The sequence below is a fragment of the Tetrao urogallus genome (genome assembly GCF_951394365.1).
Source record: "Tetrao urogallus genome assembly, chromosome: 22".
Taxonomy (NCBI): domain Eukaryota; kingdom Metazoa; phylum Chordata; class Aves; order Galliformes; family Phasianidae; genus Tetrao; species Tetrao urogallus.
This window is the reverse complement of record NC_136835.1, coordinates 3102796-3245433: the sequence shown is the minus strand read 5'-3', so window position 1 is coordinate 3245433 and position 142638 is coordinate 3102796. Positions and strand designations below refer to the sequence as shown.

The 142638-nt window shown below is 49.3% G+C and overlaps 3 protein-coding genes across 3 annotated transcripts; all 3 read right to left on the bottom strand.

Annotated features, from left to right (window-relative positions):
• Positions 1-75222: 75222 nt before the first annotated feature.
• Positions 75223-110019, bottom strand: SORL1 (sortilin related receptor 1; the record flags this gene model as incomplete). Its single annotated transcript, XM_079545838.1, has 48 exons — positions 75223-75290; positions 75902-76114; positions 76411-76603; positions 76760-76866; positions 77080-77254; positions 77979-78143; positions 78243-78362; positions 78844-79028; positions 79580-79676; positions 79954-80036; positions 80627-80699; positions 81474-81578; positions 81835-81947; positions 82199-82368; positions 82870-82996; positions 83932-84060; positions 84619-84768; positions 85046-85201; positions 85432-85566; positions 86249-86380; positions 86565-86699; positions 87005-87112; positions 87235-87357; positions 88892-89011; positions 89455-89577; positions 89971-90084; positions 90243-90416; positions 90670-90808; positions 91103-91349; positions 92009-92100; positions 92572-92703; positions 93153-93325; positions 94358-94443; positions 94662-94790; positions 95664-95850; positions 96360-96538; positions 96614-96702; positions 97868-97941; positions 98580-98697; positions 99276-99468; positions 99758-99927; positions 100071-100172; positions 101229-101409; positions 102017-102084; positions 102656-102817; positions 103548-103673; positions 103749-103865; positions 109816-110019. The coding sequence occupies 48 exons, from the start codon at positions 110017-110019 to the stop codon at positions 75223-75225; spliced, it is 6561 nt and encodes a 2186-aa protein (XP_079401964.1).
• A 5010-nt stretch (positions 110020-115029) lies between these two features.
• SC5D (sterol-C5-desaturase) lies at positions 115030-118213 on the bottom strand (the record flags this gene model as incomplete). Its single annotated transcript, XM_079545871.1, is given in 5 exon segments — positions 115030-115331; positions 115334-115451; positions 115855-115955; positions 116439-116571; positions 118004-118213. Coding segments are annotated over 5 exon segments (864 nt in total).
• Positions 118214-120167: 1954 nt separating this feature from the next.
• On the bottom strand, positions 120168-140752 carry LOC306954751 (alpha-tectorin; the record flags this gene model as incomplete). The annotated part of the gene is made up of 23 exons (XM_079545916.1): positions 120168-120262; positions 120743-120853; positions 121078-121171; positions 121484-121646; positions 121928-122176; positions 122289-122452; positions 122763-122965; positions 123059-123169; positions 123252-123532; positions 123611-123897; positions 125012-125395; positions 126542-126741; positions 127630-128191; positions 128318-128928; positions 130190-130763; positions 131785-132377; positions 132951-133521; positions 133866-134278; positions 136053-136218; positions 136685-136822; positions 138258-138545; positions 139500-139633; positions 140689-140752. The coding sequence occupies 23 exons, from the start codon at positions 140750-140752 to the stop codon at positions 120168-120170; spliced, it is 6456 nt and encodes a 2151-aa protein (XP_079402042.1).
• Between the last annotated feature and the right edge of the window lie 1886 nt (positions 140753-142638).

Sequence of the window (142638 nt, the reverse complement as noted above, 5' to 3'; positions counted from 1 at the left end):
ATCCTTCTATAAATTCTGAGGCAGTGACAGGTCCTCCAGACCTCTGTCAGAACTGCCTGTTTCTCTGTGGGCCTAAAAATTGTTGCAGAGCCCTCTTCTTTCTTGAGAACTCAGCTAGACAGTAAGGTCACCGTAGGATGGGGTTTTCTTTGGATTAGTCATTAGATAGTGACAGGGACTGGCGCTTGCTCTAAATTCCCCATAAAATATTGCTTTATCCACCCAACAGTAGAAAATTCTACAGCAGCAGGGTGCTGGGTTTAATCCTTAGCAGGTTGCTTTACAGTGGGCTGGAACCAGTAGGTAATTAGCAAGTTGGGTCTCCTGCATGAGAGCAGGCAGTTGTTTGGCACCCAAGAGTGGGGTGAATGCTCTGCTTCCTTTGTATGTCCAGGCGTAATATACAGGAGCCATTAGAGAGATGCCTAATCATCTTACCCTGTCAGATCCACACCGCCCTCTTTTAAGAGCCAATTTGTTTTCCTGCCAGATCGATGTTCTTATCTGTAATTGCACAGGCCATGAATGGCACCCAATAACCAGTTAATACTCGATTCCATTCCATGGCAGGGTGGGGAGCAGGGAAATGTCTTAATTTAAGCATTTACTGTACAACTGTGAAAATGTCTCTAAGTGAAATTAATTGAAGCTCAGGGAGAATAACTTATAAATCACCTTGTCTGACTTGCATAAAATGATATAGGGATATGCCAAGGTCTTATCGTGGTGCTCTGTAGAGCTGAAGAAAGCTTTAACCCTAAGGTTACTGCTGTTGTCCTGGCTCCAAGGTGGTAGAAATACAACTTGTACGGGTTATGTGGTAGAGGGAGAGTTGATCTAATTAATAAGAATCTGCAAATTTTTGCTGATACTTTGCGCTTCTCCAGCATTTCCCTGCAATGGGTCGTGCCAGACAATTTGAAGGTAGTGTTAATGCTGTCAGCCATTCATCCCTTACACTTCAACAGCACTTTAAAGAGGGGTAATAATCCCATCAGACTGTGCTTTTCGCAGTACAAATATCACCAGAAAATGGAAAAAACAGCCCTAGTGACATTTCCAGAATGGGATATAAACAATACTGGCTAAAATACAAGATGGAAATTAGGTAGACTAATGGGGAATTTGAAGAACACATAAAGACGCAAACAATTTGCAGGGAATTTATTGATTTGCTAGAAACAGAGGGGCTGCAAAGAAAATACTTGCTAGACTTGGGGAGGGTTAAGAGAACACTCAGGGAAAATAACAATATTGCAGACAAATAAAAGTCATACCTGCCTATTAACTCTTATGACAGAGGATGGAGGGGAAAACACAGCGCAGTGATGGAAATGGGGAACAGAGGTGGGATGGAGGTGTGAGGTGGACAGCAGCCTTCGTTTGCTTTTGTTCAGCATTCAGCAACGCAGGCCTTGTTTATGGCTCCTATCTGCTGCTCTAATACTGAACAGTAAAAGAACAAGGAGTTGCAAGGACCAAATGCACATACCTGCAGTGAGAAAGATGTGACCGAGCGACTGACAAAAAAGTGACAATCCTGCTCAGATCAGCTGCTCTATGGGAAGCCTCCTTTGGAAATGTTCATCCCGCATACTGCAAATCAGCAAGGCTTAATTAAGCACTGGGCAGGCTGAATGAAGAGATTATTTAAAATAGAAATCTGTAACAACTACTTGATATGATACAGATGAGCCAAGGCGGTTTCTGTAAAGGAAATTCACATCTCTATAACAGACTCTTGGGAACAGGTCAACAAACTGGTGAATAAGGGAGAACTGGTTGACATAATTCATATAGACATGCAGAAAGGCTTTGGACAAAGTCCCTAACAAGAGGCTACTAAAAAAACGAAGGACCCGAGGGCTGACTAGTAAAGCACTGTCGTGTATTAGATGTGAGTAAAAGACCCCCCAACACACACTGGGAGAGGGGAAGAAAGTGGTTCATTTGTAACATGGCAAAAAAACCCTAAATTAATGCTGTGCCTTTTGGAGTTGCTAAAAGATATTTATTGGTGAAAAGAGACGAGGAAAATACAGAGATGGTTTGAGCTGATTTGAGAGAAGCTGGAGGTGGATGAAGGTTTTTAATGGGACCCTACATGGAAAAAGGGAAACCTGAGGGTGGAAATTCCTGGCTGACAACACTGAGGGACTCTTCAAAAGGGTATTTGGACAACCCATATCTATCGAAGTTATCACTGAAGGGAAAAAAAACAAAGGTCTGTAGCTGAACGGTTCAATGGTATCACTGTTCAGTCCGCAGCAGTGGCTAAGAAAAACACCAGTGAAGTGGCAGAAAAAAGCCCTGCTTGTATGGAACATGATATTGAAAATATACAGATATTATATCAGCGTCCCATGGTATCGGTCACTCCTACCCTAGTAGGATACAGAATAAATAGAAACAGCTGGGAGACGGACAACGGGAATAATTAGGAGCCTGTAAAGTTCTCAATAGAATAATTTCTTGAAAGAGATTGTTCAGAGAACATAGAAGTAAATAATAAAAGAAGGGAGAAGGTGAATTGCAGTACATTCAGAACGGTTAAAAAGAACTGGGTTTTGTACAGTGTACAAAAACCTGTGGAGCTCTTTGTCTCTTGACGTGGCTGAGGCCAGGAATCTGGTGGGACTGAAAAATTCATTGAACGTCCGTACAGTGAATGGAAACATCTGCAGTAAAATGGGTGGGATGCCATTCTTAGCAAAGAACGGGCACCAAGCCTCCTACTTCGGGGCATAGTTTAAATAGTGACTGAGAAAAGGGTTGGGAAGAAACTCCCTCATTAAGGTTTTCCATTGTGATCCGGGAGGAGATACGTACTTTCCTCTGAAAAAATGCAGTTATCGGTGCCAAATCGTAGCAGGTTATCAGTCTAAATAAATGTAGCAATAACGCAGTCTTTATTATGGCATGTTGTCATTTAGTCTTTTTGTTTTTGCCTGTGAGAGGAAGGAGAGTTGAAGAGTGAGCTGCAGTTTCTCCGGGTTGCAATATGGCATCATCAATGCACATCTGCACACAACTGCTTCAGGCAGTGACTGAACGACTTTGTAACACTCAATTAAAATCTATTGCACAGGTATATGCAAGTGCCAGCAGTAAGTGGCAGACAGAGGGAAATCACTCGTGGTTATTCATAATGGGAAAGATGGCACGACTGCACTGGCCTGAAATCATCTGCCCAGTTGGGAGAGTACTGAAAATAATGATGATTTTGGATTGATGCCCCCAACCAGGATTTTGGGATGGAGTGGAATTTAGTGACGCAGGCTCTGAACTTGACAGCTTCTCATGATGCGATTTGCTTTGAAGTTTTCCATATAAGCAAAGCTAAGTTTGTACCTACATAAGGCATTTTTGGCTGCATTTTGCAGCACTTCTGCAAGTTCCTCCTGCTGAACACCCCAGCATCCTCTCCTCTGTCTCTGCAACACCAGCACTGCTGGAAGGGTACATGCAGGAGCGCAGAATCTCTAAATAAAAAGCAGCAGCAAAGCGTGGAAAGGAAGAAAAGTATCCTATTGTGCCAGAAAACAGATCAGACAAATTACTTTTCATCTCCTCTTCAACGCAAGTAGAAGGGGCTGAGCTAAATAAAATACATGTACATATATACACACACAGCTGCACCGGGATTTCTTTTTTCTGTTCCAAAATCCAAATCGGTGCAACAGGAAAAATAAAATGCTGAGCCACCACACAGACATCTCCCCTTTCTCTCCGTGCCCACTCTCACAGAGCAGCATTTCATTCCCTACTGTCGAAGCAGCAGCAACTAAAGCGAACGCTCATATGAGCGGGGAGGCATTTGTCCCTGGAAAAATAACATCTCTCCTTCTATTAACGTTTTAATTAATCCCTTTTAGTTATGAAATGTAACTTTACATTACATAAAAAAAAAAAATTACATGCAGTCTCTTAATCTGCTAATCCTTTCTCCAGACAAGCTGGTTCTTTTTAAATCAACTGCCATTTTATCAACCCAATGGAGCAGAGATCCGGACTCAACTCTATTCAACAATACATTCTTTTCATGAGAGACTGGCCTAGCTAATATGACACCACAAAGGGCTCGAGGAATTCCAAATACCCAGCTCTTTGGATTAAAAGCATAATAATCCCATGCAGTTTTTTGTTCAGAATTGATAGAATGGTTGTATAGTGAGTCACACTTGTTTGAACTTATCAAAGTAACAATATATCAAGCGTTTCGTAGGATGATATTTTATTTTCTCAGGTTGATTCAACTTTTCTCTCAAGCCTTTTTTTTTTTTTTTTTTTTTTTTAAGAGTGTATTTATGACTGCCAAATGCCCCTGCAGTTGAACAATTAAAACATATAATTAAGCACAGACAATCTGATAGCTTTAGTTTACGACTACAGTTCCATACAGTTTTTATTAGACAAATACATACAGTTTTTACTGACCAAAACAGCAACAGTGGCACAGCACACGGGGTCTACCAGCAGAAAAGTGATTTATGGCACTGCAACCCCTTCCCCTGCCCATCGGGAGGAGCAATGCAGGGCTGCCACCCATCCCTACCCAGGGCCGACTCATTGCATGGGTTTAACAGAGAGGTGACGAAGATCTGATGTTTTCTTTCTGTTTTATAAGCTTATTTAAAAACAAAAACAAAAAAACAAAAAAACATTCGGCATTGCTGTTGCAAAGCAGCCTCTGAAAACATGTGCAGATGCTCGTTGCTGTATTGCAGCTCTTGGTGGAGGAGTTGGTGGTTTTATTGTTAACTAGTTAGTGGGTTTTCTGCTAGAATTGATAGGACTGAGCAAATTTCATGCCTGGGAGCTAGGAGTTAACAGGCTGGAGTGCTGCATAAGGACCGGTGCTTTGGCTTGCATGGGAATAGCACATCACCACTGGAAACCTGGTGGGCTCCATGTGATCAACGTGCTGCTGGGCTGCGGGCATCTGTGCAGGCTTCCAGCAGAGCCCCGTGCTGGAAGGAGAGGACAGAACAGCAGGTTGTTCCTCATCCCTGAGCAGCACAGGACACACTGCTGTGGCTTTACATTCCTACACAGCCAGGTACGACATCTTCCCAAACTGATGGAAGAACATCAAGCTGTAGGTGTCCCTGCTCATTGCAGGGGTGTTGGACCGGATGGTTTGTAAGTGTCCCTTCCAACTCCAACAAATCTATGGCCTTATTCTTGTCATGGGCCAGCTGTGATTCCCTATTATGAGCTAAAACAGAGAGAATTCATCTGGCCATTGAGGCTGAGCTGCAAAGCACTGCTGAATGCTCATTCACTTGTTGGTATCCACAGCTCAGGGCTGGAGGACTCCTCCTGTGCCACTGCCATCCCATCCCCATACAGCTCAAGGAGCAGAAATTTCTCGTGCCATCCTGGTGAGCCCTTAGTCATGTCCCCGCAGAGAACACAGAACTTCCTTTATTTTATTTATGTTTTTGTTTTCATTGTCATAACTCTTCCCCTGAGTTCCCACCCCTCCTACTCCATATGGCATCTCACAAGGGAACAATGGGAGCTCTTCAGGGGTTGGGGCTATAACTCTTCAGAAGCAAAGCGTTCTCGAAGGAGCTGGTTGAATTTTTCATCCCAATTATTTCAATATTTCTAATTAATTTCAAAACTTCATGCGTTCGCTGAAGAATTGGCAGCGTTTGAGGGAATATTTTTCATTTTTACTTTCGACCAACTGCGGAGCTAACCAGAACAGTTTGAAATTTGACTCCCTCGCCAATGCCTGCTCCAAAGAGGGGAAATTTGGCAGAGCAATGGCAGAAATGTTCGCTGATTTCCCAGTTTCTCTTCTTTTCATTCCGGGCCCTGACCCCAAACCCAGCCAACCACCTCCCCAGGCTAACAGAACAAAAGTGTTAACGAGGAAGCAAATACAGTTCAAAACTTCCATTCTTACAAACACGGGGAGGGGGGGGGAAAGAATAAAAAAATAAAAAACTACGAGAAAAGCCACAATTTTCAGCCGGATTAGGATGGCTTTCTTTTGCCAAGCCAATATTGTCTGCATGCCTCCTCGAAGCAGGGCTGGGTCCTTCCATACCCCACCAGTGCCCCTTTAAACAAACACCTCGTAACACTCCAGCTATAAATAGCGCCGAGGTGGAAATGGCTGCATGTGTTTCTATGCCCTCCTTTGTGTTTGCGTTTTCCAAACATGTGAGCCTTCTCGCCCCCTCGTCTCCCTCCCCTCTGCTCCAATGCAACGTGTGGTTATAGATAGAATATTTATAATAGGTCCCATTTCTAAGCAATTTGCACTGCTGCCACGCAGCGGGAAGAAATTGAGAAATTGCTGGGTATTTATTTATTTATTTCTCCGTGGAAATCCGCACTTCATCCTGCCCAGAGTGGCAATATATACGATACGTACATGGCATGTATCAAAACACACACGTTGTATTGAGAGAGAGAGAGAGAAAGAGACGTGAGCTGGTGTGTGTGTGCTTTAAATGCAGACCATATTGATTGCAATGTGGAACTGATAAAGATGGGAGATATTCTTATCTCTGCAGGAAATAAAGTGTTTGGGGTAGTATTTATGGGCAAGATGGTGATCAGCTTATGCACCCCATCTCTCCCAGAGCTGCTGCTTTGAGGTAAGCCAGGGGTTGGCTGCTCGCTGGTGGGGAGGGAGCTCACAAACCATCTTCAGAGATCCCACTGCTGCCCTAAAGTCACTGCAAATCGCTTGAAAACAGAGCATCGTAGGGAAACAAGCGCGCTCTGCTCTTCTGACTTTCCCTACACATCTGCTGTGGGCAGCTATTAATGGGATATTAGGCTTAAAGGCTAATTGCACTGCAGCCCTATTATGGGATGAAGTTTAAGGGGATCACCGCTCGCATCAGCCTGACCCCACACCCAAGGCTGGTGCGAGGTTCTGTAGGAATTCTAACTGGTTTAAGGCATAGGGCAGCTCTAGGTTATGCCATGTACCTGCGTGGAGTTCTTGGTAGATGAGGTCCATATGAAAAAGGAAACAAAAGCTTGTATCATAGTGTTTGGCTTATGTCATGCTAAAGTATGCTTGCCTTAAGTTTGCTTCTCATTCAGGACAACAACAACAAGAGGATTCAGATGTTTCCATTTTGGAAATCAAACCCAGTGGGATAGGAAAAGAGGAGGGGAAAGAGGAAGGGCAGAGCTTTGGTCGGTATTTAAGGCAGTCCTGGGGCTGAGCTTATCCTAGCTCCACTGCTGCCTGTAGTTTGAGCTCAGAGCTGTTTGCTTGGCCCAAGGTCTTCCTAAGCCCATCTACGGCAGGAGCTGCTGTTTGGAGTTAAGAACAAGGCCAGCAATGCCTTTGCGTTTTTCAAGGCTATGCTGTTAACTTCTGGCAGTCTGTTGTAGTTTTGGGTTGGTTTGTTGTTTTTGTTTTTATTTGGCAGATCAGGTGGGTTTTTTTGCCTTATTTTTTTTTCTTTTCCCCTCTCTAAATACGTTTGAAGTCCTTCTTTTGTCAATGAATTTATAGCATCCTGTGGCAGTGAGTTCCCCAAACTGACAGCGTGCTGTGCGAGAACCAGACAGAGGTTGGAAAGCTTTTCTAATTCAGAGGGGGAATTCTTTAGGGCTGGGATTCCTGCTACATGGAGGACGTGGGATATGCAACAGAACAGGAGCAGTTTTGAGCTATTTTTTGTGATTGCCTTTGACAAACCCTGTCTATCAGCTTATGGGAATGAAAAAGAGCAAGCATCTCTCTCAGCCCTTTTTTCATCAGTATCAGGCAGCATCTTAGGGAAAGCACTATTATTTGAAAGGATTAGGCCCTAAGGAATGTGCATGGGACACGAGAAGTATTGAAGCACAGTGGGTGTGATACCAGCAGCATCTGTGATCTAAGGAACCCTCAGAAAGGCAAGGAGGAATGTGTGGCTGTTGCAATGGGTTGCTGGAATGTCAACCAACACGTGGGTGCCACTGGGCACTGCTGGGAATGCGAAGCCATCTAGGTGGGCACCAAGATATGCACCAAACAATGTGCAACAAATGTGCCCTGGGAAGGCTGGGGGTGGGAGCAGGGTGCTGGAATTAAAACATAGATTAAGCTCCCGGTGTGTTTTGCTCTCACTTCTCAAGTATCTGTCTCACGCTGTTCCTCTCTCAATCTGTCAGCTACAGTTAATAGCTGATCAGAGCGGTACTTTCACGAGTCAGCTGGGTTGTTTGCATAAACAGTTGCTAGGCTGATGCAGCCAGCAGTGCTTTGGGGCTGAGTGTGCCCTGCACGGCTCCCACCTGCACTCATCCCCTCTCCACCCTCTGCTTTGCTCTCTGCAGAAAAGCACCTGAGCGTGGATCTGTTCTCAGCATTCTTTTCCTCACCCATCCTCAGCCCCACAACCAGGTTTGGTATTGGAGCGTGCTCCAGGACGTGACTTCAGGTGCAATAAGTCACAACCAGGGCTCTGCCTCAGCGCTGCCTATTGCAGTGAATTATTAAGCCCCGTTTCTCACCTTTATTAAGATTATAATAATAAAAGCAGTACAAGAAGGGCTAAGTGTGCAGCACAACTCCGGAGATTAAATTCAAATGCTTTTCGGTGTGCTCTGACATATTTACAACTTGAATATTTTGCTTTGAAGTGATTTCAGGCGTTTCCTATTGAGGTAATAGATCCGTCTGAAAAACAAATGTTTGCAGTCTCATTCATTAATTACTATTGTGAGCGGTTCAAACAACCCAAGGCTTACAGCCACACAGGTTCTGATCCAAATCTGATTTCTTTGGCCTCGTCTCAGCACTATTAATAATGACTTTCCACTTACGCAGAGCCTTTTTCTGTGACATTCTGAAGGCCCTTGACAAAAATTAATTAACCCATAATGCAAATCTGTCAAAACTGGAAGAAAAGAACACCCTGGCTCTCAAAGGGTATTGCTTTGCAGGAATATCTGGGCAGAATGACAGCTGGGATGTAACTTCTGATGATGCTGCCATGCTTGAAAATGTACCTTTTAAAACTGCTTCTACGTAATGCTGTGTGGGCAAAGTGAGCATCTGATATTATTTTCTTCCACAGATGGGGAAAACAGTCACCAAGTGACTAAACAGTTTGCTCACAGTCACACAGGAGAGGAACGTGGTGTTTCTAATTCAAGCTATGTACCTTTCTTATTCCCTCTCTGCACACTCAGCATCAGCATAGGGAACCTCGAGGTTTGGGTTCCTGTGTTTTGCAAAAGGTACAAGAGTAAAGATCTGGACCTCTCTGACAAGTTCACGGTCCCCTGCACATTGCCTGTTATGGAGCTGTGCTTGTACTTTGGCCAAATTTAAATTCACATTTAAATTGATTTTCCTAAAATTATGCTCATGTTGCAGAGCAGGTATTTGTTCCTGCTAGGCTGAAGTTAACCTTAAACGCTGCGCATTTTAAAAGGCATTCACAGCATTTCATCACAAAGCTTTGCTTTGCAAGAGGAAAGATTGCCCTTTTATATGACAGTTACAGATGGAGCCATAGGAATGCCATCATGTTATGGTCCAAATGAATAGAGATGGTTTCTTGAAGCTCCTTGGACATTGCCTAAGCACACCTGAAGAGTCAAACTTGGCCAGGTCTCTGTACGTGGGAACATTGGCACAAAGAAATTGGCACCGTTTTGATAGGAAAGGGACAAAGATTGACCTCTGCTGTGCTGTCGGTTGATCATCATCGTTGCCATATAGAAGTTGCTTTCAGAGAAAGGTGCATTAAAACTGTAGCACAATTCACCTGCAAAAATGGATTCTTCCCATGTTGGCTTTTCAATAGAAAACCACACGCCAGTCAGCAGTATTTTATCATTTCCCTAATTCGTGTTCCTTTTGTATTCTTCACCCTGTGTGTAATTCAGCATATGATGTTTGGATTTTGTGTGGCTGCAATGTCTCTTCAAGCTCTCTCTGCAATGTTGCTTCTGTCTGGTGGCACAGAGTTATTTTCAAGAGGTGAGATGGATTTAAAAGGGCATTTGAAGCACCCACAGTGTTTCATGTTTCTGCAGTCAACAGGTGACTAAACTTATGCGTAGTAATGTAAAAAGGGAAACTTCCTTGAACAAAAGAATAATCCCATTGTCTTTTCCTTTCAATCACTGTGTTGGTGCAGAAAAGCCCAGAAAGCATTCTCCAATTGCAGATCACCTGAGTTCTGTTTGGGGTGGGTTTTATTTTTTTGGCTGCAAATGTTTATTAGCTGATGGATGACACCTGTGTTCCTTGGGCAGTTGTGATGCAGCAGAGGGGAGGCCTGTGTCTGCATGAGAGCTCATCTCATCAAGGTAAGCCAGTTGGGTTCTTTCTATGATCATTTGATGGTGTGTTTATTGTTGAAAAAGCTTCTTGAAATTTGTTTCTTTTTATAAGCATGCTTGTGCGTTTCTGTCACTTGAAAGAGTTACTTAAGGCTCTTTGGTTGTGATTTATAGAAGGCAGACCTGCTTGCCTCCCTTAGGAGTAGATGCTGGAGAACTCTATGCATCAAAGTGGTTAGCTGTGTAATTTCTGAGTTGCTGTAGCATCTCTTGGTCCAACCAAGCTCTTGGCAGGAGGCCTGAGGGAGCTGCTTGGGGAAGGTTTTGTTCTGTGATGTGTGGATGTAAATAGGGAATTTGCCTTTTGGTGTCTCCAGGCTTTTCCCTATTTCCAAGTGAAGCTGTCCGCGTTCTGGGTCTGCCCTTTGTCCTGGTGTTATCAGCCCACTCTTTGGAGCTGTTGTTCTTTTCACACTTGTTTCAAACAGAGGTAGTTTGGGGTTAGCAGAGCTGCAGGAGCCCAATTTCCAGCACCGTTTCCATGCAGATTTGCTCGTGTTGAATTAAGAGTGAACTTCTTTCTCTCAGTGGAGCTGCTCACAGCGTTGGTTGCCTTTATCTGGTCCATATTTTATTGAAATTTGCATGAGATGAAGGATCCTTCATGCCTTTACTCCGTCTCTTTGGGTTGTTTGAAATCAGCCAGAAAGTTTGAGATTTGGAGAACACAGAGTGCCGGAGAACAGCATGCATTGTTTTGTTAAGAAACTGGGCTAAAAAAAAAAAAAAAAGCAGCTTTTACATTATTTGTGCTTTGATTTCTTCGGGGCTGGTATCTCTAAAGACTGTTTTGCTTCTGTTATCAGTGTTTGTTAAGAAGAGGAATGCAAAGTGGAAAAGAGCCCGAATGTACCCCACGTCTCGGGCACATTGATTTTATTATTATTGTCTGTACCAATAATATGTTTACTGCAGTTGCATATGTAATAGCTTCTCCCACACTTTTCCTGGTTGTGGTTCCTTACAAAGCTGTTTGCATGCAGCCCCCAACTGAAATCACAGCAAAACTCCAATTACCCACATAAAAATCAAAAGAAATTGAATTTTGTCTGTGTTTGTGGATTTTGGTGCAGGAGCTACTGGCCTGTAGGCAGCAGCAAAGATAATTTTCCCCTGCCCCCAGCCGTGTTCTTGGTAAATACAAAGGGGGGAGCAGTTGCTGCTGGCGTATTTACAGGCTGAACAAACAAAGCACAGAAGGGGAAACAGAGGCATTGGAAATCAAAGTCTCACACAGACTTAGGGGACAATATGGATCTTGTGATGCTTAAGGCAGTGCTGCATCCCCTGGGCTACAGTTCTCCTGTTAGGCCTCCTGTAGGTACTTCCTCCCTTTCTTTCACCCATAGTCACACTTGTTTCTGCTCTCTCCTTCACACACGTGCTTCTGCTAAAATATTCACTGGGAGTGTGAAAGCAGCTGCTCTTGTAAAGAAACAACCTTGCGTGTTATTAAGAAAGTGCTCCCAATTGCTGATGTTGGGAGTAGCTACAGATACTCCCCATAAAATTACCCAAAGGAAATGAGGTATGCAGCTCTCTCCTAGAGCGCTATTGTTTGACAAAGATGGTGTGCAAAGGGTTAAAGATTACCAGGGCTGGAGATGACAGGCTGATGTGCTTTCCAGGTAACGGGGATAAGCTGGAGCTCATTATAAATGGGATGAGCGTGAGCTGTCTGTAGGATAGCAGCACCTCACAGAGGGTGGGGTGGCTTTCTTGGAGAGCAGGGAGGGAGGGAGGGAAGGACAGAGGGAGGGAGGCTTTCTTCCTCCAGTGGATAGGTCTGAGGATGGCAGCTTTGCTCATTTATTATGTCCGCAGCAAGGCTATGCTGGCTAATCGATATGCTGCAGTGGAGGGTTTGATGGTGATCATACATCCTGGGTGTGGTGTATGGGCTGATCTGAAAGCACTGCTGCAAAGAAAGCAAATGCAAAGCTGTGATGTTTCATGTTGGTTTTTTTTTGTTGTTGTTGTTGTTGTTTTTCTCTGTTAAGCTGCTAAGAGGGTCCCTGTAAGTGGCTGATTTTTGTTCTTATTATTACTGTTGTTATTGTCTTCTTCCTGAGGAAGGCAGTGGGAAATGGCTGCCTGGCTGAAAGAGTCCCTATGAAGCTTTGTGCTTTACATCCATCGTGATTATTTTCTGCATCCAGACGATTCAAAAGGGATGAGATTCTAGAAACAGGCATTTTGTGATGCTGGGAGGTGAAGCATTTACCTCCCTGTGTATAGGAAGGCTATAGGCCTCTGTTATGTACCTGAGCGTGTCTGCCCTGCCAAGCACTGGTCTCCTCAGCCCACTCGATATGCCAAGTTTAAACCTTTGGAACACATTATTTTCATGCTCTGCAGGGACTTTTCTGAGAGGATTAAGACACTTCTCTTGTGTATTATATGAAAAGAAATGTTATTCCCTTTAAAATAGAAGTATTTGAGGAAAAAAATGCTTACAAGTGCACTACAACCAAGAATTGCATCTCCTAGCACGGTGCCAAGTGCTCTTGCCGTCAGGCTCCCAGGCTTTATAGTGCTCTCAAATCTGTTCAAAGTCCTCCTGAATTCAGTCTGAATTGGGTGTTTGTTTTAAGATAGGGTCCAGCTGAAGATTTATCTTCCATTTAGGTAGCATGTACAGCAAAATAGGTGAACTCCAGTCTCCTTTCTACTCATTTGATGCAATGCTACGTGGGGGATGGCTGGACCTGGGAAGCGTAACAGAGGCTGTAACTTGCTTCCTAGATGTGCTGCTCAGTGCTGAGACTACGACTAAGATGGACCTCAGGCATCTTTCTAAATGCTTTCCTGTCTTAGAATTCTTAGCAGTCAAGTTTTAATTGCCCAGAGCCACACAGAAAGGTTGTTGCCTGAGCTTGAGCAGCAAAACTTGGAAGGTTCTAGGCAAAAAGAATGAGCACTTTGCAGAGAACTGGCCTGGCTCTGAGATCGGCGGGGCACCCAGTGCTGGAATTTCTCTGGTCTCACCCATCTCAGGATGTTTTGGTTCATCTCAGCTTGTGCCTCAGTCTCTCAGGTAGGATGATGGGGAAGGAGCGTGGCTGGCCTTGCCTATTTGTATTTTGTGAATACAAACTGGTATCTGTTCAATGGTATTCAATCTTTGCAAGCCAGTAAAGTAGTTTAGGAGAAACATTTCCTATAGCCAAAATAGAACTAGAAACAACCTTGAGATTTCTCTTTAATACATATATTCCTACTAAATAGGAGCTGTAAATGGTTTCCAGTGCCCAGGTACCAGTGGCTCTGTAGGTGTCTAACCATTGGTTATAGGGTATAAGGATGCCCAAAGTAGCTGTGTTTTCAGAAACTCAGTTCCCATACCTACTGCTGGCTTTCTTTTGTCTTTTCCACTACCTCTAAATGCTTCCATGAAGAAAATGCAGTTTTCTGTTTTAGGAACTTGCACATTAAGAATGTTACACTTTGAAAAAAAAGAAAAATCCCTCCAACGTTTCCTTTAGTTTTTCCAACCTCTTGGCCACCTATCCTCTTTCTCCTTGCTTGACTTTGTCCTAGTTAATATTCCAACAGGTGTTTCCTTTTTCAGTGGAATTTTCTAGGCCGATGTCTCAAGAGGCCTTCTGCATAATAATGCTGTATTCATTATGTGGCAGCGTTACTGGGAGAGAACTTTATTTTCTTAACCCCACCATTTCCCCTTCATTCACTGAGTGTGGGGGGTGGCAGAGCGAGCGAGCTGTGATTTTTCAGCATTTTCTGCTGCTCTGTTTTCTGATGGGACCTCTGCCCAGCACCGTTTCTAATGAGTCCTGCTGGGAGGGTGACAAGGATTAGGGAAGGGAGAAAGGAGGCAGAAAGTTTCTCTTACACCATTTGCAAGGCATCTCCCCTTCTGTCTCCTGTTTCATTTTCCCATTGAGAGACTGCTGGAAAAGCACGGGGTTTAAGAAAATAACGAAATTAAAGCTTGCTGGCAAAAGACTCATCCTTTTTGTGCTCCCTGGTGCCTTCTGATATCACTAGAAATGCAGTCTCTTGTTTGAGGGTTAATAGGAGTAGTTCGTTAATTCCTATAGCCATTTGGAAGAAGTGTTGGGGTGATTTCTCTGCGTCTCGTGGAATTCAGCCGTTTCTGCCACTGAGTGGAAATGTACGCCTGAACGTAAAACTAAGGAGCAAATGTTTTGTTTTGGGATTTTTACCAGCCTGCAGACGTTTTTAGAGGAAGGATGGAGGATCTGAGAACGGTATCAAAGCTCTCCCACAGTGTGTGAAATACTTGTCTGTGCTATTGGTGCTCTCCTGTAGGTAGGGTTGCTGATAGAACTTTATCTGGCCAAAACTAATACAACGTGATGCTCTTTCACCTGTCTGGTCTGGACTGATGTGAGATCCCAAAGCAGTTCTTCATATAAACCAACCTTTATTTTGATGGTATGTACCAAGTCTTCAAAGCTTGGGCCTGGGTTTCCCATGAATGGGTGGAAGTTACCTGTTGCAAGGAAATCCTCTTGTGGGCACTTCTCCAAGGAGGGAGAAAAAGGATTTACTACCTTGTCCATTGGTGCTGTCAGGCTTTTAAAATTTCCAGATGAGTCCTCCTTGCAGAGTTTATTCAAAACACACTTTATGTACATCTGGGAACGTTATTAGTAACTGATGAGCCAGTCTGTAGAGTTTCATGTGCAGAATAAGCAGGAGGAGTAATGGGTTCTCAGCTCTGTAGATTTTGGTGTTTATACACGTAAAATAAGCAGATTGGTCTGTGGAACAGCACCAATCCTGTACCTATCCAGAATATTAGAAAATGGAAACAACTAGTCAATTAAAATTGCAATATTTGGAGTAGATACTGAATGGTGCTTATCCTCCAGCATAGAGAACTACTCCTATAATCATCACTGTGGTGCAAAGAGTGTGGTGCTCCACTGCCAACAGCTGTTCTGCATGCTGCCAGTGGCTGCACTGCACGGAGGCAAGCTGAATTTCCTCTGTTTTTGAAGTACTGATCCCACCTATGAAACGAGAATTTCTCCATTAGCTGGGAACTCTCACTTTAAGGCAATTGTTTTGATAGAGATGCACAGTTCCCTATCCTATATGTGAGATCATACCTGCGAGGAGTTGGGAGATCTTTTTTTTTTTTTTTGCTAGTGAAGTGGCCAGTAGAGAAATTTTGGCATTCTGAGCATTGGGTGTTGATCAGTGGAGCTATGGGTAGGGAACCCCATATGGAAAAGGAATTTAGATGGTTCTTCCAACCTGAGACCAGGAGAAATCAGGACTCTATGTGCCAGTATTTTCTTCTGCACCACAGATGTACGGTATTGCCTAATTATATATTACCTATGGCAGAGAGCATGAGGGAAGAGGGATGTGAATGCTGAAGTAATATAGACTCTGAATAGATCAGACTTTTCTGTTATAACTCCATTAAAAATTGAGTGCACAGTAATGTTGTGCTATTCTTAGTACAGATAACTTTTAAAAAGGTTAAGACCAATAAATTTGCTTGCTGTTGAAGAGCTCCTAATTCTAGCATGGAAAGGGCTGGGTGACCTCAGTGTAATGCTACAAGTTATTGGAAACAAGACGACTGCAATTCTTGGAACCTTTAATATCGATTGCTTTAGTAAATCACATGTTAAAAGGTAGTCTGACTTGAAAGGTTCACATTGAATTGAATTAAAAAGTGAACTGATCAGATTCAGAAGTTAAAAATAAAATGTAAAAAAGCCAACGACACGGCAGTACTGCTCAATTCAGCTGATTTGGTGCTATAAGCAAATATGGAAGGTGAGATGACTGTATTTACTTAAGGCTTTTTTTCTCATGTACTGCAGTAGCCAGACATTAAAGGCATGGTGCTATGATAGACTGTAGCTGTAATTTTGGCAGTACAGCCAAAATTATTTTCACAGCAAAGCTTCCTTTCCTAGGTAAATAATGCATAGAGTTCTTAGATTAAAAGGAATGACCAAAATCCAATGGGCCACTGGCATGCACCTTGGGAGGATCCAAACCATAGGCAGCAGGATGCTCAGAATGCTGGCTGCAACTCATGCTGTGGTGTGCATAAGTCAGTCATACAGTTGCATGGCTGACCCATATGTAATGCTAAAATGCCATGATACTTTACAGAACAATCTTCATTAGGAGAGCAGCGTGCTTCTGTAAGATGGACTTTGTGTTGCATGGCAATTACGAATGTTTTTCAATGTTTTGGGTTATGAATAAATGTAATTACTTACTGATTCCATCCTTTATGTTTACATTGTGTAATTACTAGCCACTCTCGATGCTTCATAATAATTGACTTCATATTGATAAATAGATTAGCTAATATGGTAAATGATTATTCCCCAGTAAATGAATCAGTATGCTTTTGATTTCAAGTACCATTAACAATAAATGCATGGATTCGGGACAGCTTATGCATTTTACATTAAACAGCCCTTGAATCAACACCCAGGAAGCAGGACTGGTGCCCAGGGCTGCTTCCCCATCCTCGTGTGTGTGCTGATTTCTCGTGCTGTCTCTCCCCAATTTGCTCTTCGTTTTTCCCATTGAGGCTCAACTCTAGTTTCTGGATCCTACAGCAGACCATGAATTTATCAGATGTGCTTGCTGAAATCCTGCACGTTGAGCTGCTGCAGAATGGAGATGTGGGAGTTTTCAGACGGAGAAAGGGAACTGAGGCTCCTCCTCAGAAATAGCTGGCTGCAACCCAAGGCAATTTTGGGTCCCTGCTAGAGGCTTTGGTACCTGAAGACCCCCTATGTCTTTTCTGGGTCTGACCCAATCTGCTGAAGGAGTTGACAGTCAAAATGATTTATGGGAGTAAATTCTAGACCATATGTTGAGTGAAATCTTGGCTCCACTGAAGTGAATTGTGGGGGAGGTGGGGACACTGGCCTGGATTTCATGGCATCAGGTTTACAGCCGCTGCCTGCACGTGGGAAGGGCAATGGGATGCAGAACAATTAGAGGCTCTCACTGGCAAGGAGGTGGGAGAGAGTTGTAAGCCCCAGTTCAACTGTTCCTTAAGCCAATGGTGAATTCACTGTTTTAAGGAATCAAAGAGCTGTAGGATTGAACCAAGTCATGACAATATGATTTTCTGTATGTCTGTCATATGATCTAGATTTATTGTCGCTGTGTGAAGTCCCATTGCTTTCCTTTTTTTCCCCTTCTGCAGTTGCTTTATTAACTATAATGCTGGCTAGGTGATATGTGACACCTCCAACGTTAACATACGTTTTATAACATAGAAATACACTATTCCAGCCTCGTTACAGGACCAGCACTAAAAAAAAATAATAAAAAAAATACAATTAATGCAAACAAATTAGAACCAACCCTTAAGTGGATATGAAGATACAGTTCTACTGCATCACATCCAATTTGCTGAGTGTCTGCAGTTGCTTTGCATGAGGATCCCAAATCCTGGAAATGTTTTAGCATGTGCTTAGCTTTAAGGTAAATGATTCTCCATGCCTACTCCCTGTGCCCATGTCAGGGCGAATTTGTGGCTGAGCACAGAACTCCCTCCAGACTTTTGCTCCTCTGCAGCACATTACAGCTCTCCCAGCTGCCAAAATTAGTGATAGGTGCACCTGTAAAATTGTAAAGATTATTCCTGGGACTGTGAGGAGAGATGTCTATGCAGACATATTCAGATGGGAAAACTTGTTGTTCTTCTCATTGTTATTGCATGGACTGGGTGCATAGCTATGGGACCAGACCTTGAGGTCCCTGATGAGCAAACAGTTCTGGATACTTTTCCCTTTGAAGAAATGCAGTGTGTTTGGGTCTAGTAAACTAATAATCTTCTAAAGGTGTTACAGAGCTTATGTGCTGAGAAGGAATTTCTCTTAATGCTAACATTTGAGTTTGCTTATTAAAAATCTTTTGCAAAGTAGCGAAATTCTCTGTATTGAACTGTGCTGTTGGCTGCTCAGTCTAAAGCAAAATAATTCCTTTTTTTCTTTCTTTCTTTTTTTTTTTTTAACAGTTATCTCCATCCAGTCTTTCTTTTTTTTCTTATGGTTATTTCATTTTCTTCGTGTTTTATCTCCTCTTTCTTTCAGTACAGATAAGTCAGAAGCACGATGCTGTTAGTGTGACATCACGATGCGGTTGCATAAGTCAGCTGTTGCAGCATACTAAGGATTTTTCTCTGCTTAAGCTGAAATGCAATTTGGGGTAATTTGTGTGTGAAAGATGAATGCAAAACTCACATGCTGGTGAAGGAGACAGACGATGGAACTGAAGCTGGTTGATGCCAAAGGAGGGCTGGAGGGACCATGGGAGCATCATCTGCTCTGCAGCACAGCGCTGGCTCTCAGGGACCTTGGGAAGAGTGCTGGGGTAATGTGTTCACCTTGGTGGGGAGATACAAGATGCTGGTGGGTGCACCTGGCTATGGAAACCTTGGCATGGTCAGGTGGAGGAGGACTGTAGGAAGTTGGATGACTCCAGGCACTTTTGGTTGTTGGCATAGGCCTGCATGGCTGCGTCTAGGAACTGTTCTGTCCTCCTCCAAAGGTAAAGTTACAGCATGTGCTCGTTTTACCCTAGCTTTGTGTGAGACCTTTTTTAAAGCACAGCAGGAGAGAGTAAAGCAATCCAGGATGGGCAGATGGTATAGAGGAAGGAGTTGCCTACAGCTGCTGGGAGCAGCAAGTAACAAAGCAATGGCAGCCAAAACACAAGCACATCCAGCTATGGGATGGGGAAAGCAGAGAGCTGGTGTTTGGACGAGGGGCGGGAACAAGGTCAAGTGCTCAGCATTTGCTCAGCCTGTCTGGGAGCTGAAATACATTTGTGTTGATTTTTATGATCCCTCCACACTGCATCTCGTAGAAAATCAGTAAAGAATTAGCAACTATAAACTGTTATGTTCTGAATTTTGACAAAACACGTTGACTTAGGCTGTATTTCACTAACCAGCTAAACAAGATTGATTCCCAAGGAGCGTCTCTGTGACTCCAGGATTTAGTGAGAGCTCTTGACTCTCATCCAGAGCAGAACAATTCTGTTCTTCACTATCAACAGAGCTGTTGTCAAGAAAGATTTAGGAACAAATGAGCTCAAACCTTAATCTCTCCACAGAGGTACGGCAGCAAGCATATTTGTACGCATTTCTTCAGTGCCCACCTGTCGAGGAGTCCTTGAGCAAATTAACCTTTAGGAAAACAAAGCCTGTGGTTATGATATAATCAATGTTTTCTGGGTGCGGAGCCGCGTGAAATCGAGACCCCTATGGAACAGTTTCATGAAATTTAACGATAATAAAATCAGTAATGGAAGAATATATTGGAGCACCTCGAGTACTTAAGAGACAACAACTTTCTTGCTTTTCCTGGATTTTCTTTTTTTCCAGCTCAGAGAAACTTATAGCAAGACTTTGATTGTATTAAATGGCACAGAATGGCCCAAAACATCCTTATAATCATGATGACTCCTGATGAAGATTGGAACTTGTATGTAGTTTAGAAAAAAGGAGAAGACCTATAAAATACCTGTTGTATCATAGAGGCCATTCAATTTTTTTCCCGTTATATTACATAGCTTGCTCTGCATCTACAGCTATTCCAAACAACAGTGTGGTCCCCTCATGTCATACAAGAAGTTGAGGGCTAAACTTGAAGATGAATGTGATGCTCCTAGATCAAAGAGCAGGGTCTTAAAAACAGAATTATCCCCTCTTTCTGAGTCCTTTAAAAAATGTATATTGTAATCAGTAAGAGAGGTGGATTTATGACGTGAGAGACTAAACAATCTGTAGTTCTCCTTTATCACCAGCATCTCACTCTCTCCTGCATTCCTCCTGAGCTCCTGGCTGCTCTCAGTCATAACACACATGCAATCTGTGAGGGGGACATGACCCATTAGGCAAGAGACCAAAACGGGATGCATAGCTACTCTGGATGTACCCCATCTCCACAGAACAACTAATTAACGACGTAATTTATTGTTCTGATGGGAGTGACTTGATACACAGTAAATCTCGATAAGAATTTTGAAAACCAAGATTTTTTTTTTTTGTCTTGATTAAAAAAAAAAAAAAAAAATAGTTCATTTAAAAATCCCTTTCATTTGAAGACCAGTTGTTAAGATGATGAGGCTGGTATTGAACAATAAAAAGATCTGCTCTCATAAACAGGAGGAGCGCTATTAGGGAGTGGAATCTGAGGATCCCACTCATAGCTGCTATTCCTTTCTCTGCTCTGCGATATCATAAACCACCCTTTGAAAGCCTTCTTTTATGAGATAATTTTTGGATGACATAGGAGCAGTAAGGTATCAACACCTGCGTTTTTAGTTTCTGGGATATATTGGTGCCAGGTGGGGAAAAAAGTGGGAGATTGAGTCCTTGCAACAACCTTTGCAACTGGATCTTTACTGCAAGAGAGAGAGAGACAGCGAAAAATAGTCAACATTATTTCAGCACAGTGGGGAAGAAGGGATGAAAGCTCTGCAAATGAATTCATTGTGACAACCTTTGTGAAGAATCTGCGTGCTTGATCTTCTAAAAGATTTAATAATTCTTTTGATAGATTAAAGAATAAACTGGGTGGGGGGAGGAGAGGAAGTTAACTTTCTTTTCCTGATTCTGTCAAAATAGTAAATAAAAAGAGCAAATTCCTAAGTTTAGTAAGCTTTTCTGCGTGTAATCTCTGTTCTTGGGTGTTGGATGTGCAGCACGTTATAGGCAGACCATTTGAAAAGCAGTCGGAAATGTGACCCCTTCAAATAAAGGTTGTGGGCAATGATCTAATGTGCTTATGTCCAATGGAAATTGATCTAAAGTAATTGAATGCTTAGAAATCAGTATTTCCACCATGTAGTTGTTTATGAACTCATATGCGTCTCCAAAGAGCCAGACCTTCAATCACAGCTGATTTGGGGTTTTTTTTTTGTTGTTGTTGTTTTGTTTTTTCCACTTTGCCCATGTATTCTGTTGCTTGCTGAGACCCTGAGGTATCTGAGCATACTGGAATTTTCTCCTTTTGGGGCAAATATATTCAAATGGCCTCAAACTGATGAAGTCAAGCACTGACATGTTTAAAGTCAGTGCATGAATATTTTCTTTCAGCCTGAAAAACTGGGCATCTCGGGTTCTGTCCGAGGAAAAAAATGGAATTTAAAATGGTTAGATTTTTCTATTAAAGGATGTTTTTAAAAGTTTTAAATAAAATAAGAGAAAAATGTTTTGGGGAAAACCAAACCTCTCTCATTTGTAGAAGCTCTTATCACCAAGAAATAACAGATGTTTGTTTTAGGTTGGCCATTGGGCTACCTTTAGCTAACAAACAAACAAAGGACAGTTTTGACTGGTACCAGCTGTCATATGTGTAAGTTAAAAAGGCTAGGGAGGAGGTTAGGAGAATGTATAATCATTTCCTCATCAAATGCTGAACAGCCTTTCGTATGATAAGACCCCAGGGTCCCACAGAATGAGCCAGAAACTCATCTGGACCAGAGCTGAACAGGAAGGGCACTCAATATAGGCATCTATTTCAAAAGACTCCACATAATGAAGATTAATTAGACCGTCTTTACCTATCGAAAGTTAAATACATGCATCCAAGGCCTCAGGCTTCCTCACACTACTGAACAGTTTCCATGGAAAGCCAAGGAGATTACAAAGTGGTCGACAGAAAAAAGAGGAACAAATCCCCCATACAATTACTTTAAAAATGTACCAAGGTTGACTTCGCTTGCTCACATACAATATATAAAACCCCACGACCTCTACTGTCAGCCTAACAGCAGCACAGGGAGTGAGGTCATGTTGTGGTTTGCACTAATGCATCTGTCTTCTCCAACCACTTCGATATTATCTGCTTTTCAAAGGTGGAGGGCATCCTGTCCCCTTCATTTCACATAAGACATACTCAGATACACCTGATGGTCTTCTCTTGCCACACAAAAGAATGCATTCAAAAACCTTTCTTTATTCACCTTGAATCCATGGTGTGAACTAAGTTTAATGTGGATTGAAGACTTTTGAAGCTGTATCTATTCTCTCAGATCTGTTTGTCTCCAAGACTTTGTTTTGTCTACAGCTCAAAAGAATTCTGGAGTGATCTTGTTATTTGCTCCTGCGGTTTCAGACCTAGGGTTTCAACTAATCTCCTTTCAAAAGGCACTAAAGGGAAGTGAGACCAAATGCAGCATATCCTCTACTTGAGAACGTTGGAAATGGACAGGCATGGCTTGGTTGTACTTCCCAGCCAGTTTTAGGCACTATTTAGGTCCGATGCAAATGGTACTTATAGAGCATCTCAATGGCATTGTAGGGATTGACTTCATAAAGTACCCATTAGGGATAGGCTGTTCCCCCATTGCCACTTCAGAAACAACAGCATTGGCTATCAGCACAAAGATATCTAAGGCTGTGAGTGGAAAAGGAGCCAAGCCCTGGCTCCTCGCAGAGCGTCTCCAGCACCTTTGGGCACGCAAAATCCTTGTAGTGTCTTATTGTCAAGGCTTCTGACTGCTCTCATTAACTTCAAGTGGAATCGAGTGTGCAGCACAATGGAAAACCAAGCCCTTCACTTTCTTAAAGTGATCTTTTGGCTTTCATATTTATTTGCAAAACAGGGTAATGTATCCTGAAAAAATGTTTTTCTCCTTGCGCGGAGTTTTAGGTAGGCGCATCGAGGAAACGCATGTTCTTCCAGCACAATGGCAACTTATGAATAAGATCATACTTGTATTTGCATTAACACGGCTGGCTTCTCCAACCAGTTTTACATAATCTCCTTTTCAATGGGTAAGGGTGTCATTTCCCCTTCATTTCATACAACTGTGCTTTGAAAATGTAGGGAGGAAGTATTTAAAGAAAGTCCGCATTTTATGAAAGGGAAAATTGCCGACGTTCCTTTGTGTGTCTCAGTAGGATTTGGATAGATTACTCATACTTAAAAAGGAAGGGAGCTTTTGCCTTCTCTTCTCCTTTTTTAAAAACTTGCATTAACATGATGTATTGACATATTACAAAATCTAAGGAATGTTGGAGAGCAAATCAACCACGAATTCATCCGCAAGTTGCAACAAATTCTTAAAATGTCGTCACCTTCTGAAATAAAATTGTCACATTTTGGATACAGGCAACTCTAAAAAGGTCTAAAGCATCTCATATTAGATAGGGACAGCGGCACCCTCTCCCTTGCTTTATCTTTCTATCTTCCTGCTTTAAAATTGTCTTTTTTTCTTTTGACCCCGTGAGCTTTGTACAAGCGCAGCACGTTTTAACAATTTTCATAAATCAAGCAACTGGAATAGATTTTAATACAGAATTGTATTACTGCAAGAATGCAAGGCATGCAGGCTCTAAGTACTAACATTTCTTAGTTGAACGGAAGCCAATGCTTTGGCTGTAAGCATGTTAAAGGAAAATAATTCTCAGCTACGTTCCTGGGGTATCTGATGTAAGAAATTCTCCCTGTAAGTAACTTGCAACTTTTTCAAAGTTGTCCTTGTCTCAAGAGCAATATGATGGGTCTATCATAGCTAGAAGAGGATGTTTTATTCTTCACGGCCAGATATGAAAACGTATGAAACTTTTTCTCTCTGTGTGACATTCTTTGATTAAAAAGTTACGTAGAATACCAAACTTCAGTGCTGCAAGGAATCATCATTTTTGTGATACCTTCCCATAAGGGTTTTCTATACCTTATACGAAGTATATTTATATTTGTTGATCGCTTTCTGCTAATTTGATACTTGCTCAGCAGCAGTTAGTAATAATTCTGATCATTTATACAAAGGAAACCTCATCCTATGAAGTCATAAGGATATTTTAGGCAATGCACTGTGCTCATGTTTGCATGAACCTATGTGCATTTGTCTGTACTTATAAAATATATTTATGCTAGCAATTCTTTGTTGATATATTTTGATACTTCTTCCTTCTTCTTTGTTGCTATCTTTTTTAATTTATCAGATGCTGCCCATAGTTAAATCTTTAACAAAGTTTTAAAGATAAAGCTGATCTTTCAGCTTTAAACCTGTGAAGAATGTAAGGAAACTTTAAAAGCACTTTTGTGAAAACCTGTTGATAAACAATCTCACTCGCGTTCTCTTTTCATAAAAAGAGAATTGTTTAGAAATGAACGGATGAAATTTTCATCTAAAACCATTTATTTTCTCATCTTTAAAAAGCACTCAGCCCAATAGTTCTCTGTACCTTCTCTGAGATTTTCAGGCATCTTGGTTTGTTTTTTTGTTTTTTTCCCAACTGAAGCTGAGATTAAAAAAATTTTGGCTACTCTCCTTCCTCCAAAAAAAAAGGGATATAAGTAAAGGCACCTGACTGCACATGGGGTGGCCATCAAGTCATTTGAAGGCATTGTGCTTCATACCTCGGCGCTACTTTTTTGTTCATTTGGGCATTCTGCAGGTTTTTCTGCCTCCTAATGAATTCAGAGGGCCTCTAGCCATAGCCCACAGCTCTGAAAATCAAACAGATTTTGCAGCGTCATTCAGGACACTTTGTTTGCTTGTGGTACTGCTTGAACATGTGGGTTCTTGAATGGATGGTTCTGATCTTCAGCGTGCCTCATTCAACCAGAGAAAGCAAAAGACTTCAAAATTTGATTTTCCCTTCTCCATGTACCGTTCTTGCTGCTTTGGAGACCAGAGTCCTCTTCTAAATATAGCAACATTTATCTGTTGTCACAGGGCGAAAAGATAGCTTGGGCACTGCAGATTGCTTTAGTGCTGGAGGGGAATACTGGTACATTCTCAGTTTAATTGCCCTGTTTGGACCGGTGCACCAGTGCTGAAGCAAGAGTGGTCAAATAATATGCAGGATAATCCCTTCTTAGAGGAATCTCAACCTAACCTTAGCGACTGGTACCCAGAGACTGATTCTGGCTCGAGAACTGACCTCAATCAGAGAGCAGGGCAAATGCAGAAAGCAAATTATCTCACTGCTTCCACAGTTTTCTCCCGAAGGACTCCCAAACCTTGCATAAACAAAACTAATTATAACAAACGCGCACAAAAAATAAATCGTAAAACCAAACCTTTGCGTGCAGGCTAACAAAAACCAACCTGGAAGAGCGTATGTCACAGTGCCATCTACTGACGCCAGCCACAGCAATATGGGGAGAAAACCCAATTACAGTGATAAAATAAATAAGAGAGGCTGGGAGTCTTGGAAGGATTACAGTTTTATGTTTAGGGGATGGAGATGACTGCTAATTAACCTGACAAAAGAGAAAGCCTCACCTACTGACAGGTTAGTTGTCCCACAGATGTTAGATTTCTCCTCAGTGCAATCTGTCAGTCCTTCCTTGTAGCTCTTGGAAAGAGAATGTTGCACTGAAAGAGCAGCTGACCATAACTCTTAGTGCCAGTTCCCATATTTCTAATTTGTATCTCGCTGAACTGTACCAGAATTACAGCTTACAAAGGCCGACCACTTGAAACCATAGAGGAGTTCCAGAAAGGAATGCTGTTGCTGAATAAAATCTATTCTACTGCACGATAACTTTATCTGACAAAAAATAAAAGAGCAGTAACTTGGAGGCAGGTAGAAGTAATGTGTAATCCAGTTGACATCAATGAGAATATGATCCTGGCAGAAAATTGGGCTGTATATGAGTATAAAGGTTGTTGAATAACAAGGAATGGAAAATGACATGCTTAGCAGCAGTAAGATAAAGATGAAAGAAGTTCAGAAAACATTTGTAAGGGAGAAGCCAAGTATAAGTCAATAAAGGCTCATAGAAACAGTACTGAATGCTGAAGCCTACAGTCCTAACTGTGTTAAGGGCTGCCAAATGGTGAAGTGTCAAAACAATTAGAGTTTATTCTCTGGTTGCTAATGCACAAACTAAAGTGGTGCTGAGATAATCAGCAGAAACATTGCTAAGCAAGATGATGTATCATCTTCTGTATCACCCTCAGTAATTTCAAGGCAAGAATGAAGTGAAGGATGAGAAGAGTGGCTGGGAATTGAAAGGGAGACAAAAAGAAGTCAGGAGGTGAGGAGACTGCAGAATGTTTGTTGTGAAATATATATATCTGTATGTGTGCATGTGTATACGTGTGGGTATATTTATATTCTTAAGTCATATGTCAAGTATAAGAATTCAGGAGCGGAAAAGTGAGCACCTGAGCTGTATTTACTGCAATTCACTCAGATGTGTTGTGGCAAATGGAGCTGACATCCTGAGAGAGGCTAAGGGGTGAAAGTAATGATGAACAATCTTCAGAAAGTAAAAGCAGAAGAAATATTAGAGCAGTTACCAGAGAGTGAGCGGGAGATGTTTAGATTTATGAGCTCTTCTGGATAGCAGCCACAGTTTGTCTGAATTTCCCAGTAACAGGTTCTTGGTTTGAGCTTCATCAGGTCATCAGAATAATGCCATCCGCTGGAGTGGGGTTCTAGTACTTTCTTTGGATCATCTAATGTGCAAAGTGCAAATGTGGTGCACATCTTGGAGTGCTGTGTTGATAAGCAAAAGCATTACGGATATGCAAGTGTAGAGATGGGGATTTTGTTATGTCACTGGCTGTCTCTTTGCCTTTAACATTTTCCTCTACTTTTAGTGATACTTTTGAAACTAGTGTTTAAGTTTGGGTGCTGTAGCTCAGAACTTTGCTGCTGCTACTGAGGGATGGGTTCAGAATGGAGACTGAAGCCACGAGAGTGGCTGCCCACCCATGGCAACAGAAAGCAGATGTGTGATGGAAGTCAACTGGGTGACATCAATCTTTTGGGTAACATGCACAATTGGATTCTAGGGTCAAGGCTAACAAGGAGTGGGGTCTAATTTACTGCTGAGTCTTGGTGCGAGCCTCTTGCAAGGCATTGCTGCTGATATTTCTATTTCTCGCTCTCTTCCTTGCATTGCTTCGTTAAAGTAAGTTAAAGTTGGTGCACAGCTGCCTCACATGATCTGCATTTGTATTAGCGCCTCGTGCCATGGAGCAGTCAGCAGGGACAAGATCTGTTCACACAGAGTGAACCCAGGGAAGTGCTTTGCTATCCCAGTGCAGGATATTTTTTCAGCGGTTCCAGAGAATTCAAATTGCAATTCCATTTTTCCCTTTAAATTTAAACTTGAAGAAAGCAAAGGGAGCTTCTGATTTGCATTGGTGGGTCCAGATGAGGGCTGAAGCAATTTCAGCTTGGCCAGCCTTGATCGTGCATGTCACCCTCCTAGAAGTTTTGTTCCCCTCCTGTTGAGCTGCTGAGGAGAGAAGGGAAAAGAAAAAGCAGCTTTCAGTTGCTAAACCCCCTCGTGGTATTGAATTCTAACCAAGTACATCCAGCACTGCCAGGCAGAAATGCCAAAAGGAGGAAAGCTGCTGAATCAAAAGAAATGGTAGGGTGGCAGGGGAGCAGGAGAGCAGCACTGGTGTGTTTATTTCATATATTTAGTGTTTTCTATTTGCAGATCATCTGGGAATAGACTTCAGTTGTTTTTTATTATTACTGGTTTTCTGTCCTTAAATTATTCAGCAAATGGTTCAGGAGGGCAGTTTCTAGCATATGGATTAGTTATCATCAGCTTTTTTTGGTGTTCTGAGCTGAACTTGCAAGATGCCAAAAGCTATCAAGCACCCTGTGCTATGGTCTGAGCAAATGGGAGTTTGCAGTGTGCTACACCTCTCTGGTTGAAATCCTATTTGCACGGTGTGGAGTGGCCACTTAAATCAGGTGGGTTTGTTTCTGCTCCCTAACAGAGAGACTCTCAAGGGCTTTCAGCTTGGTGACGTGAATCCTCCTGCCTCAAGTGCTCAGGCAATTTGAGGAGCCCTGGCACTTTCTCCCTGCCCTGATTGTTTTGTGGACAGGCAGCGTGTGATACCATGGGGGAGGTGGATGAGAAGACACAGCCAATCTCAGCAGCTGGAGCTTGGTCCCTCTCTTCTGCCAGAACTATAGCAGGTCCTGGATGCTCAGGATAGCCAAATGGATGCAGGAGAGCATCTCCTCCCCTGTGGGATGCTGGCAGAGCCACCCACTGATGTTAGCTCGGTTGTTTATCTCCAATTCAAAAAGATATTATCTTTGCCCTAAGTGTAACCACTTCGTGGTGCGTGGTGGTGATGGGGAAATGCAAGGTGCCCATTTCGCTGGAGGTTTCATTGCGCTTGTCAGGGTTCTGGCAAAACCTTTGGCCACCCCTTTGGTTTTCAGATGCTGAGCAGATCTGGTGGCATATTCTCAGTGTAGTCATGCTTTGGAAACCAACACTGTTTACTGAGCAGTAAGGTGGCATTATTAGGACACCTAGGAGTTAAACCACTCTTCTTTCAAGCAGCAATGTGTCTTTTCTGGTGTGGTTTGCTGCAGCATGCTGCCTAGTCATTAGATAATTAATGCCGATTCCATTGGAAATACAGCCATGGTCTGCTTTTCCAAAATACCCTGTGTGTACTTTGTCAGCTGCATTCAGTGGAGCAAGTTTGCTTGCTGGAGCTGCTGTAGCATGCACTTAAGCAATAAAATATTTACAGCCATTTCAAAAATTGTTGCAGTAGGCAATTTTCCTCATTAGTCTTACCGTTGTTGATGGGTTTTCATGGGATGTGAAGGCGTGAGGAGTCATATCTTTACCTGTCCCTGATCCTGATGGTAACACCAACCTCATATTTAGGGAAAAATATATTGAAGGAAGAATTATGTGTATCTATCAACCATGTGCTTTTATGGGATCACCGGTTTTCACCTGAGAGGAGTAGGATATGCTAAGGCATTCTTTGCTCCCTCCTATGTAGGTCTACAGAGACTTTAAATTATCTTTGGGATGTGCAGGAAGAAATGGGCTGTAAGAACATAATAAGAATGACTTTTTTTTGAGTACCTTCAGCTAAGGAATCTCCAGGCACGTTTCAAACATCAAAGAGCAAGATAGCAGTGCTATCTCCTAGGTATAGCTGTGATGCTCCAAGAGGTAGAAAACTTTGTATAAGGTGAGATGCAAAGCCAGTAGCAGACCAGGAGATGGAACCAAATCTTCTGCCTCCCAGATGTGACCCTTGCTGCAGGAGCTGACCCTGTCCTGCTTCCCTTTAACCATTGGAAGATTTCCTAAATTTTGAATCCAGTCATCAATTCTAAAAGAAACTTTTCCTGGTTCTTCTCTACTTCTGTCCCCAGGGTATGCAGCACGTTTATTCCGTGAGGTTGTTCCCATGTTCTTTTGCTTCTGTTCATTAAAAACTAATAACGAGGAGTGGTTTACTGAAATAAAATTCACCCTGTTTGAAAGGAACAAACTGATAACAAAATGCTTAATGAAAACACTTGCAATCATCTTCATTTGTCAGAAAAATGAAAGAGTTTGCAGAAGCTCAATATTGCTGGTGAAGTCCCACAAGAATTGAAATCGTTTTTATTAAAAATGCATATATAAGAACTTACTGGCTGGTAAATATTTTGGTACATCCTTGCACAAAGGAGGGCTCTTTCATTTTAGTGAAGCAAAAGTGATGCCCACACATCTGCAAACTAGGATGTAAGAAATTGCCAGTGAATAATGCTCTATTCCATCCTATCAGCCACAGGGCAGTGTCTTTACTTGACTCTCCTGTAAATAGTAACACACCCTGTAGACAGTGGTAGTTCAAAGCTAAGAAGAACCAGAATTATCCTTTACATATCCCAAAAGAATGAGGTTTGGTTATTTCTTACGTTCCCATATTTGCTCCAATTTATGGGGTAGATAAGGCTTGAATTTTGAAGGACGACATCATGAATTGCTTTTCTTATTGATCTAGCTTTTAATGTGCAAACAATGAAAACAATAAAACTTGCATTTAAAAACAAACATTTCTAGCACAGGAGCTGCATTAAAATGACACAAATTGCTTTTGTGGGCTGAATTTAACAGAACACCCATGAGGTTCCACTTAAAAACAACAAGCCAACAAAAATCAAATTGCATTGTTTTACTAGCAAACAAAATGGTGAACATGCCTTGGGCTACGTTTTCAGCATGTTTTCTTGGAAGATCAAAGCTTAAATCCCATTAACCCTTCCAATGTCTGTCTAGTGAATTCATTTCTGTACCTCTGGGTTCCTACTACTCCCTTTAACCAAACTCTTTGCCTACGTCTGTTGCTTTTCTTCCTCCTCTGAGCACAGGCGGTGCTTCTCTCCTTTCCCCCACTGCCATCTCTATGGAAGCAGCACCTTGTAAGCTGGTAGGGCTCAAACAGCCAGTTGTCCACCTCACATTTTCCTGTTTTACTGACTCGGACATCTGGATAGAAGCCAGAACTGAATTCTTTATTTTTATTTTTTTTATTTTTATTTTTTTTTTACCCCCTCACAGGCGCTGCACACCCACTGCCTACCGGGTGAGGAAGACTCACTTGGTTAGCCAACAGACCCATTTTCAGAGCAGGTTTTGATCTCAGCTTAATCCCTCTCTTAACAGCTTTCTTCTGGACATCAGATACATTGGTATTTCAAAGGCACTGATGTTTTGTTGCTTTTAGTGAAGGAACACTGATTTGTGTCAGTGTGTCACGGCTACTGGAACAGGTGACAGCAACCATGGCCATCTCCTGTCCTTCCTCCCAAGGGTTCGCTGCTTTCTACCATCTTACACCAGCATCCCTTTGCTAACAGGGCAGACCAGATCCTAATCTGACTTCGCCCTTATGTCACTGCTCTACTTGGGCTCCGTTCCTTCTATAAATACCGACTCCTCCAAATAGTCATTAATTCCAAATATCTGCTTGTCTGTGGCAGTGGTGCAGTGTCGGAAAGATTAAGGAGACGGAACAGATGCGTCCTTCTGGATCTGGTTTGTCCTTATGGGAAAGTGTGGAAAGATTTAGGTGCTCCAAAGAGCAGCAGCATTCCCCCAGCACTGAAGCTGAGCCCTCCCAGCCCAGGATGACACCAGCATCTCATCTTGTCCCTGGAGAGCCAGGAGACATGCCAGGAAACTGAGGCCAAAAGGAGAGGTTTGTCCAGAATTAAATTCCTTTAGAAAAAAAACAAAAAACAGAGAGAAAGAGATCGGGGAAGGAGAAATCGGCAGGAATTGAATTCCAGCCGGCTCTGCGTTCGTTTATTGGAGCAGCTCAAGAAGGTGGCTGCATCCTGACGAACACAGAAGCAAACTGTACTTCCCGGCTGCGCTACCCTTGCCGGGCCTCCCGCTGACATGCCAGAGTTCACTCTTAAAATGCTTTGGTTACAGTACCAGCCCCACAGCTGGCTGCAGCTGCATGCCTCCCAGCTCCGCACAACTGGCTTTTCACACAGCCACGGCCCCTTTTTAAAAGGGTTCACTCGAACAGATTGCTGCAGCCTAACAATGTGTAAAACATGGTACTTCAGACAGGCTTTCCTTTTTATTGTGTGGGGTTTTTTTTTTGTTTTTTTTTTTGTTTTTTTTTTGTTTTTTTTTTTTTGGAGCCTTTTATATCCCCAGACGAGAAGCGCTATTGGCAAATAACTTGGCAGTGCTTTCTTTCCACCTGAGCGCTCGGTGAGGAGGGGTGCTGCCTCCCCACTGCTCCTTCCCCTTGGGAACGCCTCATCCCTGCTCCTTTTCTTTCTAAGAAAAAATGAAAATGAACCCCGTGTCCTTTCTTCCCTGCTGGTGGTGGTTTAAAGCCCTGAAAGACCAAGCGTGCTATTGGGACTGCAGCCCTGAGGGCTGCTCCTAAGCACCTGTATGGAAAATCTCTTGTAGGACTGCTCGGCACTTGTTCTGCCTTTCACAGCTCCTTGCACAACCACAGGCCGTGGCAGGGCAGATCTGTGATGCAGGGTATAAACACGGAATAAATCCTCCCGTTTCTCCCTTGCTGTGTGATACAGTTCACAGCAAACGCCCTGAACATCAGGTGTGCAGGAATAATAACGGATGGAAGTTAATATTTTATTGGAGGGAATTTCTGAAGTTTGCTCCGTTGTGCACTGATGGGTCAGAGGGGAAAGTCTTCAGCTCTGGAGTTGGAACAAAAGGTGCACAAGTTTGCCTTCGCCCCTCCTGCTTTTCCCTCGCTATCGATCTGGGAGGATAAGAAGGAGGGGGGGCAAATCAAAGCCTTTTCTGATGTCTGTTTGTATTTTGTTGGTTTGGGAGTATCAAGGGGATCAGAAAGGGCAGCAATGCTCCTCTTTGTGCTGTTGCTTTCCCGTTTTGCTCTCAGGGTGAGAACCCAAAGAGAAAGCAAGGAGCAAACAAACAACCAAAAAGCAGCAGCGCATCTTCCTTTATCTCTTACTCAAAAAGGTACACGTGTTTTGGGGAAGGGGGGAAATTTGAAATTAGACCAAGTTGATTATCTCCTACCAGATGCTGTGAAATGCAGCGCCTTTGCCACCCCCAGCTGAGCGGGTTGTGCTGGGTCTTGTTCTGTAACACACACCGGCCACTGCTGGACCCACCAGGAGCCCAGGTTGCAATATTTCTGGGGAGTTCATGCGCGTAGGGAGCTAGGGTAGTGCTGTGCTTGAGACCCAGATTCCAGGGAGAATTTCCCTGCACGATGGGCTGCATTTAAGGAGGCTTGCTCCAAACACTGCGGTGCTTGAGTCCAATTTCCAGTGTGAAGCGAGGTGTGATTTTTAATTTAGCTTTTATGAATTCTTTCTTTCCTAATCCCATCATCATCACTCTGTTCTAAGGTTTTTGCCAAATGCTGGCATTTGGTATTGATTTGAAATACAGAAAGCTCTCCTGGTGCCAGCTCACAGGGAATGAAGGTTGACTTGGTGCTGGGCAGCTGTGGTTAAAGTGGGCAGCACGATGACAGGGATTTCACCACTTGCTAGAATAGTTTCAATCCGCTCCCTCCTCTAAATCAGGCTGCTTTTTAATTAGCTGGAAATGCACCCATTCTACACTAGCAGTAGAGATGACGGATGTCATTTCCACAGTGCTAAATTGAGATGAAGTTCGTTTCCATGTGAGGGCAACTGGGATGTCCACATGATGTGCTGCAGCAGTCCCATTGACTTTTGGAGTTTCCCATCAGGCGGTGCTCCCACCTCACCCCTCTGGTGCTCCCATGAGGTCAGGGCTGAGGCATGTCGTGCCAACATATGGCAAATGGAAGCACTGGGGTTGGTCAAGCTCAAACTTTTCACTGGCTTTACGTTCTCACAAGCATCCTTTCTTTTTCTTTTCGTGAAGGAAAGCTAATATCTTGGCTCTTTCCTTTGGGAAGGGTTGTGGGATACCCAGGAAGCAAAGGCATCAAATAGGCAGGACCTTCTGGGATCAGAAGGCATCCTGGAGGCATTAGATATGGATGGCATTTGATACAAGAACTGAGGTTTTCCCGTTTTATTGATTTAACCTATTTGTGGTTGTACACGCACAATGGGCTACATTATGCGTGCCATGTGGATCCGTGCTCCTGCCAATAAACCCAGAAACCTCACCAGAGTGAGCTGGAGGGCAGATGTTTCCCACCCGACCTCTCATTCCCCAGGACTGCTGCAGCAGGCAGGGCGGAGGTGCACATTCTTGTTCACACGAGCCCCTTGCCCCTTGGGTCACAGCAGATAACCCCCTTCCTGTGTGGTTTGTTCACGTTCCCAGCAGAAATAATGCACGCAGGCTGAAGGGAGCTTGAGCAGAGCGGCTGCTCTCAGCTGGGCTGCAGCCCATCTTTACTATGAGCACACCTGGATCCGTAGGAACTTGAAACACATCAGAATGATTTGCTCATCGTTTGTGCTTATGTTGGTGCATTTTCTGTAATACTTTTGGAGGAGTTGAGACCTTACCCTCAGATTTTTATGAAGCAGTGCCTAGCTTTAGGCTGCCCAGAGTTTTGGAGGTTGGGTTTTCAATGGTGATTGGTGCCCAGGTGGGCACACGCTGAAGGCAGGGAGGTCAGCAGGCAGAGTGGGTGAAAACCAAGCTCTCACTGTCACAAGTTGAGACCCTCATAAATAGAGCTCAAGGACCAACAGAGATGTAGTGATTTGGCAACCCTGCCCACAGCAGGGGGGTTGGAAGCAGGGGAACTTTAAGGTCCCTTCCAACCCAACCCTTCTGTAGCTCAATGATTTAACTCTGCATTTGCAATTGCTGCTGCAAATGTCTTTTCTTTCCTCGTGTTGCTTTTTTCAACACAAAGCTCAGCTCAGGCAGACACAGTCCAGTCAAAGGTACGTTTTAGGAGAGTAAGAAGGAGCTGTAATAAATCCAGGCACTGCACATGTTGGCCACTTGTTCTATAAATGAAGCAGAGCCTTGGGGTGCTGGTGTGCTGAAGGGCGTCTAACACAGCAACAGCAGCACAAATGGTTGGTGCTTCCACAAGAGAAACTCTGCTCTAACAGACCTTGTGCTTCGTATAGACAGCAAGGCTGGGGTGAGGAATGGGGCCATCTTCTGCAGGATTCAGTAAGGTGTCCTTTTTCCTTTATGTAGATATAGGAAGCAGAGAACTGAGTGTCGTAATCTGGCTGAAACTCTTCTGATGGGACATTTCTCATTTAAGCTGCTACCTTCCTAAAAAAAGCTTTTGTTTTGAGGGGAAAAAATAGTTATTTACTCTGTTTCAAATCAAGATGGAGCATTCCAGCCAAGCTGAGGCATGCTTTCCGTCCTTTTCAAAATTAAATGCTTCAATTTTCCATTTGGAAATGACTTTTCATTGCCATTTTTGTATAATACAAGTACGTTATGAAGTGAAGCACTTCGGTTTTTATTAAAGCAAAACCATTCTGAGGGACTGTTTTGTGCTGAGAACAGAGAGGATCTTTTGGCATTTCCAATATTTCTGTGCTGCTTCCTCTAAGTTTTAAAACTCAGCAACAGCAACACGTGGAAAAACCCGAATTACCCACAGGAGAGTTTCCAGCTTGCCACTCATCCCAGTAAGCAGTGCAGTGTCAGGATCAGCAGTATATGGTCTTGCAGCAGCCCAACGTGTTCTATGGTTGGGGCTGAAATCCTATATTTAAATAGCAATAATTCACATGAAGGATCGACAGATTGGAATGCACCTGGTTCAAGCTGTTTGCTGCTAATATCATTCCAAGTTTTCTCTGGTACAAGCCAACTTCATGGTTACACGCAGTCTCACCTGCCTTACTGAGAGATGCCCTCCTGTTGCACTTTTGCTTTCAGATCTTGGGTGAGACAGATGAATGTAAGGGATCCCACCATCGAGGGAGATGTGCAATTTGCAGGGTTCTGCATCTCATGCACCACACGGGGACCCTTTAAGGAGACTTCAAACCAGACCCAAAAAACCCCCTTTGCCACCCCAACCCACCAGTTGCTTTTGAAATCTGAGGCCAAGCTACTTAGCTGCACTGCTGGCAATATTGTTTAAAAACAATGGGGCTCAATTAGATGAGAATTATTTTAACACTTCGGAAGGCTGCCAAGTCATTTCCTTCTCCTTTATTGATTTTTTCCGTTGCCAGTAAATATATATGCAGCAGCAGAATGAAAGAAGTAGTGTTGGGGAGGGAGGGGGGGAGAAAGCGAAGTGTTAAAAAGGAGACTGTAAGAAGATCTGTCCCTTGAACCTATGAGAAGGACATTTTAAGGCAGAAGGAAGCTAGGGATTCATGGAGGCGCTTTGTAGGGTTTGGTGTGGCAGCAGACAGCCCAATATTATTTTCCTTCCAGTGCTTGCCTGATCCTTTACTTAGGTTGGCTCCTGTTTCTTCCCCTCATTGTGCAGCCCCTGCGTGAGCTGGTCTCTATGTAAAGACATTCCACCTACATTCCTCTGCCACCAGCGGAGAGGAGGGGGAGCGCAATTATGTGGGCTAACGAGACACAAAGGGCTCCGCAGCTATGGCTCAGAAACTGGAGGTAACTTTTTCCTCCTTCATTAAAAAAAAAAAGCAAAACAACCACCAGCACTAACAACCAAAAAACCAATGAAGAAAGAAAAGAAAAACCCAAAAAGCAGAAGTTGCCAACAAGGTTTGCTCCTAGCTTTCCTACTACCTGCCTGCGATGGGAGGGTTTTGTAATTAGCCCAATTAAATGTTCCCCTGCTCAGCACTCTGTAGATCACCACAGAATGAACCCTTACTCTCCTTTTGGCAATATCTGTGTTTCTCTCTGAGGTTTTTCTTGTCTCTTCCACATGCTGACGGATGAGGTGGGACCAGATCTGAACGGTTAAAAACGGGGCCAATAATTTGGTGGGTGTAGTTGTGCCATTCATCTATTGGGGCCCAACCTGTGTCCAGACTTCAGGAGTGACCCTGACCTTCTCCATCTCCACCAGCACAGCTGAGTCGCGTCACCATCTTGTTAACATACACTAGGCATGTTCCTCTATACACGCTACTATGAGAGGGATGTGGCCAGGGCAGTCTATAAAAGCACCATGAGTCACAAAAAAGTGAGAGCTGGGGTAATTCTCCACTTGAGTAAGCACAGAACGAATTCTTCGGAAGTTCACATGAACTGGACCTCTTCCAGGTGAATATCTTCAGGGATGTTATCAGGGCTGGATTTGTTATCTGTGTTATTACACTTCTCAGCAATGACTTCATTACCTATTGGGTTTTTTTTTTGTTTGTTTTTTGTTTTTTTTTTTTCCATGTGCAGTGCTTTTTAAATGTTGCCATCCTGCTTACCATATTGATTTCTGTGCCCCTGCACTCTTTCTTCCCATTTTGTCTAATAAGCAAATTTCATTACCTGACTTCACAATTTTTCCTCTGGGCCATTAGAATTGCTTGACTGTATTCCTGGCAGAGCCCTTAATTAGAGATGGATCAGAACTGATGCCATTAAACCGATCCATTAACCACATTCTTCCTGTGACTCCAAATGTGAGTGGTTCAGATAAAATGCAACCTGGATCCAAATCACCGTTGAGTTCATCATCCAAAGCTCCAGACTTCCTCAGATTGCCAAAGCTGAAGAACAAAAAGCAGAGCCAGTCATCATCATGGACTGTTTGTATGTTCTGTTTAAGTGGTCCTGACATGAGAAGCATCTCTGGTTTCATCCTGCGTGTCTGATATATTAATGATTTTGTTTCTTGGCAGTTTTTGGAAGGCTGGGTCCTTTGTTAAAATGAGAATGTCATCACTCTCTTCTATTCATATCATATCATTGAAAATAGGACTATCTCCTTGCCTCCAGCTGGTCCCAGCCCTCTCAGCCCACCTGTGCTCACCTGAGGCTTCCCCAGCTCTGAGAACTCTGCTTTCTGTGCTCGTAGGGCATGAAGCCAGGCCTGGACCTCGCATTCCCTAACAATATTAGCTTCACTTTTAAAATACCCCTGAGAGCTCTCTGAAAGGTAGTCCAGATTTAAATCTTCCTAAAAAGACCAATAAGTTGAAATCCATTGGTAGACCCTTTGGCTTTCTGTAGCCTTCTCAGGTGATGTATTGAAACAACAGCAGAAAACCATAAAGAAATGGTTTTCTTTAAAATCACTTTCTTCCATATCTCCGTGCATTTTAGTTGAGTTTCAAGCATCTCCATCAGACAACATGTGCTGAGATGGTCTCTTTTCAGATCTGAATTGGCCATGATGGGTGCAGAGAAGCTTAGGGATATGGCTGGTGGGCATGGTGGTGATGGGTCAGCGGCTGGACTTGATGATCTCAGTGGTCTCTTCCAACCTTAATGATTTTATGATTCTGTGTAGCTGTAAAAATAATGTGGGATTTTTCCCTTTCTCCCCTGGGATTCTCATGGAGGGTCCACGTGGCCTCTCTTTGGTCTGAGCAGGGCAGCGCCTGCTGGCAGGGCACAGCATTGCCTCATGGGGCATGTCAGAGGCAGGTTGTGCCAATGAGAATTTTGTGAAATAACGCATTTCTTTGTCTGTTTCCTACCCCATAACCCTCAGCACCTCACTGCCGATTTTACTGCTCTCCCTGTTTGCAGAAACCTTAATGCTATTTGAGTTGGCCTGTAGAATAACTTCTCGAGAAGGGCGCAGGACTGAAAAAAAAAAGGGAGGCTTCCCCCTTCTTCCTCTCATCCCCCCAAAACGAAGTGTAATTTGCCTTTAAAGGCTCTTAAACAGCAAACGCATTCTGTCTGATCCTCCTTAATAAAGTATCCCAGCAGTGCTACAGTGCCTTATTTGAGGTCTGTGCAGTCTCATTAAATTTGATGTGTCACAGAGGGCTTGGACATGTGAAAGGGAGGCTGCAGGAACCAGGATTGAAGTTTGCCAGATTTACGAAGGAAAAATGATTCATTATGGCTTTGCAAAATGGACGCCCTTCAGGCTTCCCGCTCCATTGATCGCGCGCGGCCGAGGCAGTGTTGGCTGAGGGGGCCATGGCAGCCAGCGGATTTAACCCTTATTAATAGCTGGTTAAATTAAGGATTCGGTTTGATCTCCAAAGATGTACGCTTGTACTTCTGCATTCTGAGTAGAGAAAGGAAAGGTTATTAAAGATTTAAGGGCTGAGAAGCCAGGGCTTGTTTGGTGGTGCTGCGAGGAGCAGGGCGGCAGCCCCAGGCTTTGCTCAGGCCCTACAAAGACCCCATAAGCAACCCCATGTGCAGCCAGAGCAGCCCCAGCATGGATCAGACCAGGGCGCTCCCTCCCTGAGAACCTGGGGAGGGAGAGGAGGATGGGGAGAAATGAGCTGGAGTCATCCTTTTGATGTACCATGAGCTGGGGTCATGATCTGATGTACGATGACTTGAGGTCCCACTTTTGGCATACCGTGAGTTGGGGTCACCCTTTAAATGTACAATGAATTGGAGTCATCCTTTTGGTGTACCGTGACTCAGGGTCATCCTTTCAATGTACCATGACTTGGGGTTATCATTTTGGTATACCCCAAATGTTGTCCTTTGAGACTCCAACATGCCTGTTGCACCACATTTGGTTTATGGCTGCTGCTTTGCCATAGCAGAGATGATGGCTGTGCTGCGTGCTGTGTTCTGGAGCAAAAGGCCCTGTTGAAGTGTGTGTTTGCTGGAGATTGAACCTCAGTTGGTCCTTGTCAGCTGTCCTAAGGGCTCTGGGATGTGTGGGGGCTCTTCTGGGGCAGATCCAAGGCATCCTCATGGCACTGGGGTTTTCGCATCACCTGCACTGATGAAAAAAAATTTCCCTTAGTGGTGGGAAATACAGTAAGAACAGGCTAAGCTTGCACCAAGATGTCCACATTTCAGTTCAAGACACCAGGGGGAAAAGTTTGGCATTCAGCTGCTCCTTGGGATCCATGTCTCCATCCCTCTGGGCAGCAAGGAAAGGCAGGAGGAACCCAGCGTGGGGGATTTCCTGGTGCTGCAAAGATATTCCCTGATTTGTGGCAACGGAGTTGGGGGTCCTGAAGGAAAAACATTTGTGCTTTCAAAAAAGGCTGTAAATCATGCCTCGCCATTTACATTTTGAGTGAAATAGGATGTCATGCCATTTTACCTCATGTTTATTTCCAAATGCTGTATGCTTTACTGTCCACTTTCTCTAGCGCCCGTGCTGCCTAAATTGTATTGTATATAGGCAGAGGTGCAGGGATATAAATCTCACTTGGTGCCAGTGTACACCAATTATTCTCAGGAAATGCAGCCTGCCAGCTATGATCCGTGGTGCCTGCGAAGCATACTGTGGGATATTCCATCTTATGAACCTTATGCCTTCCCCAGCACAGATTTAGGAGCAAACACTCTGAGCTCAGTGCTGTGACACGGGTATAAAATGGATGTCACTGAGATCTTTTAATTTGAGAGAGCAAATTTCAGCTGCAGACGCATACAGATGCTGTGTGATAAATACAGTCTCTCAACTGCATATTTAAACAAAGCATTAAAGCATTCACACTTCCTGTTGGAGAAGTATTTTATTTCTTTTCCTTTATTTATACAGCGTGGCAGAAAGAGCAGAAATAAATTTCATCGGCTTCTTGCTGCCTCATCACCAGCAGAGACACACAGGAACAAGATGAAACATTGCTCAAATAAAATGTAAATTGAACTTGCGTGCCTTGTCCAGTAAAACACAGTGAGAGTTTGGCAATGAGCTCTGCAGGGCAACGCAGAGAGTGAGATGGGGCCACAGGAGGGACGGAGCTGGTGCTGCTCCAGGGCTAGATGAACCCGAGTGCTGGGGTATGGCAGCTCAGGCTGTGAGCTTGTGGCCATCCCTTGGGTCTGCACATGTCTCTGTTCCCTCAAGTCTTGGTGCTAATGGGGTTTGGTTTTGGTTGGACTTGTGCCTCATTTCAGCTTCACCGAGGAGGTGAGGGCTCCTGCTGATGCTTTTGCGGTGGCAGTGCTTTTTTTGTGGAGTGAGCTCTGCTGTAGGTTCTCTGCTCGTTTTAAGGCTTTTCTTTCCCTGAACCAGAGGGTTTGCCTCCATTCTGACCTCCCTGCGGTTCCAAAAGTCACAGGGATGTAATTCCTGGTGGGACGGGATGGTCCAGCAGGTGCTGAATGAGGCAGGGATGGAGCTGTGGTGCGCACTGAGCACCCGAGCCAAGCCCAGCAGCACCACCGATGCAGACAGGACCTGTGCAGAGTTTGTGCTTTCTGGACAGAGGAACTCTGTGTTCTTTGGAAAAATATTTCTCCACCAGTACCGTAATGAGAGGTTTAGATTGCCTTGCCTTGAAAATAAACAGACCGTCTTCCTCTGCCGCTAAGCAACGTCACTCCTCTGACCTCAGCACAGCGGATTTGCATCTCCAGAGGGCAGGGAGCTGCCCCCATCCTCAGCACACCCCGAGCGGGATGGGATGAGATCCCTGCTGTGCTGCACCCGTGCTGGGGTCATCCCCACTGCCACAGCCCCATTACATCAGGGAGATCAGTGTCACCGGGAATTGGCTCGCTATTGCTATTCCAACTTACTTTGTGTATGCTGGGAACTCAGCTAGGAGATGGTGCTAGATCTTCCCCAAGCTGCCCTCCTGGTTAATTAAAAGATATTCTTCCCTATGGCTTCTAGCGCAAATCCCATTTACCAGACTTTCTCATGGGCAAAGAAAGGCTGAAATTGTAGCTATAAGGCTAAATAGATCCACATTGTGCTGTGAGAAGGGGAAGAGAGAAAAAAAAAAAAAAAAAAAAGCACATCACAATTCAGTTAGCTGCTTAAAAAGCTGCCTTGCTTATTGCCATTGTTATAAAACCCAATAAATCATGAGATTACTTTCTCAGGGTCCTAGAAGCTGTCCTACGGGTGGAGAGCTGTAGGCAGCAGATGGAATGGGGACGTTGGCTCAGAACTGGGGGCACAGCCAAAGCCCCCCAAGGGCACAGGATAAGGATCCTTTAGACTCAGTATTTCTCAGCCTTTAGGCTTAGATGTTGACACTGGTATGGATGAGGTGCCTGTCCCTGTGCTGTGCTGGACCCATATCCCTGCATATCAAACCCCGTGGTGGAGGTGATGCTGTGTGCCCACCATTGAGCTGCACACGTCCGTGTTAATGGTGGGTGTCACTCCGTCCACGTTTTACCTGTATTGGAGGTGATCTTTTGTCAAACAGCTGGTGCTGTATACACAAGCCCTGGGACAATGCACGAGGAGCCTGTTATAAAATCGCCTTATCCATGGAAACCAGCAGTTTGCTCCAGTATTCCTAAGAATCCAATTGATTCAATCTCTGCTGCATTCTGCAGGCAATGCGTTTGACCTAACATCCGCATTTTGTCTCCAGACAATAGCTGCATTAAACCACAGCCCAGCCTCCTCCGAGCAGAAAAAACACAGCGCTCAGAGCAGGTTTCTTCTGGGGACAGGATGGGGGCAATCGATGGAAGGGACAGCAAAAAGAGGCGAGAAGTGCAGGAGCTCACCCTGGCTCTGCCATTGACCCGTTGGATGGCTTCCAATCTCTTTGTTCTCGTTTATTTATAGATGTATGTGTATATATATATATAAAGGCTTTGAGGATGGGACGGGCTGCTGAGCACAATGGGGTCCTGCCCTGGGGCTGGAGCCCCGCTGCAGGAGAAGGGCACCCAGTGTGGAGCTCACGCTGCTCTGCTTCTATCAGCAGCCCTCCAGCAGCTGACACCAGCCCAGCACCTGGCCCTAAATTTAGCTGGAGCCCTGACACAGTCTGAAGGCAAACTGGGGCATCCTGTTCTGGGCGAGCAGGGAGGGGAGGCTCGGAGAGATAACATATTCCAGGTCTTCCTCATTACAATTCTCCTCATGCAGGATTATCTTTGATTTTTCCATAGCTCCTCCACACTGGCAGCCAGAGGCTTTGTTTAAAACACATCCATCATTATCACTGTAATGTGTTATTGTTATTATTATTATAACTTATTCATTTGTTTAGCATTTCCCCACAACAACCCCTGAATTGGTGTTCTATGCTTTGCAGTCTGAAAGCAATCTGCAAGGAGAAATCTGGGGTGGGGGTGTGGGGAAAGAGGTGAAAAATACCAAAGTAAATCAGTGAGATGCATTTGGGGAGCACAGCAAAAGCCCCAGGCCTAAGGAGGAAGCCAAATAATGGTGAGGATCTGTGGGTAGGTTAGAAAGAAGCTGCTGTGTGGTGTCAAGTCAGATGAAAGAGCATTGAGAAGGGACTTTGCCTCATCTGTGCAGCAGGGGATGCTCTCCAGGTAGCTCTGTGCCTCACCTGGAAGCTGGGAACCCAGATCCTGCTTCAGTATTGGGACACCTGAGGGATGAGGTGTAGATTCAGGGAGGTGTCTTTAGTAAGGAGCAAGGCTATTGCCTGCTGGAATGCAAGGGCAGGTTTTCAGCTCCCCAGGTCTTTGTATTTCTCTGTTTCTTTTGTTTTCTTCCATTTTTCTTAAGGAAAAAAAAAATCTAATTAAAAAAAAAAAAAGAAAAGAAAAGACAGAGAGACATTAACAGAAAGATGTGGGACTGCATGAGGTCAATGCAAACAGCTGTTAATGTAAAGCAGGGAGACAAAACCCAAACGAGCCCTCATTATGCCCTGGCTCACATCTGCATCACTCCAATCAAAGACAGCAAGAGACCTCGAAAGAGATCACAGTGACATCTTGATTTCAGATCTATCCAGACAGACTAGAGAACCCTGAAGCCTTCAATAATTCATTGTTTTCTCCTCTTAATTTCCTCTCCTGCTACGAACATGCACGGTGCCACGTATTTCATGCTCAAGGTTTTGCTGAAGGTGATTCTGTTTGTGCTGCTTTTCGGTGCAGCCTCTTCCCCTTTTAATTTTAATGCAGCGTTTTTGAGGACGTCTCCTGCAAACCTTGATGTCTGCTTTGAGGAGCATCAGGAAGGCATGGGAAGATCGGGCTGAGGCAGATTATGATATCATTCTGGTTAAGTGCAAATGCATTTTATAAAAGGCTTTGGCTCCTTACCAGGAGGAAGTGACAGATGATCTTTGGCAATTTTATTAATGTATCGTTTCTGTACTGCGCTATAGGTTGCCATTATTTGCTAGGCATGGATGAGAACCAGAATTACTTTTCTAAGCCTCTCCTGTCCTCTCCCAAACAATCTTGCATGGATTTGAGGTATATCCCAGATCTGAATGATTCTCTTATGCACGTGTATTCCAAATCCCCATCTGAATACCTGCCTGCTGGTTATGCTGTGTTATCTGTTGCCTAATTCAACATCAGCCCAAGCCCTCTGCGAGATCACAGCACAGCTGCCACTCCTGTTGTCAAGATTCCCACTGCCTTGCTGTCCTTTGAGGGCTGCCATGGTCGCAGCTAGGAAATATGGTAGAAGGAGTGTCCGTGGGGTGTGGGGTCTGTCTGTCCCACTGTGCAGAGTGAACCCAAGTGGCCACGTGGTGACTTTGCCAAAGAAATAGAGATGGGGCTAATTACAGTATCAGGGCTATGCGGAGAGATAGCCCAATGCAAAATATTCAATTCATTTAATATTCCTGATGAATAGGCAAATTACTCTAATCACATTAGTTATTCTATTCATTTATTAGCTAAGAGTGATTAGCAGTGAATGGCTGTAAGAGGATCTTCCAGGTGCAAAAATTAGGCATCTATAGTTTCGTGATGTTTATTTTCAGCTGAAGATAATTGTCTCTTTAGTTCCTCGCAGGCGTGCATACACACTGACACATGCAGATACGCTCTCTTTTGTCCAAACGTGGGGGAAAAAAAAGGTAGAAGCAGCCAGGGCTGGCACACAGGTGTGGAGAGATAAGGAGAATTCTCTGTGGAATGTAACAGGATTTATTGAAAAACAGTTGGGAAGAGATTGCTCAAAGATTATGCCAAGTGAATGCAAAGGGATTTGGAGCTCTGGTTCCCACAGAGCGTGCTGATAATGCCATTTTAAGCACGGGGCTCTGCTATGTTCATGCTTGATTTGATGGCACTGGTGAGCTGCATCCATGCGATGGAAGCATTGCTGTGCTGTGCTGCTCACCAGAGGAGCTCTTGTGCTGCTCCTCATGGCCAGAATATGTGCAGAATGGTGTTGGCTAATTAACCAGTGATACACAGGTCTGCAAGGTCCTTCATTAGCAACTGCATCAGCACGTCTAGGCGGCTCTTGCTGTGTCCACCCAGCTCTTCCTATGGGGCACACAGATGCACCCAGTGGGACAGGCTGCATGGGAAGCAGTGGGACTGGCCACGGGCAGCAGCATGGGCAGGGTGACATGGAAATCCTGCATACCTCAACTTCAGCTCCTGAGCTCCTGTCGCTGCCTTGGAACTCATCTTTCAGGTCCTACCTGATGGCTTGATGTGCCAAAAACTTGATCGCCAGTTTGTCTCCAGATGTGAAACAGCAGGATAGCAAGGAGGGCATTTTGCTTATTTCACCTAGGGGAAAATCAATGGGCAGCAGTGTTTGGACAGTAAATTGATGGTGGCATTTACTTCTATATATTGTGCAGTGTTAACCAGTTGCTTTAGTTTAATGTTCTCACGCGCCTTCAGGTTGTTATGCTAAAAAAAGGCTGAGCTGTCATTACATTTTTATAAAGTCAGTGCCGTTTCTAACAGCTTTAAAAAAGTGAATTTGAAAGAATTGATCAAATATCTCATCTTTCTAAGAGAATCTGGTCCTCTGGATTTCCCTGAGCTGTCAGCTTTCATTGATATGATCTGATTGATGCTGTTTGCCACATTAAGAAACGTTGGGAGCTAATCTGTTTTAATCCCATTCTCTGTTTTTAATATAATACTCTTCAAGGGAACTGAAGGTTATTACTTATTTTAAATAGCTTAAATATTTGTGTCAAAACATTGTCCTGAACGGTTCAAATCCACTCTTTGCCACGAGGCTGGGGAAAAAAAAAAAAAAAAAAGAAAACCCCCAAGCCACCAATGTTGAGACCATTTGGAATGATCTAATCCATGCTTCAAATCCCTTTGTTCTCCTGTTCCCTTGCAGTGCTGGAGAGTTTGAGCTGAATGCTATTTATTAGATTGTTGGAGTGTGTGCTGGCTGCTAAGGCTCATTTCAAAGATTCCCCTCTGAAGGCTGTGCTGGGAGGCTGCATTTTTCAAACTCGGAATTTGCTCCCGGTTTGGATGAGAGCTGCCCTATTGCGAGGCGTTTTCGATGGCGAGGACTGAGAATCCATCACCACGCTTGCAGTGAATGCTGTGTTATATCGAACTGGTACCTTTATTTCTGGGGGAGAAAGCCTTGGTGTTCCAGGTCTTTAAAATCAGTTGTATGGGGTTTTTTTTGGTTTTTTTTCTTAATTTTTTATTTTGGGGGGGGGAGGGTGAGATTGAGAAAATCCTCGGGTAAAGAGGAGTTGTACGTTATCTTGGAAGAATCATTTATCTCTATCCCACTTGTTTAACTTGGTTTGCCAAGCTGGAAAATTTAGATTTATTGGTGCCCAAAATAGGAATGGAAGCATGTAATGGGCTCGTGCTGCACGGAGGTGAGGAGGCAAAGCAAGGAGAAGTCAAGGGGTGGCTGTAGGGGTGGCTGCAAGGATATTGCAACGACCTTCTTTTCCATGCCTTCGTCAGGGGTTCGTTCACTGCATCCCCTTTGGCAAACCCTCCCCTCCAAAATCCCTCTGCAACGGAAGCTTTGCCCACGGGCAGATCTCCATTTGTGAAGGTGCCACGCTCAAGATGGCCCCCGCCGCATACGCACGTTTGCTTGTGCTTGTGTTTCACTAGTGATGCTATTGTTTACACTACATGCTAAAACAGGGCTTGCACTGGCTTCGCAGGAGCAGATGTGAAGCATAATCTTGGACGCTTTCCCAGTCCTCGCTCGGAGCGTCCAAGTGCTCAGTATTTGCTGCACGAACCAAGTCTAGTCTGACACAATGCCAGCTGCACTAAATGTGCTCTCGGAGTGAATGCTCAGTGTCTGGGTGGCTGATAACTTGCACACAAAACCAGCTTTTGCAGCCGGTCCCATTTCTAGCTCATTGGTTTCCCATCCTGCTGAACCGCCAGTGTGGCCGTGCTGCTTTTGTAGCTTTTTGGGTGTTGGTGCTGCTTGCAGCATCTCTGAGCATGAGCATGTTGTGCAGGGTGGTGACAAACACATCCCTTGTGCCCCCATGTTACTGGTGCCTGTGGTGGCCAAGCACAGCCCCTGTCTTGACCATTCCATTGAAATGGGAAGGGTCATTGCCAGCAATCTAAAGGAGCGTTCTCCTTCTTGCCTATCACCTGCTTCTGGTTATGTCTTCAGATTCAGAGCTAACAGATAGGCGTACGTTTATGTTTTATGTAGATAAAGCAAAGTGGTGAACATTGAGTGCCTTCCTGCCAAGTTTTCCACTCGCTGGAGTACATAGTCCACTTAAGAGCTGCAATCTGGTCGCTTCATTTGCTTTCAAATTCGTTTCCCATTTGTTCCTTCAAGACATTTGGGTAAGTGGCAGCATCTGCCTTATGTTTGTGTTATTCACACTGAATTTCCAAATGGACGTTTCAAATAGGTGCAAGATGCTACTCTGGCTTGAAAACCAGACTTCTGCAGGCTGTGCTTGACTTATTAGATGGTAAATAGGCTCTGTTTGAATGGAAGACCTCCAGAGCAACGCCGGAGCCTGTGCAAGGAGCCTTCAGCTGCTCCAGCTCCTCCCGTTGCAGGTTCCCACCGGCGACAGTGGCAATGAAGGACCTTTGAGGTGGAGGACCAGCGAGGGGGCTGGCAACGCTCAAACCATCGCAGACCCCGACGCCAGGTCCCCGAGGTGCGGTTTGTCGCATTCCGCTGCCCGAGGGGCCCTCTAGTGGCTCCCAATGTCCCCTGCCGCCGACCCCTCAGTGGTAGAGCTGCCGTGCTGTGTTAGGCTGGAAAAAGGGTTTGGAGGATGGAGACATGGCCCTTTCTACCTGGCTTTCTCCCTCCAGCATGATTCTTCACGTCCCAGCAAAATGCTGTAAGCAATGCCATGCAGCACCTGCTCTGCTCTGAGCAACCTGTGCTCTTTCACTTTAATTATTTGTCTGCTTCCCTCGTTTTCTTTTTATTCACGTTCTCCATCAGGGCTTTCTCCAGCTTCACCTTTGCAAATGGGTTGCCCCTCGTGCATCCCCTTTATCCTTAGACAATCTGTTTCGGGAAGTGCTTGGAGAAATCAGGCGCTCTGCTGGGGCAATGGAAGCTTTCAGTTGTACCCTGGTGGTATTACTTCTTATCCCTTCCCTTTCCAGTGGTGGTGGAGGGAAGGGGGGAATACAGATAACTGTACATCTCCAGCTGTTTGTGGTGGTAGTTACAGCTATCCAAAATAACTGGCAGAAAGATCTGTAGGTTTAATGTGCTGGGTTAGATTAATACTTCAAATGCTGGTACTTCAACAGTCTGTGCTCGTGACTTTGCCTGCACAGGATCTTCTACAATGGGCTAAATTGGCCCTGCTGGACACAAGAAGGCATAAAAACGTTTCTGATGTCATTTTCTATTGAGGTTCATTTGTACCACTAATAGGAAAGACAGGGAGGAATATCATGTGCACCCATAGTGCACCCTACTTTCTTCTCGATGTAAGTGTGATGCCCTCATCCCTGAAAGATTTTAAATAGAGAGGTTTTCATCTGCTGAGCTGCGCTGCTTTGCACACAGACATGGCAGAAGCTCATTTCTACCAGGAAAATGAGGGGAGAAGGGAACTGTTTGTCATTACTGGGTGGGCATTTCCCTTCCCAGAGGTGCAGGGCTGCCAGACTGTCCCCCCCAAAAATGTGCAGAGCTCTTTCAGTGCCACCTCTGCAGTCTGGGATGGGACATGGTATAAGTGCTGAATCTGAGGACAGGATTGCGATGGGATGTGGTATAATTGCAGGATTTGAGGTCAGAATTGGGATGGGAATTGGTAGAACTGTAGAATTTGGGGTCAGAATCGGGATGAGAATTGGTAGAAATGCTGAATTTGGGGTCAGGATCAGCCAAGATTTAAGGGCTTGTGAACATCTTATGGTTTCATGGTGGCGTTGGCCGGTATCTGGACAGAGCCAGTCAAAATATCTAGGAAGGGACAGCAGCAGAGGGGTGCAGACAGAAACTGCTTTGCCTGCAGCCACGCAGGCAGCTCTGGAAGCAGAACCATGCAGGCGGCTTTTGCCAAGAGCCCTCGCTCCCCCAGCAGCCAGACTGTGGGGAGAAAGACATTGGGAGCGAAGGGCTGACAGAGACTGACAGAAGCTTAGCACCCTGCTGGATTCAGCCTTTCAGAATCTGTGATGAAAGATAGAATTCTCCGCACGGCGATGGCAGCGAAGCCCCTGGTGCAGCCCTTTGTCTGGAAGATGCCAGGGAAGGCTGTGCCAAGGTGCTTTTCTCTGACCATCTGCCTGATGAGCCCACATGCCAGGGTTGATGCAATCCAGAGCCTGATAGCGCACAGGCCTGCTGGTTTATGAGAATCCATTTCGCAATTAAAACAAATATTTAGGATTTCTTCTAAATGGAGCGGCCAAGTCCTCCGAAGGAAAGTCTGGCAGATCTGAGCAGGCTAAAGAGGCTTCCCTTGCTCTCATGACAGATGCAAATGGCACTAAGATTCGAGGAGAACAAAGGTCATATACGTCATTAAAAAGTCACACTGGACCTACATTAAAATACGAAGGCACTCTAAAAGCACAGACAAAGAATACTGCCTGCGTTCCTCGGTGGAGGCCCGTCCTCACCCTTCTGCTCAGCTTAGATCTCAGTGCGATAAGCAAGCATCAAAGATGAGGTTATCCAGTTACAGGGATGCTGGCTTTGACTCCACATGTCCTATGTGGACATATGGCGTGTCCTGCTCTGCACCTGGGGAAGAAGCCATCCTGCCTTGGGCTGTGTCATGCTCCTGCTTCCTCCTGAGCTTCCTATAGCTGTGTCTCTTGCAGGCTTGATGTTTCCTGAGCTTCCTTCTAGGGCTACCACCATGTTAAACAAATGCATATGCTTCCTACAGCTTCTTGGCAGTGCTTTGAATATCTCCTATGTGGTAATGATGAGGTCTGGCATGCCACTGTGCAATCCAATGGTCTCACACCCCAACAGAGCTCAGCTGCAGGTCATATGTTCCCCTCTGAACCATATTTTCTGATGAAAACCTTTTTGGCTGCAGCCTCGCAACCAGCTTGAGTTAAGTCAACAAGACAGAGGAAATGACTTGGCCGAGATGAAATAGCAAGTTGGTAGTGAAGCTTGGACTGGAACGGGGTCTCTTGACTCACGGGTGGTTCTTTATTGCTGCAGCTGATGAGCGTGGAGCCGATGCCAATCCGTCCCATTAGTGCCACACACACCTTCATCTGCTCGTTTGAGCAGAGAGAAGGAAGAAACCAAACTCCTCTCTGAATACTGCAGTCTTGCACATCACAGAGATGAGATGTAAGCTCCTGCATGGAAGCACCTCCGGTGTGCTGGGGTTTCCCAGCCAGGCATCCATCCTGCACCTGAGACTTGTCAGCAGCTGTAAGCCATGTCTTTTGTTTCACCCTGACACAGAGAGGGAGCACTGGCTTCCAGCACTGAGTGCTGCTGATGCCATGCACCCATCTTAATGTGGGCTGGGTTGGACTGCAGTTACCTGCTGTACCTACTGCGTACAGCATCAGCAATTGCATTCCTGTGCTACTGCCCCCATTTAAGCTGTGTTGTAAGAGGGAGTGTGGGACCTCCTCTTTTTCTGCTGGCAGGGTTCTGGCTATCAATCTGTGTGGACGGTCTCTAAACACACATCCCTTTGTTTAGGAAGACCCTGTATTATGTTGACCAAGCAGCATGTGGCACTGAAAAAGGAAACAGAAAAAGCTTTTGAACACAAACTGAACTAGTGTTATAGGAATGTGGGGTTTTGCTGACAGCCCTGTTCTCTTTCAGGAAGAAAGATGATTAAATCTTTGAGAATGAAATAAAAAATGAGATCCACATCCCCACTTCCAAAGCAATGTAGGCAGGGGGTCCAGGTGAATTATTCCACTTGTAGGGCAGCTGCCAAAGTGGGCACTGTGCGCATGTTGCAAGCATGGATGCGAGCATGGAAGAGATCTGGAAGCTCTTTCAATTCTCTGCTTTCTTGCATTGTGTCACTTTGTGGTTCCCTAAGTCCCACTCCCTAAGCCTCAGTTTCTCCTCGGGGAATATTAACGGTTAATTGGTGCAGTGCTTTCAGGGCTCATCCATGAATTTTTAAAACGGAACAGAATTGCCAAAAAAATCTGTGGTTTTGTTCCAAATCAGTAATTTCCACCCCCTCAAGGACCATGTCCTCAAGCAAAACACATCTGTTGAAGTCAGCGCAGCCCCATCAGTTTACCACACCTATGGCAGGAGTTTATCTCGGCTCTTCCACCCATCTTTGTTTCCCACTTGTTTCCTGATGGATATTCCATGAAATACGCCTTGTGAACAGCCTACACATTCAGGGCTATTTCCTGAGATTCCCAAGCATAGATTTAATTCCTTATCTTGCTTGCAGACTCCCCATAGGACCGTGCACAAAGCCATCATTTATGCTTTTGCTCAGGACTTGTGTGCACCATTTCCATATTTATGGCTTAACTGTTGCTGCTGAGCTGAGCCCACGGAGTGTAGGGGTGATAGCAGGGAGCTCTGATTGCACGTGAGCCCCAGCAAAAGCAGGATGATGGCACGTCTTAGTCTTGAAAGTCTTTTTAGAAGAACGCCATACGGTAAAAGAGTGATGGTGAGTGAGAGCAAGTCGTAATCTTTCTGTGCCTCAGCTCTGTGCCTGTAAAATGGGGGACAATTGGTTGTAAGCACTGCTGGGGAAGGCACCCAGCATCCCTCTGATTGCTGTAGGGGTGCCTGGCAGGGCTGAACCCCAGCTCGGTGCCAGTGTGGGGAAGGAGCCCAGAATTTGGGCAGCATCCAGGTCTCCGTCCCCGCTTTTCACCTCCCAGTCCTGATTTGTTCATCTCTTGGGGGCCTTTCTGTTTCCAATTCCGTTGCTCCTCACCTGGGAATTTCAAGCTATTATTTAATTTCCTTCCAGATCTGAGCCCTTCCCCCTTCCCTTCCTTAACCCCCCAGCACTGCAGCCCCTCAGAGAAGGTGTCCTGCTTTTCTGCCCCTCTGTGCAAGTCGGTTTTCCTTGGCTCTCACAGCATCTCCTCTTGTGAAGGCATTATCCGGTGGGGAGCCTGATTATTTAGATTCCTCCAGTTTCCCCTTTTAATATACCTCCTCCATGTCCCCGCAGCCTGACCCCTGCCCAAGGACCTGCCACGAGGTTCTTTCTCCCAGCCTCCAGCCCTCCCCCAGCTTCCCTTTCATCTGTGATTTCTGAGAGCTCTGTGCTTCGGGCAGCAATGTCGGCGTTGAGCCGGGGGCCTCCGTGTCCCTCCCCCATCACCTGCAGAAAGGCAGAAACCCCTTCCAGGGCCACTTTAGGAGGAGGTGGGGGACAGCAGGACTGGGTGAGGGGAAGGAAATCATTTCATCCCCTCCCTGATTTTTTATTTTTAATTTATTAAAGAATTTGCAGCAAAGCTTCTCATGGGCTGTAGGCACTCAGGGCCAGATCCTGAGCCAGCAGACCTGGAGAAGTGAAGAGGGGGTCCCACCAAACCCCAGAACAGTGGAGGTAGCAATTGCTTGTCCTTGCTGGGTCCAGTACAAGCAATGCCAAGAAGAGACCTCTCTGAAACTCTACATGGGGACCCAGTGTATTCCCTTCCCACCTCAGCATGAGGTTAGATGCCCGGTAATGCAGTTTGGCTCCTTACTGCATAGAAATATTACTTAGCACCTTCTCAATATGATAGCAAGGTTGTGGAGTCTCCTTCTCTGGAGATATTCAGGATCCATGTGGATGCTTTCCAGCTCGACCTACTGGAGGGAACCTGCTTTTAGCAGGGTTGGAGTCAACGATCTCCAGAGGTCTCCTTTCCAACCCCTATGATTCATTCTGTAGTTCTATGAAGACATATGATTATGGTTGATGCAGACTTCCCAGCTGGTTGCATGGACTCAGTGCTTCCAAGCCTTTGCAATCACGGAGGCTGAATTCACTGTGGTGATGTTCACCTTTTGAGGTGCTCAGGGAGGTTTCTGTAATGTTGGGTGCAAATCTGGACTCCTTCCCTGCTCAAGGTGTGCAGATATAACCTGATGGAATTCATTGCCGTGTCCCAGCTCCCACCAGGAGGGCTGACACCAGCTGCAATTGTCGAGATCCTCTGAGCAAATCCCCCTGTGATGTGAATGATGGAGAGCATATGCACAGCCTGGGATCTGAAGGAAATCACTTCCCATATGAAGAGCATCAGCATGTTTTTCTAGCTCTCTGCCAGGGATTTATTCGTAAAATTCCTCGGGAAGGAGGAGACTCTTGGAGGTCTCCAAGCTCTAGACCCAAAATAATAAAATGCTGCGAGAATATATTTAGCAAAGATAATGCTGAACACAGGAAAGCAGAGAGGGAATGATGGAAGGATGTAACTACTGGGAGCTATTCAGAGAGCAGGCTGATGTCAGGACGGCATTACCGCTGCAGCCAAAACCTGCAGCTCCACTCCAGTGCTAAGGACTATATTGACAACTCCATCTTGTTTGAGTTTTCCTTAATCCAGCCTTCCAACACACAGCAAAAAGCTGCTCTTGCTTGGAGCTACCTCCTTCAGAGTGAGCCAGCGCCGACCCCATAATTACCGTGACTTGTCGTCCCCGCTCTCATCTATCACACGCTGCAAAGTGACACCTCAGCCAGAGAAATTCAAAAAGAAGCAGTTTTCTGTCTGCTCCAATTTACCAACAAAGAGCAAGAAAGGCTTTGAAAACAGGACTTTAGCTGACTATATTTCTCGATGAAAACCTCTTTTATAAGACGTAACGGGACATTTCTCTTGGAAGAGCGCTAGGCCAAAACTGCAGCTGTCACCATTTCCCCTCTTTCTCTCCCCTCATCCCTTCCCCTCCAGGGACAGCAGTACCACAGGATTTTGGCTTTACTGAGGGTTGAGTCCTGAAATATCACCCTTCTCCCAGCTTTCATCTCAGGCCAAGCATCCGAGCAGCCCAGCCAGCTCCCACCTACCCATGAGGACTCACAAAGGAAGAGTTATTGGTGTTGAGCAGCAAGTCTTGGTTGATACTTTCAAGAGGAGGGGTTAGGAGCCATAAAAGAATAGATTCGGCTGTAGCTAGGATCGTTGGAGCTTAAACCTTATAAATGCTTCCCAGTCCTGTGTGCCCAGGTCTTCCTTTGACTGCCTACAGTTAGCATCACTCAGCCTAAGTGAGGGCTTGGACTGATAATGGATGTGCTGCAGCCATATAAGTGCCATGCCTCTGTTAAAACGCATCTATATTATCCCTGATATATTACATTTTTAAACATTTGGTTCCAGGAGTAAAACAGTGCTGTCATATGGTCTCAAGTAAGACACATGCTTCTTCAGGCAGAGGACTGTAGGCAGCCAACATTACAGGAAGCAGAGATGTGACATCTGGATCTAAACCTTCAGGTTTAAAAACTCCCCCCAAATTAACCTCCCCCTCGACAGCTACAATCCTGCTCCTCTCCTGCCTGTCTGAACATCACTATAAATATCATTTTCTGGCTGATTATCCAGGGCTCCTTTTATTCTTCTTCCTTCCACAGTGAGCTCTGCCTGGCAATGCTCACCCCAAGACAGCCCATCCTGCAGATAACTAGTGATAGGACGAGAGGTAATGGCCTTAAGTTTTGCCAGTGGAATATTTCTTCTCCAAAAGGGTGATGATGCAGTGGCATAGGCTGCCCAGGGAGGTGGTGGTGTCACTGTTTTTGGAGGTGTTCCAGAACAGTGGGGATGTGACACTTTGGGACATGGTCAGAGAGCATGATGGGATGGGTTGGGGTTAGACTTGGGGATGTGAGAGGTCTTTTCCAACCCAAATGCTTCTATGATTCTGCCATCTCTCATGCTGTGCAGATGTTGGCCCTCACCCTCTTGCTTTGCTGGAGGTGCCCATCCCATTTACCTGCCAGTTAAACGATGCCTGCCTCCAAATTCAGCTTTGCTTTAGCACGAGCAGAGCCCTCTGTGGTAGCAGGGGAGATGCTGCTCTTGATGCTGGGGATGCTCAGCACTTAGTCAGCCTACACTCGTCCCATCTGCTGCAGAACATGGGAGATGAAGTGGTTAGCAGAAGGGGGACCTCATAAAACATTTTCTCTGTGGTGTTCCTCTGCAGTGTGCAAGGTGTCTGATTTGTGTTGTAAGTGGAGCTGGTGGCATTCTCTTCAGCCTGATGTTTATTTGGTATTTTGTGAAGGGGGTGAGAGACCACTGTGCTTCAGCAAAGAGAGGGGAAACCCTGGGCTGGGTGGAAGAGGAGCAAGGGGAGATTCCTGTAAAGTTGGGGCCTGACCTGATGAGCAGCTCAGCAGTGATTATTTTCTAACGCCCAGAGCACATAATAACTCCGAGTTCAAAATCCTTTATTTTCTTTGGCATAGCAAGAGATGAGACCTAACACGACAATCATGCATAATACATGAAACAAGCAACAAGACAGAAAGCAAACAGAAAGGAGACGAAATGCAGGGGATGCACAGCGATGCAGGGCAGCAGCAGCTGTGCTCCTCCTGCCCCTTCCATGCAGGGTTCCCAGTTTTGCTGTAGGAAATGAGGTTGAATCTGTTACGAGGGAAGGGGGAAAGATTTGCTCGCCCCATCCCCAGGGGCAGGGTTGGTTTTGCAGCGTGGGTGCTGGAGTTGATCCACGCCATGTGGTTCGGTAGCTGGGATCAGCACAGCTCCGTGAGCTGCACTGGGCTCTGGTGGAGCATCCCCAGGGAGAAAAAGGGAAACCCATCCAGGTAAAAAAATACAGCAGGGAGGCATCAGGTCTGTGTAGACCAAAAATCGCTTTTTGGAGCCTTGCACGGGAGGTGTGCGCTGAAAAAACAAACAGGAGAAGAAATGCGATGTTGAGAGAGCGTTGGGCACAATGAGGGAAGGCAAAATATTTCTTTGTTTCGCTGCTGTGCTCCCCCCATCACCCCCATCCCCCCGTGCACACACACATACCCACACACCAGGGCCACTGCTCTGCGTTTTATTGGAAAAATATAAACCGGCTTTGCATTCTTACCTTTATTTCAAGACCTCCTACAAGAAACAGGAAGGGTAAACATGAAAGATCTGTTTCCTTTAAATTGTGAGTGTGGGGGAGTTTTCCTGTAGTGAAAGGGCTGTTTTGAAAAGCCCTAAATGCTTTTGAATTGAATACATAGAAGTAATGTACACACGGTTTGAATTTACAGTTCTGGGTCTCCTATCCCCCTCCATATGAATCCTATAAGTCAGACGTGTTGCTACAGTGATTCCCACCGGGAAAGTCTGGACCTAGACTAGGAACAGCTGTAGATCTACAATCCACCAAAGTCGGCTTCTGAAACAGATATGAATTATTGGTTCAGTCAGATAAATATGGCTTTGCCTTTCCCCCACAGGCAACCACATATGGCACTTGGAAAGAATTAAAACCTTTACCCTTGGCCAGGTCTGGTTAAATAATGGCTCTTTCTTACGCTTTCCCCCTCTCTCCATTTCCTCCCATTCATTCTTCTTTTAATTTTCCTTTCATGATCTTTTTGGCACCGGGATCCAAAATGTCACCTCCTCAAAGTGACCCCAAATTTTACAGTGTCACCTACGGGGCTGCTGAAGCACGGGCGGTCGGGGGGGGGGAAGGGGGTGGGTGGGAAAAAAGGCAGCTTCATTCATTGGGCACAGAGGAACAAAACCACCTTTCTGCCCCTCAGCCCAGGCTGCAGCTACGCCCCCAAAATGGCATTTTTCCATCTCCCCATCCTCAACACGTACTGTCTGCAGACCCCCACAACCCCTACCTGTCCCCCACACACTCCTCTTGCTCTCTGCCCCTCTGTTCTAAGCCTCATTCCCTGTGCTCCTTCACCACCAGGAGCTGGAGGTGCTGCCCCACAGCAGAGCCCTCCACCAGTCGTAACCCATTTCTCTTCCCTGGGCTTTAAAAATCTGGAATTTAGGAACCTGTAACTCGCTGCTTTATCTCATTATCTCCTGTTTTGCATTTTAATGTGCCTGCTCTAAAAAAGACCTCATTGATATTCCGGTTCGGCATGTGTTTGTTTGTGTCTCTTGGGAAAATTGGCTACAGATATTGCTAAGTCAAAAACACACGCAGGAGAGTTTGCTGCATATTTTCCTCTCCTTTTTTTTTTTTTCTTTCTTTGAAAGAAGACGTTATTTTCTCCACTTTCTTGGATTGCAAGCGAATTGAAATAGCAGAATTTGGTGACGGATCGGGCAGTAGGATGTGATGTCCCTGGAGGCGCTGGACAGAAGGGTGGATGTGGCACTGGGGGATGCGGTTAGTGGGCATGGTGGGGATGGATTGGTGGTTAGACCGGATGATCTTAGTATTCTTTTCCAACCTTAATGAGTTTATGATTCTGTACTGATCGTGGAGTTATCTGTCTCTGGCTCCTCCTCCTCCTCAGGGATGAAATAGTGACCTGGGACAGCACAGCATGGCCCAGCCTTTCCAAGGATTGTGGTGGCACCAATTCTTCAGGGCTGTGCTAGAGCAGTGTTAGTGCTCTGCCTGAGCTTCAAGTTCAGCTGCTATGGTCCTGATCTGTGGAGTATTGCAATTTTCTGCTTGTATCCTATGGTTAGGATGGGAAAAACAACCCTCTGTTTTTTTTCCATGCCTCTGCGCTGACTGGAGAGGGAGTTTAATAGCTGCTTCATGCAGGATGCTGAATTTTTTAGGTGAATAAAAATTAGATGAGGTGAACCCCAGCCTGGGAAGTCAGAGTTGAGCGAATCCGTGAACAGATTTTGAAAAATGCAGATGTATTTAATGCGTCCTCAGGAGTCACAGGTCTTAAAATAGCCATCCTCAGGCTGGGATGCAGCATGTAACGACTGCTGGGCTGCCTCTGTCTGGGACATGGCACTGAGTTTTGCACAGGTAACATCTCTGGCATGGGAGGGGAGGGCACAAGGGATGTGACTCCCTTTTCAAGGAAGGACTGGATGTTGTACTGAGGGACATGGTTTAGTGGGAGCTATTGGTAATAGGTGAATGGTTGGACTGGATGAGCTTTTAGGTCTTTTCCAACCTTGGTGATTCTATGATTCTATGATTCTATGACTCTGGGTGCACAGCTCAGCCCCATGACTTCAGGATTTACCTAATTGAGCAAGGATGATAACCCCACCATTCCACCCAGAGGGTGTTTATTTAGCTGTCCTCTTCACACGTTGCACTGCTGCATCCTGCCTTAAGCAATGGATATACCTCTGCTACTTCAGAGCATAGCAGAGAAATCCACCCACGCTGAGCATAGAGGGGTGGCACTGCCCAGCAGCACTATGCACCGGTGCCCTGTGCACCTATTACAGATCTCTGCCAGCACTCACCCTGCTGTGCCTGCATCATGCACCTATCTGGCTGTTCTGGGTCAGTTCCCCACGCTTTATTGTTGGTATTCCTACCTCTTGCAGAGGCAGTTATCAATTTGCTGTGCGTGCTTTTTATTAGTAGTAGCACTAGTTTTATTTTTGCTGTTCTCATCGCAGTGGTTGCAGGCATCACCTCTCCCCTTCACCTTGCAGCCAGGAGCCTTCCTCTGCCCTGAGCAGGGCTTGCTGCTGCACCAGGGCTCCCAACAGCCCTGCAAGATGCTCTCAAGTGACTTTAAAAGGGACCGAGGTGAAGGAACCTTTTTCTCCATTATTATTATTTTTTTCTTTTAAATACCCTGTGGTGCCGAACTGAAATTGCAGCCAGCTTCTATTTTCAGAGCCCTTGCTCAGAGAATGTTTTTATCTGAAGATACAATGACTGTCGCCCTGTAGCCTGCAGTTCCCATGCTGGTGCTGCCAGGCCCCATGAATGCGTGCTTTATGAGCAGCTCTCGCAGGTGTTCGGGGGGCATGTAATCATGGATGAATAGTGGGGGGACACAGAAACTCGAGGCAGGCTTGGCACAGGCAGCTAGGCCAGGCTTTTTTTAGGCTGTGAGAAAGGAGAAAAAGAAGAAGAAAAAAGGAAAGAAAGCAAGAAAGCAAAAGTTACAGCACTTTCACTCTGCTCCTTTTGCACATGGGGCAGCAGAGCTCACCCAGCTCCCTCCTTTTATACCAGCCCAGGTGGAGGTTTGGAAGAGGATTGCATGGAGTTTAATGGCATGGTGGGCATGGGGTGGGGATGGACTTGATGATGGCATTGGTCTTTTCCAGTCTTAGTGATTCTATGCTCTATGATTTTTTCCACCCCGAGTCAGGGCAGCATCACCCTCAGGTGATGGCTCCTGTTTATGAGTATTATTGCTATTTAAGCATTCTCTGGAAGAGAATAACCCCCAGGATGTGATTGCTTTTATCAGTCAGTGTCAAGTTAACAGTTATCTATAAAGCAATATACCCTTAAGCTGAAAAGGAAGGCAGTATTTTGGAAAAATATTAATATTCAGGGTGTGCAGCCTCAGCCAGTGTTTTTATTTGCGCTCATATTTTTTCATTGCCTTTCCTTTACACCTCAAGGACACGTTTATGATCTCCTCACGGTATTTCACTTCTGAGGTGATGGTGATGCCTTGAGAAAAAACAGATCTCACATTAATTTGGCCCCCAAAGCCATTAAAGTGCTCGTGGGATAGGGAAACGGGAGCGCAGTCCTTGGATACCCAGCTATGTTGATCTGGAATTTGCCTTTTTTTGCTTTATGCCTGAGGTACCCAACCACGTAAAGGCCTGAGACTGGGGCAGAGCAGCTTTTCTTTAGAAATAAAGGGAGTCAATCACTTCATGCCTCCTGGAAGCAGCAGCCCTGAAGGGTTTGTCCATGATGCGCAAATCCAGCTTGGTGCCTGAACATGCTGGAGGAAAGATTCCATTTGAAAATCTGCTCTGATTTTGGGGCTGGTGGTGGAGCAGGAGCAGATATGGTATTCTCTGGAGTGCTGACAGGCTCAGAGATGGGTATTGGAGCACCTCTGAGATGGGAATTACCTTGATTTCCATGGATCACGTAGGGAGGTCACCGCACCTCCCAGTGCTCGTGTCTGACATCGTGTCCTCACATCCCTGCTGGATTTCACCCAGGCATTTCAGATGATCTCAGTGTTCCCAGATCATTTTGAAGGCTAATTGTGCCCTTCAGTACACTGAGGGTCTCTGTGTTGTCCACACATTTAATGAACATAATCTCCTTAAGGTCATTATGAAAAGCATTGACACAGGCATATCCAACCTGTGGCCTGCAGGTCACCAGTACATGGGGCACTGTGCAGCAATAGCTCAAGTTATGGAAAATAATTTTATGCATTTTGGTACATTGACTGAACACAGTCCTATGAACAGAAAAAAAAAATGCACAGCTGCGCTTTCCCTTTCAAAAAAGGAATTTGAGAACAGGTTTTAAAATTGTCAAAGCATTATCAATTTTTTTGTTTATTTGTGCCTCCATTTTCGGTCCACACAAATGCATGATCTGCAAATTTTCTATTGGAATGTATAGAGCTGCAATCGGATGTTCAACTCAAAAATCTGATCGTGTCTCTCTACTGGACTTTTGTGTGCCCTGTCTGACCAGAGGTAATCATCCCTCTCTTCACAATCAGCCTCGATCGTGGCAATGCTTGATGGCAGTTTGTGAACAACTCTTTGTGACTGACATTCACCGATGTTTGCTGAACTTGATGGTGACCAGCCAGTGGATGTGAGCACAGTGAGGGGTGGGTGGTGCATTTCAGCAGCGGTGACAGTGACAGTGAGCAACCTCTTCTGGCACAGACTTTTATGAGCACAACGTGCAGGCTCTTGTTCCTTGCTGGTGAAAGCGCAGAGCTAACGGTAGTGACTGTGCTGAAAAAAAATAGCGTTTTGTAGCTGAGAATTTGCTCTATCAAATAGTGTTACTATGCTCACTGTACTTACGGTAGTTTCCATGGGAATAAATAGGAGGCATTACTTTCAGAGCAGCCCATGTGGCCCAAGACAATTCCTCTTCAACGTGGGCTCAGGCAAGCCAGTGACAAGGGTAAGGAGCATGACGACAGTTGGGATCTGATGCCCCAAATCCAGCAGCCCTAAGCAGCAGGAGCGGAATTCCCACCCAGCCCACCAGCCACCAGCCAGCAGCTCCCCCAGATCCTCCCAGTCCTGCTCTGTTTTCACATCTATGTTTCATCTTCATAAAATGCGACCACCCCCGTCGGATGGCAGTGTGGCGAGGTTTTTAAATAGCACCTTTCTGCTGGCAAGCAGAGGGACTGCAGATGTATTTCGGGTGACATTTCCATTCATAAGGATCCACCACAACTCCTGCTCGCTCATTTTACTACATCCAGAGTGGGATACGGCAGCCATCTTAATGATGCCCAATTTAAATTTGCACATGATTCACTCAAGCCGTGGGTTTGTAATTCCATGGAGTTATAAAGTTCTGTAATCAGTTGCTTCCTAACTTGAAGTCATCTCAAATTATAAATTGCTTCCCTAACCAATGCAGAATGCAGCAGCATAATGTCGTGATTGATGCTATAGAGAAAACTCTGGTACAGTTTGCATGCTATCAAATATAATCCTGGTGCAGGTGGGTGACTGAAGCACGGGGTAAATGCACTTGATTAGATATTTTGTCTCATTCAGGATCCTTTTCTGTGAGCACTGTATGACTAAATGCATATTGCATGAGGGGCCTGTTCCAAACTCCATTGAAAGGCACTGAATGCTGTGCTGCTTCCCCCAGCACGCTTTGCATCAGGGCAAAATCTGTTGGGCACTCAGGGATGTTATGTTTCAGCCTCTTCTAATGACAAAAACAAATGTTTTGCTCGTGATGTATGGAGATATTAATGACAGCAGTTCCTTCGGGAGCTTGGTGATCTGCAATATCCAATGCATTCCCATTATACAAGGCAGTGGTAGACAGCAGAAAACTAACTGGGATGGTCAGGTCCTTAACGAAGAGGCAGAGCCCTGAGCTCTGCTGTAGCCTGCATGGGCAGGGGGATGAATCTTAGTGGCATTTCAGGGAGAATACAGCCATGAGTGTGCTCCTTGCTCCTAATGTTGTTCCCAATGGGGAAAGGGAACCCAAGCAGAAATCCCATCCCATCTCTGAGACCCAGGGATTCCTTCCGGAGATGAAACAGGAGGTGTGAGGGCTGGGTATGGCAAACCACAGGGTTTGCTCTTTAGACAATTGCCCATACCTGGCATGTATTTCCACACTACATTGCTGCTGATGGTACAAAAACAGCATGGCAGCCACTGCCCCGACTCTCTGCTTATGACAAATGGCATTTGGATGAGCTTTTCCCTCCCCTCTGCTCAGTGTCCATGTTTATGTGTGCAGTGCTTCTCCCCCCGGTGCCCCTTCTCCTTCCTCCCCTCGCCTTATATAGCCCAGCAGGCCCCAAGGAACACGGGCAGCCTGCCAGCACCCATTGCTCTCGAGAACCAGAAATCCAGCCAGCGCCGGGGCTCCGCTGCAACGATTTGCTGCCTCGTGAGATGCTGTTTGTATAAACACCCAGGAAAATAAATAAACGCAGTGGTTGACACCCTGCAGCCTGCAGCTGGAGGTGCAGACACCCCACTGCAGCTCTCACCAGTGAGCAGTCAACGAAACTTTGCTCCCTGAAGGGTGGGTGGGTTCGTTTCCCGTTCTGCTCCTCTCTAGCAGTGCTCGAGACCTCCAAGAGGGCTGGGAGCACACTGCAGTGACTTCCAGCCCCTCTTTGTGCCAGCGTTGCATTATCTGCGGCTCTGCTTCTTTTTCTTCTCCCGCTTTCTTTAAAAAGCCATAAAACAGCAAGTACCATTCAGTGATTAAGATTATTTGGGTTCATTTCAGTTCTGGCATGACGCTAATAAAAAAAAAAAAATGTTAGAGGGTTTGTTCTCTCGTTTGCAGAAGGAGCTGTCTCACTATGGGAATGAACAATTAACAACATTTAAATGAGCTGAACTTAGTCCTTTTCTTCCATTGTCTTTGTGCCTTTGAATCATCTGGAATGGGATTTTCTCTGCTGTCTATTTTCCAGTGCCCTGAAATATTTTACATAAACTGCAGACCGGTTCTGAGCTGTAACCCCCTCATCCCCACACCCCACAGTGCTCTGAAAATTAATAACCACAGCCTCTCATCACCTGGAGCCGCTCTGATTGCAGCCTTTGCTGAGCAGGGCTTTTTTTTCCTTGCCATCTTTTCCCCCCCCCCTAAAGAAAATACAGCGCAGAGACAGGGAGGGCGTTCAGTCCCCTGTTCCGTGTCTGCAGGCATTTCTGCCTTCATTAATTAAAAATGATAGCAAGGAAGCAAGCGAAAGGTTTTGATCTTTGCGTGGAGGAGCTGTGTGTGGCACTGCTGAACCCTTTCAGGGATGGATCACAACCTCGGCGTGCGGCTGGGATCTCCCAGTGCTGCACCTGCCCGGGTGGGATCGGACGTGGGGCGGAAATATGCAATTCCCAATGCTTGTATGGAGATGGCGAAGGGAGGAGCGGTGACACAGCAGCGAGGGCTGCTCGTGCGGCAGCAGTTTGGGGTTTGTCCTATGGTTGGAAGGGAGAGGGTGGAGATGGGAAGCATTAACCCACATCCGCGGCCAGGGGAAAAGGGGAAAAGTGCAGGCGGCGTTTTGCGTGGTGTAGCTTTAAGGATCGAGACTGGAACACCTCAAATGAACTCTGCAGCAGACAGCTGAAAAAAGCGCCCTGGCCCCGCTGCCGCCCTGCTCTTCATGATGTCATTTTTCAGGTGTCAGTTTGCTGGAGAGAGATTGGAACAGGCCTTGTTGCTAGGACGTGAACGGCAAAGCTGTGGCCTATTGGCTGCCGGGGGTTTGTCAGGCAGCAAATCAGCATGGAGCAGTCGGCATAGAAATGAGAAGCAGAGGAGCTGCTGGCTGGGACAATTAATGTGTTTGCAGTGTCGGAGCAAACCGTGGCGCAGAGTGCTGCACGGGTGCAATTAAACCCCAAACATTCCCCAGTGCAGGCAGCTGATGCTGCCCTAATGGACCGGCCATGGGTCGGAGCAATTAGCCGCATGCTGCCGTCTGTTCAGGTTGGCACTTGGAGCAGGGACGCTTCTCACTCGCCCAATGCAGGTTATATAAGGGCTCGATTACCTTCTGCCTGCAGAAATGGAACAGGTAGAAGTGATTTCCTCTGACTTTTTGGTGGATGTTGTCTACATCCACCACCTGGAGCATCATCCCAGCCTCCCCGCGCCATCGTGCCAACACAAAGCTCCGCAGTGGCACACGGTCCCCTCCACGGCCACCTCTGTGGTAGTGCCTTGGGGCCATGCATGGCCCATGGAGAGGTGGGTGCCACTGATGACGTGTCTTTCCATGGTTGGGTTGCCATGCAGGCCCCAACTGCAGAGCTGGAACTTTTATTTACACCAGCCCAGAAGCGCCCATTCCAGCCTCAGAGCATTTGCATCTGTGTCCCGTGTCCAACAAATAGGGACAAAATAAAAATACAATTTTTTCCTAAAACATTTCTGTGCAACCAGAGCCTCGAGGAAGTCAGTTAACCACTGCACTCTCCTCTCCCTGTGGCAGATGTAAGGTGTTTTCAGTGAGGATTTCGCACACTGTGAACTATATATGTGACTATGGCTGTCCCATAGCTGTGCACAGGCAGATGGGGGTGGCACTGCCCTGCTGCCCCCTTACCCACGTCCCCATCCATCCCCAGCATCTTGGGACACGTTTGTGCGCTGTTTCACCAGTCAAAAATAAATTAACTTCTGTGTAAGTGACGGGGGAAGAGGGGTTAGAAGAGGGAATGCGGGTGCATGAGCCAAAGCCTTGCTGCAGAATTAGGGCAAAAGTCTGGGCTTGTTTATTCTGATGTAAACCTTGAGTAAACCCATGCAATTTTGTCATTCCCTGCTCTGACGCATTACTGTAAATCCTACTTTCGTAACTCTCGTTATTTATGAGCGCTGCCGCGGTGCTATATGAGATCAGGGCACAGTTATGCCTGGCCACGTGCGTGTGTGAAGGACCACAGCGTGTAAGTTTAAGTGGACAAGACAGACAAAAGCAGTCGATCATCTTCGTTTTACAAACAGGGGCATAAGATTACATGATCTGCTTGAAAGCATTCAGGAAGTCGGTGTCTGGTCTGGACAGGAAATGGTTTTCCTGTCTTGAAAAACTTCTCATAATGGAAAAAAAAAAAAAAAAAAAAAGTCCTATTAAATGTTGAGGTGAAGGATTTTAAAGGCAAGAACACACAGTCGCTGTAAGTCGAAGTTCTGAGCCTCGTGCTGTTGCCTGTTTGGGCATCTCCCACGGTGTGTGGCCACGTTGCAATTTCCTTGTCACATCTTGCTCCGCTTGCTGTTGCAGATCAGGTAAATGCATTGCTTTGCTATTGATCTGGGAGTAGAAAAATGACTTTGTAAGGCCCTGAAGACAATTCTCCAGTCAGCACCAGCAACGTTTCAGCCCAGGTGCTGCAGGGAGCATCCTTGTTGGAAGCTCTGCACTCGATGCATGGTACAGCTGAGCAGGAGTCTCGTGAAGAAAAGGCAATTAATTAGACTCCAGAGACGTGTATTAGGGCTCAAAATGTCCAAAATGAAAGTGGCATTGAGTCTGGCAAGACTTCATGTGCTCAAAGCTTGGAACCCTTCTGCACCTTTCCCCATCGCAACCATCTCACATAATTTCCATTGGGAAATGAAAGCCAGGTTGGTGGTGCAGTGGCATCAGTTTCACATCCTCGTGCCAAATCCTCACCTCTTCTCCCTGCCCTGATCCCAGCAGGGCGCTGCGTTACCAGGGAGCTGAGTGAAGGAACATATGGAAACGACACGCGGGTATATATAGCAGAGGAGCAAGAATGGATGCTCTGGGGAACAATAAACATTAGTGTATCTGTGGGGGGAAAGCAAGAATTTCAGCTATTTGTGCTGCTTGGCGGGGTGTTTTCTCCACTAGCAAAAAAAAAATAAATTAAAAAATAGATCGTTTACTTGAATTGCTCAGCCTGTGAAAGCCAGGAGCCATTCTTAATGTCAAACTTTTTCCCAAAAAAGGCACAGTAAGAAAGAAAGATGTTCTGAACGAGGACATGTTGTGAAAATGAAGTGACCAATGCGGACAACTTCAAGATTTTGAGTCTGGTTCTGGACTATCCTGGTGATTGGGTACTTTCTTCTGGTTTTAGATCAGATCTAAATTACAGTGTTTCTACTACACAAAATCTCACAGGTAGCTTTGATTGTTGTTTTTTTTTTTTCCTCTTTGTTCTTTTTTCTTTTTTTTTTTTCCTTTTTTCCCTTTTTAATTTCCCTTTCCTTTTCCCTTTCCTTTTTCCTTATTTTCTTTTTCCTTTCCCTTTTCTTTTCCCTTTCTCTTCCCCTTTTCTATTTCCTTTTCTTTTTCATTCTCTTTCCCTTTTCTATTTCCTTTTCCTTTTCTTTTCCTTTTTCTTTCTTCTTCTCTTTTCTATTTCCTTTCCCCCTCCCTCTCCTTTCCCCTCTCTCGTTCCCTTTCCACTTTCCCTTTCCTTTTCCCTTCCCCTTTCCCTCTCTGTTTCCCTTCCACTCCCTCTTCCCTTCCCTTTTATTTTCCCTTTCCCTGATTATTTCATTTTATAGGTAATGAAAATTTCATTCTCCTCTGGGGTGCAAATATTACTCATCAAGGAGCCAGTTCCATGCTCCTCAGCCCTTTGTGTTCTCTCCTTCCAAGGAATGGGGTGCATTTCCCCAGGGAAGCACCCAGGCTCTGTGCAATGCATCCCGCACCAAAACCCAGACCTGGTGCTTCCTATGCGTGGGTATTGCAGTGGGTGAAGCTGATTAGGAAATTTCTCGACTCATTCCTGGGCAAGCTGGAAAATGATCCCTGCTCTGTACAGTGAAGGATGTTATCTACCCTGCCCTATAATAAGTTGAGAGAGGGGCTGGGGGTTGTCATCTGGTCTGGATTAGCATTGCTCCGCCTTGACAGTGCTCGCCAGGTGAGGACGTGGCTGTTTGGGGAGGTCCCTGAGGTACAAAGGCAGCATTGAGCACCTCCACTTTGGGGAAGGAAAGAAGCCAAGAAAGGAATGGGACAGCTTGCAGGGAATCTAAAATGACATTAATTGAAATCTTATCGCTTTCTTCATCTTAAGGTGAACCCAGGGCACAATAAAGAGCAATTATCTGCCATCTTTCTTCATCTGTCCCAAGTGCAGGGAGGGAAGGGTATATCCATCACTCTTTCTGCCTTTCTATCCTTTTTTTTTTCTTTCCTGCTGCAGACAATGCTATATATTTACAGACCTGTCACCTCTTCAAACCCCTCCTTTCACAAGAGAGCTGAACAAAAGCATGTGAAAGCAATGGAGCTGGGGAAAGAAGGGGCAATAGGAAACTGGAACCAGAGTAACAGTGTAGGCTGCAGCCCTCACAAAGCTGCTCACAGGGCTGCCCCATGCCCAGCTCCAGTTTGCTGGGGGCTCTGAGTCCAAAAGCAGTCACTGTGGTGTTGGAAGGGATCAAGGACAAACAGCTCTGACTATGATATGTAACACGTGCTGTAGTTTTGGCTGTAGGGAGGAAATGCTGTCAAGCTGCAATAGGAAAACAAGGCCAAAGCCTAGAGGTCTGCTGGAGGAAAGAGGAGCAAAAGGCCATGCTTTGGCCATAAGAAAAGCTGAGTTTCTCTGTCATTGCTCGCTTCCTTTTCATCTCTGTGTGCCTCAGTTTCCCTCCCTGTGAGCGCACAGCCACACCTGTGTCCATTACCCAAAGCCCAAGGGCTGCTATGGGTCTCACAGATTTGTCCCCAGCACAGCCCGTGCGGTCGGCAGGAGGGCAGGCGCAGCTCTGCGTGGGGCCACGTCCCCATCCCCAACCTCTTATGAGAGAAGCAGCATTTTTTTTTTACTCCAAGGCCGCGCCGCTCTCTGACAGTAAATCGATGCTACTGTAAACACAGGAACAAAGGAGCCTGCATAGGAGAGGGGGACAGAACAAGGAAAAGGGAGAGATGGAAAGCTGATAAGCAACCAAAGCTGAAACAATGTTGGGAAAAGCTGAACTGCTTCAGCACCTATTCATACCTCTGCTGGAGGTGGTCACCAGCACGTTCCCAAGGCCATCAAGGAAGCGGTGTCCACTGTGGGTTGGGTGCTGAGAGAACTGGGTCTCCAGGGAATGGTTGGGTGGTGTCACACTCTTGTTTGTCCCGTTGCTTCTGCAGTGCATGTGGGTTCCCTTTCGGTCCTCTGGGAGGGAATACCATGGGAAACTAGGGCTTTACGAGCCAAGAGCCATGGCTTGCTTCTGTCCAGCTCTGCAGTGAAAGAACAGCTTTGGAGCCTGGCATGCTTGATTTTTTGATGGTGTCTGGCTGCCCATACTGACAGCTCATCAAGGTGTGGGTTTGGGGTTTAATCCATTGCATACTGGCCAACAAAACCACGGGACATTGATCATGCTGATCAACATGGCAGGAACACAGGTTTCCACAAGCTGCCATTAGCCAGGGGAAGTTCACATTGGTTAACAGAAATAATTTCTTATCCAAAAGAGTGTTGAGGTATTGGCACAACTGCCCCGAGAAGTGGAGGGGTCACTGTCCCTGGAGGTGTTCCAGACCCGCGGGGATGTGGTACTGAAGGACATGGTCAGTGGGCATGGTGGGACGAGTTGGGCTTGGGCTTGGAGATCTGTGAGGTCTTTTCCTACCTTCCGTGATTCCATGATGGAATGAAACCTGCTTGGACATTTTGCTGGGAACACATGCCGTGGAAAATCTCAGCCTTCAATGGAGGCTGCATCTCCCTGGGGGCTTGGGGTTTAAGCATGGTTGTTCTCCAGCTGTTCTTGGGTAGGTTGCATGAAAGAGCTTATGTGAATGATCCTGACTGGGGAGAGGGGAGTTCAGTGCATGCAGCTTGGTCCCCAAGCCCATCCATCTAGAAGGAATCAACAGAGCAGCACTAAATGTAGTTTCCAGCATGGCAGTGGTTGGGCTTAATGGAAGCACTCAGAGTGCTGGAGCTCCTCAGGTTAAAGACTATGTGTACAGTGAGTTAAAAAAGCAAACAGTGTGAAATTTTGCGTGTGTTTTGCTATAGCTGTCTTCATTTATGAGAAACAAATCGTGTAATGTACCTCTTGCACATAGCTTGTTTATATAGGATGTACTTATTATTCCAGTGGGAGAGAAATCTGGTAGTTGTGATTATCGTTTCTGAATACGTAACCCACATAAGGCATAAAATTTGAATATGATGGTAAAATAGCAGAAACAGGTTTCATAACTACACATGCGTATCCCTCAGCCATGGGAAACATCAGCAATTTTAACAGACCTGAAAGGTGGAGGGAGGTGAATTTAATACAGTGCAAAAATAAAGGTAATCCCAACAAAAGGCAAGCATGGAGCAGTTACCAGAGTCACCACGGGCAGAGACAGTGCGTGTTTTGTGTCCAACAATAGCGGCGTACGTGACTTGAAACGCTCCTTCCTTATAAAACCAAATACCCACTGGTTTGGCTTATTAGCACTAATCTTCAAAGGGAAGCACAGAGCTGAGGTTCGCTGAGCTCAGACCTGGGAGCTCGGCTCTGCTCTCTTCACAACGCGCCACCGTGGCCCACACCGGACTGTGCACACCAGCTTTAACCTCCCGTGTTTCCACCAGGAGTGCCCAAAGCCGTGCAGAAATCTGTCTCTGCTGCGTGGTTTACTTGAGAGAGCGCTGCAGTTGAACTTGCACTGACTCTGTGCAGAGTACATCGGGTTAAATGGACTATTACAATGGCAGGAGCTCATCTGGAACTAATAATTTTTGAGGCCACCAAAAGTAAAAAAAAAAAAAAAGTTTTTTTTAAAAAAAAGAAAAAAGCGTGGGGGGAGGAATGGTGGTGAGTTTGGTGGCCGGTGCCTAAAGCTTCTGCTGCCATCTACTGCATGTGGGTGGCAGCGGGACCGGCTGCGAGCACGCTCGCTTGGGACTGAGCTGCAGAAGAGGTTAAAGGCGAAGGATGGGCGCTGGGGGGGTGGGAGCTGCCCCCAGCTGTGCCCTCAACCCCGGCTCACAGCACCGCGGAGCCTTGGGATGGGATGCCACAAACCCCCAGAGCGATGCTCACACGGTCGCAGGTCTCAGCCCGGTGTTGTCACCCCTCTCCAGGATTTTGGCTCTGCACTATGGGAGCGCTAACAAAGCTCTCCCCAGCCTCACTCGAATCAGAAAAGCACGGGCACATGGTGGCCAGCATCTGTTTTGTCTCAGAGCGCAGCACAGAGGCGGGTGCTGGTGGTGGACCCACGCGCTGGAGCCAGCTCAAGCATTACGGTGCTCGCCGGCCTGGCGAGACAATAAAGGGAGCCTGTTTATTTATGATGGCTGGGCTCTAGCAGGTCGCTGGCATGGTCTCCAAGGGCAATGCATTCGAATCCCTTTCTCAATTTTCTCTCTTCCATCTCTCCGGGCTGCCTTCTGTTCTTTGTGCCTATTCTCCCAGGAGATGTGGTCTCGAAACAAATAGCTCACCAGCGCTGCGGCTCTTGGTTGCGAGGTTAAATAAGTTTAGGAGGAAAAGTACATTGGAGATGGTGCTGATCCAAAGGAAGGAGCCAAGCACACCATTGTCTTGAGGAGCTCAGAGCCCGCCGCGGTCATTTCCTGGGTACATCGGCATGTTGGCTAGGAGTTGCTGCGAAGTGGAACTGGATTAAAAATAAAGCTGCTCTTGTGACAAAACAAACAACTGGGAATTGGCCTCTGGGCTTCTGTTCCTGGCTTTATGAAGGAGCTCACCACCATAGGGGAAAGGGAAGCTGTGGGATTCGCAGAGCCAGGCAGGATGCTTGCAGTCAGGGCAGCCCTGCTGAGAGCATCACTGCGGTGCCATTCTCTGCCTGGGTGCAGGAGGGACCTCTGGGCCTGGCTGCGTTGTGTGGGAGACCAGGAGGAGCCCCAGCTCCTTCTCCTGCCGTTACCCTCTGTGTTCTCAGGGTTGGGGTAATGCAAAGTGCTCAAGAAGCCGTTCTCACAGTCAGATGGGAATGAAAACGTGCCAAAAAAATGTTGAGTGCAGCTGGATCAGGTTGTGAATTCTTTCTCAGAGGGTGTCTGCTTCCCTCCACAGGCAACAGAGAGATCCAGGGAAAGTCAACATTCTCTTTGGCTCCTGGAGCTGTGAAGTTGGGCGATGGGAATGCCATACTTTGTCCACCTTTGCCTCTGACTCTCTGTCCCTAAAACACATTGCCCTCCTGCACAGACGGTGTCAGGTGGCAGCAAGCTTCAGGGTGTGTTTATTTGACTGCCACTCAGCTCACAGCCCCACTCCCCATTCACTGGCTGTCCTTCTGGCCTTCTTCCCTCCGTGGCTGTCTAGTCGTCATCATCCTCCATCTGGGAAGCAGTGGGATGAGTTCCAGACAGCCCCAGGCAGGTGCTCACACCAAATAGGAGGTCAGGACCCGGGCAGGGTAATGCTTCCAGGCACTGGGTGAACTCAGCCATGGGATCTGGAGGATGTGGGCTTCTGAGTGCTGATAATTCACAGGGAAGTAAGAAACATGTGCCTTAGAAGAGCCTGGGCTGCCGTTTTTCTTGTCTCAACATTTGGCAGGTTGAGGAGCTTGTGGCAGGGCTGTGATGGTTAGCATGGATGGTGAGCACAGCTCTTTCCTTCCCACAGACCGTCCCTTCGCTCCTTAAAGGAGGGGCTGGGCTATCTAGGAGCTCTTGGCTCCCCATCCTAAATTCCAGCTTGCGTTCTGCTGTGAAATATCCTCGGTTATTTCATCTTTCCTGCTGAGAAAGGCTAAACATAACCGTTTAGGAGTCTGGCACGAGGAACTCGGGTTGCTTACTCAAAAGAGGAGCAGTGAGCCAGACCTTCAGCTGCACTCACTCAACATCAGAGTGCATCTATTTGTGAAATGCTTAACCCCCGCTGGGAAGGGCTTCTGCAGTCATAGCAGCTTAGAATCCTTTGAGTTGGAAAGGGACCTTTAAAGGCCACCTGGTCCAACCCTGCTGCAAAGAACAGGGACACCCACAGCTCCATCAGGGTGCTGGCTGGAGATGTCCCTGTCCTCACCATGCACCTGGCTGCCATGGAGAGGGAAGTGGGTGCATGGGAACGAGGTGTCACTTCTCGTACCTCCAGGGGGGGCGATCTGTTTCAGCAGCGACAGGGAAAAGTCAGCTTCATTCATGAGGAAGGAAGCAAACGGGGGAGGAAGGAACGGCTGTTTGTTAACGTTGCCTTAAGCTAAACACTAATGAAGTGCAACACTTAAGATGCTTGCGTGCCTCAGCGACGTCCACCGTGCTCACATGTTGCCTTTCTAATTATGTAGGTTAAAGCATGAGGTATGTGTGAAGAGACTGCCGCCTGCTCATTACCTCTCTGTGAGTCGTAACTCTGCTTTGCCTGTAGCTGCTGGGGTGTCAGGTGTGCTTGCCAACAGCAATAGGAAAGCAGTGGCATCCTGTGCAACATGGATGCAGAAAGCTGGTTCGGGGGAACGCTTTGCCTTTTATTGCGTGAAAGGCTCGATAATGATTTTGGAAACCAGGAGCTGTTTTATTTACCCAGTCCATTTTTATTATTAAGTGGGGGGAGGGAGAAAAAAAAAAAAAAAAACAGACAAAAAATTCCTTCAAAATTGTGCAATAACAACACAGCAGAAATCAGTGAATGGAGAGGAAAAAAAAAAAAAAGAGACAGAGTAGCAATTCAAACAGTACAGTATTACACATCACTCAAGGAACCTGATTAGAAGTGGATGCTACTGCAAACCTCACCAGGCTGCTTGGAGCCCACCCCAGGGCTGTCACTGTTAGGGCTGTACCAGGAGCTCTGCGGATCCCAGAGTAAATAACTCCATGCTACCCTGCCTGTTCTGAAGTCCATTTGAAGGAGATTGAAAGTTGTTTCGGGAAATGCCATTTGGGTCTCTCCCGCATGGAGTTTTACCTTTCCACCTGTGAACTGCTGAAGTCTGCCTCGACAAAAAGATTTCACATTTTGTGACGTCACTCTGACCTGAGAACACAAAGGACCTTTACAGCCTCAGTTTGTTGTTCAAATGGACTTAAGAACACCAGCCAGCATCTGCAGTGGGCTCAAACACGGGTACCAGAAGTTCCTGCCAGCCCCTGTGCCTCCAATACCCTTTTTCTCATCACAGATCCCAACATTTCTCTGGGTTCCCATCAGGTCAACCCAGGCCACCTCCCAAAAGGGAAAGGATTCATGCCCCATTGCATCAAGCTTATAAAAAAAAAACAAAAAGGAACAAAATATGCATCCACATCCATGTACCATATGCATACCAGAACCCTCCCACCCCATATACATCTCTGTGAACAAGATTCCGTGCTTCAAAAGTTCATAAAAATATACAATTTGCCCAGAATTGCATCTATCCTGCCCATTCCCTGCCTTGAGCTTAGACTTCTCTATTTATATATAAAATACACTAGCCCTGTAAAGTTGCTTTGCTGAGAGCACAGAGGGGATTTCTGCACTGTGAGGGAGCGCCCCACATGTTGCAGTGCAGCGAGCAGAGGTGCAGGAGCTCTGCACAAAGGCAAGGGCTGCACTGCACAAGCTCTCCCTGCATTGCATTGGGGACGTTTTTGGAACATGGTATTCCAGCAGACCGCCTCCTGGCAGCGCTCACAGCATCGCAGCACAAAGGAGCCTTTCACTGCAGCCAGAGGTGACCCATCCCAGCTGAAAGCATCCAGCCAAGGGATTGCTGCAGAATGCAAAGTGGCTTCAAGGTTCCCCTTTGGCATCCACCTTCTGCAGCCCTCCCTCAAGCAGTTTTCCCCAGGGGAGCAGAGCAGCAGAGTTTAGCCATTACTCACTCTCTGAGGGTACCACCTTCTGGGATACCACACTGCAGTTCTTGGATACCAGTGCCAGAATTAATATTTGCTTAACGAGGAAGGGATGCAACGCTTTTAAACTCTGCTTTCAGCCTCCCCCATCCCTGCAGAAATATAATAAATCTTCTGATTTATATCTATGTAGGATCGTTTTGCCTCTGGGTCAGGGTCTGCTCTCCCTGCAGCTGTCACTTCAGACAACTTGAGATATACAAGCTGGGTCGATCTACTCGAGATTTTTGCCCAAGAACAGCACCTGACCCTCAAACATGGTAAAAATATTGCAACTTGGCCAGCTTGCTGCTGCTCCTAAAATCTGGTTGTGATTTGGTCCCAACTCTAGGGGAGGAAATCTGTCACTGGGAATGAGAACACCAGTAATTAAAAATAGAGTCAGTATTTCTATAGCATATCAAACCCTACAGAACCTCAACGCTTCATACATCTTCTGTAAATGAAATTAAACGGGTCGGTTGCGTATCAAAACATAGTTGGCCTCTCTCATTTCATCTGTAGGAAGACTGCAATTTACACAGCAAAAATACTTTTTGGTTTAAACCAAGGAACAGGTGTGACAAGACAGCGTGCTCTACTTGCACTGGCACGGAGCTCCTGGGCTTTGCATATATAGAATATGGCCGAGCGTGAGCCGTGGGCACCCGCTCATATCGCACTCTTGGGTTGGCAAGTAGTGGGACTGGAGGGGAGATTCACCAAAACAATAACTTCAACGACAGGAAAGAGACATTTCTACTGCTCTGTAGCCAGTATTATGGCTACAGCACGTGTGGCACGATGAGTGATAGGGATATATTATAGATATGTTATTCAGAAGCAGAAGGTGCAACCGCAGCTACCTGTAGGAAATGGTGATGAAGGAAAGCAACGCCTGCTGCGAGACGGGTGGAGATGTGTGGTACCTGCAGCTCTGCGGCTGCAGAGCTGGTGGAGGTCCCACTTCCAGCCCTCCAACATCCTCACACCTCGAGCAGCAACACAGGAAAAGCTTTCCTGGGAACAACGTGCTAAGGTGGTGGCAATTTGTCACACTGACATGAATTACAGACTGATTACATCACAGCCAGCAGGTCGGCCACTGCTGAGAGACTGTCTTTGAACAAGGGGAAAAATATGTAGAACTAAGGATTGCTGTTCTCATGGCAAGAACAATGGTGGGGATGCCAAGATACTACTGCCTCGCAAGATAAAGTGGCACATGTTCTACACAAGAATGTGTACAACGTCTGACGGCTTCAGAAATCTGTTCTCGAGCAGATTTCCCAATAAATTAACACAACAAAAATTCTTTCATATAAAACAAAGTCCAAAGGATTTTTTTTTTTAAGTAAAAGCAAAACCTTCAGGGACTATATTACTTATCTCTCTCTACATATATAATCTCCTGAATTTTTTTAAAATAAATTTATTCTCGTCTTAGAAAAATAAATTGAGTAGCCAATTTAGTCAACGGAAAATATCTCACAGACTTAAAAGCATGCCCAGCAAGCATAGCCTTGTAAGACTAAATCAATGTTAAATCAAAGCAATTTGTTACTAAACCAAACTAGTTTGCAATTCACAGTTGATTACTACAAAGTGTTTCTTAAATTTTTTGGCCCATAGAAAAATAACATATTGCAACTCAAAGTGCATTTTTAAAATAAACAATCAACTATTTTTATCAAATAAAATATTTACACCATTTGGTTTTTACAGTCAGAAGCGCGCTTCACGCGATGACCATGGGGACATCATCCGAAAATCCAGTTATCATGGGAGCTTCGTCATCCTCATCTCCTGGAAAACAAACCCGGAGCTCTTTTACACTGCCCTTGGTTTCAGGACGGATATCAGGAAAAAAATGTTCTCTGAAAGAGTGGTGCTGCACTGCACAGCTGCCCAGGGAGGTGGTGGGGTCACCATCCCTGCAGGCGATGAGGAAATGTGGGGATGTGGCACTGAGGGACGTGGGCAGTGGGCAGTGGGATGGGTTGGGGTTGGCCTTGGGGATCTGAGAGGTCTTTTCCAACCTGAATGATTCTATGATTCTGTGAGACGCAGCTGAACTGGCCCCAAAAGTAGTGCCTCAGCATGTTGCTCTTACCAGTTGTTATATTTGTGATGCCCAGGATTTAATGAATTTTCATTAGTAGGGGGTGTTTAAGTGAAGCTGCTAACAACACAATCCTGAGATAGGTTTATACTCTTAGAATCAGATCAAACCCATAAGGTGTTTTACACTAAAGATGTCCCAAAGCATGATGAAGGATTTAGGTCATCTGCTGATCTGGAGTACCTGAGATCCCAGTGCATGACCCCAAAAGTTATACTAGGCTGATGGTTGGACCTGATGATCCTAAGGCTCTCTCCCAACCTCAAGGACTGTACAACTCTTTGATTCTACATACCTAAGTCGTCCCCTGAGGAGAAGATGGCCGAGCCCAGGCGGGAGCTGTAGTGGCTGTTGGCGAAGGCGGTGAAGCTGCTCTGCAGCCGGCGGTGCCTTGTGTAGAGCACCACGAAGCCAGCCCCCAGGGCCACCAGCAGCAGGAACAGGATGGGGACCACAATGGCAGCCACGTCAGTGGATCTGCCTATTTGAGATTCAGAGGAGTCTCCACCTACAGAGCAGGGAGGCAGGGAAGCACTTGTAACTGATATGACATTTCTCCCGCTGCTACTTGTGCAGTGTCCTGAGGGTGTGGGTTTTGGTGGAACAAACCCAACCCAAATGCATCCAACTTGCTAATATTTCCATCCTATGACTTCAGGATGGTTTCTTCTATTCAGACCTGCTAGGATGCAAAGCCACCAAGTGGCCATCTGTATAATACTTCACTATCTCCTGTTGGGTCCATTTTTGAGGCTTTTGTTAGTAGTGTTCACGGAGGAAGAGGGGGCTGTGCCAGTGACTTACCAGCTCCCAGCTCATCATAGAGAAGCGTGGCCGGCTCCCCGCACATATGCCCACCATACAGACACCTGGCCCTGACTGCAAAGGAGTAGTTGTGACCTATCTTCAGGTTGGAAACTTTGAAGAAGTTCTCGGTGGTATTCCCAAGATAGGCCGTGCGGTTCAGCAGGCTGTCAAACATGAGAACCTCGTAACCCTGAGTGGGGCAAAAACAACAACACAGCTCAGCAGGGACGCTCAGAGAGCAGAGCATCCTGTTGTATTGACAGGGTAATGTCAGGAGACCTGCAAGCAACTCTGCTCTCAGCATTAATGAAATGCTACCTGTAGGATGGGGGAGAGTGCCCCTTACCCGGCTCTCATTGAAATTGCTTTCCTTTAATGCCAAACTCTTCCAAAAGAGCAGAATGTGGTCATTTTCTGCTATAATTTTTAAGGCATCCGGTGCAGAGAGTGGAACTGCAAACGAGAGAAAACAGCAGGAAGGTTAGGTTTGGTTAGCAGTGCTACTCGTTTTCTGGTTGAGGAGCAGCAAGGGGGGCACTTCCAAAAGGGGTGGGGGGGGCTTTATTTGTCAGCACAGTGCAGGCTGTGCTGGAGGGGAGGGTATGGCTGATAGGATCTGCTGGTGGGTTTTACAGTAGGATGGCATTTCAATACTTCTTCCTTTACCTGTGTTAATCATCATGCTGGATTCTTTGCTCATGTTTCCCAGTTGAACAATCACGTGGTATTTGCCTCCTGGTTCGAGTTTCTTAATGGTGTATTCCACCGTGCTGTTCCGTGTTTTCACTTTGTAGATTTTATCTGTTTTTCTTACTAAATCTTTAACTGCAACAGCGTACAACTGAAGGGGAGAAAAGGCAGGCACAGTGAATGACAGATCTCACTTTCCTGCAGACTCACTAGCAATCTCATGCAATGTCAGGACATCAGACTGGGGGGTAAAAATGGCATTAAGCCATGCCTGTGCTCTACAGAAGGCTGGCAGATAGACAGACTTTGAGCCCCTTGCTGGACAAGCTGGAGCCCTGCCTGAGATGGCTATTTACAGATAGACAAAATGCAGTTGCTGGGACCTGTGTCCCAGATGAGGGGCTTGATCTCTTCTCCCTGGTAACTAGGATAGTACAAAAGGTAAAGGGCTTCATTTGCACCAGGGGAGGTTCAGGTTGGATGTTAGGAAAAGCTTCTTCTCCAAAAGGATGGTGATGCAGCGGCACAGCTGCCCAAGGAGGCGGTTGGGATCACTGTCCCTGGAGGTGTTCCTGAACAGCAGGGATGTGGCACCTGGGGACATGGTCAGTGGGCACAGTGGGCATGGGTTGGGACTGGGCCTGGTGATCTGAGAGGTCTTTTCCAACCTTAATGATTCTATGATAAGGGCAGAAGGAAAATTGCAGATTGTATTTATCAATGAGCAGAGATGCAATGCAAGCCTGTGTCTCCTCAGGGTTTCCACCATCATTAAACCAGATTTAAGCCTTTGCTGGGGACCAGCTTAGGAGGGGTAAGTCGATGGTGGGGCAGGGATCTGTCTGTGAATCGGGGCTTTGGCTCTGAGGTCCTACCATGTCCTGGTCAGGTGAATCGTAGGGAGATTCCCACTTGATGACGGCGAAGGTCTTGCCTGTGAGCACTGCATGGAGGTGCCTCGGGGGAAGCCGGTTGTCGGGGATCATCTTCACCACGACGTAATCAGATGGTGGCCCTTGGTAGGGAGACATCACACGGACCTTGAAGGGACGACCCAGAAGTTAGTGCGGTGCCTTCAGGCTTTGGTGCCAAACCAGAGCCCATCGTGTGGGTGGGAGGGGATCAGAAAAGCAGCCTACCAAGAACAGGTACTGCTCGTCCCGCTGCACGATGACGGTGGCATTGTGGAAGGTTGTGGTGGTGTTGTGAGGGCTCCGGTAGAGCTCCAGGAAGGACGTGGCATAGAAGATGCCATAGACCTGCAGAGGAGAGGACAAGAGGGATGGTACGAAGCTTGTCACGGCACAGAGCTCCCACCCAAACCATGGTGAGCTGCTGCTCTTTAGGGATTTGTTCCTCCTGGGCTCAAGTTTAGCTCTGGTCTGCCAACCAGGCTGCTCAGCAGCACTCTCCTTTGATTAAGGTCCTCATCTGAGGAACCTGCTCCCACCTCTGACAACACATCCATCAGTTAGAAGGCCACGAGAGCATCATGACGTTATCTGTTTCAGCCACTTCTCTATGCAACAGCAGCTCAACCAACAAACAACAAAAAGCCTTTCTGTGCCGGTATGGTAGTGGCAGCAAGCACTTTTCCTTACATTTTTTTACCAGAAATTTTTCAGGGTTTTTTAACTCAGCCCCAACAAACAATCCCATTCTAAAATGTCTTTTTTTTTTTCTAAGCTCTGAGTCAGACCCCATCCCAGTGAGTGAGAAAGGAGAGCCTCAGGGCCTTACAACATCCCTCGGTCCGGTCCAGGTGCACTCCACTGCTGTCTGGTTGATGGCCCTGGCCTTGAGACTTGGTGGGATGGGTCTCGTCCCGCTGGTCACAACGTGCACAAAAGACAGAGGGCTGTCACCCAGCTCTGTCTTAGCCCAAGCAGAGATTTCATACGGGGTTTGAGCTGTCAGGTTGGCCACTGAGCAGGGAGAGAGATTCACACTGTTAGGTGAGGCACAGTACTATATGGTGGAAGCATCAGGAAATGGTCAGCAGCATTAAATAGTCTCAGACAGGATTGTCTCTCTCTTGCTATGTGTTGTCCTTCATTCTGATTAGTTTCTTTTGCACAGAATCACCTGGGTATCTAAGCTAGCCTTGCTTGCCCATGTTGGGATGCTTTCACAAATCTTGACTGTGCATGCTAGTTATTCCTCCAAACCCCAAATAAAGCTGATTAACAGGGACGCACACTGTAGACAAGCCCAATAAACAGTTGACTTTTTTGCAGAATCAATAAACAAAATCCCTGTGATGAGAAAAGGCCAGTGCAGCTCTAGGGAATAAATCCCAAATCTGCTTGAAAACTGCTAAGAAGAGAGACCAGAGTTTTACCAGTCTGTCCTCCCAGGATTTTCTCTTAACATACTCAGCTGAGCTGCAGTGACAAAAAGGAAAACCTTGTAGCTGTCAGTAAAACCCTCCATTTGGGGGGTGACCAAAGCAAAACTTTACATCTAAACAACTTACCTTTTTGGACTGACTTTTCTCCTTCTATGGTCAGAGTTCTTCTTTCCTGCCTGTGTGCATCAAATGTCCAGTAGATGTTGACAACGTAACCGCTGACCTGTCAAGCAGCGATGGCACACGATATGAACTGACGTAAGTTCAGCTATTTTGGATGCAGTGAAAGAGTCATCACTTCTGTCTTTAAGTCATATTTTCCATAGTAATTAAGAGAGCTGGGACAGCTGATGAGTAGCAAGTAATAAACGGGAATGGAATAATTAGTTTCAAAATATGATTGCAGTACTAAACTGGGTGATAGCTTATCCCATCCAGTATTTACCACTTATCCAACTTTTCTGTTACTGATGTTTCAGAAGTAAAGAGTAGAATTTTACCTTGATATTAGTATTCATTTTTAGGCTGAAGCTTATGGAGTCCTCAGTGTAGCCCTCAATGCGTATGACAGGTGGAGGAATGACTGGAAGGAAAGGGAGAAATGGTTGTTATTGCAATCCCAAGAAACTTCATAGCAAGTTCTGATGGCTCTTCTACCTCTGCTTTCCACCTATCTCCAATGATCAGGTACTCCCACATTTCACACAAGCAAGCATTCTGCATTTTTAGTAGCATGATGTTTTCTATCCTTTCTTTGTCAACGCTGTGAGCGTGCACTTTTATCTAACAAACTAGAAAGCAGACAATTTTGACATCAGAATATAGACTAGGAAAAAGTCTTGTCAGGAATACAAATGACTTCAAAAGGCTTATCAAACAGCACTTCAGAGGGAAACAATTTATCGTGTTGTTTGGGTTTACCTACTGTCAACTGCAACGCTGCAACAGTTTCTGGGAGCCTCAGTAGTCTTTCAGTGGTCTAATCTACATGAAATGCAGCAACCACCACAACCATAAAGCAAGAAGATAATTAGCAAGCATTCTCTCAATGAGTGATGCTGGAAGAGCTGGTGGAGGTGCATCCTGCCTAGCCCAGTGTAGGACCTACATGAGTCAATGGCAATCCACCTTTGAGCAATGCACAGCAACATTTACTGGAATAACAGCACTCACCTTTGCCTTTTATGGTGGTTATGGATTTAGAGATGCTCCAATTTCCCACTCCTCGACTGGTCACCGCAGCAACCTTTCAGATGAGACGGTCAGTTAATGTGAATGAATGTCACCAGCCATTCATGATGCAAACACAGCGAGGTGAGAGCAAGGTTACAGACACGGCGGAGCTCAGGGAAAAGGACTTTGAAGCAAACAATAGCTAAATTACTTGGCAATAAAATGCTTATTACACAGATAAAGCAGTCTACTTTAAGTACTTTAAAGAATCTAAATGGAGGAAGGGGCTCTGCAGATAACTGCTGTCTTATAAAATCCTGTAACCATGGAACGGAATGGATCAGCCCCAGCGTAGGTAAGAATCATGCCTGTATCCACAGGTACCCATGCTCATCCTGCACGTGGACACTGGCAGCATACATTCCTCAGGGCTGGCACGCTTTCACTTCTTATCTATTCTATCTGCAATCACCCAACCTCCCCTACGTGTGTGCCTTCTCCACACCTACCTGCTGCTCTTTGCAGTCATTCAGCCAGGAGCAAATTTATCTCTGCCCCAGATCTGGAGCAGTTGCAGTGACACTGGAATGGGCAATTGGTAGCATAGGTTTCATAACACAGCCAGGCCACTTGGGTGGAGGAACGAATCAAGGGGCACAAATGGTCTTAAATCTATGCACACTGTCAGTGCAAATACCAGCACCCCACTGAGAGCTGACATTAAAAGGCTGGATTTTAACATCATACTTTTTCAGCAATTAGTTGGCTGCACAAGACTAGAACTGCCTAGCAAACAGTAAGAGGTCGTGCAGAGCTCTCCTATAGACTGAGCTCTGAAGATACTCACCCGAACTGTGTACAGTGTGTTGACCTGTAAGTTCTTGATCTCGGTGTAGTTCTTGGTGGTTCTAAGGGATGACCACTCCTTGGAACCACTGCTGCTGTATTCCACCTAGAAGCACCAAAACTGGGGATGAGGACTCCAGTGTCAACAATTCTGTAGATCTTTCTATGCCAAAATGTCAGCAAAAAGAATTAATCAAGCTTAGAAAAGAAGCCAGAAAGAAAATTATGGTTTTGAGGATTGTGTTGCTGTCTACAGCCCCACAGCGTTGCTCTCAGCAGATCTGCTCCACTAAATACCCCGTTCATGTCCCTCCAGCCCCCTGCAGATGGCTGTGCTCACTCAGAACAGCAGCTGGACTCACAATGAATTCCCGTATGAGGCCATGGGCGTTCACAGGGGCACTCCAGCTGCACACCACCACCCCCTCAGCTTCTTTTTTGAGGGCCAACTGGAGGTTAAAGGGAGCATCCGGCACTGGGGAGGGAAGCACAGGCATTAGGTTTGGTCACAGCTGTCACCTGAGGAGCAGAAATAGGAGGGCAGGGTCTGCCAACAAAGCAGAGCTTAGACATTGTCTTCTGGTGTGCCCCCAAGCCCTGCTCAACCCTCACTCGGCCAATGAACCCTTCTAGTGATAGCAGTGATGCTAGGTGTGCTGGTTCATCGCTTTTTTTGAACCCCTTCCTTAACCCAAGCTCCAGCTGAAACCACACAGCTCCGCTTACGTCCTTCGGGCACCCGCAGGGTGATGAAGTCGTTGGTATTGTAGACTCTGCTGAGACACTGCACCTGCACCTTCACCTGGTAGGTGCAGTCAGGCTTCAGAACCTTCAACACGCTGCTGGTTTTGTTGCTGTGCGTTTCCAGAACCTTCCAGATGCTTTCTCCAACCATCCTGCACGAGATTCAAACCCCTTTGGTCAGGGATATACTTAGTGACAGAGGGGGACATGTAATCTCTTTGTATTTTAAGAGCTTGCTGCTTAGTTTTCTGAGCAGCAAAGCCCACCACCAGCTTGGGAAGCTGTTTCAAAGTCTGAACTAAGTGTAGCTCGGTGCCTCACTGGCACCATCACTATCCTCTGAGGTTTGCTCTCACTGCTGTGCTCTAATTTCCTGACTTTGTTCTCATTGTTAGCAGTCCCACAAAGACAAGACCCAAGCAGAAACAGAACACCCAATATGCCCACATTTCTGTAGAGTAAACAATCTGAAGGAAACAAAGAGCTTTTCACAAAGGTCCCCTAGCTGCAGCTATTTTGGGGCTGCTTTGCAACGAAGCATTGGAAGATTTTCCAACTAGAAATAGATTGCAAAGCTCTGCCTTTTGAAATCTGATTCAGCACGGGGCCTTGCTGTAAACACATGTGCTGATCACAGTGAGGCAGTGGGGTACCTGTAATACACGTTGTAGACACAGGAGGTCGAGGACATCTTCTTTGGCCGAGCCCATGTCAGGGTGATGGCACCAGAGAAGTCAGCCGTCCACTGCAGGTTCTGTACCTTGTACACAATGGTGTCATCTACAACAGGGAGAGTCAGGCTGCAGGAGAGAATTCAGCCTTTTGCCCAGAACAGGAGTTCAGTTCCACTGCCAATCCATGGAGGGAGCATTGGCACTGTGCAGATGAGGGGTGCAATGTAGGTGGGGTGGGCAATGCAGAGTAGGAACGTAACCCTGATGCTCCTGCTTCTCCCCAGAACATTTTGTGGTTGCCTTTGTGCTGCTGTTACCCAAAGAAATACAAATCATGGCTGCTGACGAAATACTCTTTATCAACGTTTCAGAAGTGCATTGATGTAGGCTAAGTTGCTCCCCTGCTTGTGTGATGAATCTGGGCTATGACAGATTCCCCACCAGGCCCCTCTTTGCATGGTGTCACATCTTGCATTCCAAAGCTGAGGCTGGGAAGCAGGGCAGAGTCCTGGTGCAAATTTCCAGGGGAAAACAGATGGTTTTCCTGGGGTGTTCATTCCCCACAAATCTCAGCAGTGCCTTCCCCCAACCTCTCCCAATCCGTATTTAATTAAAGCACTAAAACCTGGATGATGCTCAAGCCCTGAGCAGGTCAGTAGGACCATGCTGAACCTCGTGGCTGCACACAGGCAGCAACTGATCATGGTCATCTGCCCAGGGGTGACAGTGGAGAGGTGCAAGCTGGGTCACCGTATAAAGGAGCACAGGGCTGGGGACAGTCCCTTCATCCATGGGCCATGTGAAATGGACAGCCATGCTCCCTTTCATCCTAAAGCTGGTTTGTGTGTTTGAAGTTTGTTGGAGCACAAAATCTCAGTGCAGAAGCTGGCTGGCAAGTTTGTCCCAGCTGGTTAAGAACGGGCAAAGAAGCAATCTGGACATGATGCTACATCCAGGGTCTGTGACTTAAAAGTTGTGCACGCAGGAGAGCTCACGTGCATGAAAATACAGAGCAGGGAGGTGGGTCAGGCTGCAGCTCACCTGTGCAGTTCCTCTCATCGCTGCCATCGGAGCAGTCCAGGTACCCATCGCAGCGTTCAGTCACCAGCAGGCAGGCCTCCCCATCCTCACAGCGGAAGCCCTGGGGGCACGACAGCGAGCTGTGCGTTGCTGCAAGCAGAAAAGTTGCAGGGCTCAGTGCAGAGAAGGTCCCTGCAGGAATGGGGCTGGGTGCTGGCATAAAAGCAGGAATGATGCATGGATGGAGCACAGAGTGCCATTAACGGCCCTATCTCCACTTTGCTGCGTATTCTGGCATGATCACACCCACCATCAGAAGGACCCAGCAGGGAAGTGGTGGAGTCACCATCCCTGAAGGTATTTAAGAGATGTGTGGACATGGTGCTTAGGGACGTGGTTTACTGGTGGACTTGTAGTGTCACATCATGGTTGGATATGGAATGCTGGGTCGTGGTTGGACTTGTAGTGCTACATCATGGTTGGGTTTGATGATCCCATGGGTATTTTCCAATCTAATGACTATGATTCTATAAAACTAATAGCTGCACTTCTAATGGAAAAACAAAACAAAACAAAACAAAACATTGGCATGTGGGGCTTTTTGCCCATTTTTACTGCCAGGATTCCACCAGCATTAACCCTTGGCATCCCCTCATAGAGCATCCCAAGAGATGGAACCAGCCAAGATGCTCTCAGCCCCACACTCACGGCAGTTCCTCTCGTCGGTGCCATCCTGGCAGTCCCGCTGGCCGTCACAACGCTTCCAGTTGGGGATGCATTTGTGCAGCTGCTGGCATTCGAATTCGGCCCTGCTGCAGCGGCCGCGTGGCGCTGGGGGGCTGGAGCTCACATTGGGGTCTGCGGGTGGGAGAAGCGAGAAGAGAACCAACCCAGCAGCACCGACAGCTGTCCCAACTTCACTAGATGGCATTGGTCCCGGTTCCACTAGATGGCAATGTCCTCCCATCTAGCAGCTAGCTGGGCTGCCTGAACCATCCTCACTGCTGACTGCAGGGGGCTGGGAAAGCAACTGCTCTGCAGCCTTTAGCGCGGGTGTGAGCTGAAAAGCCACCCCTGCTCCCTCCCCTGTATGTCCCCAGACGTGATAGAGGAGAAGTGGGGTGAGGATGCTTACGGGAGGTGGGACAGGCGTCCTCGTCCGAGCCGTCGGCGCAGTCGCGGTAGCCATCGCACACCCAGCTGTTGGTGATGCAGGCGCCGCTGCCGCATCGAAAATGGTTGGGGAGGCAGGTGGGAGGGATGGCAGTGGTGATGGGAAGGACTGGGGAGCCTGAAAGACACCGGATGGGTGTCAGAGCCCCACCAGCAGAAGGGAGCGGGGAAGGCACGGCAAGACACGTGGTGTTATCTGTATCTGGATCCCAGCTGGGATTTTCAGACAGGCAGAAGGTAAAGATGTGTGAGGGCATGCACACAGCACATTCGTGGGGGATTTTTAGAGCCCCAGAGCTGGTGCAGGATGCTGGGATGCAGCCTCAGTGCAGCATCAGGGACCCTCACCCTCGCACTCCTTCTCATCCGACCAGTCCCCGCAGTCGTTCTCTCCATCACACTTCCACTGGTTGGGGATGCAGTGCCCGTTCCCACACTGGAACTGGTAGTACCGGGAGCAGTTGGGGGCATCCGTTGGGTTTTCTGACCAGGAGAGAAGAGTTCTCTGAGCTCCAGTGCTATTTCAACAGCCTCTAACACAGCCAAGGTACAAGAACAGGGCATCCCCCCCAGAGCCCCCCCAGCATTTTTGGCTAGATCCTTTCTCTTCCTCTCCAACTCCCCCACTTCTCACATCTATCACTGCTCTGTTGGCAACGTTACAATGTATGTGCACTGGGTGCAGCCAAACAGCACCAACAGTCACAGAACCAGCAGTAGAATTCACACAGAGCACAGCAGAAGCAGAGAAGCAAGCCCTGCAGCTCTCCAATGAAGGCACAGCTGCTTTGCCTGGCTGTGCACAGCTCCTACTGCTGCCCAGGGAACACTGATAAATATTGAACTTGGCTGTGAGCTGCCTGTCTGCTTTGGGCTGGGAATCTGGAGGCACTATGGTCCCACCAGACTCACTCAACCACAACATGTGCCCGCAGGTCAGATGTGCAGCATGCTGCAGCTAATCTACTTGCAGAAAGAGAATGATGCTGATCCCCATGCAAGACATTGCAAAGTGAAAACAAAACAGTGCACACACACACATACACATACACGCACATACACAGATGCATGGGTAGGTACAAAGAACATGGAGCCTGTTCCCTGCACTCCTGGTATCCAAAGGAGTAAGAAGCCATAATGACAAGGAGCTTGAGGGTTTGCTCACCACAGCTTGCTTCATCTGAGTAATCACCGCAGTCATCCATGCCATCACACTTCCACACCAGGCTGATGCACACCCCGTTTGCACACTGGAAGCTAAACTGGTCACAGGTGCGGTGGAATTCAGGCTCCTGGGCTGCAGGGGAGGAAAGTAAAGGTCATTGTGGGGCTGGAGGGGAGCTGTCATGGACTTTTGAAAGCACAGCAGGACCACTGTTTAGGAGACACGGCAGCTTTGTGGTACCCTCCCCACACCTGTGGTCTCCACCCTCCAGCCCTCCCTGTACAAAGTGCCTTGAGATGCACAACACCACGCTCACCGCATCCCGCGTAGTTGGCATCTTCATCGGAGCCATCCTCACACTGGATGTCACCATCACACACCATGGAGTGGGACAAGCACTGCTGCCTGTTCTTGCACACGAAGTCCATGTAACGGGTGCACAGGGGAATTTCTGGGGAAAGTTCAGGAGGAGTGGATGGCACCATGGCAGGCACTGCCTGCAGAAAGGCCACTGTCATTTGCACAGACATGTGTGAAGGTCCAGATTTCCAGATCTCATGGACTGCAAGCTGCCCTGCACAGCCTGTCCTCACTCAACAACACGTCACAGCTTGGTACGGGCACCGAGAGGATTCGATCCTCCTTAAGCAGCACCTCTTATGTGCCTTTTGCAGATGCTCAGGGAGCAGCCCATTTCCTCAGCACCAACCAGTTACCCCACCGTGGGCACACCTCTCAGCAGCCCCCAGCACTCACCGCAGTCCTGCTCATCTGAGGCGTCGGCGCAGTCGGTGATGCCGTTGCAGTGTTTGCTGGTTGAGATGCAGGTGCCATTGGGGCACTGGAAGCCATTGCACTTTTTTTCTGAAATGAGGTACATTTTGCCAGTTTTCAGTACCAAAAGCACAGCCCCTATCCCCTTTCCCCTGACCCCTATAGGAAGGGATGGGTGTTGGCTGCAGCTCTCGTGGTTTGCAGACACGTACCGCAGATGGTGGGGTCCTCATCGGAGCCATCCTGGCAGTCAGCATCGCCGTCACAAGCCCAGCGCTGTGGGATGCAGTGCCCATTGAGGCACTGGAAGCTGGAGGCCTCACAGGTGCGGAACACTGATGGGAGCAGAGCAGGGAGGGGTCCATTTCTCTCTGTGCCATATTTGCTCACAAACCCGCTGCGCCCTCCAGATTGGGGAGGCTCTTTGAGCACAACCCTTGGTGTGTGCCAGCACATGTGGCTGTGGTCATCTTAGGATGGCAAGAAGTGGCACAGACAGCAAGCGAACCTTGGTGGGGTGTAGGGTCCCTGTATGGGGACCACAGGGTAGGGGAATCACTGGTCAGAAGCTTTGGAGATGGTCTGGAATTAGGGCAGGCAAAAGTTATTTGTGTGGCCAATGCAAATTAGAAAACTTTGGAATTTCAAAGGGATCAGGGCCTCCCTCGGGCTTCTTTCACCCGAGGATCTGCTGTAGGGTGTGCTGGTTGAAGCCCAGCATGTGTCGTTGCTTTAGAGACAAATATCACTCTCCAGCCAAGTGAGCACTCAGTGTTATCAACAAGAAAAGCAACCTGCAGCTTAATTAAATGGCATGCTCGTGAATTTCACATTGGTTTGTGACACGTGCAGATATTTCAAAATGCCTGAGTTTCATGGCAGTAATATTCTATTAGGTATTCAGTGTGAAATGTAATTATTTCAGATAAGAGCAATAAATACAGCCAGTAGAGTCAGATGAAATGTTTCTCAAATAACTGTGATCCTCTTAGATAATTTCAACTTCAGGCTCTACAAACCCGAGATGCTTTTTGAAGTAGGTTCTGTTCCAGGAGAAATTCTCTCTGGAGAAACTCACACGAGAGATAAGTGATACCAATATAAATTAAACCTCCTTAGACAGCGACGTGCACAGAGTGCCAACGACCACAGCCCCCCGAGCATTGCTATGCACCTCGTGTGCTGGAGGCACATCTAACCCTGTGGATAGAGGATGCAGGAGCTCAGCACAGCAGATGTGATCCCCCAGGGGCTCAGCACCCAAAGGCCAGCTCCTATCCTGCACATTGCTCTACGACACGGCCACGTGCCTTTCACTGATGGCCTTAAAACTCCACTTGGAGTTGGCACTTGCTTTACATTCCCAAACCCATTGAGAACAGCAAGGCTGCTATGAAGAAGAACCACTTCCCAAGCTGAACCTGCCTCTCCTTTGCAGCTTCTCCACCATTACTGAGTCTGAAGGAAATGTCAGTTTTCTGCAACGTGCTTCACGGCAAGAAAATGGTCAGAGTTCAGGCTCTGAAATGAGATCAGTGCACACTGCCCTGTCTGTTGCCTGCCTGCAACAAAGAAGCCCATTCTGAACACAAGGATTCTTTGGCTGCCTGGCAGCCAAGTCCCACTTCCCTATTCAGCACAGCCTCAAAGGCACAGCCGGCACTGTGCCATGATGCACCTCGGGCTGCTGGGGATGTGCTGGGAGCAGCCAGTGCTGCAAAACTGGTGCAAAACTGCTCTTGCAAAGCCAACCAAACACAACTCCTCCAGTGCAACACCTCCAATGCAACAACTTGAACACTACTGGGAGAGGCTGTGAGCCCATAAAGAGGGATGGCGATATGTTATTGATCACCACAAAGTGCTTACTGGTGCAGTTGGCTTCATCAGACCAGTCCCTGCAGTCATTGTCATCATCACACCTCCAGGAGAGTCGAATGCACATCCCTGAGCTGCAGCTGAACTCGTCTTTTCTGCACTGGTGAGCATCTGCAAAGAAGCACAGACAGCTGTCAGCTGAGTTTGAGGCCTAGGGAAAAGAGGAGGAAAATTTCACACGGGCTACTGAAAAGGGAGAGGAGGCTGATAGTTCAGAAGCAACACTGAGCAGCCCACGCTGCCATGTGCCTGCTGGGTGGCTGCCCAAGAAGAGCCTTTAATCTCAACCAAATATTTGGCTTTGGGTCAGGGGAGGGCCCAAGGAGCAGGGAAAGATGATAACAGCACAGAACCTCCCTGCCAGACTGCAGCGATGGGGGAAATCACTGCACATCTGTCATCTCCTGCAGTGATAGGAGGAGGCAGCTGTTGGCTGGGAGTAACAAGGGGGATCTGGAGCAGCACTGCACTGCCCAACCTCTCAGCAGTGGCACCAGGCTTTGGTCCCTCGCATGAGGACAGGGAAGGAGGAGGCATGCAGCAGAGCAGCTCACCGCAGTGACTCTCATCGCTGTTATCACCGCAGTCGTCCTCCAGGTCACACTTGTAGGACAGGGGGATGCAGGTCCCCGATTCCCGGCAGCGGAACTGGGTTTCGGCATCACACACAGTGGTGGCTGATGGGGGAGAGGAGGAGGTCAAGGTGGTGCTGGAAGGATGGATTGTGCCGATCCATCATGAGTGAAGCAGAGAGGGGAGCTGAGAGGTGCTCAACACAGCTTGCAGGGTTATTAGTGTAGGTGCATGTCAGAGTTGGGGAGCAGGACTAAGGGCATCCCGCCTCACTGCTGCTTGCAGACTGGGAGCGATGTGTCCCCGGCAGAGGGGAAACACTGCAGGCTACAGCTCACCCAGCCAACTTGAGATTCAGTTCCTAGGGCAGGAACTGCACTCTGAACACCTCTTGCTCCCTATGACTACAAAGGGAGCGCGGGACATCAGCTCAGATGCAGCGCCGATGCAGCAGACATCTAAACTGGGATGGGCAAATGCCACCACGGGACACTCACGGCAGTTCTTCTCATCGCTCATGTCCCCGCAGTCATTGTTGTTGTCACACTGCCAAATGCTGTTGATGCAGTTCCCGTTGAAGCATCTGTACTGGTTGGGCAGACACGTGTTTTCTGGTGCAGAGGGGAAAACAAAAAGAAGCTGGGGTGAGGCATGACGCCCTGTTCTTGGATATCAGATGCACTTCTTGTTCCAAGGGCAGCTGGGAAGGTCGTCAATGGAAGAAGCTGCCAACTCTAACGACAACAGCAGGAACCAAGCCTGGTGTTACCTTCCTTCACGCAGGTGTTGTTCTTCATGCTGTAGCCATGAGGACAGTCACACTTCACCTCCCCTGAGGGCAGCACGGTGCTGGAAACGCCCTCAGGGCACTTGCAGCTCCGGCCATTGTTGGACTTGGGCAAACAGAGCAAGCTGCAGGGGTGGGCAATGCAGGCGTTCCGTCCTGGTACCAGGGAGGAAGGGGACACCATCAACAGTGGCTGTAGGCAAGCAAGAAGCCCCATCCCAACCCCATCCCAGTTTGAGGTTGCAGCCCCATGTTTCTGCAGGCTAGGGAAGTGCTCTGACAATCATAGTGATGCAGCTCAGAGACCCCATACAGCACTTGGCATGGAAAGCCATGGTCTGTGTCCTGAGCTACGGGGTGGGTGCCTGGATCAATATCCTCACAAAGACAATCTTGTGCTCTTAGCTACCTGTCGTCTTTCCTCTGTAGAAGATTTTCATGTCCATGATCCCGTTTAATCGGCCGACCAACGTCTCCATCCTTGAGCCACTGGTTTTGGACGCCCGGAAGATGCTCAGCTGTGACCAGTCATTCCAGTAGATCTCGTTCTGAAGGGTACACACTGCTAAGTACTAAAGCACCTGAGCACCCACAGCCACAGGGCAGCAGAGTGCAAATCCCTCCCAGCCCACAGTGAGGATGATGAGGAAGACATGGACTAGGATTTGAGCAGGAGTGGAAGCAGGAGTTGCTAGGTGCAGGAATTTTGGAGAACATGTCCAGAACAGAAATAGAGTGAGCAACGTGCTAGCTCCTTCCCACCAAACCTACCCAGTGTGCTAAGTGCTCCCACCATGCAATGGAAATGTGGACAAAGTGGAAATGGCTGGCTGCAGCAATACCTTAAATACAGCGATGGCATAGGGGTGTGGGAGGCTGTCCAAAATGACAGATCTCTGCAAACCATTGAAATCCACCCTCTCAATCCTATCCATGTAAGCCTCAGTCCAGTAGATCCAGTGGTCATCCACAGAGATGCCATTGGGCCACCGCACACCTTCTGAGACGATGCAGGCAGCCGAGGAGCCATCCATGTCACTTCTGTAAATGCCAGGCCTGGAGTCTCCCCAGTCTGTCCAGAACATCAGCCTGCAACAGGCAAAGAGCTTAGCTGCAACAGGAACAGCACAGCTTGTCACAAGGGAGCAGGTTATCAAGCAGAGACGTGAACGCTTTGCATTCCCTGTCTCTTGAAAGATGTGCCTTTGGGGAAAGGAGCTCTTTGCAATTCAAATGAGAGCAGCGCTGGATCTGCGAGCAGAAGGCAGGCTGACAGAGCTGCAGTCTGTGGGGCACAAGTGCAGCTGGAGGTTACCTAGCCATGAGCTGCAGAAGTGGATGTTGAGGAGGTGGTGTTGTCATGCTCTGCTGGCCATGTGCACATAGCCAGAGGCAGCTCAAGTCTACCAGTGTGACATCAGCGTCACGGCATGGGGATCCTCATTGCTCCCTCCTAGTGCTGAAACTGCTGCCCAGAGAATCTGTGGATGCCCCATCCCTGGAGGTACATGAGGCTACAGATGGGGCCCTCGGCAGCCTGATCTGCTGGGGGCAAGTGGCCAATGGCAGGGGGTTGGAACTAGATGATCTTTAAGGTCCCTTCCAACCCAAGCCATTCCATGAATCTGCGATAAGCCTTCCATGCAGCATCTCCCCCTGGTTCCTCTTGTGTGGCTGTGGCATTGAAGGGGAGGGCTTGATCTGCATGGTAGAAGGGATCTGACTGCAGGTGGGAGATCCTTGCTTACCCTTCTCGGGGCACCAGCGCAAGGGCCCTGGGTCGCTCAAGGATGGAGGAGTTGAGGACAGTGAGACGCAGGTCTCCATCCGGATTGGCAACCTGGAGTCGTAACAAAAGAAGAGGACTGTGCTGGATGCAGGCTGCATGGAGGGAAACTGCATGAAAACTGTGGCAGTAAATCATATTATCCCAATCAAACAGGTGCCATGGGCACAAGGAGCTGCACTGCAGGGCAGTGGATAACAGCTGTGTCAGGGGAGGTTTAGGTTGGTTATTAGGAAGAGTTTCTCCATGGAAAGAGTGGCTGGACAATGGAACAAGCTGCCAGGGCAGTGTTGGAGGTATTTAAGAGATGTCCTGATGTGGCACTAAGGGATATGGGTTAGTGATGGGCTCAGTAGGGCAGGCTGATGGCTAGACTTAGTGATCCTGAAGATTTTTTACAACAGAAATGATTCTGAGATGCTTTGTGAACCCAGAGCAGTGTGGGGAGCAGGCTGGCAGCCAGCAGTGGGACCCCAAAGGCACACTGGGGCAGTCCTCCCTGCAGCACAGGTGGTGTGACTGTACCTCAATTTTGGGAATTCCAGCATTGACCCAGTACAGCAACTGGCTGAGTGGTTCGAAGGCCAAAGCTTCCACCGTTTCCAACCCAGTGCTTATGATTATTTCTTGCCCAGAGCTGCCATTGAGACAAAGACGCTAGAGGAAAAAAAAGGAAGAAAAAAAGGACTAAAAAAGCAGAACCTTCCCAGCCTTGAGGTTAGCACAGCCACGTGTGTATATCCATTTTCTACTTCCCTAGGAAAGAAAACGGGAAACGGAATAATTCTGAAGATATCCACATCAGTGTATGCCACAGGAAGCAAAAGCATCTCGATTTGTCAGGTTTCAACCAAAGATCCCAACATTTCTGGATCAAACCATCCAGAATCATACATTTTGTGGGAAGTAATTCAGCTGTGGAGCCCGATGCCCCGAGCTCAGCACTATTTGAGATCAATGCACTACACCGGCACACTGATCATTAAGCTCCCCTCCAACCCCAGCCATTCTACGATCAATTCTACGACAGCAGACAGATGAGAAACGCCCAAAACAAGATGCTGACTCTCAGGCTGCCGCTTTTGCCCCGGTGAATCCCTGCTCACCTGGATGATGTCCAGTGTGACATCGGCCCAGTAGAGGCAGTTGTGTTCATAGTCAAAGTCGAGCGCGACCGCCCCGCGCAGCCCGGCCAGCGGCAGCTCCTGGCTGAGCCCAGAGGCGAGGTCGTAGCGGTGGATGGAGTAGCGGGTGGCATACAGGATGAATTCGTTCTCCTCTGCGGGACAGAGTTGGGGTTTTTTTAGTGATTCTGTGTTTTTTGGGGTGCTCGTGGGGTCAAGAGGGAATTGGAGATTTTTTTCATCGCAGTGAGCAGGTGTTCCAGCAGAGCAGTGGAAGGGAGGCAAAGGCCCTTTGTCTCAATGGGATTAGGTTAATTAGAATACGCTAATAGCCTTACGGCTCCCCTTATTCCCTCGCACCAACACTGCAGCTATTGTTTATCTCAGAGGGCTGAAGGAGGAGGTAGGGATGGCAGAAAGCACTGTGACCAGTACCTTGCCACATTAGCATGCTGCCAACTAGAAACAAAACACTCATCTCCCAGTTCCTCTGAGTTCTCATAAAAAAAACATAAATGTGCTGCAAACCTGGGAGTCCTGGGGGACACTTTCCAATGGGAAATACCCCAGAGGGGTTGTGATCTCAGTTTGTGCAGAACCAAACCGGCCTGGGACGGAGCTCCCAGGCATTGCGTGCTGCAGGTAAAGTCCATTAATGCTATTAACAAGTGGGGCTGATGTCAGAGAGCAGCTTTGGCTACACACCCCAAATGGGATTATATGGAGCTAAGAAACAGACACCGCACATGAAAGTGTTCCCATGGTATGAGGCACCATGGAACTGAGGAAGCAAGGATTTGCTTTTCGGGCTCTTTGCAACTCTCCAAATAGCTCAGTGGGCACGGCAGGGTGAGGAGCATGTCGGTGCTGAGCAGGGACGAAGGCTGAACCTACACCAGCCTGCATCAAAACAGCCCCAGGCTCGAGCTGCAGCATGACAGCAGATTAAATTACAGCAGCACAGAGCAGAATGCAAATAGCTGGCAGCGTGAAGGCACAAGAGCAAGTCAGTGCCTTGGATGTTTGAGAGTAAGTAGGCATGGAGGTGATGTCTCACTGGGTACGGGTATGAGGACAAAAGGGCAGCCTTTGGCGTGGCCTCAGTAGGCATCACTAATTCGTGCCTAATTCATGATAATTCCAGTTAATGAATGCAGCATGGGCTGAAGCCACGCTTATGCACTCACCAGCCAGTGGGCATGGCAGCATCTCCCCCTCCAGTCGCGACTCGATGTCACCACCCATACAGGTGTCCCCAGAGATCTTCCGGTAGCTGCAACACACAGAATTCATTGCTGTTGCAGGAGCACTGGTAACCACTGTGTTCATTGAGAAGCAGCCAGTGCTTCTCAGCTACAAGCTAGACGTTGTGCTGCATGTCTCAGCATGCAGCCCACTTACTGTCACCTGCAAGGTGTGTGTGCATGTGTTTGGTCATATCACCATAAATCCCAGCCCTTAGAGGATGGGGTTCCCAAGCACAACGCTTACCCTCGAGTCCTCCTGTAGGTTGAGCCCACAGGGCACGGTACTGGTGGGTCATAGGGCTTCCCTGCAAACTCGGGGTCTGGGATGCAAACTTCCAGAGAGAGATCCTCGCTCAGCTTAAAGCCAAAATCACTGCAAGGAGAGATGTGATGTGAGCAGGGAAGGGAGAGAAGGACAACAGAGCTGCTTTTCTGTGCTATTTTTGCAAAGTGTGAAGATCTCAGAAGTCCAGTATCTAGCTGTACACTAATATTTAGCTGTGCATCTTAGCTTCTTTCCTTAGGACTCTTCTCCACCACCAATGAGCCTCCCCATGCCAACCGCTGGGGCTGGGCTCCCTGCCAGCTGGCCCATGTCTGCACCTCAGCATTCCAATCTGTAAGATGGGAGCTGTGGTGTGCTGCTGGTTGGGAAACGCTGCGGAGGAGGCTATACCACTCTGGTTTTGCTGTGGTTCAAAGGCTCCCAGCTGGCTTGTGATGAGCCAGATTCCTCTTAGATCTCAGCAAGGGACAGACAGGACTGTAGGTGAAAGCTCAGCCAGCAAAAAGCCATTCACTTACTAACCCCAAGCCTTTGCCTCTGAGTGCCAGAACCCATTCCCTAATCCCGACAGCTGTGCGGTTTCAGCTGCAGATGAAATGAGTCTGCAGGGCCAGCTGCATTCCTGCGGCTGTGGGGTCACAGGGCTGCACTGCAGAGCATCTCTGCGTGTGACAGTAAATTGTCTGCCGTCATTTGAAAGAAGGTGATGGATTAACAATATCTTCCTCTTGTATAGAGCCTTTCAGAGGTTCCCCAAAGGCTGAAGGGACATTAATTAAGTCTCACGACCCATTATTAATGAAAGGATGCTTTCAGTCTATTTAGTTTCCTCCTTGCTATAAAATCAAGCAGCGATACAAAGGGCAGAGTAAATTGGACATGTGTCCACTCAGAGCAATTGGTCACAGATATTTATCTCAGACGTACAACCCAGACCAAAGGAAATTAATTGGTATTTACCATTCAAAGTCTTCCCTGGTACACGAGCAGTTGGAGACCATGACAGGCCTGTCAAAATCTTCTCCATTGAAACACGTCGCATGAGGAGTCCTCCTTTTGAAAACAGTTTTATGCCCCAGTAAGCACTCGTTGCCTCGCTCATCTGAGGGCGACCACAGCTTGTAGTCGTTCTCTGTGCAGGGGACCCCTAGAGAAGGGACAAGGTTGGGTCAAAGGTGGGCACCCCAGACTGCACTATGGGGCACCTGGACTTGGGATGTGGGAGCAGCTCTGCGGAGACCATTGGCACCCTACAAGGATGCCCTTTGTTGGCACAAGATGAATGTTTTGCCCTGGATCACAAGGTTTTTAGCCCAAGACAGACAGCAGCGATGCTCAGCCCAGCAGCTCTGCTGCACTGATGGGGAATTGCAGTGCCTCGTTTAACCAGAGCCGTTCTGGATGCCAAACAGATCCACTTCTAACAAAACATCAGGGGAATCTGCTACGAATTTCAGTCGAGCAAATTCCTCTGCTGAGCTTAACTGCTCTTTGATTAAAACGCTGCCTCGCAATCAAAGCCAGATCCAGTTATAAAACATTCATGGGCAAAGCCTTCAGAAGGCTTTTATTCTTCCACGTTCCTGTCGAACAAATCCCTCAGTGATGATGGTTGGGGTTCGGTGACAGCATTAACAGCCAGGGCAGGATGCTCACCCAGCACGTCAGAGGTGTTGACCTGCAGGATGAGCCAGCTGTGGCCGTTCTCCTTGTAGGAACCAAAGATGGTGAAGATGGTGCTTTTCTCCCCAGGCTCTGTCAGCAGCCCATACACAAATACTGGCTTCTCTGAGAAGGTGAAGGATTTCCACGTCTCTCCCTCGTTGGTGCTGTACCTGCAGGAAAAGGATGGGGGTGGCTGCAATGGGGAAACCCAACCTGGCATCCCAGTTCTGTGCTGCAGCCCTTACTTGAGCTGGTCAGTCTCCGTGCCCTGTGCGATGGCCACCAGGATGCCCCCGTGGTCACCCCAGGTGTAGTAGTGGGGTCCTGACAGTGCCTGGAAGAGAAACAGTGGTGAAAGGAAGAAGGTCAGGCATGGGGATACAGAGTGCCAGGGCATTCTGCAGACCCCATGTTGTTCCTGTGCATTGGGATGCCCCAGTGGAGCACTGAGATCACCTGCAGCACAGCATGTCACCTCCAGAAGGAAACCATTTGTGTTTCCCCTCAGCACAGAACCACTTTCGCTTTCCTTTCTGGGTTCAAAACAGAAAGCACAGATCCACCCAACTCCACCATGCACCAACCTGCCTGGGGAAGCTCCGCTAGGGTCACTGAACACTTTGGTGCCTTTTATCTGCTTTTTGAGACCAAAACAGCGCTCTGCACAGCAATAAGCCTTCCAGCAGCTTCCAAAACCAGGAAGAAAATGTTGTGCTGCTGCTCCTCCCAGTTGAGCAACAGCAGTGCGAGGCCGTTCCACACCTCTGCACAGAGCACAAAGGTGCAGCTCTGTGCGGTGGTGCCCGGCCTCTGCTTGTTCCTCATGGGGTTTAATTGCTCTGCAAAGCAAAACTGCCTGCGAGCCAGAGGAGGATTGCACAGACACAGCAGTCGGCTGCTCTCTCTGTCCATGAACACTACAGTTCCACTGAAACCCAGAGGCTGTGACAGCAGCCAGACCCGCGGCGTGCCCGGCACTAACCCTGCCCACGGGGTACTTAAGGGGAGGAAAAGGAGGCTGCCTAATGCATGTGTTGAAACCGCTTGCAGATGTTGAAATACCATATTATGCTCACAGCAGAATGCACAGGCAGACCAAAAATACCGCCGCAGACCAAACACCCGCTCAGTAAACAGCACCAGATCTGCATACACTGAGGGCAGCATCCCGCGGTCTGGGAAGAGGCTGGAGCCTCTCCAGGCACTGTGCAGAGCTCTGCCTGTCAGTCCTGTCCACAAGGGACCGGCTGACCTGCGCTGAGGACACGTTCTACGAGCTGAACAAACAGAGCTCAAGCTGCATCTGAACCTGCTGCCTTCAGCACGAGGCGACCGCGCCTGCTCCTGCATCCAAAGATGGTTTTGCTACAAGGGGCATTCAGCATCTTCTGGCTGCAGCTCTTCGATGTGTGCACACAGGTCACCTTCACTGCCTATGGGCTGCAGCTCCCCAATCCGTGCTGCTGCCAGTGTGCTGAGCTGCCAACCAGAGCCCTTACCTCTCTCCACCTCGCCCCAGCGCTGCTCGAGATGTAGACGTTGGTTTTCTTCGCCATGCTCCTGCCGATGGAGCCTAGGAGAATGAGAACAGTCATCCCTCCGCAGGTAGACATAGCGGTCACTTAAATGAAGGCAGCTGCCTCGAAGCTATTCTGGTCTGTGAGCAAAATGCCGTGATGGAGGAGCTGATTTTTCCCACTGTAAGCCAGCGCTCTTAAAATCAAATATTTTAAGGACGATCGCAAGTTTTAAAAGCAGCTGGGGAAAAACATATGGCTGTAAACATGATCAAACAAAATGAGCTGGTGGTTCTGCAAATGTTCCATCATTTGTTTTCTACAGCGAAGAAGTGAGACAAACAGCAATCCCTGCACGTCCAAGGAACCCTCCAGCTGGGAAGGGGCTGAAAGAAGAGTGGATTGAAGCAGGCAAGGTTTGCAGTGTCACCACACTGCACTGACACGTACATACAGTCATTAGAGGGACTGCAGTGCAGAACAGGGCAGCAAAATGCACCATTTAATTGCACTTCATAGAATCCTAGAACACTCTGAGTTGGAAGGGACCCATAAGGATCACTGAGTCCAACTCATGTTTGTAAACTCCATTTTCTTTTAATTGCATCTACAAATGAGATGCCACCCAATTCCTCGTGCCTTTAAAATAACGTGCTCCCAAGCCCCTGGGCAGCAACAGAAGGAAAAATGGTACCGGTGGCAATGATCAGCCCTGGTGCCGACTCTTTGGAGAGGATGGGCATCCTCCGCAGCTGGAAATTCAGCAGCTGGCTCAGGCGCTGGGCCAGGTGGAGGGAACAGCCCTGGGAAAGCTGGGGAAGCAAAGCACACCATCATCAGTGCCTCAGTCCCACTTCATCCTGCAGCCTCTGCTTTGGAATCATAGAATCACAGAATGGCCAGGGTTGGAAGGGACCTCAAGGATCACGAAGCTCCAACCCTCCTGCCACATGCAGGGCCACCAACCTCCCCATTTAATACCAGCCCAGGCTGCCCAGGGCCCCATCCAACCTGGCCTTGAACACCTCCAGGGATGAATGGGGCATCCACAGCCTCTCTGGGCAGCTGTTCCAGCACCTCATCGCTCTCTCTGTAAAGAACTTCCCCCTGACATCCAACCTAAATCTTCCCTCCCTCAACTTAAAACCATTTCCCCTTGTCCTGCTGTTATCTACCTTCTCAAAGAGTTGATTCCCCTCCTGTCTGTAGGCTCCCTTTAGGACACAGTACTCCAGATGAGGAGCAGAGTAGAGAGGGACGATCACCTCCCTGTCCCTGCTGGCCACCCCTCTGCTGATGGAGCCCAGGATACCATCTGATGATGGGATTTCCCATGCAGGCAGCTCAGCCCATGGACCCCTGTCTTTTGGGAGCTTGGCTCAGCTCTCACCTCACAGTGTGTCTTCTCCCCATAGCGTGTCTCTGCCGGGGGCTGCAGGGGCTCCCAGGTGCCTCCCTTGTCAAAGGTGATGACGGAGCGCATGTTCTCCTCGCTGAAGGAGCCGTTGAGCAGCGTGGCAATGTACACACCTCTCACACCCTCGACACGGTGGAAGTCAGCAAAAGGCTCATTGGCAAAATATCTGCAAGGGAAAGCCAAGGGGATAAAGAATAAAGAGTTGGTGGGATGGCCACAGTCAGAGGGTTGTGGTCAGCAGTTCTATGCCCAGGTGGAGGCTGGTGATGAGTGGTGTGCCCAGGGATCTGTCTGGAAGTGCTCCAGGTCAGGTTGAATGGAGCCATGGGCAATCTGACCCTGATGTAGTGCTTGGCAACCTTGCTCACTGCAAGGGGGTAGAACTGGATGATCTTTGAGGTCATTTCCAACCTAAGGCATTTTATGATGATTCTGTGTACTTTGGAGCACACTACCTGACCAGAGTGTCACTGCCTGCTCCTCCTGGGCTGTAGTAGAGCACATTTTCTAAAGACAGGGAGAACTTCAGGCCTTCTGCTTCCGAGATGTAGAGGTTGGTGCGGTTGTCATCGTGGCTGACGCACACAAACACCTGGTCCTCCGATGCATCGGCGATGTAGTACTCCTGTGGGAAGCAAAGGACTGGTGTGCAGGCTTTAAGTGCATGGGCACAGGAGCAGGGTTTGCATGCAGGTCAGTGTAGCATTTCCTCATAGATAGCTAACAGTAATTCTCCACCCTGCAGCAGGGAGGTCATCCACTGCTTACCTTAATTGGATGCTTGGTAACGAATTGGGCCACCCGCATCGGCTTGCGGTTGAAGGAAACCCAGAGCTGAACTGATGATGGCTGCAAGCTGCCCAGCAAGCGCTACAGGGAGCAGAGAGAAACATCAGGAGTGGCTACAAACCCCAGAATCACCCTCATCCCTGTGCCTGAACCAACTCTGTGGGGACGGCATTCCAGAGAGCAGCAAACACAAGCATGCCTCCTGCTGCCTGTTCTGGCAGCTCAGGTGGAGGCACAGAGACTGGTTTGGAGCAGAACAGCCTGTCCTTGCCTTCCTATTTTCAATGAGTTGCACGAAGGAAAAGACACCAGCGCCGAGCCAAAAAAGCAAAAGCTGGGGGCAGTGTGTTTTGTGCAGGTTGCCAATGGTAAGCACCCAAACCCAGATTTAGGCTCCAAAAATAAGCGGCCTGATTTTCCCCGGCTCCACATCACCAAGCAACCACAGCTCCTGGGGAGGGGAGCAGGAATCAGGAAGTCCCAGCTCCCTTCTGCTCCATGAGGGCTGTGAGGATGGGCTGCCATCTCCATGGGGACACCGACCATCCCCACATCTCACCAAACCCCATCAGAGCACCCAGATAACATCTCCTGCTTAACCACAACAGGCACAGAGCCAAGAAGGCAACGCGCCCTGGAAGTTGCAAGAGAGATTTCTGAGAAGCTGAAAGCGCTCTTCAAATTGGGGTGAAATTGCTGGGGATGCAGGGTGAGAGCATGTAAGAGCCACCTGCAAAGGGCAAAGCGCTCCTTGCAAAAGGCTCGGTGGCAGCAGCAAGTGAAAAGCAATGCTTGCATCTTACAAAAAGGAAATTGCTCCTTGAGTTCTAGCATGGTGTCTCCGGTCATCTGTGAAGGACTTGCCCTCAGTGAGAGCACAGATAAGCCATGCTGCAGCACGTAAGGCTGCCTGGTCCCAGCTCGTGTTTGAGCTAATCCCTGACGACAAGTGGCCTCCATTCACCCAGCCCTGTCCCCCCTCCTGCCTCCGCATCCACCCCATGCGTTTCCAGCCCTGGTGCTCTACAGCCTGACCTACTTCTGCCCACCCTGCTGACGTGCAGGGCAGCAACAGCACGGCCGGCACTGCTCCATCTGCAGGATCAGCGTGGTGAGCTGAAGGCTGCGGGGACTCACCACAGACTTCGTGGCAAACAGGTATTTGTCCCGGAGTTGGAAGTCATCAACATCCTCCAGGATCACCTCTTTATTTTCTCGGCTTTGGAAGAAATCTGTGCTGCGAATGACAGTGGAGGTGCCAGAGGGCTCGTGCCGCTCGATGTACACTGTGTTGGGCTTATCGTAGGGCTCGACACCCCTGGACAGCAAAGAATGAAAAGGTTTTTATCACCATTGCACTCACAGAGCAGTGCAGAAGGCACGGAGGAGCCGAAGCCCTTTAAAGAGATGTGTTTGGCATGCAGGGTCTGGGGAAACGGGAGCAGCCCTGGCCTCAGCAGGGTGCAGAGCCCAGAAAGGGAGATAAAGCTCTGCATGGCCCAGGAACTCCAAGAGGGGAAGGAGGACTGGTCACAATGTGGGGAATGTGATTGTAGTGAAGTTTGCATGGGTGTGTTCGCCTCCTGATGTTATCCGGGGCTCTGTGCTTCCTATTTGTGTCTCAGCTAAGGCCAGGATGGGGTTGGAGATGTCACAAGCCCTGTTTGTCAGGGGATGTCCCTTCTTGTGTGACCCTGAGGAGATAAGCTGGAAATCTGCAAGGCGTGTGGTGAAATGGCTGAGATGGTGGGGATAAGAACAGGAGGGACCTGAATGTTGGTGACAGCTGATTTCTCTGGCCAAGAAAAAAGAAAGCCTGTGGCCCACATGCTCAGCCCAGGGATGGGGTTGGGAGCACGGTGGTACAGGGAGACAGAAAGCCAGGAGGGAGGGAGCTGGATGGAACACAAAGCTACAGCACATACCAGGAAAAGGACTTCACGTGCTCCTGTATCATTATCCAGGTCTGGCCAAAGTCATCTGATTTCCAGAGCTGCAATGGGAAAGGTGAGAGATGGGCCTGGATCGTGCAGTGCTCTCAGAGTGTGCAACCCAAGGGAGGGCGACCCCCAAGACACCAAAGCTCAGACAGCAGAAGGAGGACAGGGACACATCCACCTCAAAGCTGCACCTGGGTGAGAACCACCCAAGCAGGAAAACACTGCCTTCACTTTATAGAGCTGCCTGGTTGTATAGGAACTCAGAAATAAAAATAACTTGCTCTAAAGTGCTCGTGGTGCGTGTGACTGCAAAGATAAACCTGCGGGCAGAGCCTCTCCCTCCTGGAGCATGTCACAGCCATAGGAGTGCTCTGCCACTGCCCAGCTGCGGGTGGGAGGAGGGCAAAGTTCCTGAGCAGAGATGGTATCTCTTATTTCACCAGCAACAGCAGCAATAAACATACCAACCCGCAGGCACACCAGCCCCACTCCGGATCCCAGTCTCCAAGGGCAAACCACATTAAGCACTGTAGATTTCTGACTTAGGTTCCTCTCTTCCCCATGAGAGAGTCAGGAGTGACTGGGATAAAACCAGGACCCTCGTGCCTTGGCAGCTGTGCTCACCTGCTTGTTGGGGTGGGATCTGTCAAAGCCCAGGACGAGGTTGGGGTTCCTGCTGTGCAGAAGGAGATCTGCTGCCCTAAAGGGGATCGAGAAGCCCTGGATGCTCTTGCAGAAGTCAGTGGTGATCCAGAGGTAAGGGACAAAGGCATCCACAAAGATATACTGGGGAGAGAAGGACAGAGAAGGAAGAAAATCAGAGCAGGGCTCAAGCTACCCATGACAGCAACAAGTCCTGGGGAGCACCTGAGAGGGAGAACTCTGGAGGAGAGGATCTTGTTCCCACACTTCTACCACACTCTGTTGCTCCTTGAGGTCCCTGAAGCCAACAACTGCTGTGTGCAGAGTGGAGTTTTTTGGCATGATTCAGCGATGTGGGTGAGTGTGTCCATGCCCCAGTGCTCCCAACCCAGCTTTGGAGATGGGAATATCCATGGGGATGGAGAGCTGCAGAGCCAGGATGGCTCAAACCACTGCAGGAGAGCTTCAGCCAGAAGAGAGGTGGCTTTGGTGTAGGTAAACTTAAGTGTGCCACAAGAGCATGAAAGGTAATGGCCTTCAGTTGTCCCAGGGGAGGGTACTGGGAGAAATTTCTTCTCTCAAAGAGTGGTTTGGCACTGGCACAGGCTGCCCAGGGAGGTGGAAGTCCCTGGAAGAATTGTGGTACGTGGGGACATGGTCAGTGGGCACAGTGGGGATGGGCTGGGGTTGGGCTTGGAGATCTGAGACATCTTTTCCAACCTTAATGATTCTACGATGATGCTGATGGGCGCACAGCCCCTAACTCTGTTAGCACAAGCCGCTGTGGGTGCAGCCCCCCACCACCCCACTCCCTCAGTCCCTTGCACCCCGAGGGGCACCACAGGGCACCGTGCCCCCCCTCAGCCCCGCTCACCCGCTGGTTGTTGGCTGGGCTGTGGTAGAACTGAGCGATGGCCACCGCACTGCTGTTCCCATCCCCAAAGCTGAACCTCTCCGAAATCTTTTTAAAACTCTTCCCGTAGTCATAAGAGATGTAGACCTGCAGCAAGAGACCCGGTTACAGGAGCAGGGCTGCAGGATGCCAGGCAGGGGACAGGCAGCTCACGGCACTTACGTCGCTGTTTTTGGGGCCCAGCAAGGACAGGCTGTCCCTGGCCAAGGCCACGATCACGTTGCTCTTCTCTCCCGCCCAGTGAACGACCATCTGGTTGTGGGAGTCATTGAGGCTGACCTGCAAAGGGAATGGGCACCGTGAGCCGGAGCACGGGGTCCCCTCCTCCTGGGGAATGCATGCAATGGGATATGGCATTCAAACTTGAAGAGGATTGAAGCAATCCCAGGGGCAACAGGACCCTGTGGGGTCAGGGGGACAGTTAGGGCTACAGGGCATGGACCACTGCTTGGATTTCAGTGCTCACTGTGAGCTGCCAAGCGGTTAAAGCACTGAGAGAGACCTTCCCTGGGGAGGAGGTGGTGAAGGAGGATCTGCTGCGAGCACGCTGTGCAACCCATGAGTGTGAAGTTCATTTATTCTTCCTCAGAGAAAGAGGATTTGTGAGATGACCAGAACCAAAACTAAAACCGAGGAAGGAGAAGCGATACAAACCGGGCTGGCTAGGCAAAGGGCCAACACAAACAGAGTCACCTTCCTACAGTGATCTCCGTGCTTAGAAGGACGTACAGGTATCCAAAACAGGTGCAAGCAAACCCACTGCTGCCTGTGCTCGTGCTGTACCTGGAGGGCTGGTTTCTATGGGGAAATAATCGCAGCATCGCTGCGGTGGGGCTGGAGGTGCTGCTCTGCAAAACACAGCGTCTGTAGGGAGCTGTAGAAATACAGGGCTAAGCCCTGCTTAGGGCTGGTACCCAGCAGTTTCCTCCTCCCCCCTCCTCCCCCTGCCCCCCAGTGATGGGCAAAGAAACGTGTGGAAAAAACGATGGCTTTAGTCCAAGAGAGGCAAGTGAAACAGAAGTCCCCAAATCCCTGTTACGTAATGGGCTTGTGCAAAAGGAAAAAAAGGAGCAAATTAGAAAGCAAACAGGGGGACAGTGAGCATCCCCCAGGGCTGGTGCTTGCAGCTGCTGGGCTGTGTGCCTCCACCTGGGGCTCAGAGCAGAGATGTAGGACTGCAGGCGGCTGCACCCCAGCAGTGAGGGTCAGTGAGACCTTGGGGATGCAGGAAGGAGAGGGTGATGCTCCCCACACACAACCTGCAGTGTGAAACCCATGGCAGCTCTGTGTCCCCACCCCAGCATCCCCCCTTTTCCCTTTTCCATCAGATCTGACTCTTCCACAAGCAGGAGCTGTTTAGTGCCACTCGTTTGGGTCTAAGGCTGCAGCAATGATGGGTCAGCAGCAGCGAGCCTGCCCACAAAGCTCCCTCCTGGGGACAGCCTGATCTCCTCCCCATGTGTTTTCTCCAGGATGGGTTTGTTGACGCCTCCATGACATTTTCAGTAGCACTTTGCAAGTTGTTCTGCAAGAAATCTGACACTAGGCTAGCTAGAGAAACAAAACAAGAGGAGGCTCTGACCCGTGCCCTGCTTTAAACTCAGCCAAATGACCTCTAAAGCATTATTCCCCGTGAGCAAAGAGACCGAACCGCAGACAGAGTGCTGTCCTTGAGCAGGGGACCAGGGCTGTGCGGGCAGAGCCAAGGCCTGGGCAGCAGCTGAGCCCTGGTTCTGCACAGAGCCACTGGAGAAACCTCCTTAAGGAGCTGCCTGGATCCACGAGCAGGCAATGGCTGGTGCCCAATGGAAACAGCACTTAGTAGAAAATCATCGTAATGGGGCTGTGTTTTGCTTTCTGCCAAGTGATTAAGGATATATGAAATATGCATGAAACTCTAATTTGTCCTCCTAATATGTAAGGTGCCAAATGAAGTCCACGAGGGGAGAAATGAAGCCAAGATGTAGGGGAGGCTGCTTGTATCTCTAGTTAACACAGTTTATGTAGTGTTGCTCACATTCATATTTTCTTTCTGTTAACAGCATCTCCCCACAACCAAAACCCCTGCTTTAGAGCAAGACAGCAACCCTGGAGCTGCCATCACACTGCAGCAAGCATGAAGGGCATCCCTGTGAGCTCTGTGCAGGGATGGATGGAGGACATGGGCTGTGCTTGCAGTGCGTGGCATTGCCTCAGAGTGGGCTTTGGAGCAAAGCATGCATCGAAGGGTTTGTCCTGTGCTGCAGGACTCTGACCTGACCTAGGGAAGGGCTGTTAATAACGAAGCACTCCATGTCAACACCACACCAGGGCTGCACGAGGGAAAGAGACGTGTGGGGATCGTGGCTCTTTCTTCCCATCCTTGTTATGCAACAGCAAATGGGATGCTTAACAACAAACACGGTTCCGAGATCGTTCCTGAATAATTAATAGGCTGTTACAAGGATAAGTGAGCGTGTTGGCGAGGCATGAAGCCTCTGAGGCTTTGAGGTGCCAAGCCCTCGTGCTCCCTGAGCCCCTGCTGCATTGGGGTGGCAGAAGAGCAAAGCCAAAGGGGGGGGTCATGGCATCATGGGGGGCTGCAGTGCATTGCGTTGGTGGCACTGCAGTGGTTGTGTTGGTGGCACGCATCGCTCCTCGTGCATCCCACCGACGCTCCATTCCTGCACCTTCTGCTCAGCACAGAGCATCTGTTCCATCCCTGCGTGGTATTTTAAGCCACCTCCTGTGCCTGCCACGGCTCTGCCTGTGGCTCGGGCTGAAAATGCCAGGGCCCGAAATCACCCATATGAAACACGAGTGACTCATTTCAGCGAGCGCCAGGCCCCTGTTAATTGTGTTAATACCAAAATCATCTGCTTGCAGAGCTGTTTGCTCTCTGCTACTGCCAACAGAGCTCTCCTTTTGCTGTTGTGCCTGAAGGAAAGGAAAAGGATAGTGAGGGAAATCTGGGGTTGGGTCAGGAGCACTGTTTTTTTCCCCAGGAATGAGTCAAAGAAGGGAGGAAGGATAGGGCTCAGGGCCTGGGAGCTGTACCAGGATGTGCGGCCAGCACCCAGGGCATGGGTAATTGGTAGGTCACAATTAATTATGGTTCACATCCGATGGGCTGTGATTGATTTCTCTGGTCATGGAGCCGGATGGTGTTTATCCTGCAATGCACATGTCTCTGTTTTGGAGAGCAGAAAGGTTCTGCAGCATGGTGTGGGTTGTAGGATGCTCATGGCCTCAGAAGAGCTCCTGTGCTCTGTGCTTGGGGCCATTCTTGCTGCATGCTGGCAGCTTGTGGGGGCACTCAAGGCAGCAACAAATGAACCCAAACACCTTTCTGCCCACCAGCACCGTGCAGTCTGCTCTGGCAAGGAAGGAGGCTGCTCTCTGAGTGAGTGCATTGCTTTCTTGGTCATCTGTAAGAGCTGTAGTGCAACAAGGATGGGAATGTCTCCTGCACAAAGTCGTCTCAGTGCAGTGATTTTAACAGGAGATGAATTCTTCTCTGCTGGGCTTTGCAAAGCTGTCATAAAGATGAAGGTCACTGAGTAACAGCACAGGGGAGGAGCTGGTGGTCATCCATGTGGGATGCAGAAGTGCCTGGTTCTCTGAGCACTGACAGCTGGGGAGGTCCTCAAAGGTGGGCTGAGGGAAGGTCATGTAGTCTTCTTACAGTGCAATTGTAAATAGCCAGAAAACGATGGAACCTGGTGGTCCTCTAAGGCAGGAGAGGTTGTCACCAGCAAGCAGGACCTGAGAGCGAAGGAGGTTCTGAGATGATTTGACTCCATGGTCCTGGGAGGGACGGGTGGATGCTGAGGTGGGCAGCGATGGCTGCAAATGCTGTCCCTAACCCACATCACCTTCCCCTTGCAGGGTCAGCAGATGAGCTCACTTCCTGCCCAGTACCATCCATCACTGTCTGCTGCTGCCACACCAGTACCCATGAGATAGCGTCACCTCACAGGTAGGCAGCAGGAGCAGCAGCTTCATGTGCCCTTCTTCTTGTACTGTCCACAGGCTGAGTGGTTCTTTGCTGATTTATCCCCAGGATGGGATGGGATTTGAAGGATGGCTGGGATGGAAAAACCAGAGAGAGGGATGAGGATAAGTCTCCACCGCTGTAATGAAGCCATAGGGTGGGCAGTGTGCAATGCTTTGGATGCTCACAGGGACTGAGGGAGTGCTGAAGGGCATAAGCAGCACTTGTCCTGCTCAGGGGATGCTTCCCATCAGTGGCATTGCAGAAATGACCCATCCAGTGTCCAGAGCCCGTTGCCAAATTTGCCAAGCTGTGCAGTGCCATGGAGAAGCCGCAGTGGCTTTGGAGTGCACCCCCAGCTCCAGTTCTGGCTGTCACGACGTGTCACTCCATCAGTGCCCCGGCTGCGTTCCAGCAGTGATGGGCAGCTCTGCACGAGCAGTGCCATGAGGTTACACCAGAGCAGGGCGAGCCAACACACAGCATATGGCTGAGCACACTGCCAAGCACAGGGAGCAGCACATGCCCCTGAGAAGGGTCTCCTGCAGGGCTCTCAGTGGCTCACTCCAAGCACTGTCACCTTGCTGATGTCCCTCTGCTAACCCTGCCAGCATCAGGGGAGCATCAGAGGTACAGGAGGGGTGGGGACCACACGATGCCTGTGACTGGAAGCAAGCAGTATAGCATGTGGCTTTGTTTTCCTTCTTGTTCATACACCACAATGCGGGTTATGTCCTAATTCCTTTTATAACAGACACCACGATGTAAAGCACTGTATGGTTCAGAAAGGTTGTGTAAGGCCTAGTGAAGTCCTGGTGAGGTCCGGTACCTGGGCTTTAATATGCTTGCATCCAAAAGCAGCAGAAGGGCCAATTTTTATTAAAATTAAAATAAAGCATTAAAGTCTGCAACTGTTTTGTGTAACGCTGCCAGTGAGAGCAATTCATTGCTCCAAGCGAATCCCTTCCAAAAGCTTCATGCAATGAGAAAAGACCCGGCAGAGGCCAATTGTATACAAAAACCCCCCTGCCTGCTCTGTGTCCTGCTCTGGATGTCACTGCAGCCTTCCAAGTGTTCCAAGTCCAGGCTATGGGTGCTGCTCTCCACCCTGACCTGTCAAAGTGGCCTGAATGACAGCTGGGGGGGGGCTGAAGGGAAAATGCCCCACATATGTCCTGACAGTACAGAGGAAGGGGAAATCATTGGGAACGGAGAAGGTTAAGAGGGAAAGTTCTTCCCTTCCATAGGAGGGAAATGCAGATGTGGCTGCTGCCCTCAGGCAGCACACGGGCTACACAGTGGGACATGAGCAGCCTGAGCGAGCGGGGTCACACGAGGCAACGGCACACAGTTTGGCATATGGAGTAAAACACAAAAATAACGGGCAGGCAATGGCAGCCTGCAGACTCCCAGGGCAGGCACACGGGCAGCGTGTCCTGTTCTGACATCCCCCCCCAAAGTGAGGCAAAGGGAGAGGAGGATGCTGGTCCCGGCAGCAAAACTTGCTAATTAATGGAGCCTGCGCAGGGATGCTCTCAGGGACGGCCATCTGTATGCTTTTCTGTGGTCAGCCAGCTCCTCACATCAATAAGCAAGGGCCAACCAGCCAGACAAGCAGCCAGGGAGAAGCCCTCCTTACAGAGCAGGCTCAGCACCTCACAACAGCACAATCTTGCTCTAAAGTCTCCCTTTCAGCCCAGTTTCAGGGTCGAAACGTCCCATTTAAGCACATCTAGTGGGAGACAGATGCCAGCTGCAGCTCCCAGCCGTGGGGTTCCCATCCCCTGGGGACAAGCTGGCCGTGTTCCCGGCTCAGACCCACGAGCGTGCCCTGCCAACCCGGCAGCACGGCTGGGTCGCGATGGCTCCGACACCAACCGTGGGAGATGCGGGGATAGATGTAACCGCGCTCAGCATCTCCCGGTCAGCTCCATTTGGAACAGGGCAAGTGCGGGCGCTCGTAGGTTCAGTAGGGGGCTGCGGTGCCCCGGAAAGGGGGAGGGGGGAACCACGCAGCGCAGCATTCACCCTGCTAATGCACATCGCTGGGGGGGGGGGGGAGAGAAACACAGACAGTGTTTGCGGGGAGGGGAGAAGGGGGGGGGGGAGGGGGGAGAAACGCTGCATGGGTGATGTAACGCACCGCTCTGCCGTGCGGTCGGTTTAATGAATTAGGAATAAATAAATTAGAAATGATGCGGAAGGGGAGGGGGGGGGAAAGGGAGGAAAGAGGGGGAGGTCGCGAGCGCGGCTCACCTGTCCGTACACCTGGATGGGCTCCTGCGCGGCACGGCGGCTCCGCGGGGGTTCATCGGGTGCCTCCGGAGGGACGCGTAGCAACAGCGACGAGCCGCCCCCCGCCGCCCCTTCGGACAGCAGCAGCAGCAGCAGCAGCAGCAAGGCGAGGCGGTGCGGGGACAGAACGGCACCGTTCGCCCCGCCGCTGCACCGCGTCGCCATGTTCGTGGCGCGGGGCCGGGCCGCGCCGTGCGGGACCGATGGAGCCGCGCCGCCGCCCGGTCAGAATGTGCAATGTGCTCCGCCGCGCCGCCCCGCGACCGCCCCCAGAACGATGTGTTCTCCCCCCCCCACCCCCCTTCCAAGCTTCATCATCCCGGGGGTAAACCGGGCCCGAGGGATGCGGGCGTCGGGGAAAGGCCGACGTCATCGATAGGCTTAGCGGAAAGGGTGTCGGAGCAGCCGCTACACGCGAGGAAAAAGATTGAAAAAAGAGCGAGTGGAAAAAAGAGCGAGGCTTAAATGTCGGATGTAAGAAACTCAGCGCTCAGAAACCGGCAGTTTAAAAAAAAAACCCGGAAAAAAAAGGTACGTGGTCCTAAGTTGGCAATCTGAAGTGATGGGAGGTCGGTGGTAAGAAAAGCAGTGATAAGGAAGAGGCGGTCAAAGGGAAGCTGTCTGAAGCGGTAATAGAAATGAGCGCTGCAAAGTACACAGTGTAAAACCAACAGTGAAAATCGGCAAAGTACACAACCAAAAATCAACAGTGAAAGATAAACATTAAATTAAAAAAAAGAAAAAGAAAAAAAAGGGCTTTTCAGCCAAAGCTGTTACAAAGTCTGTGCATCGCAGGGATTACCGTGTTTGCCAACCTTGTAACCCATCTGCATGGTGGAGGTGATGTATGGTGACATGGGGACAGTGCAGACCACCATTGGGGGGCTCAGCTCCCTGCATTTTGCTGGCTGTAACAGCTGAAACATTGCCCAGAGTGTTCCCAGAGGTACCTTTTGCCTAGAAACCTAGTTAGCGTGTTTCAATTATGGAGCCAATACAATTAGAAGCCCTCCTAATAAAGCTCTTAGCTGTCTCGATTCAGGGTAATGTCCCCCTGGAGGACCACAGGTCACGGGGGTGAGAGTTGATAGATGTTTGTGCATGGGTCTGTGGAGCTGCTGTCTGCAGGTGGGACCAGCAGGGACCCAACACACAACAGCATCCCTTCCCCAAAGTGCTGCCCCAATCCCCAGGGAAAAAAAAAAAAAAAGGAAAAGAAAAAGAAGAAACTGATTCAGAGTAGAATAGGAACTGGTGAGAAATGAGAACCGGCCCAAGGATGGTTTGCTCTTTGTGTGAGCACTTGCTGTCCAGTCTGAGCCCCAGGGTTGTTCTTGGGGAGGCTGGATGTTGCAATTCCTCTGTGCACAGCCCCAAGTAAGAGCCGTTTGCTGGAGAATGCCCCAACCCTGGAGGCATTCAAGGCCAGGCTGGATGTGGTTCTGGGCAGCCTGGTCTGGTGGTTGGTGACCCTGTACATAGCAAGGGGTTGGAGCTGGATGAGCGCCTTTTCAACCCAGGCCATTCCATTCTATGATATGAGAAGGAGATATGAATGTATTGTCATGTGCAAGGGAGCTTTTCCTGGGCAGACTGGCCTTTTTAAGTCCCCAAAGTACATGAAGCTCCCCATCCAGCACTGCTGCCTGCCTGCAGAGGAAGGTTGTGTTGTGTTGAAATGATCCCATTTATAGAGGGACTGGGAAGGCCACAGGGAGCAGGAGGTTCTTCTCCCAGACAGGAGGTGTATTGGTTTGGGTATGCCGGTGGCAGACCCCATTTTGTCCTCAAGCATCTTCCAAAGAGACGGCACACAGGAGGTTTGTGGGCAGATGTGCAGGCAGCGCAGTGACCCCCTATGGGCTGTCTGCTAGGAATGAATGGTGTGCAGGGATACAGGAACCCTTCCTCAGCTGTGCTGGGCACATATCACATGTATGGTATGGCATGGTACGTCCCTTCCCCAGGTCTGCATTCCCTTTGATGTAGCAATAGCTGCACTGAAGAATATACCCGATTCTGGGGCCATATCACAACAACCCCAGTAAAAAGCTTCGGTGGTCTGAGAGTATCTTCCTGCAGGGGAGCCAGCAACACCACGTGCTGTGGGGTGGTGCGTGTTTGGTTGTGTGCACACGTCGCTTTCAGAGTAGAAAAGCTCTGTGGTGCAGTGTTCATGTGCTGAGGGATGTTCCTTTGTGGCAGCCTCTACCAAGGTATGAAGCACTCGCTTCTCAGGTTGTGAGGAGCTCTGTAGGATGTGTGTGCTGGCATGTTGGCATGCCATAGGCAGCAGTGCTGGGCATCTGCATCCCCTGCGTAGGGTTGGCACGGCTGTCCCACTGCTGGGTGTAGCAATAGCATCACTCTGCCTACAAGAGCAGGAGAGCCCCCCCGATGCCTGTCCCCGTAAGGAACGATGGTCAGCCCTATCTGCAGTAAGGTCGCAGCCTACGGACACACACACGGACACACGGACACACGGACACACGGACACACGGACACACGGACACACGGACACACGGACGCGGCTCCGGCCTTTAGGCTCCGGCGGTGCGGGCACAGCGCTCAGCAGCGCCACCTGGCGGCTGGTTCTAAAAGTGCATGAGGCCCGCGGGCTCCGCGGTGCGGCAGAGCTTCCTACGGCCAAGGCAACCGGGAGAAGGATTTGCTTTCAGTGCAAATTGGAGCCTCTCTGCTGAGAGATGGGGGCACGTGTAGGAGCAAGGTGGTTCTATAGGAGGTGGGCTGTTGCATGCAGGGTGCAGGGGAAGGTTGCATGCCCGAGGAATGTGGCACATCCTGTGCTGCCCTGCAGGAGGGCTGGCAGAAGGGTGCTGGGCAAGGATAGAGGTTTTCCGATGCTGACAGGGCCCTGTGCCGATGTGCCAAGGTCTGTGCTGCTGTTGTCACATTTAATCCAGCCTTTGCCTCGACCTTTGGTGTTTGCCTGAGCGCCAAGCTACTGCGCATCCAGAGTTCATGTGCATGTGGGGATTGAGTAACTGAGGGGAGGGGAGAGCAGGGGCGGAATGCAGGGAAATGAGGGGTGAGCCATAGGTGTGGGGGGAATACAGTTCCTGGGGGTTAGAAGGTGTGTGCCCATCACAGAGGAACAGCACGAGGGCCCTCTGTCCCAGGAGTGGATGCATGCGTCTGTTGCAGTAACTGCACCCAGGATTGTCTCCCATAGAAGCAGAGTGTTGTATGAGTCCCCTGTGCAGTGGAAATGCTAAGTGAAGCCTGAAGCAGTAATTAAGTACCTGGTTAGAGGGCAGTGCTAACCCAGGGGAGCGCAGGTGCATGCAATGTGCTGACTGATGGAAGGGGTGTAGCCAGGATCCACCCCTTCCCAGCCTTCATTAAAGGGTTGGCAGTGAGGGAAGGGGGTCTTACTGAAGATCCCTGCCTACCTGAGGCTTCCTGAAGGTAAATAAGCTTTCTCCTTTGTTTCTGCATCTTTAGTTGCTGCATTTAGGTTTGTCCTCATTTGCTACAGCCAAGGATTTTGCTACCCCGTTATTATTGCTGTACTTTCCACATATTATAGTGTTACACCCTGTGTGGTATGGAATGCACTGATATTGCTGTGGAGCAGTGAAAAGAGATTTCTCCTACTTGTACATCTGGGAACCTCTGCAAAGAATAAGGGGAGAAGAGAGGGTGAAGGCTTAGGTGGCTGCTGCAGAGTGGGGTGAAAAGCGTCACCTTGGGGCACACTCTATCACCTGCCTTGGGCTGGGAAGTCAGAAGGCTGTGTTACAGCATGGGGAGGTTTGGGGAGAGCGGGTGACAGAACAGAGCTGACTATGCATGAAAAAGCCCTGAACAATGCTCACTGTGCTCTGTTGTTCTGTGTGGCTTGGGCATGAGAGCACAAAGCTGGCAGAGAGGCCTGTTGGGTGATAACTTGTGGGGTGATTGGTGGGAATGGGTGGAAATGGGGTGCCAGGATGGTCTCTGTACTGTCTGGAGACTGAGAGTGAAGATGCCACATGCCGTCAAAGTTGGCAAATGAGTTTTATTAAAGGTTAGCCTGACTGAAGGCAGGGCAGTCAGGTGTCCAAAGGAAGCACATTGGCTTTTCAGGGGGGAAACAAGCCAGAAACCACAGCTCTTCCCCATCCCCAGCTTCTAAGCCTTCCCACTTCCCCTCCTCTAATGCTCCCTGTGAGTTCAAAGGGCTCAATGTCTGCCTCTGATCTCCAGATGTGCCCCTCTGTGTTAAGTTCTCATGTGGCATCTTCAGGTGAGGTGAAGGAGCTCTCGTCCAGTGCCAAGAAGTCCCAGAATGTCCAGAGGCCGAGGAGCCATGAGGAAGACCTGTGCTGGCTGCACAAGGTAGCAGGTCGTGGTATTTTTTTCAGGGAATACAGATGTGCAGGTCACACTGGAGAACACAGTGCACGATGCTGTTTGCCTCTCATCTTGATGTGACTTGATCTGTAGGCGTCCATGGCAGCTCATGGAGGAAGAGAGATGGGTGCAGATGGATGGAGACCCAATGACATGTGATGTTAGTGCTGTGCTTACATTGCAGTGCTGTTTGTGAGCAGGGCTCCTGTGTGGACTCACAGGTGGCAATGGGGTGAGTTTGTGTTGCAGCCGAGGTTCGCAGTGTGAAGCGAGGATGGAGAGTGCTGTTCTGGGAGCAGGGATGGAGCTCTTGGAGCTGCTTTCAGTGCACGTGTCCTGCTGAGTGGGCAGTACTCACAGTCATACAGGTTGGAGAGAGCGCATAACTGATGTGGGGCACAAACATGGCATGTGTATTTCCAAGAAGTCTGAATAGCAGCAGCTTTGCGTAGCGTTAAGGTGTCTGTGTGCCATGAGGAGGGGTGGGAATGCTGGGGGGGGAAGGGGTCCAAGACCCATCCACGAGCAGAGAAGGTCCCAGAGCGGCTCAGATTGAAAAGATGGGCTGTGAATGAGCATCCATGGGTGGTGGCTGTGTGCTGTAGAAGTGGAGGGAACCGTGTGGCATCCTCCTTTCCATGTGCACGTCAGCCCCATGTGCACCTCTTGGCCCAGGGGAGCGAAGGGTTTGAGATGCTGAGACTTGCCGAGCGATGGGAAGAGATGGGGACTCCTTCTATGGGGGAACATTGTCCGAAAAGGCTCAGGAGGGGTGGGATGAGACAGAGTCTGTTGGGGTTGCAGCCAATCTGGGAACACCTACTCTGTCTTGTCAGCGTCACCGTTGGGACACGCTGAACCATTCTCCCGCAGCTTGCGCATGTAATCGTGAGGGCCTTTGCCCTCAAAGGCAGTGGGGCTCTTGTAGGATCCACCAATCTTGTCCCAGAGGGTGAAGTACTGCCCGTAGTTGTAGTCAAAGTAGAGGTGGTGGTCGGTGTGGTGGGCAGAGCCGTTGATGACGTGCCGCAGCAGCTGGGGGACGCGATAGTCGCCATCGTGGATGGAGATGGTCCAGACGTTGACGAAGATGTAGAGGCCCAGGTAGGTGACTTTGTGCAGGGGAAGAGGAAGGGGTAGATGTGGTAGGGCAGGCTCTGCATGAAGCCATCCACGGGGTGGAAGGCATGGCTGGCGAAGGGCGTCGCGATCTTCCAGAGGTGGTGGGGTTTGTGGAAGCGCTGTGGGGAAAGGGTAGGTGCTAGGCCAGAGGCGAGGGGCTGAGGCCCATGGGATAGGAGCCCCTCTCCAGGCCCACCTATTTTGGGATAGCTACCTGTCAGCATCACTGAGGATAGCTGTTGTGTGTGGCTGAGTGACATAGGAAGTTGGGGTCAGAGAATCTCTGTAGGTTCTAACAGACTACGAGCTCACTTGTCAGTGGGGATGCAGATGAGGAAATGTGACCCATCCCCACCTGCACCCATCCCCACCTGCACCATCCCACCTGCACCCATCCCCACCTGCACCCATCCCCACCTGCACCCATCCCCACCTGCACCCATCCCCACCTGCACCCATCCCCATTTCTCAGGTGGTATCAATACCCTGCTGACTGCCAGCTCCCCCAAGAAGGTCCTCTACCTTATAGAACAGCCTGTGGTGGAGGCCTCGGTGTATCCAGTAGATGCCCATGTCAGTGAAGAAGAGGAAGGACAGCATGCTGAGGAAGACTCCAGGCCAGCCTAGGGGAGGGAAGTCATGTCAGTGTTCCTTCTGCATGTGCCATAGCTCTAAAGGGTGAGCATGAGTAGGAAGCTGAGGCTTCATGTGTGCAGAGGTGGAGGAAAGAGAGCAGGGTCATGGTGGAAAAAGTGAGCTGGGTCCTATGGGATTATACAGCAAGGGATGGAATGTCATGCAGCTAGGACAGGACGTGCATCCCGTTGGCACTCTCGACCCTGAGGTAGGGGGTTGGCTGTCATGTGCGTGGGCTGACAGGGTGCCAAGGACATAACTCAGAGCTGAGATGTTTTGGAGCTGGGAGGTGGCCTCTATTGATGTTGCCAGCATTATGGGCTGCCAGCTCTGGCAGGAGTTTGAGGGGGGGGTATGGGAGGTGTCTGCAGGTTTTTGGCTCAGAATGAAGAAGAAATGTGTGGAGACGGGGGCAGAGAGCAACAGAGAATGAAGGGTAGGGGGACAGCGGGGCCTGGGCAGCAGCTCACCATAGGGGGAGTCTTGAATGTTGTCATATAGTTTGCTGTAGCCCCGGACCTCAGCAAAGAAGATGGCAACGGTGGGGACACTGATCCAGGGCAGGGAGCGCAGTGCGTAGATGATTTCCCGTTGCACCTGGTTCTGTGGGGAGGCAGAGAGGGAGCCAGGTTAGGGGGCAGCATAAGTGGAAGCAGAGTGAAGTACACAGTACTTGTTGTGCCATTGAGGCTATGGGCAGGCAGGGAGGGCAGGCATTTGGCATGCTGTCTGGTATTTGGAGCAGATGTTCAGGTGTATACCTGGGGGCAGGGTGTGCAGAGAGGTTGTTTTGAGGAGAGCTGTGCTGTGGGTGTGGAGAGTAGGTGCCAGGGTAGCCTGGAGTGTAAGTGATGTTGGTAGGGGAAGAGAAGGGTCTGGGGTGCATTGGATCTGGTAGTGCAGAGGTGATGGTGTCATGCAGGGTAAGAGGTTGATGAGTTTGTGTGAGCAGTGTGCTGAGTCCAGCAGTGAGGAGGGCAGAGCTGCAGACAGCCAAGGAGGTGGTTAGTGAAGCTGTGTGCAGTGCCTTGCTGTTGGGCTGCTCAGGCCAAGGTGGGATGCCTGATGCAGGGATGAGCTGCTGGGCATGGTGGCTGATGTCAGTGGTCAAGAGGCTTTTGGATCCTGCCCCAATGAAACTGCTAGGTTAGCCCTCAAGCAATCAGGCACCTTTTTTCTCTGTGACTTCTGGTCTATATTATGTGAGTTTTCATCTATTCCTGTAGTTGATGCCTTTTGTATTCTTTGTTACACCCATTCTATGCAATGCCTATTGTATTTTAGTTCAGGCCCATCCTGTTCTGTTCCCAACCACATGTTAGAGGCCAGGGATGGGCACCCACCTGTCATCAGCTGCCCAATCACCACCAGGCCCAGCTGTGTGGGGTGCTGGCAGCAGTCTGGGGCTGTTGCTGAGGAGCTGGACTTGGTGCCTTTGGTAGAAGGAAGGGCCATGTGCTTTGGGTGTTGGAAGCTAAGGGGCACTGGGGCCTTGAGGTGTGAACGCAGGGCTGGGAAACAGCAGGCCCAGATGTGGGCAATGCATGTGTAGGGCTGCTGGGGTAGGACAGGACCCCCAGTCTGAAGTGAGGTGGGCAGGAGAGGTTGGTGCCAGAGTGTAGGGTGTGAGGGGCGTTGTCTGTGGGGTGGCAGTGTTGTGGATGGGAGAGTATGGAGGCAGCAGGGATGGGAGTGAGAAGGTCAGGACTGGGAGGTGCAAGGTAGAGATGGGGCCTTTGGGCTTGCAAAGGGACCTAGGGCAGGTGCCAGTGTCCTTGGGGAGAGCCAGGGTGCTTTTGTATGGGGAAAGGCAGCACCCTGTGTTCAGGTGATAGGAGTGGGGTATTATCTGAGTGGTAACAGATCAGAAGATGGTCCTGAGAGCAGAGAGACCCTGGCTGGGGGTCAGTCCTGCCCTGTTATGTTCTATCAGGGAGTGTCAGGCAGCTTTTGGAGGAGATGGGTGGCAAAGGAATGCCAGCAGCATCTGGGATGTGCTGGGAGGGAGCGCGGTGCGTGCAGCCATGGTACCCACCTCGAGGAACTGGGGGTGCTTCTTCAGCTCATGGTCGAAGATGAAGTAGTAGCTGAGGGTGCCAAAGAGCAGATAGAGGGCGAGTGCTCCGAGGTTGGTGATGACGAAGAGGCTGAGCAGCTGGCGAAAGGGCTCGTCCTCTGGCCAGCCCGTGGGGTACACGTAGGGTGTGAGCAGGTGGTGGTCAGCGACCTCCAGCACCAGGTCCATGGTGGGTCTGGGGGAGACAGACAGACAGACGGATGGAGAGGAGGCCTTGCTGGGTGTTCTGAGCGGAGGTTATGCAGGCGGTTGTGCTTTTATAGGGGGTGTGGGGGTGTTTGTGAGCTGTCAGGTGGGGCTGGGCTAAGAGATGGAAAAGTGGGGCAGTTGGGAGGAGTGAGTGGGGCTGTTTTGTGTGAGGAGAGGATGGGGGGGGGGGGGGGCTCTGGGATCATTGGGAAGGGATGGGAAGCTGTGTGGTCCTCATGGGAAGGGGAGAGGAGGAGGACAGCAGGATTGCCAGCACACAGCACTAGGGATGGGGCACAGGAAGGCTGTGCTGGGTCAGGGGATGCAGTTAGTGGGATGGGAGCAAGGATGCAGAGGAGCGGGGCTGTGCTGTTGATGCCCACGTGTTGATGGAGCAGGGATGGACAGGAGGCTGCCGTGGTGAGCGAGTCGGGGAGGCAGAGGGGTGCTGCCTTGGGGCCCATCCTCCTCCCACAGCACTGTGCTGGACAGTGGGCTCTGCGGACCTCAGCAGCGTGTTAGGTTGGCGTGGAACCCCAAAGTGCTGCGGCCGGAATCCTGCGCGGCTCTGAGCCGTGCTGCAGGAGGACACGGAGGCGGCGAAGCCGGTCCCGGTGCCCTGGGCGCGGGTAACGGCGCGCTCCTCGGGTGCTGCGGGGCTGACGAACCCCCGTGGGCTCCCCCGAGGCAGATCGCCGTACCGGAGCCCTACGTTGGGCTGCCTCCCCCCCCCCGCTCCCCGCGATCCCCCCGCGGTCCCCCCGCATCCCGTACCTGCCGGCGGGGCCCGAGCGCGGCGGTGGGCGGGGCGGCGCCGCCCTCTAGCGCCACGTGACGTCACGGCCCCCGCCCACCTCGCGCCACCGCCGCCGGTGCCGTCACGCGGGGGCGGGGCGACAGAGGAGGCCGCGGGTTCGAGGCCCGGGCTCGGCGAATGGGCGGGGATCCGCGCGGAGTCGGGGCGGCGGTACGGGGTGGTGCCATGGGGCGGGGGGGGGGGGGGGGGGGGGTTCGCTCGCCTCCCGAATCCGTGCGGAGCCATTCTGCTGTGATTCCCACCGCTTCTGCTCCCACACAAGCCCGCCTGCCCGAACCCCCTGCTTAACATCGGTGCCTCTCGGCCTCTCTCCCCGCTCTGTTCCACCACGCAGGACGACGCTGCTTTACGAAGGAGTACAACGCTTTTTATTCCCACGCAGCCGTGTCACAATTTACCAACACCAGACCAGCCACCCACAGAAACGACCCCCAGCGCCGACCCTCGCCCCGACCCCCGGCACCACCCCCGTTGTGCGGTGCTCCCACCCTTCCCTCTCCCCTTCTCTCCTCTTCTTAAGCACGCTTCTCTCTTCCAAAAGCACTGCCCGTGCCTCTCCGCCCCCCCCCCCTCTCCAGACAGACGCTCAGCCCTCTGCCCCACACCCCCACCGCTCCCTTGGATGGAGATCTGAAGGATGATGAGTTCCCATGCTGTGCCAACGTCCTCCGAGCAGAGCGCGCTCCTCCGTTCCGCACCCTGCGCGGTGCCACCTACCTCTGGCTGCATCCCAGCGCTCTGATGATGCCGACTGTTCTGAGAGATCGTCCTTGTCCCAGGAGGGGCAGAAGCCCCTCTGAGGGTACGGATGCTACATGTGGATGAGGCTCAGCCCATCCCCCTCTGCTAACAGAGGTGCTGCCCACCTGGGCAAAATGCTACAGGACAGAACCTGGGGAAAAGCTGCAAGCCCTGTGAGTTTCCTGATCTCTGTCGCTGTCAAGGTGCCTTCTGTGCTTCCAGTGATCATCCCTCCTCACTCCAGGTCGATTCCAATCCCTCCTATACCTGTGGGGCCGGCTCGGCAGTGGGTTTGTCGCTGGGGGTGCTGGCTGCTACCCTACAGAGACTCAGGCTGACACGAGAACAGTACATGGCTGGGCAGCAGAGCCACCCCTATGAGGTTGGGTCCTGCAGAGCCGCCCACAGCCACAGCTGTGCCACCACCAGAAGACTTGCTTGGGCTCGGCTGTCTGCTGAAGAGCTGGAGGCTGCAAAATGAAAAAAGGTTACACGTGTCGATGCAACAGACACTTGCAAGTTAGGTGGGACCTTCAGGCACCCCCTTCCACAGACCCCCCTGAGCTGATCACCTCTCAGCTGGGAAGCCCATCAACAAGCCACTGCCCAGTCTGCCTTGCTCCTCCATATAGCCCTGCTCCTCTGCAGATATTGATGCGTGCTGCCAAACCCACACTGCCCCAAGCAAAGCCCCATGTGCTCCCTGTTGACTGACTGCCTGACGAGCCCTTCATGGTAAAGCAGCACCAGATTTGCAGCGCTCCATGTCCACACAGCCAAATGCCTCCATCCCACTCCAGCTAACCCAAGGCGCGCGTTATCCAAGCCTCATCTCTGTCCTGGTCCAAAAAAGGCTGCCTTCCCTCCATCTCTGGATGCCAGTAGCCCCTCTGTTGCATAGATGTCCCTGCCCACCCCACACGATGACAGGGCCAAGCCCCAGTGCTTACCCCTGCAGCTCTTGCCGTCCCCTTGCAGTGTCCCTGTCACACAGCTGCACAGGGGTCCATCCGCTTGACTTGTGCAGATCTGCTCACAGCCACCGTTGTCCTCACACCAGTCTGATCCTTTGTGCATGACAGAGAGTGAGAGATGCTGCTGGATCCTGAGCAGCCCTCAGTTGCCCACCCAGGACGCCCACTCCCTCCAGTGATGGGAAGTCCTACTGGAACTCTCCCATCACCTTCCAGGTGCTCACTCCCATGTCCTGGCCATCTTTCCTTGCACCAAGGGGATCATCACATAAGGTGGAAGACCCTTCATGCCTGTCCTCAGGATGACACACACTTACGTTTCCTCCGAATGGGCCCCACTGACAGGATCTGCTCGTGGGCCTCGTGAGTGAAGGCGCTGGCTGACCGCCGGTGCTGGGGGCAGTTCTGCATGGAGATGTCAGCACATTTATTACTCTTGGCCACTGACCAAGCCCTCTCCACGCACCTCCAACCTGGACCCCCAAGAGACCCTCCCCCCCCCCCCCCCCCCCTCCCTCCTCCCCCCCCATAACACAGCCAGGATCTTCCCACAGCAGAGCTCTCCTCCCTGCAGCCAGAGGGAGGTTCAATCCTCCTTATCTCTTCCTCAAGGCTGCCTTTCTGGCTGCCCCTTGAACACAAGCCATGCACAACATGTTCCACCTCCGCCTCAGGAAACTCCCAACCCTAGCGACCCTCAGCCTTAGCCTCCCTTACTATTTTGCAGGAGTACTTCTCCGAGTCACACAGTGAAACAGCACAGTGCAGGTGCACTTCATCGTAGTCCCCGATGAACTTGAAGACAGTGACGTGGAAGCGACAGGTCAGGGACACCCCGTTCTCCTCTATGCCAATGGTGTTGTCCTTCAAGTTTTGGCACCTGCGAGCAGGAGAAAAGCTGGCCATGGTGCTTCTGTGACCGGGACCCTCCTTTAAGCAATACTTCTTGCTTCTGTCCCTATGAGACCCCCCTTGTTGGGCAAATCTTTCAGCTATTCTCCTAGATGTCACTGTACCTGTATGAGCATCATAGGACCCATGTTTCTGCACCCCTATGACACATGCCAGTTTTGGCTAGGATAGACCTAGGTGTCTTTGTAGTAGCTCCTATGGAGCTATGCTTTCCATAATAACCAAACCAAGGCACCTGCGGTCACTCACCCTCCCTCAATGATGAAGTAGCGCAGTTTGTCATTGCTGTCCCGTGAGGGCGTTGCATAGCACTTGTTCAGCATCAGGATCAGGTGGTTGGAGTCAGCCCCCACCACAAAGACCCCCACGTAGAGCACGTCCCGCGTGGTCAGCACCACTTCCCCCTGCCGGTACGGGTGCTTGTAGGAGGAGTTCTTGTACAGGGCCATCTTGGTTGTGAAGCTTCCTTCCTGCGTTGGCACTGTCAGGTTGATCACACTAATAAAAAGAAGAAAAAAAAAAAAGAGTCTTGGACCTCGCACTGGCTGTTGTTTGCATATTGTAACCTTGCTGTCCATGCACACACGTGCACTGCCTGCCCTGCTCTGACCTGAGCATTGGCCGCACGACTGAGTCCAGAGAGATCTTGATGTCCAGCTCATAGGCACAGGAAAACTCCACATTGATGGTCCGGTCCCGGGTGATGATGTTGCCTGTGTTGTTCGCACTTTCAATCCACACCGTGTTCTTGTATACGATGTGAGTGCTGTTGGACTGCAGAAGGCAGAACGTGGCACCCCTCTCAAGTGACCGTCTCTGATCTCCCACTTGTGGCAGATGCCTCAGACCCAAAACATGTGGTGTAGCTCTGAAAATACCATTTCTCCTACCCCAATATGACCAAGGCTCAAGGCAAGATGCGTCCCATGTGCTGGCCACCTCTTGGATCCTTTCACCCTTGACAAACCACCCTATAACACACTGTGCCCTTGCTGCACTTCCTGCCCCATTGCTCCCAGGTGAGACAATACCCAGTGCCTGCAGCATCCACCCCTGTGCCCATTAGCCCATCACCCTGTCCCACCTGCACCAGGTTGCCGCAATTGCCCTTGGTGTTGTTGATCTGGAAGGAGATGAAGTCCTCGCCCTCTATGCCAGGACAGTGGCGGTCATTGACCCGTACGCCCTCGCGCTCGAAGCCCAGCTGGAACAGCTTGCACTTGGAGATGGACACCTCCATTTGTGCAGCTTTGCACGTCACCTCTGCATCAATGATGTCATGGGTGGCTAGGAGAAAAGGAGAAGGCTCATGGAACCAACTGAAAAGACACCCCGGGTCCAGATCCCCATCCCAGACATCCCTCCCAGCCCCGGGCTCACTGTTGCCGTAGGGTGGGGGCTCAATGCAGCCACACAACTCCCCACCATCATCCAGCTCGCAGGTCCGGTTGGGGCAGTCGGCGCCAGCACAGGGGTCCTCCACCACTCCTGCTAAACAGCGCGAGACGCACCTTTACCCTTGTGCTCTGGGCCCAGTGCACTCTGAGCATCCACAGGAGCCCATCTTGCTTACAGCAATTCTCCTTCTCAATCCACTCGGTGCCCAGGATGCCAAAAGTACGGCACGCTTCACCATAGGCAGCCAGTGAACCGCACAGCTGCACCTGCTTGCGGTTGTAGCAGCCGTCCAAGAAGCAGGACTCATAGAAGGGCAGAGGGTCCAGCAGGCCGTAGCAGGGCTGGAAGAAGCCCTTCATGTCTGTCAGCTTCAGGCAATAGTTGTCGCTCTGCAGCTTCTGGATCTGGACGTTGTCGCAGGACGCGGCGTACTGGGAGTACTGCAGCTCGTTGCAGCTGTGGGCACAGGACACGTCGTGGGGGGGGGGGTCCCCCAACTGCCCAGCCCCGTGCCCCCCACCACATCCACCTCACCTCTTCTGCATGCCGTTGGTTTTCCAGCTCTGTGCCAGCACCACGCTGCTGACCACTGGCTTGCCCCGCAGCGTCGCGTAGTCGTCCGCCGGGTCGCCGTTGAAGTTGCCGCACAGCCCGCACACCTTGTTCTGCAGCCGGTCTCCGATGGTGATCTTGATGACGTTGAAGCCGTTGTAGCGGATCTGGATGTCGGGGCCGGAGTCGATCACCAGGAAGCCCTCCTGGCTGTAGATCTTGGTGGAGAGTCCCGTGACGAAGGGGATGCTCACGAGGCTGCCATTCACCTGGCACAGTGGGGGGGATGCAAGGATGACATCCCTTCATCCTCCCCACCACTGGGCAGGAACAACGCCTCCCTGCAGTCTCCACCGATGTTTTCCAGCACCCCAAGCATGCAAACACGAGAACTCTGCTTTAACAGCTGCCTTTCTTAATTGCAGCGAATCACTCTGAAGTCCTTGCCTCCCTTACATGCCAGCATAAGGCCACAGTGCAAACCAGCCCATACAAACATGCATAGGCTCTAGCTCACAAGTCCTCTCCTGCTAAGACAGGCCACATGTGATGTCTCTCCACTCCAAAATCAGAATGCCCCTATGCATATTCCACATCCTCCTCTGTTTCCACCCCCGGATTCTGTGATAAAATCAAGCAAGGATAACTTTAAATAGATACAGAGGTGATGAATGCACAGCAAGATCCAGTAGATCATAGAATCACAGAATGGTTTGTGTTGGAAGGGACCTTTAAGATCATCCAGTTCTAATCCCGTGCTACAGGCAGGGATACCCCCTCTAGACCAGGCTGCTCACAACCCCATCCAGTCTGACTTTGAGGGGGCATTCACAGCCTCACTGGGCAATCTGTTCCAGTGTTTCACACCCTTACAGTAAACAATTTCTTTCCAATATCTAGTCTAAATCAACACTCTTTCAGTTTAAAACCATTGAACATAAGAACTAAGCCTTCCCTACAACTTCTGATGATGATGTACTACCGTAACTAGCATTCCAGCCATGTAAAAAGACAGAGTCCATTAGATATTGACACTAAGAGCAGTCCCCTTCTATTTAGGTGCCAGTGTTCTCCAAATTTTCTTAATTACTATGGCAGACTACATGATGGTTTCTGCAGGATTATATTACACTGGAATGATTATTCTCTTGGATCTGCGTCCCCCTCTCACCCAGGGGTTGCACGAGACGATGGGCACAGTGATGGGCACTGGCTCACCCCGCTCCATCAGACCACCTTGCCTCCCAACATTCCTCTCAACCTGGCCAATGTCCCAGCCCAGCACAACAGAGAGCGGCTGCTTGTCTCACATGAAGCTGCTTCTACCGCTATGACCAGCAGTGTCACAGGAGGAGATGGCCCCCGACCTCAGCAAGACCTCACCTTGACCGTACTCCTGTCACTGATGAGGATCTGCTCCTCGTTGATGTAGAAGTACACGGGGGAGATGACGGTGAGGTTGGGCGAGGACCACTTGTCGAAATTGATGATGAGCTGGAAGGAGAAGTCGGGCAGCTTCTGGCAGATGGTGGACAGCACGAAGGCGCAGTTGGCGGGGAAGCGGAGGAAGGCGCCGTCGAAGGTGCGGAAGACGCCGCCGCCCGCCGCCAGGCAGAAGGAGCTGCGTGTGCTGAAGCAGCCGCGCACGCCGTTGCGCGAGGCGCACTCCTCGTCTGACTTGCAGTGCCGCGGGTCGCACTGGATCAGGTTGCGCCGGAAGCAGCGGCACCGCCGTGTGCAGTCCCCGTTCCAGAAGAGCTGCTTGGGCTGCAAGAGCAAGGGGCGGTGGGTCAAGGGGGTGGGAACCTCTGCGAAGCCCGCTGTGGACATTCTGCATGGATTTACTCACTTTCTCCATGTAAAAAGGGAAATCGGGTGATGATGACTGAGCAGAGAGCTCAGTACACACCGAGCAACTCTCCGGAACAGAACCAAACTTGCAAGCAACGGATAAGCCTCTAGAGTGAGCCCTACAGTGAGCACGAGTCCAAAGTGGGCGAGCAAAGTGGATGTGCCCAAGCATCTCAGCACAAAACGAAGCAAGTGACTGCAGCTACAGGGAAGGGCTGCACTAATCTCAATGCACTGAGGACCAGAAGGGAATCTTGCTGTAAATGTGCATCATGCAACCCACTGGTTGTGTAAAGCCCTTCATCAAAATAATACCAAGAATGTATTTTCTTCCTGAGACCGGTGCAGACATCATACCTACCTGCTTCCAACCCAACAGACAACAGGAACATGAACGTCTGACAAAGGAAATGTGGAGGATGGCAATGGCACCTAGCTGTCTTCAAGCCACTCCTTCCTCAAAACAGCACTATAACAGTATCCTGCACCATAACTGTAATCCCGCCTCTGCGCTGCCTCTGTCCTTTGGGATCCCATGATGCATTACAACTGCTGTACTGTGGTGTGGTGGTGATAAATGCATCACACTGATAGATCAGAATCCCAACGAACATCACATGGTCACAGATAAGTAGATTTCATAAGCAGCACTATGCTCACCGCATGCATAACAACATGGCTGCAAGTGCTGAACATTCCTGCTTGCCAATCCCCTGTCCCAGCATCCCAGCACCCTCTCCCAAACCATCCTCACCCAACAACCACACAATGAAGGATGTATGATGTGCCAGAAATGACTTTGCTCTTCTCTGTCCCCCTGAGCCTGCTGGCACCCTGTCATATCCTGCCCTTGTTTTTCGCTCATCTTGAGTCACACAGAGCGTGGGGAGGTCAGTGTTTCCCATGCAAGCCCTGCTTTGATCCTTAGACCCTTCACCACATACCATGGTGACCAGGCACAGCGTGACACCCTACAACACATCCCTGGATCACACATCCCAATCAAGGATCATCACAAAGGGTTACAGTAAAGGCACCGAGGGAAGAATGCTCCCAGCATACCTCATAGTATTTGCCATCAGAGTAGCAGCCACAGTTCTGGGGCAGGATGCAGCTCTTGCCATTCAGCACGTAGCCAGGGTCGCACTGGCAGCCCTCCACGCAGTAGTGGCCGCAGTCGCTCTTCAGGCGGATGGCAGCACAGCGGGGCTGGCACAGGGACACACAGCTCTCATAGTGGCTGTTGGGGGGACAGCTGACAGCTGCAACGAGAGGGGAGAACACGAGGGAGGTGTATTAATTCCCTGCAGATTATGGACTTCTCCTACCTGCTCCTTCCAGCCATAATCTCACGGGGAATCATCACAGATTATTGTGTGCTGGGAGGGTCACACTGGGATTATTGAGTCCTACTGCTGGCACACAGAGACTGTGTCTTGATGCATACAGTGCACAAACCCTTGTTGCTGTCTGCTGCCCTGCTACTGGTCACTCCTGCTGACCCACATGCTGGGTGACAGGGGTGCTCCTGGTGGTCCTATGGACTCCCAGATAGCATGGGGACACGTTTCAGTGTATGTGCCACTGACAGCTCGCCTTGGCCACTGCACACCCAAAGGTGCCGCCAGCTCACCAGGAACCATGTGGGGCAGGGACATGGGATGTAGGCACGCAGCCATGCTGCCCCTGTGCTGCTGTAACAATTCCTCCAGAGCTGTGAGGTGGTTCGTTAGGAGGAAGAACGACATAAATTTAATTTTTGGTCTTGTTACTGATAGCAATTACTTCCCAGCCGATTTGCCAGATAGAGCGGCTGCCAGGGAGACTCATGACTCCCACCCTCAGGAGCCTAATTGAACGCTGCAGTGTAATCTCATTGACAATAGCAAGCAACCTCATTAGAGGAAACACTGCTGGCTGCAAAGCTCACAACTAAAACTCCTGGGAAACAAATTCAGCTGCATGTGCCTGTACCACTGTGACCCTGGCGTGCCCCCTGGTCAACTCTGACATGGTGCCACTGCCATGACGTTGACACTTGCATTGTCCAGGGGCTTCCAATTGACCACCTTTCTATATTAGTGATCAAACCGAGGACTCAGAGCTGGCCAGAGGGCTAAATAAGAGCCTGCTGGCAGGGCAGCACTTACAGCACGAGGTGAAGTTCCTCCAGCCGATGATGGCGATGCCCTGCGTCTGGCACGTGCTGGCATAGTTTTGCAGCCAGCCGCAGGCTGTCTGCATGGCTCCCCCGTCAACGCAGGTGTCAAAGAGGCAGTTCTTGTAAAAATAGCTGGGGTTGATTTTGCTGTGGCACTTGGCGAAGACACCGCTTTGGCTGGGAATGAGGCTGCAGAGCTGCTGGGGTTTCCAGAAGCCTTCCACTTTGCCACAGGCTGGGCAGCGGTCACCACAGCCCACCCGACAGAAGGTGTCCCGCTTGGCCCAGCTCTGCACGAAGTCAGTGATGCCAAAGGCAGGCATGCCACCTGCAGCCACCAGGTCATCATCGGGGTTGCCGTTGTAGCGGCCGCAGAGGCCGTAGGTCAGGTTCTGGAAGCTGCGCGGGATGGTGACGGAGAGGAAGGTCTTCCAGTCATACACCACCTTCAGCCCAAAGTCGGTCTCCACCACAATGTGGAATCCAAAGGCGAAGATGTTCACTTTGCCCTGGCCCAGCTTCAGGGGTAGGTAGAGCCTTTCATTGTTGATCTGTGGGGAAGGAAATGAGACAGCAAGATTTTGTGCTTAGGGAAACCACCTGTTGCTCCAGGAGCCACAGCTGGGGTGGGAAGGGATCACCCCTCAGCACCGCCCGACCCTCACGGCCCCACTCACCATCACTGTGTACTTGTAGGCACGGTGGATGACAATGTTGTAGTTGAAGACCTCCACCTCCACTTGCTTCACCCACAGGGCCAGGGAGGTGTCACGATCCTCGTTCTTGGCAGTGACAGTGAACGTGGGGAAGGTATCTGACCGCTCTGCACGCGGCCGTGAGATGGTGGTGCACAGCACCAAGGCACAGCTGCTCTGGAAGTCGAACGAGAAGCCATCAAATGTCAGGTAGTGCCCATAGCCAGAGACGATGCAAGAGGCATCAGTGCGGACGTGGCAGTAGTAGAGGCCGTTCTCTTCTAGGCAGTACTCATCGTCCTTGCAGGAGATGTTCTCGCAGTACACACTGTTGTCTGAGCCATTGCAGTAGCAGAGGAAGTGGCAGGAGATGTCCATCCAAAAGGTCTGGTTGGTGGCCAGCTGGCGGCCCTCAAAGTTGCAGCCGCACTCACCGCGGGGCACGCAGCGGGAACCACGCAGGGCAAAGCCCTCGTCGCACTGGCAGCCCTCTGTGCAGGTGTCCATGCAGACAGGGCCCGTGGCTAGAGTCTCACAGGTCTCCACGCAGCTCATGCACTCCTCAAAATGGCTGTTCTCTGGGCACGCCAGGGCTGGGGGCATCAAATGAAGTATGTGAGTTAGCAGCTCCCGCAGCCATGGTGCAAGGAGCACCGAGGTGGGGTACAGACAGAAGGTGGACATGAGGTGAATTCCGACCCACTTGATATAAATGGAGAACTAGTCCCAGCAGCCTGCCTGCCATTGGGTATTCCCACTCCCTCGGTTACTCCTACTCCTCTCTGCCACCTCCCTCCTCACATTGCAGTCCCATGCCGAGTGATGCCACCTCCTGCCAACCCAAAACAGACGTTCTGCTTCCCTCTTCCAGATGGACACCCCACTTAAAAATGGACGCCCCACTCCCAAAGGGATGCCTCTCTACACCTCGCACAGCGGAGACGTGGGCTGCCTACTCTGTATAGCCATGCTGGAGATTTTTCACATTCGCTGCTGAATTATGAATGTTTTCCCATGAACGGTAAGTTTACAGCCACAGTTAAAACATGCTATATTCAAATTATCCTCTGGTGATGGCTTACTGTACTGTCAGCCACCATCTGCAGCCCTGGAACGCTCCTGCACCGCATCGTAAACCTCCTTGTGTCTCCTGAAACACCATCACAGAACTGCTTAATGGGGAAATCTGTCTCTGTGGGCAAAGGTGTCACTTAGAAACTACCAGTGATAGGTGAGATGGAGTATCCTCGTCTTTGGGTCATGCTGTGGTCTCACTATGCCCTGGTCACCTGCTGGCTTGCCCTTCCTGATATGAGTGAGCTCCTGACCGTGGTATGGCACAAGCTTTGCAAATCCTGCCTTGCAAGTGAAACAGCTGAGAGACATTTGGTATGAGAGCAGAATGCAGCCTCTCTCCCTTTGGTGTGCTACTGAGGAGATGCTTTGTATGCCTCAGTCTCCATTGCTGAGGATGCCTCTCTTGGATGTAGCTCTTTTGATGACACCAACCTCTGTGGTAGCCAAGAGAGCAAGAAAATAGCTCCAGTTTATGCAAGTCTCCCCACCCACTCCTGTGATTTCAGACTTCTGTAAGTGCTGTACATTCTGTGGTGCTGTTTTGCTCCCAGCAGCCAATAAGGTTGGGGTGCCTCTTTTAAGCGCTTTTCAGTTTTGTTTCAAAGGAACATCATTACGAGGTATGCACCAGCGACAAGGCACAGGGCAAGGTCCCATAAAAAATGGGGACCGACCTCTGAACACCCATCAGCTCCAAGAAATAGACCCATGCCAAAGCAGAGGGGGCTACATCTCCTCGTTAGCGCCCCAGATACTCAAAAGCTTTTGTAGACTCACGGCAAAAGCTGTGGCTCCTCCACTGGCCGACGTCCACCTCGGCGTTCTTGCAGGCACTGGCATAGCGTGCCACTGCATCGCACAGCTCCGACTGGTTGCCTCCGCTCTGGCACAGGCGGAAGAGGCACGTTCTGTAGTAGGCTGAGACGTTGACCACGCTGTGGCACTCCAGGAAGGAGCTGTTGGTGGGGTCATTGATGATGCCGCAGTTGGAGCGGCTCCGGTAAGTCTTGAGCAGCTCCGAGTCATTGTTGCACGCCTTGAGGAGGTCCCCGCACTCCCCGTTGCAGATCTCATCGAATGTCGTCCAGCTCTCCAGGAAGAGCTCCAGGTTGTCTGTGCACTTGCCCTTGGGCGTGCAAAACTCGTCACTGGCATTGCCATTGAAGAAGCCACACAGACCCCCGGTGCAGTTGAAGTAGGCGGTGGAGAGGTGGATCTCCAGGAGGCCTGAATCGTAGTAGCCAATGCTCAGGAGCCCCTCTGACTCCGTCACGGTGCCGTTGTCAGTGCGGTAGATCTCCAGGTGGCCAGAAGGGTGGAAATACGGCAGGTCCACATCGTAGCCATTCACCTGCAAGGGAAGGCATTAGTAAGGGCAACGTGACTCTGCAAGGTGGTTCCGTCTGCACCACGACAAGAAGGCTAAACCTGGCCTCCACCCTTGAAGGCTGGGAATCTCCTTCACATGGCCGGATGCAGTAACTTCCTTGCATTTCATTCAAAGAGCAAATTCAAGCAAGAGTAAGCTAGAGGAGAAAACAGCAGCATTCAGAAAGCCTCCTGATTTGGCTTGGCAAGCAAATAGGAATAGCAGTGCTACAAGGCAGGATGGCCATGGACAGATGCAACCCTACATTAAATCCTATCATACAGACACTATGGTATTGCCTTCTCCTCTACCTTGATGGCAACTGCTCCATCTGCTCCCAATGAAGCCTGGAACTTAGGGCTGCCTCACCTGACTGCATCCTTCCTGCATTCTGCACCACTGCTCACTGCTAATAAATGCTTGGCAAATAGGAAATAGCTGGGAATTTTAGCAGGGGTTCCAGTTAACGGTTTGTGACAGCACAGCATTCTGCCTGCTCCACTGTGGCTGTCTTGACTTGACAGGACAAAGAGCAAAACCTCAGCTGCAAAACAGAGTAAAAATGGGTATGGCTAGGATTCAGAAAGCATGGAGACCTTCAATGTTGGGGTACTCCTTCTTTTCCACAGCTATTTTGCTGACTATAGCCACTTGTATTTCAATCAAAATACAAGTGTTTTCAAGATATCTTCTGCTTTCCCCTAGCTCTTTGGTGTGGAGGGTTTGCATGAGTTGGGTTGTGAGAACACGATCTTGGTGAGCACCTGTGGTCTTCTCACCAGTGCTGGCAGCTGCTGTGAAGTCTATGGGATGGGGACCATGGGTGGATGCAATCCCAGTCCTTTTACCTCTTGCCTTGGATGTGAGAGATGAGTAGACTTTGACACTTGTGATGGCTCTGATCTCAAGGAACAGTCCAGAGCCGTACACCCGTAAGCTCTTCTCTACGGGGACACCGTGGCATGGCACAAGCCTATGCCTCCCACCTTGGTGACGGCCTTACCTTGACCTCCGACAGGCTGGCTCCTCCGACCTTCACCTCCTGGCCGACCACCTGGATCCGCACGACACGCAGCCCATTGGGAGCGTATCCTGGCTTCTTCTGGCTGATGTCCACCTCGATGAAGTCAGGCTTCTCCAGGCAGGTTTTGAGCAGCGTGTAAGAGTGCTCCAGCGGGTAGGGGAAGGTGACACCGTCAAACGTCCGCAGCACCTGGTTCTGTCCCACTGAACACAGGCCCTCCCGCTTCGGGTAGCAACCCCGGTAGCCATCCTCAATGGTGCAGACCTCTCCTTCGGGGCAGCTGGTGTTGAAGCACTTGGCCTCCCCGCCGTCCTCGCACTGGCACTCTGCTGTGCAGTTTGCTGTTGCCCAGAACACCTCTCCGATGGCGTAGTACCGTCCGTCCACGTCACAGCCACACTTCTGCACAGGGACGCAGCGGTCGGCGCTCAGCACGTGGCCGTCGTCGCACTCACAGCCCTCGGTGCAGGGTGCAGTGCAGCGCAGTGGGGCTGTCAGGTCTGAGCAGGTGGCAGGGCAGCCACTGGCACACACTGAGTAGTGGCTGTGCTCTGGGCACTGCACGGCTGCCTCTGCAGGTGCCGAAGGGACACAAACAACAGGATGACCGTGTTATCGTGTGGTTCTGAGCTAGGGACCTCAACCTAATAACCCACATCAATGTAAAATGACCCAGCATTCCCACTTTACGGTAGACTTGGATCTTCCATTTCTCACCCATGCCTTGTTGGCCATTCTTAATGCAAGCAAAAACTCCTCTGAAGCAGCCCCTGCACCACTGAGCCTCCTGCAACTATTTGCTACCGAAAGCAAGGAGGGTGCACTGACCAGCATACTGCTAGCCAGCCCCAGCTCGGGTGCAGGCTGTTAGCACAGCAGCCCACTGCTCACACAGCATCCCTGAGTTCCTCCATCTTGCCTGACTCTTGCCACCCATTGGCTATCATGAAACTCTCACACTGCAGACAAGAAGGACCAAGTGGCTTTCGCCAGAACCCCTCTGCCTCAGGCAACATCACTCCTTTCATTTCCCTCATCTCTTTTGTTTCTCCTATTTATATGGTCCCCCATCCCAGCTCTCTCCCACACCAGGACCTCAGGCAGACTCCACAGCTTGCCCCCAGCGCCATCACACCCACACTTACCGCATCCCGTCTGGGCACGCCATTCTCCCACCGGGATGCCCAGGCCTTGGCACACAGCGGCGTACGCCTGGATGGCTTGGCACAGCCCGGTGCCGTTCTCCCGGGCGCTGCACAGATCATAGACACAGCTGTGTACGAAGGCAGTGGGATCCACGACGGAGCCGCACTCCCACAGCGGCCCGCCGCTCTTGTTGAGGAAGCCGCAATATTCAGAGGAGAAATAGAGGGATTCGGTGGAGGCGTCGCAGACGCTGCAGTTCTCCACGCAGCCAGGTGAGCACTTCCTCTCGGGGTGAGGCACTCGCCAGCTCTCACCCAGTTCTGGCACGGAGGAGGCCAACCTGCCATCCGAGCGCAGCGCATCGTCCTCGGGGTCTTTGTTGTAATTCCCGCACAGACCGCACGTGCCATTGATGTACGTGCCAGGAACGGAGACGGAGGCATAGTGTTGGCCATCGTAAGTCACCAGCAGGCCAAAATCAGTCTCCAGGGCTGTGGACAAGCCGCTTTGGTAGACTTTGATTGCGCCCAACTCCAGGGAGATGGGTAAGGACACCACCAAGTCATCCACCTGTGGGAACATGAGCAGAGGACTGAGCCACCGTGGAAAAAAGCTGAAGGCTTCACGTGAGGGGTATAGGACCCCACTGCAGGGCCTTATGTTTATAGATGGGTGACATGATCTAAAGTGGTCACAGGATGGGTTGATGGTTGGACTAAGATGGTCTCAGTCGTCTTTCCAACCCTAACGATTCTATGATTCCAGGAGAAGGCTGGCCAGACCTCAGGCCTCGGTTGACCCATGGCTTTGCTGTCATGCCTTCCACCCTTCCCAAGGAATACACAAGACTACTGTCAGGATCTCGCCATCAGGACCAGACCTGGCAAGTTCCAGCTGTTCAGTGTAGCTCTTACCTTGGCTTTCCCAAAGCTGCCCTTCGGGAGGACAATCTTATGCGAGTAGACCTCCACAAAAATGTCCCTCAGCCAGGAGACGGAGGAGCCGCCTCGGTTCTCATTCTTGGCCTCCACGTTGAAGTAGGGCAGCTGGGAGCCTGGCCAGCACTGCCTGGCGAGGAGGTAGGAGCAGGAACCCTGGAAGTGAAAGAGGAAGCCATCGAAGGTGTGGTAGTGCGGATCTCCGAACACCACGCAGGTGCTGCTCTCCACAGGCACGCACTGGAAGAACTTGATCTTTGGCTCGCATGCTTCGAATGGGCCGCAAGCCATCTCCTGGCAGAAGATCTCATTGTTGAAATCCAGGCAGCGGCACTTGGTGCTGCAGTTTGAGTTCTCCCAGAAGATCTCGCCTTGATGGAGAAACTGTCCTAAAAAGCATGGAAAAGAAATGAAACACTTACATGGGAACTCCACCCACAGCTAGAGGCACAATGTCACTCAGTCAGTCACACAAGTCTTGGGTTTGCTTCTGTGACCTGCAGAGAGAGCTGGGGGCTCTGCAGCTGCTCTGGGGAGAGCACTTCAACGCCAGCACTGTGCTTGTGTGCCACCGTGCTTGTTAGCTTTGCCCTTTTTCCTATAATAACTCCCTTCAAGTGGCTTTGCCCATCAAGGAGTGCCTCTGTCATCAGAGGTTAAGAGACAATTCATTTCCAATCCAAAAGAGCTCACGATACCTAGGGAATCAAAGATCTGCTGATGAGTAACTTCCTATCTGTGCATAGGTGATGATGGGAACCAAGGAGGGGATGCTCAGCCCGCTGTCACACAGAGGCTCTGTAAGGGAGGCAGGTTTCCCTGGTGAGAGACGTGAGCAGCAGGAGGAGACAGGCAAAGGGTGGCAGACGTCTTGAGAGATTCCCTCTCCTCCATATGGTTGACTTTCACACCTCTCTTTCAGGCGGATGTGTGAGCTGCCTGCTTTACCTCTCCTAAACTTTTTGTGCTCTTCCATGCCTCCAAAAAAACTCAAAAGACAAAAACCCATTTCCCAACTTCTTGCAACAAACAACAGTTCTTCTTAGGCTCAGCAGCTCCTGCATCAGCTGTGCTGGTGCATGGAGTTTTGCCAAATGAGCTCTGTTATGCATGGCGAGCCTCATCATCTCCAGCATCTCATGGTTCATCGCCTCTTGTGAGAGCAAGCAAGCAGATGCTGGGACACACAGACCTTCTGGTGGGATGTGCACACTGCCCTAGAGGCTGGAAGCAGAGGCTGGCTTTGGCCCCATTGTGAAACCTGGCCTTTCTTCTTCTGGTGGCAGCTGGAAGCCGTTAGGGTGGTGGGAATCTAAGCTTCTCTTGGGCTGAAAGAGCCTTTGGGGTGTGCAGGTCTCCTTTGGTATGATTCTAAATGTTGCCTGTGAAGAAGCCAAATGTCCCAGCACGGTGTGACAGCACTTAGCAGCCGGTGACCTGCTTGTTGTGCAGACTCCCAGAGCACAGTACATGTTCCTGATAAATTTTATTTGCCCAATAGCAATGCCTTTATCTCTCCACACCACAGTCCTTGTTCTGTTTCTCTGTGCATTTCATCCCTCTATATCTCCACAGCAGAACTGACGCACATGCAGACACTGTAATTGGTGCAGGGTCATGGAATTTATCCTGCTCAGAAACCTACGATTCTTCCCACAGAAAGAGAGGACATGAATCACGGAATCATAGAATCACCAAGGTTGGAAAAGACCCACAAGATCCACAAACATGGGATCATTCTGACAGCTTTTCCCATCCCAGGGGCAAGAGGACAAGACTGTCCACAGGTGCTTCCCATTGTCCCTATCAGCACTGCAGAAATTAGTCAAGATGATGGCCTGAGTGGTATTTGACTGCTGCAAACTGACCAGCCTTTAACATCATAGGCCTGGACAGCAGAAATGAAAGCTTTTAACAATGCATTGCTGATAAATCTGCAGGGATGCAACAAAGCCAGCACCGATGACAGCTTTGTTTGCTGGTGGTTGGAAATGGCACAGTGCTCCCAGTGCTCTGTCAGCCCCCCTGTTTTCTCTGAGCTGCCCACTCAGACCTTGTCTGCCTTGGCAAAACCACACTTGTGCAGCCTGGGGCACTCAGGCTGCAGGACCTTTTGCTCTTCTACGTCCCACAGCATGTAAGGCATCACCATTCCTCCCTTACCTCTCAGGCTGCAGCCATTGGCTGGATCTATTTCTTTGCCATCTATTTTGAAAGCCCAGCGCCCTGGGATGTTCACGTTGGTTGTTTGCTCTATATTGACTATGTCTGGTGTTCTGGAGCCTGGGATGCTGAAGAAGTTGCTGATATTTCCGCCGTTGAAGCCAGCCTAACATGGATAGAGAGCAGATTCTGTCAGGTATCCTGCTGCAGGAAAGCAGCTCTGCAGTTTTGTACCTCCCTGCACCCTGCAATGATTTCCAGGCATGCTGTGTTAATGGGGCTTTTCAGGAATCTGTTTTCAGGTAGTTTGGATGCAAGTGAAAACTCCACAGGCACTACAAGCAGCACAGATCTCTGCTTACATATTTATGCACATATAAATGCAAATATGTGCTCCTGGGCATGGCTAAAGCCCAGAAGGGACAGTTCAATGCCTGTAGCCTTTAAGACACATCTCAGCAGCACATTTTTGGCAGATGGGATAGCTGTGGCATGGCTGCTAGCACCAAATTCTGCCATGCCCATCTACAGTGCCAGGGATGCTGAAGGGACAGGAGACACAAAGAAGCACAGGTACATTAGGAAAGCTGTGGGCAGCCATCCGAGAGCTGGAGAGGGAGCAAAAGCCTCACCTGGGCCATCACCCCACCGAGCCCAGTCAGGGGGTCCCCTCCGCTGGCCGTCCCCGTGGTCCAGCTGATCTCTTGGTAATTAAATATGGCAAAGGATGACACCCCGTCGGTGATGAGAACAGCTTGAAATGTATTCACCTGGGAAAGCACCAACAGATGCACAAAGTGAGGCTGCTTTTCTCCCGCTGCCCACCCTTGTGCCACCCGCGCCCTGGGGGACAGCAGGAGCACCGTGGTGCTGTGCAGTAGGAGCCAAATGAGACCCAACACACAGTGACCCCAACCACTCCATCCCCTCCGGTGCTTCAGTCTGGGGAAATCACAGCGCTGCTCCCCATCCAATTCTGTGCCAATAGATGGCAGCAAGAGAATAAGCTTGTGTGAGACCAGCAGCCGGGGCTGCTATGACCCGTTCTCTCCCATTACCCTCTCTTAGCTCTATTTCTCGACATGTTATCTTACCCAGCTCCCTTCAGCATTCATATTCCACAATGCGATTAACGGTGCGTTGCAGCCGAGGCAGCCATGTACGTTATGTGTTTGGCTTGGCTGCCACTTCCCATCACTACCTGCTCAATCTGTCCTTCCTTTCACTTGAAATGACTCTGCATTTCCAGCCCCAAACACTCAGACAAAATTAGGCCCCGTGCAAGAAGGACACACTTTGCTGGCTGGGAAGGCAGCATAAATCCCTGCTCCTCACATCTACACTTCTACAGACAGAAGGTGCCTGTACTCTGCATGCTTTCTCCATGCAGCAGTCTCCCACAGGATCCCTTCAAAGACAACTGTTTATCTCAACCACACAAACTTCCCAGTTTGGCACTTGTGGCCAGAAACGCATTGGGCACCCATGCCATACAAATAAGCCATCAGAAGCTGCATGCTTTTGCTCCGTGGCCACCAAGAGACTGGAGTAACAACCGTGCCCTCGAGGCCACATTCCCCAAATTGCTTTCTGCAGCTTTTCTGCATTGCGATGAATTTCCTGCTTGAGTTGCATTGCGCTGTTCTGCATGCCAACCCAGAGCCTTGGCCACTATCGAGCAGGAATGCTGCTCTGTACCAAAATAAATTGCATTGTGTTGCAAATGTAATTCTTCAGGCAATACACGAACCTCTATATTGCTGGCTGTCTGCAAATATATGTGTGTGTGTGTGTGTTTTTTTCCTGCAAGAGCTGCCAGGACTGGCACAAAAATATGCATTACATCTCGAGCCTCTCTAACAAATGGAAAAGAGCTGAACGGCTTATCGAAGCCAACTTCTCGAGACAGAAGCAGCCAACTTCTGGCGCTTGCAGCGTGCAAACAAATACAAAAAGTCCATTTCCCCAAATGACGGCAGGGAGTCCTCACACACTGCCTGCACCCCAATCTCCTGTAGGATGGCGCAGACCTCACAGTGGCAGCTGTCACAGCTTACAGCAATTTAAATGGCATTCAAGCTGGGAAAAACACTGCACTGCCATCCCCATGGCCATGGCCATCCCCAGGGTCAAGCCCATGGCCATCCCTACGTTCATGGCCATCCTCACAGCCAGCACCATGCATACCATAGCTGTTGCTCTTACCGGCGTCGTGCTGCTCCCCCCGTAGAACGTCACCTCCTCCCAGGTGACGACGAAGACCCAGCTGGCAGAGAAGGATGCCATGTCCTTGAAGTACTTGCGGATGTCCTTGGAGGCTCTGCCCAGCAGCTCGGGGTCGGTGCTCTCGCGGTAGTAGATCTCCCCACGGATGCCATTGTGCACGTCGGCCCAGAAGGGCGCAACGAAGGCCCGGCCATCAGCCAGTGGGAAAGCTTCAGGTGTGAACTGGCTGACCAACGAGTTGAAGGAGATGACGCCGTTGTTGTTCACCTGCCCGAGGAGATGGGGTCACTGGAGAGAGCCCTAAGCAAGCTGCTGGCTCGTCACAAAACATGGAGAGAGAGTTTTGTGGCAGGGGATGGTTTGTAACGATGGCTGCTCATGAGAGCTCCTGGCCAGATGGACTCATAAAACCCCAGGCAGAACAAAACTCTGGGAAGTCTGCACAACCAGGCTCCTACAGACCAGTGGAGGACACATCAGAATGCCATGCAGGCTGGCACCCAGCTCAGCTGGGATCTGCCTCTGGTCCCTGTGTGCACCCAGCCTTTGACAGCTGGCTGTACGGCTGGGTAGCTGCAGGGCAATGGATTATTATGCCACAGCATGCGCGGTGTGTGCCCCAACCAGCAGCCAGGATGGATGGGGCTTTGGGCAACCTTATTTAGCGAGACTTATGGGGCTTCAGCAGGGCTTGGAGTTAGGTGGTCTTTAGGGTCCCTTCCAACCCAAACGATCCCATGACCCCATGATGCATTTAGGGACACACAGAGAAGTGCTCACCCCTGACAGCCCACTCCAGGAGCCCTCCCAGTGCCAGTTGTCACTGCTCTGCCATTTGAGCATGGCAGCATCCCACCCTTGACTTAGGCACCTCCACACAGCTCCAAACCACCCTTTATTTTTTCCTATGGGTCTCTGCATGTTCTCGTTTCTTGTCATGGAACAGGAATAATGTTCCTTGTGTCAAGCCCTGAGCTTCGCTGTACCATTTAATCACCTACAAAAAAAATTTATTGCCTTTTATATTCCTTCCCCATGAACATTAGCCCATTAACTATACCTTTGACTTTCTTAATCATAAAACCTATCAGTTCATGAAATCTAAGAACTTGTCAGGTGGGTGCTAATAAATCTTCCCACTCTTGACGACAGCGAGAGCGCGTTTAACGTGCAGCCAAATGGCAAAGAATAGAATAAAAGGAAAGTCTGTTCTCCACTTACATAAACCGTCCTGTATGGGGCTCCAAAGAAGATGAACGGAACAGAGAGCTTGATCTCAGGAGAGCTCCCATCATCCACTTTGGGCGTTTTTGTGTCGTTTGGCCAAAATGGGTACAGACTTGCCATGGCGTGAACTGCAAAGAGAGGGGTTCAGTGCTTACAGGGACCCGTCCTAGTTTTGGGGAGGGCACAGTGGGGCACCCAGCAAAAGCCTTCATTGAGCAGACAGAGATTTAGATGGGCTTTCTTTCCCCTCCTCCTCTCTTTGATGTAGAAAAGCAGCACACAGCCCTTGTGACATTCGAGCAGAGCTAAAGGGAGCCACAATGCTTCCAAACAATCCCAGCTCTGTTTACCTCAGTTTGGAACATGCTTTTATTTCCCAGGTCCTAACCTGCACCTCTCAGAGGCCCCTGGTTGCAGACAGCCTGCTCACAGGTCTTGGTTACAGAAATGGGGCTCTGTGCTGCCTGAGCTGAGGATGCTGTGCTCAGCAGCCCCTAAGGATGTACCACCCAGCAGCCCCAAGGTGCACTGCTCAGAGGCACCAGGGATACCCAATTACACAACCCCAAGGATGTTCCCTGCTTGAGCCTGCCTGGCAGTGTCACCAGTGAACCCCTCCAACCCAGTCTGACCTCAAGGAGGACGGAGACAAGGGGAAACCTGGCCTTACCCTGCTGGCACCCTAAAAAAGCTCTGAGTTCCTTGGGATCCTGCATTCAGCCTCACACCAGATTGCTGCTCATCCAGTTTATCATCTTCTTGGCACTTGTTGGTCATTGGGAATTCTTCATGGTCCCATTCTGTACCACAGCAAAAGCACAGCCACCTCCGTGTGTGCACTCAGATGCATGCACTATGCATGCTCACTTAGGTGATGTGCTTAGAGCAAAGCAGAGCTGCTGGGATTGCTGTAACTATCAGCTTTGCCAACTTCACATTCCCAGCAGCACGGCAGCTCCTCATTTAACCTGGACTAATCTTGCTTCACTGCTCCCAGTGAGGCGAGAGCCATTTGTGTGGGCAGGAGGTTCATTGCCTCAGTGCACTCTGTCACCACTGCACAATTGGCGCCTGTGCTCCCACCCCTCCAGACCCAGGGAAACACTGTTTGCTGTTACACTCTGACCAAGGAAAACAGGATGTTTTTTGGGGCAGTTTTGGGGCACAGGGGAGCCGCACTGACCTTGGTGCCGCACGGTTACCACCAGCAGGGCTGCCCAGGCGCTGAGCAACGATCGCGGGTTCATCCTACAGGGCAGAGAGAAATCCAAACATGCATCACTTCCAAAGGAAAGCGCATCCCAAGCGATCCATCCCAGCACTGCAGAGGGTCCCTCAGGCATCAAGTAGATCCAAACTGCCTACTCTGTTAAGTGCCCTACTGAGCCCTTCCCACCACTAATGGCTAACGGCCCTGCAGGTGTTGGCAGAGCGAGCTGTCACTGCGTGGAGGAGCTGCAGCACTGCAACGTGTTGCCCCATTTCACCCTGTTGTTCAGAGGCAATTCCTGCCTGATCCGCTCCACAATCACTCAGCTCTTTGCACTGGAGACGCCAACACTTACACAGCCGGGCAACTTCATGCTGAACAAGAATCAATGACAGAGACAAGCAAATACAAGGCTAGGAACAGGAAAGCAAACTCCTCTGCCAGCTCTAATTCCTCCCGTGCCTAATGCAATTTGTTAGTCATTATTAATCCAATAGAAAATATCACTAAAACACCTGCTTTGATTTCTTCGCCTGTCTCTCTGGCTCTCTGCACATAGCAGGGCTTGCAGGAAGGCACCATGCTGTAGCAGCATGCAAACAGCTTCACACTGCACCTCTACCTTGAGTACACCCTGAGCTTCTACAGCAGCCTCCAGAATGTCTCTTCTTTGTACATCCCCACGCACTTCAACTGCGTGCACCCAAAGGCCACGGAAGGTCTCTGTGTGCTCTCCCTATAGGTTTATTTCTATATTGTACCAAGAGCTCCAGTTATTAATTATCCCCACATACATGTGCCATGCACAGCACAGCTCTACAGCAAGCAGGGGATGTGTCACCACCTGTCCCACACCGCTCCTGTTTGTCCCCCATTGCCAGGAGCAATGGCACAGATGTGCCTCCACGTTCCAGTGGTCAACTGTGTTGGCCAAAATCCCCCTTACCCCACGTTGAGAAAAATTTGTTCCACCGGAGCAGAGTATTACTTCATTCCCTATCTTGGAAAGCTGAAAGCAGGACAACAGGATTTTATAGCTATTGTAAATCAGAGCAGCTGTGGGTTTATTAGCAGTGATGGGGAAGACAACAGTACAGCAGCCCAAGCACAAGAGCAGCACTGCTTGGGAGCAGAAAATCCAGGACAGGTTACTTAACACACTGCATTTCTTTAGGTATAAGAAAAACATTATTACCAACCTGCTTTGTAGACGTCAGGAGCAACGTGGTCTGAACTTGTAGCCCAGCTCTGTAGGACAGCACTCCTATGTCAATGCAGAGCTCATGCCGGTGCCCTTGCCAACTCTTGCTGAGGAGTGCAGCTATGTCCCCGTCCTGGTGCTCTCCCAACTGAAAGTGCGATTCCTCCAATGCTGGTTCTGGGCTGGAGGAGTGTAGGGTTGCAATCCCAGTGCCTCTGTTGATAACAGCACACTGATCTGAGATCGGATTCGGGCCCAGAGATGGGGAGAAGCCCCTTCCTTCCCAGCACTCGCCCCTCGCTGGGTTCGGCTGTGATGTCAGCTGCCCGTAGCCGCTCTGCTCAGCATTGCTTTTTGCTGAAGGGAGAAAAAAAAAAAAACAAGCCTCAAAGAATCGAGCCCCTTCCTCCTTTGTGTAAGTGCAGAAAAAAAGCCATCTATATAGTGTTACAGGATTAGCATTAACAGTGCGAGGCTTAAAGCACCTTTCAAAGGCAGCGCCCCAAGGCTTCAATGCGTTACTTTTCCATCCAAGACTTGTTCTACTTTCTGCATCTCGATTTACCTCTGCTGTTACAGGTGGGAGAGGAAAGCCTTACCCAGCAATACACATTTCTCAGTGTCTGTTGAAGACCATGCCCTGGTGCTCCCATTCCCACTCGCTGTGCAGGGACAGAGTCAGGTTTTACTGGGGTTGATGGGGGAATGGGACTGGTGGGGGC